At 40.3% G+C, this 104,061-nt stretch overlaps 4 protein-coding genes across 7 annotated transcripts; 1 reads left to right on the top strand and 3 right to left on the bottom strand.

Moving 5' to 3' along the window:
* Positions 1–13,962: 13,962 nt before the first annotated feature.
* LOC114920957 (uncharacterized) lies at positions 13,963–17,670 on the bottom strand. The gene is made up of 4 exons (XM_029279817.2): positions 17,558–17,670; positions 16,096–16,579; positions 15,148–15,296; positions 13,963–14,802 (listed from the first exon to the last, which is right to left on the bottom strand). Exons 2-4 carry the CDS (start codon positions 16,569–16,571, stop codon positions 14,627–14,629), a joined length of 801 nt encoding a protein of 266 aa, XP_029135650.2. The 5' UTR covers positions 16,572–16,579; positions 17,558–17,670; the 3' UTR covers positions 13,963–14,626.
* A 1,547-nt stretch (positions 17,671–19,217) lies between these two features.
* Positions 19,218–72,987, bottom strand: rab11fip4b (RAB11 family interacting protein 4 (class II) b). Of its 3 annotated transcripts, XM_065958242.1 has the most exons (16): positions 72,804–72,987; positions 68,596–68,683; positions 66,615–66,694; positions 34,713–34,963; positions 34,137–34,322; positions 32,069–32,203; positions 28,457–28,492; positions 27,123–27,222; positions 26,603–26,706; positions 26,298–26,438; positions 25,849–25,930; positions 24,920–25,057; positions 24,563–24,721; positions 22,833–22,913; positions 22,211–22,354; positions 19,218–21,606 (listed from the first exon to the last, which is right to left on the bottom strand). In XM_065958242.1, exons 1-16 carry the CDS (start codon positions 72,954–72,956, stop codon positions 21,490–21,492), a joined length of 1,995 nt encoding a protein of 664 aa, XP_065814314.1. In that variant the 5' UTR covers positions 72,957–72,987; the 3' UTR covers positions 19,218–21,489. The 3 variants fall into 3 exon arrangements, with proteins under 3 accessions (XP_065814314.1, XP_065814323.1, XP_065814328.1); XM_065958251.1 differs by lacking the exon at positions 22,833–22,913 and having other exon boundaries at positions 72,804–72,974; XM_065958256.1 differs by lacking the exons at positions 66,615–66,694; positions 68,596–68,683; positions 72,804–72,987 and adding an exon at positions 47,296–47,799.
* Positions 72,988–75,445: 2,458 nt separating this feature from the next.
* LOC109993432 (uncharacterized) lies at positions 75,446–86,551 on the top strand. Of its 2 annotated transcripts, XM_020646373.3 has the most exons (11): positions 75,446–75,578; positions 76,215–76,357; positions 76,446–76,608; positions 77,265–77,330; positions 77,451–77,732; positions 77,832–77,855; positions 78,072–78,164; positions 78,287–78,317; positions 78,653–78,702; positions 78,847–78,881; positions 81,981–86,551. In XM_020646373.3, the coding sequence occupies exons 1-11, from the start codon at positions 75,509–75,511 to the stop codon at positions 82,077–82,079; spliced, it is 1,056 nt and encodes a 351-aa protein (XP_020502029.2). In that variant the 5' UTR covers positions 75,446–75,508; the 3' UTR covers positions 82,080–86,551. The 2 variants fall into 2 exon arrangements, with proteins under 2 accessions (XP_020502029.2, XP_065814344.1); XM_065958272.1 differs by lacking the exon at positions 77,265–77,330.
* Positions 86,552–88,259: 1,708 nt separating this feature from the next.
* On the bottom strand, positions 88,260–94,525 carry misp3 (uncharacterized). Its single transcript, XM_020646422.3, has 3 exons — positions 92,908–94,525; positions 91,934–92,007; positions 88,260–90,094 (listed from the first exon to the last, which is right to left on the bottom strand). Exons 1-3 carry the CDS (start codon positions 94,508–94,510, stop codon positions 90,035–90,037), a joined length of 1,737 nt encoding a protein of 578 aa, XP_020502078.2. The 5' UTR covers positions 94,511–94,525; the 3' UTR covers positions 88,260–90,034.
* Between the last annotated feature and the right edge of the window lie 9,536 nt (positions 94,526–104,061).

The raw sequence follows: 104,061 nt of genomic DNA on the forward strand, positions 1-104,061 counted from the left end.
CGTTGCTCTATTGTTTCAGGCCCCGCTGGCAAAGTGAGCCTTCCTGAAACCCAGCAAACAACTATCTCTCTCACACACAGACACTCACACACTCTCTCTCTCTCTCTCTCTCTCTCTCACACACACAAGGGAGACCTGCCAAAACACTGCTCGCTGAGAGACCTGCCAAAATGGAAGAAAGCTGTTGTGTGAGAAGTTTAGAAGTACTTTCGTAGAATCTGTTGTTTTTCTTTACCTGGCAGCCTGACAAGAAAAACTCTCAATACAATCTCAAAAGAAGAAAAATCAATGAGACAGAGTGGTATGCAATCGTTGCTGAAACATTTGGAGCTCAAGTCTAAATATAAAACCTGAGTAATAATGAAAGATTTAAACTTAGTGGCAGGTATAGCGGCAAGAGTATTTGAGTGACAACCTGAAATGACAAAGTGTCAACAAATGACACCTTAATGCAAATTTGAGACACTTGTCCAATTAAACTGCATAATAAGCTGCTAAAATATATAATCTTATTGAGGCTTTGAAAGCTGGGAGGGCCCTGACAGCTTTACAATGCAGTAATTACAAGGGCTGAGGCTTTAAGTGAAAAAGGCAGGGCTTAGCAGCAGGAAGTGCTACATGGAAGTCGTCACATAGTTGACTTTTCAGGTAAGAAAACATCTCTCCTTCTAGGAATCTAAAGAGATTCACAGAAGAGTTTCCACATGTTATACTGATTGTTGCAGCATATCTTTTAGTTCATGCTGTGAAGAAACGAAACCATCTGACAGCTTGGCATCCCCGAGCGGGTGAAGCTCAAATGATGAATAACTGCAGGTTGTGATGATAAGAGGACGCTCTAGTCATGATGGACCACTTCTGTCCCAGTTTGTCTGGCAATATGTAGAAGGTAGAAGAAATGACAAGACTGACAAGGCAGGACAAAACTGATCTTTAAAGTACAAGCCCTTATTTCTGGCCCTGTGCTCTGTCCAAACAGTCTGCAGGTTCGCACGTCCCGCTGGACCAGCCAGGCAGCTCCACTGTTTGTTTTCCACTCCAACGTGGGGACACATTTGGACAAGGGTGACAGCGGAGTCTATTTTCTCCACCTGGAAGCTTGGAATGGAGCGGAGGGGAAACTCAAGACTGGTTTTACCCGCTTCCTGGAAACAGTAAAGCAAGCAGGAGGCCATGCTGTCAGGGAAAGGGTTGAGAGAGACTGTAAGACAGTTTAAAAGAGAGAGACTTAAACCTCTGGATGACAGATAAGAATATGTGTGAATACATAAGGAGGCCATTACGTGCCTGTGTGTGGCTGTTGAAGAGAAAATGATGGAAAAGTTAGAGCACGTGCTCCAGCCACGAGATGTGCTGATGCCCACAAAGATCTGTTTACAGTGAGTGCCCCCGATGACCCCCCAGAGGATGCAGGAGCCACTGCCAACACACACACAAGCACACACACACCCACACATCATCCAGGCCACATATTTCAGCAGACATGGATACAGGGTGCCTAAGGGCACCTGTTAGAAACATCCGCAAGGCTATATTCCAGACAAAGCTTGTGTCCCTATCATAGCACAAAATCCCGGCCTCGAGGTAGGTGTTAGTGGACGAGCGACAGGGGAGAAGGAGCGAGAAAACGCTCCCTGATATCCAGTGAGATCATGCAGCCATGCACACTACATTTTACAACTGAATTGCTTTTTGAGGTTGTGTACGAAAAGATAAAACAGGCAATACACACTCAAGCAGCAATGGAGGCCAACAAGGAGCACAAGTGTGGGAGTTTAAAGGCTCCTTTCAAGGCCTGAAGGTAGATAGAGAGTGAGAAAGATTTGCAAAAAAAAAGACAGACGACAGCAGCAAGAGTAAAGGTTGAGGGAAAAGGACAGTGGGAGAAGAAATCAAAGGGTGAACGGTGCAAAATTAGGTGAAAATATAAGGATAGAAGCTAAGAATATTAAACTATATAAAAACACTTTTCACTATGGTTGCCCTGTTGGAGGAACATTTTAGCATTCTAGGAGACAGACTTAGCCATAGCAGCTGCTTAGTTTAGCTTAGCATAAAGACTACAAAAACAGTGGGTTTAGCTTGTTTCACTACTACCTCTAAAGATCACTTATCATTTGTTGTGTTGCATACTGGTTGGTAAGGGGACAGTTGTTAGATACATATACATAATAAAATCGGTCCCAATATTGACCCCTGTGCGACTCCACAATCCACTGTGGGGATTTTAATTTTGAAAAAAACTTTGTCAAGCTGAGCAAATGAAATGGAATAAATAGGCACCATCTTTGGTTCCAGTATCTAGATCTTGATAATACATCCATGGGAAAAGTCTGCAAAAAAAGTCTTTACTAGACTTCCAATTTTTTAATCAACTAAAATAAAGGATCTGTAACATATCCATTTGATTTAATTATGACATTAAGAATTGCAGATTGTTGCACCTCTGGTGTCCTTAGATAAAACAGTTTAAGAGTGCTAAATGATTTCTCATCCATTTATCTGCTAGACAGTGCATGATAGTTGTTTTCACCTGTGTCGGTGTTGTGCTGAGCTAAGCTAATCAGGTGTGTTACCTTAACATAAAATTACAGATGTAAGAGTGGTATAAATCTTCTCACCTTAGTCTTGGCAAATATGCAAATAAGCATATGTCCCTAAATGTTAAAAATAGTCTTTTATATGTAGAAGGTAGAAGAAATGACAAGACTGACAAGGCAGGACAAAACTGATCTTTAAAGTGTGAATGTTAAAAGTAGTCTTTTAAATCCCCCTCTTCCCCCACAGATCAGCCCTGCTGTGCTTTTCACATTTGCACCTGATGGCTGGGTTTTAAGCATGCCTGTTACAGTTCAGCAGTAGACCCTCTTGACACACATGGACGTGAACGCCCGCTGACTCACCAACCGGCTTGTCTGTCACCATGATTAAGTGTGATCAATGTTGTGCTGCAACCATGGCTGTGCTAATGTACCATAATAAGAGCTGTACAAAAGGAGCTGGCTGAGGTGAATAAGGTTTCTGAGACAAAGAGAAGACTAATGTGGGCTCCAATCACAGGGCGTTTGCTTTGGTGCTATTTAATTAACAAGGTCAAGGTCCAAGGTGTTAATATGGAGTCACACTAGAATACACTGAACATGCACACAGTACTGTATGTTGTAAATAGAAATAGACACAGTGTAACTTTGCCCTGATAAGGATGTATACTGTACTGTGCAAATAAGTGAGTGTATGGGAACAGAGAACCTGTCTGTGAGTGTGACCACAGGGACAGATGTGGAAAAAGAGAGAGAGAAGAGAAAAAGTGGGACAGACAGCAGCGACACAAGCTCTTAACTCCCTCCTCTCCTGCTTCATCCTCCTCTCTTGTCTGCCACTGAGGGGACGCGAAGGAGGTCACCCACTCCTACAAGCACTCAATCAACCTGCCGACGACCTTGCTCGTCCCGGATACGGTGCCCGCTCCCTCTGTTTAACTGCTGCCATCTCTCTGCAGCCGCTGCCAGCTAACACCGCCACGAGCGCAGAGCTGCCGTTCCACCAGATGCCCACTTTTCTGCCCGCTGTGTGCCAAGATTCAGTAGCAGACAGCTCTGTTTAACGTCAGTGTATAGTGTTAGGAGAAGTCTACGACAGGGAACATGCCCAGGTTAATTAGTAAGTGGGGGATCTTTTCTCTTTTTGTATGTTGATGGGCTGCTGGAACATGGATCATTCATACTGACAAGATGATGTTGAATACTGGACATATGTCTGTATAGGTTCTCAGTCATCCAAGTCTTTGGATCAAGCTTTCGAATAATGGACGTATACCAAAAGTGAAATAGAGAAATTGAGCGAGAGCTACCCCTAAAAAGTTTTGTGCATTAAATAATGTATATTACGCATTAACTGGAAATGCTGTTTTCTATACATTCATATTTAGTTATTGAAAATCATAACAAGAATGGTTTGAAACATCAGAAACAAATTATCTCTCAAAATGAGTCCTGTAGCGTTTCACGATACAGAGGCCACAATACAATACATATCATGATTATATATATAGATTTTTACAGAATTCAATAAAACAGTTGTTCTTTATTGGTGAGAATAACAGCAGAGGCATATTAAGGATCCTACAACTTAAAATACTTTAACTCAGATCCTCAGAGATCCTATAAAAACACACAAATATTTTAATCCCAGAGCTATGGCTACGATGTTATTGTGAACTGCACCATAGGTCAATTGTCTTTCAAAACTGTCAACACAGTTTTGCAGCCATATCGATACTTTAACATCTGCATCGATACATGTATTTGCAAGGAGCACATGACGATATATTTCCATATCGATTTTTTTAAGCACAGCCCTAGTACATACGTCATCACTTCGTAATACTGGATGGTCAAGGTTTTTCCCAAAGATCTGAGAGAGTCAGATTAAACACCATAGGGTTTAGGGACTATGTCTCCGGTTTTTGAACTGAACACAGCCCTGTTTAAAGAAGTTTGTTTGGTTTACAGACGCAGACTGTAGCAGGATGGTACGTCACCAAAGTTCCTGAATGATGTCACACATCGCCACCAGCTGATTCCTGCATTATAATTCAGACATGGTGAGATGACACAGAAAAGTCAAGAGCAGCATTTGAAACACAGTAACCATACACTGACATTTTCAAAGACTGAATTTACTCCCTATTTGTACACCGGATCAATCTGCGGATCACGTGTGGCCCGAACCGCGGCAGGTGATTCAAACAGCTCATTGATCAGCTGTGATCCATTTCACCACTAATAACAACTGACCAATGGCTAAATTGTTATTCGAAACATTAGTATTGGGGATTCATCCTTTGTCATCATCAAAACCATTGCAGATTAATTTTCTGTCAATGTATTTACCAAGGTTTGTTTTCAGCTCTGATTAAAAGCTCATATTATTATACTCTGGTTATGTAACTGGAAGTACATAGCATGTCATTAGTTTAACCTTTAAGTCTCACCACCAAATGCTGGCAGCATCCCAACACAGGCGACGGCCAAAAACCAGTTGCCATGTTGGATTCTGCATGTTATTGCTAAATGAAAGGTGCCGCCTCTCACCACCAAAAATCATTTTCTTTACGAGCTAATTCCCACACTATAATTTGACTCTTGACCAGGAGGTAAAGCTTGTTGTGCAGTGTATTTAAAGGGGAGTTACTGCTTCATTAGAGAACTACTGTAATATTATGAAGTCAGACTAGTATAACAAGACAATTACCCGATACTGTACTTAAGGAACAAACAGCTGAACTCCAACACAGCTACTACTTGGGTGCAAATTTACACACGAGGCTGCAGATCTCTCTATCAGCTGTGACAGGTCCAGTCACATTCCTTTGTTATGTGCTGTCCGATGGGTCTTCCCCTACGGAAAGTTAGTTATTACTGTGGATACAGCTGCAAAGATGGCTCCAATGACCGCAGCTACAAAAGGCATGGAAAGACAACACATGGGCCGAGGCAGAGCAGGAGGATGAAGGGTGGAAAAAAGGTTGGGTTTTTCTGAATGGATGGCAGGAGGGCTGAGGGACCTTGGACTTAGTCGTGTATTAGCCTGTTTGTATATTTAGTGTGTGTGTGTGTGTGTGTGTGTGTGTGTGTGTGTGTGAAAAAGGGAGAGGCAGACAGACACAGGAAAGAGAATGTAATTCATCTCTAAAAGGGCAGAGTCCTGGGTGATGTATGGTATGCACAGTGCGAGTGTGTGTTTGTGTATTGAAGAAAATTAGTGTGGGAGGTGTGAGCTAGCCAGCTACAACTCCTCTTATCGCTCCATGGAGCAATGTGGAGAATGAGGACTCTGGGCTCTGCCCTGCTGATCAAAGACACACAGAAAGGCTGAAGCAAAAATCCCCCCTTCTTCCTGCCCTGCTCTTCCATTCACACACAAACAGAGAAACACATGATCAGCAGATAGCATGTTGGCTAATGCTATGAGCAATTGCTCTTTGACTAAAATGCAGATGGGTCGGAACTTACGAACAGCACATAGTTTCAAGTCCATTACATTTAATAACTGTGCATGTCACATATTACCGAGCACAGGATCAGAGCTAATTAAGGAGGATTTTATTTCATCATTAAATCTGTCAGACTAATCAATTACTTTTACCCCTCAATAAAATTAAAAAAAAAACGTCCATCAAAGTTTCCTTAAGCACTAGCTTTTGTTTTTAAATGATGTTTCATGCCAGTCTAATGAGTTGGCAAAGAAAGGTTTTTAGTTTTTCTGCACCTACTGCTTGTAACAACCTGCAGACTGATTTTAAAACTGCAAAATGTGGTTCTATTAAATGTTTTTAAATCCTCAATGAAATCTCATCTGTCCATTCTTTCTTGGTGCAGATGTTTTAGCTGATCATTTGAATGTTTTTTTAAACCTACTGTATGAGTTTTATTGTTAGTTTTTTTTAAAGCTGTGTGTTGCTGCCAGTCTTGGCCAGGTCTCTGATCTCAACAAGACAAACCACTAATTTACAATGGCATCAACAGCAAAGAGAAGCAAGCCTTCACATTCAACAAGCAGGAACCAGAGAACACTTAGATTAAAAATAGCCTGAAAATAACCTTATGAAGCCTGATTCATTGACAAATTGTCTGCTTCAACCATACAAAGGGTTCATGATATCACTGCATACTTTTATTTCATGCTACTTTAAGTTAATTCAGTAGCTCACTAAAGTTGATTTAAATATTGTGCACTGACCATTTTCATATAAAATCAATAAATCCATCAGTTAATTCTGTGATGAACCACAGTCAAAGTAATTCAATAGTTTGAATCTTGAATTCTACAAAAGAATTCTAACAGCAACTCAAACTACAGCCCTTCACATTTGACAGTCTAATCTGTATTTCAGATGCAGGTCTCGTAATGTGCACAGACCCAGGAGTCTAACATTACATGACTGCCTTTGAAGGGTGTGCATGTGTGTGAGAAGGTGTGACAGCGGTGGAGAGGTTTTTTTTTGTTTTTTTTATATAGTCTCTCTCAGCTCCGCTCCCCAGATTAACACTACATCTGCGTGTTAATTTAATAAAGAAACAGCAGCCGAGTGGAAGCCTCTTAATAAGCAGCATGACTCGACTTTCTGTCGCTGCATCTCTTGTCACACTACTTCTTCCTCTCTGCTTTTCACCTTTCCATCTGCTCCCTTCATCGCCTCAGTCTGCTCCTCCTTAACGCACGTCTCTCCATGTGTTCATTTCTTCCCTGCCTCGCACTCATTTCTGTCCCCACCCTCGCTTACTGTATGTGTGCTCCCTCCCTTATTCCTCTCCTCCTCCTCCTCCTCCCATTTATCTCTCCTTACATCTGTCACAACCTCCTCCACCTCCTCCTCCTCTTCATTTCTCCCACCCTCCCTACTTGTCTCCTTTCGTGTATGCGAGTGGTGGGTCCTTATTATCCTGCACCTTTTCCAGACATCCCTCGGCTGCAAAGCCAGAAGGCCAGACAGGCGAGCGAGTAAACGGGACGACAAAAGAGAACCAGAGAGGAGGGAAGACTGACAGCCCGGCACCTGACAGGCAGAGGGAAGAGGCAAAAAAAAAAGAAAATGTAACTGGACAGGAGAGAGGAAGCGCTGAAACACCCCAGCGAGTAGCCTGACAGAGAGACAGAGAAGCTGTCAGTAAGAGACAGCCGAACAGGTGGGAAGGCAGGCGATAAGAAGGCAGACAAGTAGGCAGAGTAGCCAGACAAGAAGGTCGTCACAGGCCGATACGTAGCAGCCACGAGAACGGCATCGCAACAGGCCACAGGGTCAGTATCTGTACGGCTGACAAACACTGCCTCTGTCTGGGCCTGGTACGTCACTGCAGGCATCATATGATAACCTGCATGAAGACGATAACCCTTTAATTACTGAGTGTTCAGACAAAACCTCTAAGACTGGACATTTGACACTATTTAAGCCTGAGGAGAAGAATCCTAGAGTGCTGAAATTAAACTACACGGCTAATTTGGGCTTGAGTGTCACCATCGATCATAAAAAGAACCTTGAATATTAGGCCATTAAACAGATACATGATGATGGTTTAAACTACAGGTTTTCAAATTCTGGACAAGTCAACCTCTTCCTGGATAACCGGAAAAACAGCTCAAATCAGACATTATAAAGGTCAATTTTTCAGGCTGTACTCAAGTCAAATACTTTTTGAACACATCAAAGTCAGTTGGACACCAAACAATATCATTACTGAGCTTCTCACATAGCTATTCATATACGTTTTCAGATATAATAACTAACCACTTACCAATGTTGCATTATGATTATGCTCACCTGTACTTCAGGGAGGTTGTAAGTAGAGGTGAAGTGGATGAGCACTTAAAATAGCCTTCATAGAAAGATGTAGGAAGTCGGAACTCAGTGTCCACACACTGTTAAAAGTCAAACTTGCTCCGTTTGAGCATGTCTTCTCTCTCTGTCTCTTTGTAGTAACTAAAAAACAATCCATTTTGCCCATCGCACAAGTTAACCATATGTTTACAGTTATTTTTGCTGGTTTATTTTTTCCTCACGCTGTGCCTCCCCCTGAGGTCTTTTGGCTCCCCAGGGGAGCTGCACCTCACACTTTGAAAAGCGCCGGTCTAAACAAGAAAACGTGTCCAGCAACTATTTCGATAACCAAATTGTCATTAAGGTATCAAGTTTAAACCCAAATAACAAAAACAGCCTGGGTAAGCTGCTTAATGTTGAATATTTGCTGCTTTAAATAATCAATTACGATGGTAAAAATAAACTATCCTGGCACTGTCATATTTTCCTTTTTCTATTTTAATGACTGTCTAAATGTTATATTAAACATTCAAGCATGAAGCAGTTGTGATCAGAGTCTGTTGTGAGAGTCAAAACAACTGGTCTGTCATTGTTTAAGTCTGAAGTATGTCTCTGTAATTCAAGGCAGGAGGCACTTCTGTCAGAACAGATGTATTTCCTTAACCGCCCTAATAAAAGCAGTCATGTTACAGCAAGAATGTCCGAGAAATAATGTAACAGTGACACTCCGGACATAAATTTACCAGACGCAGGCTTGTTGAACTGGTGCAATGCTCCAGTTTTCACCATATGGTGAAGATTTCACCCCAGGCAAACGCCCTCTTGATTCCAATCACTCTGACTCAGCGAAATCTGTCGCCCTTCCTCTGTTCCCCAGATGTGGCAACGGTTTCTTTTCTGTCTTCAACATAAGCGGCAAAAAAGTGGCTCTGGGTTCAGGCCCAGAGATGATTTTGTAAAAAGCTAACCCCTAGTTGGATGAACTAACAGGAGCATTGCAGCACCTTAATGTTTCATCACAAAGTTGGACAACAGTGCGCTTGGCCATCAGGCGATTGTAGCCTTTGCAGTCCCTGCTGCCAGCTATTTCCACAGGCTGTGTGACGCTTTTTTTTTTTTTTTCTACAATGGTCTGTCACCCAGATCTCTACACCCTGGCTTTCTTCCTACTGGGCCGGGTCACAATGACAGGAAACCATGAACCTTCTTTTCAAACCTCAAGAAATGTATGCGATCACATCCTCACAGCCTGAAACAAGCCATTAAACAACATCCAACACTTCCAGACAGTTAGGAGAATTTAAAGTGCCAAGGAATCATTACATTTTACACTGCCAAATTTGTGTGAGAAAAATCCTGAAACAAATAAGGCTGGCAAGAATCTAACCTGAATGAAGCAAATTTTCCAAATGGGCCCTTTTTAGTTTCCATCTTTTACCAATTTTCACCAGTGGATTGCAGATATTTGTTCTCAAATTTACCAGAATCCCCCCCCCCCCCCCAAAAAAACAGCCAATTTTTGAGTGTTTCTGCTGGTTAGCTCTGGCTGTGGTTAGCTAACCACAGGCATCTTTCTGTATTGCCAACATAGCGTCACAAGATCAATCAGGAGAAGGCAAAGAACAAGACCGGACACACTGAAAAGAGAGGGGGGAAAAAACATGACAGGATGTGAGTCACAGAGGAGAAATGGAGATCTAATAAGTGCCTTTCTGAACCAGGTGCAATATTTATCATACACTGCAGGAGGTCGTTTTAAGGAGGATGGTGGACAGGATCTTATCAATACAGCAGTGTTATGATGTTTTTATTGAAGAATGTGAAGGAACGAAGGAATGTCTTTTGTGGTAAATTCCCTCCCAATAGTGGCCTAAATAAACCTCGCACCAGATACTGTTTCTGATACATGAATGACATGCGGGATAGGGAGCCACAGGTCGGATTTGAACCCAGGCCGCCCGCTTCAAGCCTCTAGCCTCTCAACATAGGGAGCGCAAACTAACCACTAGCCCATCAGCGCCACAAGAAGTGATACTTCTAAAGTTAAATCTATTATTAAAGCTACAAATACTGGAGCTAATTATTTATTTAATGTCACTACAAGTAAGTTGAAAAGGGGTATGTTTCCATTTTTGTCAATTCAAAACTGAAATCAAACTTTAGACCTGAGGAACTTTTCAAATGTGTCAGCTTTGGCGCCCCCTGCTGATAAGAAGGGGTACGTCATCTTTGTCAAAGTCAAATGAATCACTCACTGAATCTTTGTAGTGAAAATTGTAAACAAAGGCGGTTTCTGCAGCATGGTGTACATCGCCTAGCTGGATATTAGCCTGCAGAAGCTATTTCAGGTGTTCACGTAATGGAAAAGGATAATACATTTCCATGAAGGTAAAATCCAAAGATCATTAGCTCTCTTGCTGATTATTTAAAGCAGTTACCTCTAAATACGGTTTCAAATTAGTCCTTGTGTTTGTAGGAATCTTCTGACTTCAGAATATCTTTTGAGTTTTCACATTTTAAGAAACAGAAATGTTATCTGCTCTCTTGATAAAAACTCATCAGTGGCAGATCATTACAGTCACACCCATGCAGATACTGTTTTATCTTACAGCCAATTCTCCCCATAGGAAGACTAAAACCAACAGCCTGTTTGCAGCAGGTTAAAATTAAACTGTAGAGGTTCTGCTCTAAATAATAAAAGAGAAACAATTCAAAGCAAGTGTCAGTGAGATCAATTCATTGGTAAGCTAATCTTATCTTTGATTTAAATAACTATGCAGAAGCGTAACTTCTGTTTAACTGCTCACTAGAGTTAAACAAAGTAACGACTTGTTCCTACACCGAGGGCGACTATTTGGCTGCAGCTTTAAACCCAGTGAACAGGGAGGATTAGCCATCCAGGACAGCTAGAATAACTGTGATTTTAGTGACAAATGTCCGTCTGTTTGCTTTGGTCAGCTGAAGGAGGTTAAATTGACCACACTCTTCCTTCCTGTCTCCTCCTGGGTGTCTTCCTGTGCCAGGCTAACAAACCATTATGTTGCCAGATCAATCAGAGACGTTGAATGCTAAATGACTGGTAACACTGGAAGCGGATGGAATAACTGCTGGTGATTCACATCTGAGAAATGTGCCGCTAAAGGCCTGGAGTTGATTTTCATCTCAGTGCTGGGAAATTTAACTCGTATTGGAGTTGTGGGGATATATCTGGCTATTAACACAAAAACATCACGTGGTGTGCTTCTCATATAAATGTGCAAACGTCTTTTTAATGTACTCAACTTCAACTTAAACATATACTACATGCAATAAGCTACATTTGACCCCTAGCATTACTGCAGGATGGAGGTAGGAGGGCATTCAGTACAGACCTCCAGCACGTCTGCTTATTTGTCCAAACACAGGATGTGAAGAAAAGGTCCACTGAGACACATAGGGTCATTAATCACTCAGCACGATTACAACGATTATGCACGATGTATGAGACACACCATCCATTTCTTAACTCTCCTACCACCCTACACAATTATAATGCACTTTTAAACAGACTGCGCCCCCTTAACGGTAGGATCTACCCCACAGCGAACACACATCATCTTTTTGAATAAATGCTGCTGGTTTAGTGAACATTAGGGAATGTGAAGCAAGCTTTCAGAGAGCTAAAAGTGAGCAGAGCTGTTCCAATAACAATGAATAACAGATGGCTGTTTGTGAACAGATTGATAGCTTTAAGAGGAACTTTCAATGAGCAAACAGGCACTTTTATTGAATGCCATTTTCTTTTTAAACTAAATAGTTCACATGGAAGAAAAAACAGTGACTGTTCAGCACTTCCTGTCAAAAAAAAAAAAAAAAAAGCAGTTAGGAAGTCAATCTTTTTCCGATTACTGGATTTTGGAGAAACTTGTGCATGCTCACAAATATTTATTAAACTGTCTCAGATCAAACAAATAACATATGTGAAATCTGCTCTGGAGCAGAATTCCACCACAGGGCAAGTCAAGTTCGCAAAGAAAGCTCATCGGTTCAGCAAATGAACACTGACGCTAAATATGGGTCAGCTTCCTGGAAACTGATGGTTTAAATACATAAAACAAAACTCGGACTGCAATTCAGACCATCATTCATCCATATTCTACACCACTCATCCTGTGCAGAGGGTGGGAGGGAGGGGATCCCTGCAGACCAACACGCACTTCAACTCATACAGTAGCTTTCTACACATGAAAACATGTCGACATTTTCTGGCGGAGCTGCAAGTGTGAAGGACACATTTTTTCACATACTTTTTCATGCCAGCCTCAGGGTACATTTTCCAGTCGTAGTCAGTGATGAGCTGACGTGTGAACACAGCAGGTAAAAGGCAGGAAGATTCACCACAGGCCTGCGGACAATTCTATCACACGACTAGTTAGCAGCCAGTGCGATCGTCATGCAATAAAGCTGCTCCAAAAATTCTTCTGCTTGCCAGTATGTTATGCTCTCCCCTCCTTAGTTGATACTGTGGTTAAGTCCAAAAACACGTAGCATTCATATAATATCAGTAAAGACTTGGAATTAGCTTTGCCCGCCATCTGGGATATCTTGCAAACATAATGACAACAGCGTCTTTCTCTGCATCTTGTCCTGCCTCCTGAGACCGTCTCACCCTTTCCCCTTGAATAACGACTCTCTAGAAATATTCCTGAATGCAAATTTGAAAACCGCTGTTAATGTATCACCTGACCTCAATGTAAAAACATTTCAAGAAAACCTGCTCAGAAACACCAACAGGAGCATTTGAACTGCTCCACTGTAACAGATTATCTTTGTGTCATTTTTTTCCTCATAATTATATACTGTTCTGTATACATAACTCCTATAAAGCCCATAAAGTGCTCAGTGAGCGTTCAAACACTACTGGAACTGTATGCCAACGCTAGAATAAATGCATCATCATCCCCCCCCCCCCCCCCCCCCCCCCCCAAACTACTCCACTCCTGCACTCACATCCCCTCTCAACATCAACAATGCAATTCACATAGAAGACTGGAGAACATCAAAAGCCGCTTCATCTCTTTGAAAGTGATGTTTCTGATGTTGAATACTTCGGTTTAAAAAAACAAACCCAGCTCTGCTTAAAATTCAAGTCTCATCTGAGCGCACGGCTGTGGATTGCACTGAAGATTGTGACCTCAATCTATTATTGACACCGTGTCTGTGGACATGAATGATTAAGCATTATTAGATGTCATTAATCAGCTTAGTAACAGTTGTCTGCCACCCCATCAGCAGTTGCACTCTGGGTGATAACTCTGTGGAGGAATGGGCTTTGAACAGTGTGCAAGTAAGTGCTTGTGTCTCTCCAGTCCTTGGGAATGAACCCAATGAACTCCCAAAGGTGTGTGGAGTAAATCAGAGGAAACTAATTCTGACATCAACTGCTCCATCTAGTGGCCAAAATATGTCATCACTACTATAAATCCCTTTCAAATTCTAAACTAGGTAACTAGAGTACTGTACCTGTTGAATGTGATTTGTGATCAAATGAGAGTGAGCGATCTGAACAGAAGAGAAGCTACCTGATTCACAGTTTGAAAAAAAAAAAAAAGAGCTCACAGATTAAGTAAGAAGTGGGGATAAACATTCGATATTTGACAACCACGCAGAAGAAAATTGAATTTATTGTGCTTTTGAAAATGAATATTTGAACACTATCAGGTAACTTTATGTTTTTGCTGATACAAAATCAAACCATAATCTTGTTTGGCTGTCTTTGCCAAATTAAAAAAAGCTACTTTATGTGCTTGTTGTGAACTTTTGCAGTTGATAAACAATAGAATTAAAAGTTCGGCTCAAAAGATTACTATGACAAAAGTGTTTTTCTAAAAGAAAAAAGAAAATCAGATAAAAGCATTCATTTTTTTTGATGACTATTGAAATCATTTAGGTATGAAATGGAAAAAATAACAGAAGCATCTTCATAAACAACATTCACTTAAGTGCTGCAACAGAAATATAAAGGAGATTGCTAAAATCATTCCTTAAGATCAAAAAAGCTCAACAAATTAAAATTTTGCAATATGTAACGGATATAAAATCTGAATAAATTCTAAATAAAAGCTACAATAAAAAACCAACATGACTGCAAAGAAGACTCGACATATGATAACAGTAAAGTATTTGATAAGCTAAACGCTGCATTGCAGTAAACTAGACTACATATCAAAGTTGATTTATTCTATTGATGTTTTATGTGCAGAAAAAAGACGGACTAAAAAAAATGTCTTGCCTTCTATAATTCCTCGAACATAACAACATGTGTCTGGCTTACTCGTCAGCGTCCACAAACTGGTCTGGATCTGAAGGGATTCTGTAGCAGGACCATCGGACTGGGCGTCGGTGATGTGCTGCTGGACTGTAATTGGCTGTCACCGGCGGGGGGACTATGTCCCGTTGCTTCAGTGTCAAATCCCGCAGAGAAAAATGAAGCAGATCTTCTGGACCTAGAGGAATCATAGAGGGCCAGTAAAACACTTTCACTGCTACATGGATTCTTGTAAGATACACCTTTAAAAAAGCTGAAATTTGCCATTATTAGTTCTTGATCCTGAAAGTGCCATTGAGTTCTAGCAGGTTGAGAATTCTTCAAGCAGCTACAAAACAACTAACGACTGAATAACACTGAAAACGTACGTGTCTCTTTAAAGCACTTTCTAATTGATTGATTTTAGCAACACAACAATTGTAATCACCTGTTAATTAATGTTGTGACTAACATTGGGCATTCTGTGATTGGTAAAATAATGTATGCATTTCAGGAATAAAAAGTTTTGATGTTTGTTCTTTACCGTAGGGACAATTCCCAAAACACATTTCTTCCCAGCCGCTCAGTGTGACCTCCTGGATCTCCTTCTCCCAGTCTTCCTCCTCTTTGGGCATCATCGGTGGGGGTGGGGGTGGGGGTGGGGGCATCTCCGGACAGGTAACTTTAGTATTTCTGTAAAAAAATGGACAGGTCTCAGTGTAAATTCTTACTATAAGCAAGCTCTTTTTTTTGCCAAGATCTAAAGATCATTAGCCAAATGTTATAAAAGTCTTTATATTAGTGTAATTTGAGGTTGTCTGACATTTTAATTGTTTTTATTGTCAATACATACTTATGTATATCAAACCAGAAGACAGTAGGACTATATACAGTAGGACTACATTAATAGCCTACAGGCAGCAGCAGGTAAGCTTGGCTGAGCATCAAGTTGAAAAACAGGGGGCACAGCTCTCCTGCCACAGGCTGCTTACACCTCTTAAGATTATTCACGCCTTGCACGCGTTCCCTGCTGTTCCCTTTTTATCAGTATGTTTTCCAACTTAAGAAAGCAGGATGTAGCCTTATGTTCAGCAATATACGAGAGCCATCAATCGTCTTATCTACATGAGACCAGGTGTAACAGTTATAATTATCTATTCAAAATGTCTTTTCATCCAACACTGAACTGCAAAACTCCTTCCAACAGGAGGTAGCCCAAAATAAAAATTATGTCCTAATGTTCTCTCCTGACAGATGAGTCTGATCTAAAATGGGCAAGCACATCCAAAAAAAACGTGTACCCAGTCACATTTCTCTGTCATCATCTGACAGGGCTGATACATTTAAATTTTAACAAATGCAAATGTCTTAATCAACCTTGTAACAGCTAACACGCAGGTCATGTAGGTGCGATTCAACTGACAGGTTTAAGTCATTATGCATGAATGAGCATTTTGATAAATTCACATCAACTGAAAGCAAGATGTCGCACCTCTTGGTATGTTTGAATTCCTTCCTTGGTCTCTGGTTCTTTGCTTTGGCTGGGAAGTTCGGCTGTGGCGTCATTTGGTCAGAATTACAGGGCACAGACTTAGCGCCCCCGTTCACCGAGATACCATCTGGAATACCTGCACTGATGACCCTGCCAGATGCTGAGGCACCAGTGACAGTTGAAATTGTGCTTCCTTGTTTCCTGATTGTCCTTGGTGGCACTGCTTTTCTACTCTGGTCCTTGTACCCATGGATGATATAACCATTAAGCCCACACTGAGGTCTGATACCATTCTCCATACCATGAGGTGACCTATCACTGGTCCAAGTGGCAGCAGCTGGGAAGCCATTGTGAGCCAGGGCCCCGTTAACCAAATCAGTGCCTGAGACCTGGCCATGGACCTGACTGTTGACTTTACAGGAATTGTAACGTGTTCCTCTTCTTCTGCCCTCATAGTTCATACCATTCTGAGGCATCACGTCACCTGTAATAGTATATTTTAAGGGAGTTACGTAAAGTGCCAAGATGAACTAGACACCTCAACAATACTGGACATTTTAACTTAAATTATTTCATTTTTGAGTGTTGAACCTCATGTTTTACTGGTCACACAGAGGCTAATGGTAAAAAAAAAAGAAAAAAAAAAGAAAAAGGAGCAAATCAAGGAGGTGTGTCATGACACCTGTCACTTTTTTATACTATGAAATGGAAATGAAAAGGATACTACAGTGTTTGGGTTAAGAAAAAGCTCCCTTTAGAGATATCGTGTGTTTTTTTCGTAACCATTAGATTCTGTTGTTAACTTAGGTTCCAATAAAATTGAAAACAATATATTGTTATCTATTTGAAGAATAATTTTTCATGTGTAAGAAAAGATGTACACTGACACCAGCTGTATTTCTAAAACTTAATCATGTAGTTATATACTTTTAACTTGATTACTTTTAGAAGAGTACTACAACTTTTTATTAAAACAGTTTTCTGAACTTTTTCTAAATGCATTACTCTGATTTTAAATGTTTGTTTTTTTTTATCCAGGATTATCTTTCTTCACTTTATTCTCATTGTGCTGAATTCTAAGAGGACGGTTATCAAGTAGGCTTCATTTGTTAATTAACTGAGATTAAACACTTTAATATCTTAATCTCAAATAATTTTTGATGAAATGCTTTAAATCGTAGGCCACTTTCTCTTCTAAGGTAATTAATTAGCACGTTTAAACGTTGTCTTTAAACACCGATAAAAGAAAGATAACATAGTTTTTTTTTTCCCCTCTGTCGAAAGCTAGTTAGCATAGCTACCTGCTGCGGCTAGCTAAGCACAACCGTTAGTTTGAGGACCAAACGGGAAAGTTTCAAAACAAGCTGCAAACACAGAACAGAACAACAACGAGAACACACAGAGCGTAAAGTGTGAACTACTTTTATAATGTGTATGTAAATTATAACGAGCTGACACTCACCTGTATGTTAACCCTCTCCTCCCCTGTATGGCACACACCGAGCGGTCGGTCGTCGGCTCGTCGGTGATCGTTGGGACAGCGACACAAAGATAATCCAGTTAGATGACGTCAGAAAACACACCCAGTCGATGCTCACACCGCAAACAATGAATATATATATATATTTTTTTTAATTTATTATAAATCTCATTATATTTCAAGCTAAGTTTTAAATTCATAATTGTAAATTTACAAAAAAAATCTAACTCAATTTGTTCAGTCAAATTGATCCCCTCCTCCAAAAACCAAAAGGCTAAAAAAAAGTGTAAATTTGCTCCCATTTTAAGATATGTATTTAAATAATGTTCCAAATGTTGGCTACTTGTTTTGTCATGTTGCCCCCTAGCTCCTTTTCTATGCCTTCGTTTTGTATTATTTATATCAGTTTGTTATTGTTTATCATATATGTATCTCTTTGTACTCTGTAATCTCTTTATTTTTTATGTTATTTAATAACAATAACTCTTTCCAGTGTAGATACTGTGTAATTTTTCCATTATTGTATTTTTTTATTTAACTGATGTAAATATGTTTGATTTTTAACTTCTATTTTTATTTGTAATAATTATATTCCCGTCTCCTGTTTTCTTGAGCTGCTGTAATGCAAGAACTTCCCCCATGGGGGATCAATAAAGTTGATCTTATCTTATCTTATCTTACAAGTGATGTTGATAAATTGGTGATCAAAGAGGGCCCCCTAGCGGCTGAAAAATCTACTTCTAAAATTATATTAAGAAAATAGATTTTTGGAATACACCCTTGAAAGAGCATGAGTGGCACCACTGAGCTCTGTAATATCTAGGAATAAACAGACCCTTAAACTGTTTGTAAGTTCTGAATCCAGTCTGCTGGAATAGGAACTAGTCCTTTTTTGAAGAATATTTTTGGGCAAGTACCTTTATTTTGACAGGATAGCTGAAGATAGACAGGAAATGCACTGAGAGAGAGACATGGGTATTATATGCACAGATCAATAGGATCAGGTGGTGGTTTGGCGGCAGTAGCTCAGTCTGTAGGGACTTGGGTTGGGAACCGGAGGGTCGCCGGCTCAAGTCCCGGTGCAGACCAAATATGGAAGTTGGTCTGGTAGCTGGAGAGGTGCCAGATCACCTCCTGAGCACTGCCGAGGTGCCCCTGAGCAAGGCACCAAACCCCCTCCCCACCACCAGCTCATGAGCGCCCACTGTGGGCCGCTCCGTCACTCTGACATCTCTCCATTAGTGCATGTTCATAGGATCCTGTTTGTGCATGTGTGTATTTCAGCCTATGTGTGTGTGTTGCATGATAAACAGAGTGTAAAAACAGAAATTTCCCTTTGCGTGGATCAATAAAAGTAAAATCTTAATCTTGGGTCTGGTCACAGGTTGGACTCCCAGTCCCAGTGCAACCTGTAATGTAGCCTCATGCACATGGGGCACCTGCTCCACCAACCGAGCTAAACCCGCGCCCTGTGAATGGGTCTTTTTAACGATGGTCTTGTTATTTTCTTCACAGCAAAGTATGTGCAACACAATAACAGGGGACCATCAAACGCATAGAAAGTGGTTTCTGTTAAAGTAATTATAGTTGTTATAAATGACAAATATCGGATTTTTCAAATGAAGAACACCATGAGTCAGCATCACTGCCAAAGCCATTTTATTGCTATTTAAAGTGACTACATCGAATCGAATAGCCCTAATAAATAAAATTTGAAGAGCTACAAGAAATGAGTTTGTGACAAGCTTTACAGCTTAATGTACCGTTTATTTCTTTCCATCCAGCTAGAGTGAAAGATTTGTGAAGCAAAACAAGACACAAATCAGCAGGAATTGTTAAATAAGTTAATATTGCTCGTTATGCTCACCATTTAGCTTAAGTTAGGAAGACAGTTTACGACCATATAAAAACCAAGTTCGAAGCAAATTGAAAAGAAATGGACTCGCCATGACTAATGAAAACGGAGAAATGCAATAAAACATTCCCCACTGCATTAAAAAAAAATCTTCAAAATATTTCCAAAACGCTAACCTGGCCTGTGTACCGTACAAAGCCTTGTGCTATACTGCTATTCTTATAGGACACCTAAGCAATCACAAGTTCCTGATAAAACTGTATAAAATCGTTTTCATAGTATCAATCTGAAAAAGACTGGTGAGTGGCACATGAATACAAATTATCACTATATAATTACAACATTTACAAGTCAAGAAAATATGTCAGACGTCGACATAGAGTGTAGCTTCAAAAAACTATGTCAATCATTAGCAACATTGTCTGGAAAAAAATGTCCCCAAAAGGCACAGACAGAAAAAAGGTGAACCATGCGAATGAAACAAAAAAACGTCTTTTTTTGTGTGCAAGGAAGCAAAACTCAAGTTTAGAATAATGACTTAATACAGCAGATTGTTATAGCTTTCCCTCTTCATTACAGTACTGAGTACTGTATGTGTGTATTACAATTAATCGCATCCATTTACTTTCATTTTTAGGTCAAAGCCTTTTTTGGCCACACAGAGAACAGAAATATCCAGATGTACATTCATGATATTTACAAGTATAAGTTTCACAGAGTCATCCGGGCTTCAAACACAATCTGTAGGCTCCAATGAGATTGCTAATCCAGTTTGTTTTTTTACAAAAAGTGAGTCTCCTGTGTAAGCTCACACACACACACATTACTGAGATGATTTCACTGAGCACAGAGAGATGATTATTGAGTAAACCATGTTACACCGGCTTTCTGTAAATCCATCAGACATCCTGTACATTCATATCCTTACATTTCTGTGCAACATCATCGGGCCTTTTTCTAGCAACAATGTAGCTTTTTAAACTAAGGCATTGCTAGCAAATAGCCGCTATGGAAGTTACAGTTAAAGACACTCCTTGGCTGCAGCTTCTGTACCATAAAGTGACACTCGACTTCTCGCCTGAACCAAATAAGGGCCACTTCTCAGTTTTAAAAAAATCAATATTGGACTGATTGACTGGTTGCATGTTTACTGGAAGACATGGTCTACAGAATAGACAACAAACAAACTCTTCACCTTCAATTGGCCATCATAGACTTTACTTAAACCCTGCTTTGCTAGCACACATGGTCCATTATCAAATTCCCAACTCATCTTTATGAGAAAGTCTTCATTCCTCAGATTCATCACTCATCTGCTTCCCTTCCTGTTACAGAGGCTCTCATTGTTTCTTTCTCCTTGGACTTTCTCGTACTCCACTTTAAAACGCGCTAGTCAAAGTTCATCACACATACTTTGGAGAACACTTGCATGACAGAGGAGAAAACATGGGGAGTTAACAGAGCGGGCAATACTCCACTGCTTCACCTTCATGTCTCTGAGAGTCGGGTTTACAGTCTGCTTGCCACATCTCTGTTGATTTTCCTCAAACGTTTCCCCCTCGAACAGAGCTGAATCTCTGTGGATGATACAGCTAATATTACACCAGGATACAGTAGAACCCACATTGGATTTGTTACATTGTTCCAGTTTGTTATGCCAAGGTACATATGTCCAGTGTACTACATCGAGTAACTTTGTCAATCCTCAACGCATGTTGTTCCCAGGATATTCCTGGGAAAATAGTCACCAGAATTGTCAACTGAGATGGGAAAGGTGTGGCAGTAGGCAGTAGCTACAGTTCACAGCATACACAGCAGTAGAGAAACAGTTCCTGGTTGAGGTTAAGTTCAGTAGAATCCCAGTCTACCTTTCCTGCCAAGAAGTGTTTTCCTTTCCCACCTCAAACAGCAGGGGGCGATGTGTGTCTATCTATATTTTCCAGTTTCTAAGCCTCATTGCCTTCCTGTACAGCACCCTGATTGAGGTTGTGTTCATACAACTGGAACGGTCCTCTTTCTCCTGAGACTTGGAGGGATTCTCATTCCAGTTGAGTCGCTGTTAGTTCTTGATCTCCAGGATGGATGGGTTGTGGTCCAGGATGGACAAGATGATTTTGTCCATGTACTGTCGCAGGCGTAAGTTGATTTCCTCCTGCTCCTTCAGGGCCTCCATTAACTAAGGAGAGAGGAACATGTTTCAGTTCATGAACAAGGTTAACTATAATCTTACCGTTTTTAAACCGCACCATTAGTAAAAACAATAGACTTCTTGGTCATACAGCTCAAATATTTCATACTTCTTACTGGTTATGTACAAGTTCTGTTTTGAAGAGATGCTGCTTAATGCTAACATTTATTTAATGAATAAGGAAAGTCTCAACAATTCTGATTAATCATTTAATCATTTTGTAAATAAAATGCAACAGAACAGGATAAAAATGCTCCAGGCGACAACATCACTTGAACAACATAAACAGATTACAGGGGCTAGACTCAGAGTCTGTATTTAACTAATTCTTCTCTAATGTAGTTAGAGGTGCAAACCTGACACAAAGGGTATTTTATCAGAGGCATTGTAAGTATTTGGTTGGTGTGTATGTGTGAGAAATGGCCACGGTGATGACCTCCATATTATGCAAATTCAATTCAAATGCATGGTTATGTCATATCTAGAACACTGGGCTATGCTGTGGTATGTCCCAGAAAAAAACAAAACAGTTTTGCACTGTGAACTCGTTAGGGTAAAATCCGTTTAGAAAGCTTGGCAGTTGTAACGTTACCTGGTCTCTGGAGGCGTTTTCTATCTCTGCTGCTAAAGACTGGGCCTTGGTCTGTGTGGCAAACAGTGTCTTTGCTTCATACAGACTGAGGCTGAGGATCTGACCGTTGAGCTCATCGTTCTGCTCCCTCAGCTTCTGGTTCTCCTAAAAATACAGAATCAGGACACAGTGTAGAGGAGAGCGAGAGAGAGAGGTGGGAAGAGAGAGAGAGATCAGTATAGCTGCACACGTGTAACAGGAGTGATGATGCTTTTAAGAAGCAAATGGTTGCTACTCTAGCCTCACTCAAGCCACATGACATAACACAACGCTTTGTATCTCAGCCAGCAGCAAACACAGCAATGCATGTCTATTTTGGCAACACCTACAGGACATTACACAGGTTAAGCGTGTTACAGAACAAACTGCTCCCCTGCTGGTCTGGTGTGTTATAAAAGCTCCATGATTGAGTTGCCCTCGAGTGCTGACACGAGGTCAGTTTGCTTTCCCCATTCTTCTGTTCCTACTCATTAGTCAGGGAAACTGCAGAACTGACCCCAATTCAGCTCGGGCAGGCTCATTCTACTCCGTCGTGATTAGTGGTTAATAATCAGGAAGTCAAAGTTCACGGAAGCAATTTTACCATCAGACCAGGACGGAGCCAGGCCCCAGACAACAGCAGGTGCTGGAATTCAGGGGGGAGAAAGTCCTGGGACACAAATCGCTGGACACACACACACACACAGACATTTACAGAGGTGCACTGGCAGACAAAAAATAGTGGGCTAATCTTTGTGGATGTCACAGGCTGTGTGGCTAAAATTACGGCTTTAACGATACAAAGCTACAAAAGTGAAATACTCTGAAGTCTAAACCTGCAGGAAGAAGCTTAATATAAGAAGTGGAGATATTGAAAGAGAATCACATAAAAATAGATTAAAAAACATGATAAAGTTTGGCTGAGGCTACACGAGTGCAACCTTATCATGTTAGTCCCTGATAAGATACACTCTGCAAATCAGCAATTCTAACTGACTGGCTATGCGTTCTTTAAAGATTTACAAGTTACAAGGCTAGACTGCTTTAGTTCTTACTGATTTTTATGCTGATTTTTGTCTCTGAGAGATGCTCAATATTATCTGATGCATGCAACTTCAAGGAGCATACAACTTGTTCTTTCACTAGTCTTATCAGGAGGGACATGTGAAAAACACTCATCTACTCCCTTATCGCTGATGTTTACTTTGCATCAGGTCTGTAGACTTTGCAGTAAAGTAACTTAGTCACAGCATTTGAGTATCTAACTGTTGCAGACAAATGGCCTTGTACTGAAATTAAGAGAATATACAGAACTTGTTTTGTCTATAATTCTCAGAAATGTTAATAAATCTAAATCAAGATAAGCCAGGTGAGCTAAATGGTGTTTTTAAGGAATGAGTCAGATCATAGATTCTTATTTATCCCCCCTCTTTTTATTTGTCTTCTTGTTCTACTTCGCATCTGTAGCCATCAAAGGAACAGTGAGGCTCCATATAAGAAATCAGTGAACTTTATGTCTCTCTAGCAGCAGATAAACTGATTTATGATGTCAAATGGAATCTGTTATACTTATTATAAGAGCACAAGTACACTGAGCTGTGGTAAATATACTGTATCTTCATTGTTTAATACATCAGTCACTTTAACATGTGGCATTCATCAGCTGTTGGACTTTGTTCTTTTATAAAAACAAATCTGCACAGTTTGTTAATTAATGTTAATTTTACTTTTGAACTTCTAAACTCGCTCTATTTTTTTAAATGTGTATTTCATTTTGTGTACCTTTTAACTTTTTTTACATTGTTTCTTTGCTACACAGAGATGACATACAAATGTGCATTGTATCTCGGTATAATGACATTATGACCCATCTAATTCAAGGTGAGCATGTATTATGCTTTACCGGAAAATAAATGTTCACCAAAATGAATTTGCCTTTCATTTAAAATCAAAATTAACATGACAGAAACAGAAATTGTGTCAGAAATTATTACTCAGCATTCATTTCATTCAAGGGTATAAATATGCAGCCTGCTTTGAGATTCAATATCTCTGTGCATCTCGTACTCTTCAATGCATCTAAATCCAGGGTTTTTCTTCTGACAACAACATAGTGATAGTTTTACCTGCTGTCTCATGTTAAGATATTTAAAAATCATTCTTAATGTATCACTGCCTCCTCAGGGGAAAAAAACATTTTAGAAATCTGTACGTCAGGTGCCATGTGTGGAAGTGTTTTAAGGTTCGTTGGCATTTTAAAGCTCACTCAGTAGCCTCATTAGATTACCGAGCTGCCTATGCACAAGATATCTGAATGCATCATTTCATCAGTACCTGCTTGAGCCTCTTGACCTCGTGCTCCAGCTCCACCTCCCTGGTCCTGCAGTTGAAGTCTGCCAGACTGGAGGAAGAGCTGCGGCTGCGTCCAGGCCTTTCTGTCTCCAGCTTGAAGAGTTGCAAATGCTCCAGCTCACGACGCAAGTCCTCTATCAGCTAGGCACAGAGAAAGGACGGATGAACAATGTTACATAATGACAGTGCAGTATTTTGGGGGAGTACGTGTGTGAGCCAGTAAAAATGCAGCGAGGGAGAGGGAGAGGGGAGTGAAAAAGAGGAAGCAGAGTGAGCAGAAGAGCAAACAACCCACTCTGTTCATGCATGTGTCTGATTGCATAAAAATGTCCCTCCCACCTCCTGCATGTCTTCTTTTTCTTTCTGAAACTGGTGTCTGTTCTGTCTCAGTTTGTCCATCATTTTCCTGTAGAGGTCCATCTCATCCTTCAGGCGCAAACTGGTGTCCTCCAGCTTATCTGTCATCCTTTGCTTCTCCTGAGGAAGGACAGACAAACACTCATGAGAGAAGCCTCTCTACTTACAGTATACAAACAATCGATATTTGGCTATTTAAATGGGAAATCTTGGTCAAACATTTAAGAGTTGTTAGGCGAAGATGACAGAAAACGGGTGCCAGGAAGATAGGTATTATATCAAAATAGAGGTATGCATTACATTTTTTCTGACACCTTAACTTGTCCCAAAAACCAACCAGTCCCTCATTGTGTTTGTGAGCACGCATGTTGATCGTTTTATCTGATGATTATATCATTTTGAAAGGGACAAGGGGAGTCCACAGACCCAGGCCTATTTCAGTATTGTTATTTTAGGGCCCTATTACTCAGTGTACTTTAATGTGAACTCGCTAATGTTTGGCCTCTGTCTAATGCACAGTCGTTTTCTGCATCTTAAAGATATGCGCCAGATTTGGGTCTGATCACACTTTATTTTAGGACAAACCCACCCCTGGGTGCTAATGGGAGCACACACGTTCATTTGCTGTTTAAAAACTGTGAGGGCTTGGCGTCAAAATGACAACTGTGTCAGGAGCAAAATAGGAAAGACGCCTGTTCCTTACGCCAAGACGCTTTGTCCCGAGCGTACGATTGGGCCTATAATCCATTGCTCTAAACTGACACTGACTCATATGACATAATCTGAGGCAATTTGTCAGATTTCATACAGCTCTGTTTTAGGCAACAAAAAGGCTTCACACACCCTTTTTTCAAATATTCATATACAAGGTAAGAGGAAACAAAAATATACAAAAATCAAGTACGTCTTACCTCATCCAGTTTCTCTGTCTGGGATTTGAGTCGACACATGTTCAGAGAAAAGTCGCTGTTCTCGTCCTCCAACAGCTTCACTCTAAAAACACAAAACTCTTCTATATTAGTTTACTTTCTTTATAAGCTCAGGGTTTCTCATCGTCAGCTAGAACACTGTATAAGCAGACGTCCACAATAAATGCTGAAGCTCCAGAGGAAACAGACTAACCCCCCAGGAGGCATCTCTAAGCTCTGATTAGCATAACATTTTACATTCTGCATTTTCTCTGAACAGACAGGAACGTCAATGTCCACATCCAGGGGATTTAGAGGCAACTCGGATACTATTTTCTCAGATTATTTTCTCCCAGTTATTAGAGCATATCAAGCAACTGATGCAAACTAAAGACATGTTGCACAGAGGCATTGTTTGTGCGTTAGTGTGTTTCATTATATGTGTTTCTCACCGGTTTGTCAGCAGTTCCAGCTGTGTGTTTTTGTTTCTCTCCATCTTGCTGTAGGCCTCTCGGTGTCGTCTCAGCTCAGCCTGCAGAGTTTGTTCTGCTCGTGTCTCCTGGTCCTTCAGCTGCTCCTCCAACTCATTAACCCTGAGGTGAAGAACACATCAGACAAAATTCATTTAATAGAGAGTATCATAACTGAACTAAAGGTCACTTTTTGAAACAGTGAGTACTCAGTGAATCAACTACGGCTGCATGCTGTTGCAGTATGTCTTGAAGAATAGAATTAGGATTAGACTTTCTGACTCTACCTGTGAACTAGTTGTGTGTTCTCCTGCTTCAGCTTCGACTTGAGATCACCGTTCATCAGAATCTCACTCTCCAGTTCTGCCACCTTCTTCTCCAGAGAGCTCACCTGCCAGACACAGATGCAGTTTCAATGAACCTGAATGTACACCATAAAGTTATACACATTAAGGGATATAACTGATGCATGCTCAAAATGCTGTTGCCAGTAAGACTTTGGATATCTCCTTCAGTAGAAAGACAAAAGGGTAACATAAATCTACATTGGCACTAAAGAACACAACTTTGCATGAGTCATTCTGATTTTCTCAAGTTTTTAAAGGCTTGAAAATGCTAAGCTCTGTTGTAAAATCTGCAGACGTTAGTGGTATCCTGACAGGGCCCATCCTATGAATTAGCATTCTCAGTTTAAGCTGCACACCCACCAAGAACAGCTGTGCTCCCTCTGTGATTGTTGAAAGAGCTTCCTTACATAAAGGACTACTGACACAGATAAACATATTAAGGATAACAACACATTCCTACCTTCTCATTGATGTCGATGTCACAGGAGTCGATGCTGTCCCTAAACAGGTCTTCTGTGCTGCCATTGCTGCTGCTCAAGTTGCTGTTATGAAGCAGCTGCCTGCTCGACACACAAACACACACACACACACACTTTAAGAAATCTGTGGGAACATCCAGGTCAGGACCAGCTGGTTCGGCTGTGTGTGTGTGTGTGTGTGCGTGCGTGAGAGAGAGAGTGTGAGAGAGAGAAACTGAGAAATGGAAGGGGGTTTGTTCTGTTCTGCAATGATGTGCCAAGTAGAGAAGCTGGTGCAAACACAGACACCCACACAGGTGTGTGTAGTTCTCACTCAGTCACACAATCAAGTGTGACAATCATGGCGTGTTGCGAGTACAGCTGCCCCCTTTCACTCTAATGGAATAACTTGAGAAACACTTCTGATCCATTTCTGAGATTAGCATTATGGAGAGGAGAGGAGGAGAGGAGAGGAGAGGAGAGGAGTGGAGAGGAGAGGAGAGAAGAGGAGAGGAGAGGAGAGGTAGGGAGTAGAGGAAAGTCAAACAGTGCAGAGAAGAGGAGACAATAAAAGAGAAAATAGAAACAGAGAAAGTCCTGAAGATCAGATAAAGAGAGCAATAAGGAGGAAGAAGAAATCAAACCAGACAGAGAGTACAGTAGACTGAGCAGAGGAAGAGAGCCAAACCTTATATTGAAAACATAGATCAGGTCTGACAGGCGATTTTCACTATGTCACTATAACTCACTTAATGTGGGTAGAAATAGCACAAAGGCCTGGATACACGAAACATTTCACCCAGTACGAGGGAACAGAGAGGGAAACATGGCTGCCACTGAAAAATCTCAAGTCCAAAATCTTTTTCTCACCTCGAGGGGAAGAAACTGAAGATTTTTACAGCAAATGGATCAGACCAGATTAATTCCATATATGTTTCTCTGAATAATTAGTTAGTAATTAACCGTCTGTTAGAGCACAATGGGCAGCTGATTGATAAGGAAGCAGTGTTATCTCGTGTGTGTGTGTGTGTGTGTGTGTGTGTGTGTGTGTGTGTGTGTGTGTGTGTGTGTGTGTGTGTGTGTGTGTGTGTGTGTGTGTGTGTGTGTGTGTGTGTGTGTGCGCGTGCATGTGTGTGTGTGTGTATGCCTATGTCAACAAACATGGCCAACACGTGCAGCAGAGGCTGTATAATGTAGAAACACAAAGAGTACAACTTGGCGACCTTTTTCTCAACCAACAGAAGCACACTTTGACTCAAGCACGCACGCACACGCACGCACACGCACGCACACACACACACACACACACACACACACACAAAGATGGATGACCTACCTTCCAAATGCTGTGCTGGAGATTTTCCTGTTGGGGCTACAAAAGAGAAAAGAAAAAAGAACATTTGTATCAGAATCAGTTGCCATGGATATGTCTAGACTTGCAGATTCACACTTCACAGGAACTACCTGCTGATGACAATTAAGATTTTGGCTTTTCAGTGAGGCTGGTTTGTAGGAAAAACAAAGACAGAGCAAGAGGGGGAGAGAGAGAGAGAGAGAGATAAAGAAAACACTGAAGGACATGTCAATGATAACGAAATTCCCCTCCTGGTTCAGTGAGCGGGATTCCTGTTGGCTCAGCGATTGTCTCAGAGGGACAAACGCCTGAAGACTCTTTCTGTCCGATGTGTCTGTCTGTGCTGGGTGTCACATTGGATTAACAAACAAGAGTAAAGTGAGTGTGAGGTCACGCAAAAGACACTAGATGTGGACATGAAAACTAAATTAACAGCTTCTGGTACGGCTCAATTAAGACAGTAAAGTAGAATAAAGACAGGGTCGTCACAATACCAGAATTTTAAAGATAACACGATATCAACAGCTGTTGTGATACCAGAGCAAGAAGAATTGACGTACTGAAATATTACGTGTTGTATTTCTGAAATTTAGACAGTTCTCTCTCTCTCTCGTTTGAAAATATGATACTATAGTACTATCAACTATTAAAGAAACAGAAACTTGTTCAATGGAAGACGTGGTATAGAAAAGTATCAATCATTTTGCCAACCTTAAACACAGAATGAGAGCAGCTGCACTGTACAGTGAAACAAGATTTTTAACTGGGCTTTCCCCCCCCTCCCCACTATTACAGTCACATGAAATAACTTGGTGTGATTTTCTTTTGTTCTCAGGATGATGGGGGTTATTCTAGTTAATGTCAAATATTAATCTTAAAATCGTAAAATATCACGCAAAACGTCTCAAATTCAATTATTCTCATTCAAAGACGTCAAACAAACCGTGAAGAAGATCGAAACAGACATGTGGCATTCAGGGCAGACAGAAGTTGTTGGAAAAAAAAAAAAAATGAATCATGAAATGTAACTTTTGACTAAGAGAGTGGTACAAAGCAATAAGTGACAGGAGTGTCTAACAGGCTGATCTTCCAGGAGGATCCCTACAGCACTTAGATAAAGCACAGAGTGTATAATCCTGAGTGACAAAAAAGATTACCCTGCAGCTGCTGTTTCAGTTCCCCCAGTGTCCTCTTTGATGAACACTGAGAGGACAAACTTGGAATGGAAAAAAGGACTTCTTTGTTTTTAATCTTTCAAGTGTCATCTACACAATTTCCACACATCAATAACCGAACAACATTCACTCGTGTGAAAGTCTGTGTGCTTCTGGGTCAGCCAGTCATATATTATCAGTGCTCATGAGTACAAAATAAACGAATGGAAAGGTCAAAAGCCTTACAACAGCAGCTGCTTCTTGTTCTTACATGTATAACTTCACATTGGATTTGTTTTGTTAAATTGTTGATGCTTTATGTTTCATTGTAATGTGTCAAACATTTTACTTAGTTTTTAGTGAAATGCTTTACAAATAAAGTCATCACTGGTATTATGGGATTATTTTAGGGGTTTTGCTGTAACAGTTGACCCAGCACCACCATATCCCCCAATAGTTGAAATGTACAGTTCCAAGTACGGACCAAAGCATTTAAATTGGGTCTAGCTTCTGGAGAGGTGAAGGGTCACGTCCCAGGCACTGCTGAGGTGCCCAAAAGCAGTGGTTCTCAACTGGTGGGTCAGGACCCCAAAGGAACCATGTGACAGTGCGCCTGAAAAAAAAATAGTGCCAAAAATGTCTTTCCTCTGTCACGTGTCATGTTTGAAGCGTCTCATTTTCATAACATAAATCTGAAGGGTTGAAAAATGTCTGAAATTTGCATCACGATTTTTCATGAAGGAGTTGGCGGTGAGTCCTGAGGCTGGACCAGTTGAGAGCCATTTCCCTAAAGCAAGGCACCGAATCCCCCCCAAGTGCTCCGGGTGCTTCATGTGCAGCCTCCTAACTATGACCTCTCTCCTTTAGTGCACGTCTGTAGGATACTGTTTGTGCATTCTTGGCCTATGTCTTAGAGGCATGTTCAATAACAGAGTCAAATAAACTACATTCCTCTTCGGGGTTTAATAAGGTATGTGCCAAAAAAAGGAAGAACATGACTCACCGATATCCTGCAAATATGTCTTTAACCCAAAAGAGTCTGTTTTATAAGGACTTTGGTTTGATGATTTTTTTTTTCTCCCTCAACTTAACCCATTATTAAATTAAACCCCCAATTGAGTGTGGGGTTTCTCTACTCGTGATTGATTGTGAAGTTAATCTTTAAATTCTGCACTCTGCTTCGCTGCTAAAGCCTCTTCCTCTGACCATTCTGAGTCAATAAGTCATTCTTTGAATTGATCCAAATGGTCGCCTGTTTCTATTTTTAGACATTTTCATATTCATTCACATAACCTGCTACGTGTGCCTTAGTATTTAACCACCCCATCATGAAAATCTGTTCTCTACTCCTTCATATTCAGTCTGTATCCAATCTTTAAAAGCCTACAGTTCAAAGTAATTTCTACATCGATAGCATCTCGCTCACTCTCTTATTCTTCCTCTTTTTCCACTCTCTAATTCTTCACTTCTGCCCATCACTTCTTCATTATTCATAAAGGGGAAGCAGGGGTCTAATTAATGAAGACATGTTGGATTATAGAGCCTATCTCCTCCAGGGAGAGAGATCATGCAAAGTCAGCCGAGAGTTCAAGTAACAAAGACAGAAAGTTTGCACTAAATTAAAACATTATTCAGCATTTATTGTTCTCTGATAACTCTCGTGTGTGCATGTGTGGGCACTCATGTTTGCAGGTAGGACAGTGGAGCTGTTAATGGTCACCCTGGATTATGTTTCCAATAATAGACTCCCCATTACAATAGTGATGAGGTAAGTACAGGAGCGACAGCCTTATATAACGATCAATAAATGTTTGTGGGCATGTTGGTTCATGTGTGAAACAAAAGAAGGAACACCTTCACACCTGTGTTACAGTGTTAAATCACTATTATTTCATTATACTTAGCAAGACAACACAGAGCAAGATGAGTCAGAGTCAATCCGAGTCAGTCCAATGTGAATGGATCAATACTTTTTAATTGTCTGTGTAATGCATGAATAATGATACATTTCATAGCTGACAGCTTGTATAGTTTGTGTTAAGATTTTGTTTTTTAATTTACTCTTCCCCGCCTGAATTATTAGCACTAATTTGCCACAGAAATAGATTTCACTACCTGATTTCATGAGACGCTTTTCTTCTTAGAGTTTGTCATCGTGCAGCTGCTGCAGGACGTTTCATTATGTGACAACATTTCAACTAAAAGTGACAGAACACTCTGCAGGCATCAAACACATTTTTGTGATTTGATATGATGGGCCTAACGTCAGAAACCATCATGGTGGTCCGTGGGAAAGGTTTGAGGTGGTTTAGACGTTATAAAGACGTTAACTCAGACACCTTCTTCTTATTGAAGTTGAACTAAAAGCTTGAATTTGGTGTGTGTTTATTCTCTGTAATACTGAGTTGTATGTGTTTTTGTGAGCATGGGTTCGACTTACCTGTTAGCCTTGAGGTTTTTAAGGCGAGCCTCCAGGTCATTGAGCAGGTTGACCTTCTTGCTGCACTGAGAGCAGTAGACGTCCATCAGTTCACCGGTGTAATGCTGACGCACCTTACGGGGAGTCTGGCCAGCACTGTAAACACACAGACACACACACACACCGTTCTTATCGTCCAAGGCGCTCAGAACAAGTAAATCCACATCTAACTGGCTTTCATTACGTGTGAGAACATGCAACTACTTTCAGAGCGTGTACAGAAATGAGGCCGCCAGGACAAGACACTTCGAGAAGTGACATAAATAACGCCAATAAAACTGAAAGAGGAACAAAGAGCGATGTCAAAGACTGAGAAGGAGAGTACAACTCTTATCATTAATGAGATTATCTACATTGTCAGGGCCAAATGATGTGCTCAGAGAAAATGAACACCTGAAAATATATCTTGCAGTCCAAGTATAGTTTGTTGTTTTACAGAATTTAGAGGGGCAGATATATGTAAAGTAAAGGCACTTAAGGCAGCAAAACAAAGAAGTCATGTAGTCATGTTTTGCCAAAGAAAGTAGGAAAAAAATGTTTAATACATCATCACTTTCAAGGTTCAACATAGACAAGAAGGCACTCTTAATGATTGTCCAATAACATCATAAAAATGATGTCATTGTTTCCTCCCAGCGAACTGTTATTAAAGTCAACACCCAGCCCAGAGTTTTTAAATATAAACCACAATACCTTTATGGTTTAGGAGGCCCTCCACCATTATATATATGAGTGTACCTTTAACCCACTTTGTACTGTAGTCATTCAAACTTCTGTCCCATGCTGAGCGGTCTAAGACTTCCTGTAAATCCAGGCCTCATTTTGAATTTAAATCTCCATGCCGACTCCATTTGGGGAGTTTTGTCTGCTTGGTATGCGTGGAAGGAGCATGGAGCGGTATTGCCTCTCTATCAGGCGGGAGACTTAATCCTATTAAACACAGGCCTTTGATGAATATTAATGTTACCTTAAGGGCAAAAAAAAAAAACTCTGAAGCTTCACTTCTGGAGTCAAGTCTCCGAATAATACGAGTCAGGTAATGATTGTGGAGCTCACAAACTGGAGCCTTGACTCTGGAACTGCTGGAAGTGAAGCAACAAAAACTGATGAATGTCTGCATCATAACTCAACCTATTAGCAACAATAGAAACGTCCATTAACAGATGAATTTTTTAATTATATGCAGTGGTTTCCAACCTCTGGTCAGCAGACTGATACAGGGCAGCCAAACATTTGCTAGTGGGCCTGTAGAAAAAGCTATGATTCATCAAGCTAGTTGAGTAATTAATTAATTACCTTCATACTGCAATTTCTCTGAACTATTTTTACCCTCCCTGCCACTCCCTAAACAATGCAACAAGGATTCAGATTGAAGTCATTAGTAAATGAGGTCTGTTTGTCTTAGCAAAACAATTAAAATGTACACTCCATAGCTGTTTTCAATCAAGTGATTATGACCATTTCTAAAACATTTCAAGACAGCCTGCCTCTGAAATTGTCCCGAGATGCTTATTCACATGCCTGTAACTATAATGACTGACATTTATAAAATTGTTTTGTCTTGATTGGTTGAATTCACAAGTGGAAAAGAACATACTGGTGAGAAAAAAAACAATGAAGCAGCTTCATTATGTGCACAAAGAGCACAAGAGTCACTCATCGGTTGCGTGACAAAGATGAAATGTGAATATTTTCTGCTGCATTCACACGTTGGCTCACCCTGACTTCACACAGACATTTCACTCTGGGATTTACAGAGGAAGTTGGGTTGAAAAATTCAGCTGTGTGTGTTCACACGTTCAGCCAAGATTTGTGCGTTGTGTGAAAATACCACCTGTTTTATTTTGCAAAAGGAGACTTGTATGAAAAGCAAACAAACATGACTTCATGATCTCAGGGAAGGTTTGAGGAGGACCTTCGACAAGGTTGGGAATCACAGCAGCAGCAGAACTAAAATATTCCTTCCTGTTTGTAATCTATTTCATCCAATCATCTGTTTAAGTAGCAGATAAAACTTAAACTTTCTTACCTAGAGGGAACAGATGAGCCGAGATCGGAGTATCCGTTTGTACGGGTCTCGTCGTCTGGACAGGGGCTGCTGGGAGTGTAGTCTGGTTCCTCTCCTTCTCCGTAGTCCTCAAACTGCTCCTCGTTCAGAGAAGCTGAAGAACGTGTCGATAGGTCGGATGTTACAGAGATGCTTGTGTGACCAATTCTTAGGAAAAAACAGAGAGAGGTCTGTGGTGAAAAAAAAAATCATTTCATTCTTCATTTTGGTGAATCTGAAAGGAAGGTAAAGGAAGCCATGCTAAAGATCTCTCATATTGATAATAACAAATGTAGCCTCTAGTTTATTAGCTGCTATTTGACTTTAGGTCTTTCATAGACTATTGGACAATACAGTGAACACAGTGGGGAGAGGAATAATGCTCAAGAGGACAACTGGCGGTGGCCTTAAGAATTTGGCTTTTAATTTACATTAATGAATCCATATCTTAAATTTTGAGTCTAAAAACAAGGAGTATAATCAGATGCAGAAAGACGTATGTTTAGACACTGTGAGTCAGACAGGAGCAGAAATAAAAAAGGATGGGACTGTACTCACTTCTCCCCAGGGTAAAACAGATCCCCCAGTACGTCTTCCTTGTCTCCCGGTCTGATCGGCCCGTCTGATGTGTCTGACCCTTGGGTGCTTTCCACGGCACTGTCTCTGTCTGACTCCCTCTCCCTTCCCTCGTCTACCACCTCCTCCTCAGGCTCGTCCACCTCTCCCGGGAACAGCTGGCACTCAGGGACAGGGTCAGGATAGGCCCGTGTGCACATGATGACCGGACACGGCCGCTCCTCCTCAGCACCCTGGAGGAAAAAAAGAAGGTGAATGAAATAAATACATTAACAGACACACTCAAATAATGTTCTATTGTGGCTGTTTGTGTAGACAGTGAAGTAGACAACATTGAACATTCTTCTCTATGATAGATGATTTCTGAAAATTATTTCAAAATATTTTTTAGTGGTTTAACTCTTTCTTTTTTTTTTTACTTTACCCTTTTTAAGTATTTCTTTTTCTGATTAGCCTCACTTCTCATGAAAATGTTGTCATGAACCTGCACATTAACACGATGTTAACCAAATAAGGCTGAAAAGGATCAACATTTGACACAGCTTTGAGGTGTGGAGTAAATTTGATATCCCTACAAAACAGAAAAATGTGAGTACATTTCTTCATCTTTACATAACGGAAGTCTGCATTAGAACTAAGGTTGTCCGAATTGTCAATACTTTGAAACTTTTCAATACCTCCTGATTTGAACAGATATAATATATTTTATTTTAATCATCAATAGTATCAAAAATGACTAAAGCTTGAATAAAAAAGAGACTTCACTTAGATTCAAAGGCCTGCAGTTACTGACGTTTCTCAAGTTCCTTTTGGCTTTGTATCATAAAGATGCTGAAGTTATGTCTATGTCTATGGGTTGCTATTTAAAAAAAAAAGAAGAGGAAAATACTGTATTTCGCAGGTCTATTTCATAACAGGAGCATTCATACTGCAACTCAACAACAAACACATTTTTCAACGTTTCTGCACCGTTTCAGTAATTTTGCAAATTGGCCAGTGGGCAGGAGATGGCTTCCAGTTTTTGGGATTTAAAAAAAAACAAGAAATCTCCCAGTATTGGGTGCCCATGACTTGTATTTTTGTTTCTATTAAAATTGGCATCAACATTGTTTGTTATATACTGGTATCGTGTCAAAGTTTAAAGTTCTGGTATCGTGACAATCCTCATTGGAACAAAAACCTTTTTTTTCAGTTTAATGAGATCAATGCACAAATAAAAATAATTGCAAGTATTGTCATTTGTCAGTGTCGAATGGATTCTTGTTCATGACCGATTTATCCACTTAGTAAATTCCTTCACTGTGGGAATGGTCTTAAGTTGACAGAGGAGGTCTGGGGGGCTGTAGTGGGTGGGAAAGAGCAAAGGGTCGAGGTCACAGGGCTACGTCTAATTTAATTCTTTAACGGCTCAAATCCAGTCTAATGCAACAGAGAACAAGGACTTATCTCAGCATGACTGAGCGGCTGAAGGAGGAGGGCAGGTGAAGAGGTAATCTGGGAGGGGGAGAGAGCAGGGTGACTAACACAAAGGTGGAGAGGGAGTGAAACGGGCAAGGGTGGAGGTGGGGAATAAAAGACAAGAACAGAGCTTCTAACAAATGAGGAGAAGACTAAGATGGCACATGGAACAAAGCCAGAAGGAAAGGAAAGGGATAAGTATAAGTACAGTGTGAGGTGAGATTAGACAAGAGAGAGAGAGAGAGCGCTGTAAAGAAAGATGTAAGAGAGGCTGAGAGATAATGGAGTAGACTGAGGACAGTCAGGTCAGTATTAAACAAAATTACAGACCAATCAAAGAGCTCAGCCTGAGATTCAGGCAGCTCTCTTCTCTCTCCACAACACACATAGACCATACATCCTGACCTTTCTACCTCAAAGCTCCAGTGATGTAAAGATCTTGGCTGTAAATGTTAAAATCATATGCTGACTTTAGAAACCAGGATAAGCCCGATTCCCAATTATGAGAAAACCGATTTTGCTACCTGGAGAACTCTGAATCCTGTAGCCCTGCATACGTCCTACTCTGGCTTCTGACAGCTTCCGACTAACTGCGCAGGCCTCAGCCAAAGTGACATATCATTTAAACAGACACGGCGGTGGCAACAACAAAAGCCTCTTACAAAGGAACTACGAGGAAACTGAGTTTTGTCTTTCCCATTGTTGGAAATCAGGTGGATTCGCCTTATCTGGAACACAATGTTGGCAGTAGCCACATTGCTGCGGTTTGTGTTGTAAAAAACAAACATCACAGGCGCCTGCACAAACTAAATACAGAAATCAAAACCCGAGATACTTATATTTAGCATGTAAACAAGGAAATGAATCACCAGGTTTCTCTGTGTGTATGTAAATGCAATGTCCTGAATATGATCAAAACGGGGATAATGCGCATCATAAAAAGCTACTGTCTGCATCAATGTGAAATAAAATCAAATCTCTATCTAGATTAGCTGGAAGTAAGTGGGGTATACATCAATGTTTGACAGAAAATCGTTTTTTATCCTGCACTACAACGAGCCAAATGCAACAAAATTTCGTTCTTATCTGCACTGTAAAGTACAAGTTTGAATGACAATAAAGAAAGTCTAAGTCTAAGTCTAAGTCTAAAACAAATTGCTTCATTCCTCTGTTAAATTCATTTGATTATCCTCATCTATTTATGAAGACAGACAGAAAGAGTCTGGGTGGGATTGAATAGTTGAAATAGAGTTTAAAATGTGTTTTTTCAATAGTGTTTCTAAGCATCATAGTGAATGGAAAGTCATGAGAGAAAATGCAAAGTTGGATGGAAGTTTCTTATGTGAAAGCTCATGAATGGATGAACAGAAAAATGAAGCATAACCGCCTATAGAGACGAATATCTTCATATGAAAAAAGGGGATGTGTTAAAAAAAGGATGAAGATAAAAAAAAAAAGTGTGAAGATTTAAAAAAAAAAATACATGACAGCTAAAGAGGTTCTGTTTACAGCTTACTGCTCACATCCAAACAAAGCATTCTGAACTGTTTACATCCCTCACTTAAAACCTAAAAACAACAAAAACTATGCGTGCCTTTATTAAAACTAAATTAAAAAGAACCTATTCAACTCAACCCGAGGCTCTGTTCTGTAACAAAGAGCCAACATGGGGGCTGGCGCTGAGTCACGCTGAATAATAGGAAGGATAAAGGTCTCTTTAGCATTCCTCAGACCCGTCCCCTTATTTCCCTGAAGCACAAAACGAATCAGTGTGAGGTAGGAAAGCAGGGGCAGACCCCCCTCTGTACGGCACCAAAACAATTCAAGAAACTGAACAAGCAAACACTGCTGGACGTATGACACCTGTTGTGCTCCTTCCCATGAAGAGAGAAGTTAACTTATTTAGTTAGCCAATGAATAAGTACAGAATAAAGGCCTTCAATATGAGCTGTAAAAAGGTCAGATAGACTTCTCGTGCAACACATTCCTGTTTGTTGAAAAGAGATCGGCCAGGTCTCACCCCGATGAAAGCTTTTCTGACATCTGTAATTTCAGGCAAAGACGCTGATCAACACTTATATCTTACAGTGTGTGCATTTTTGAGATAGAAGAGCTTTGCAGTCTGCCAATAGTCTCAGGTGTTCTGACGAGAGTGTTTGTGTTTCTCTGTTTTCATTGCACGCCTATCTGTGTGTGTGTGTGTGTGTGTGTGTGTGTGTGTGTGTGTGTGTGTGTGTGTGTGTGTGTGTGTGTGTGTGTGTGTGTGTGTGTAGTTTCCTGCTCCAGAACAGCCTGGGGTCTGCAACTGCCAAAACATGAGCCTGCAGTGTGTTTTGAGTTGCTTGATTCCCCAGAGCACAAACACAGAGATCCTGCCAAACAGCGTCCAACCTGCCGCTGGCTTGAAGGAGAGGACGCTAAATTCTGCTGAGCTTTTAACTGAGCTTTTAACCGCCTGAAGCCCGACACATCTTCACATCATCCTTTGGCCTATGAAGGATTCTTGGTATAGCATAACTAATGTATGCATGGAAAAAGTCTACTCAGAGATTTTGTAACACAAACTGACTTGTGAGTGTCTGAGCCTTTCTGCGTTTAGTCGTAGTATATTTGTTTTACATGATGGTATTTTCACATATAAACAACTTTCACATCAACAATGAATCTATCGTCATTGCGTCATGAACCAAACTTTTTCAATTTACAAAAATATAATAATATGAACCTTGATTTCAGTACAAATTCATGAAAGAAACGTATGAATTAAAAGAGAATACTCTATTCCTCTTTGGTCATTGATATTCTCCATGGATTCAGATGAGCTAGAAGACCACTACTAGACATGTGCAGAATAGTAATGTAAAAACTATACATCTTCATATCTTTTCTCAGCACAGCATGCGTCCTGTCGAACATCATTTCTTTTCATATTGCACTTCTATATTAAAACAGGAGGAGGATTCCTGATCCCTCTCCGAGTCTGTAGCTGCAGGGTCTGACCTAGTTATAATACAGACCTTCTATCAGTTCTTTCTCGTGTTTCCTCCCAACCTCCCAGGTGAGACTTAAATCAGGGAAGAACGAGATTGAGAGAGGAGAAATTCAGGTTGACAGAAAAAGACATTTGCTGTGTGTTTGAGTCTTGTAATGAGGTTTTTTTTTTTTTGAGGAATACAATATGAATGTGATGTGTGCGACCATATCTGTGTTAACACAAACTAGCAGCCATATGTGTCAATGCCCGCTTTGTCCCCTTCCCCGCATCAGCCAGTCCCTGTCCAGGTGCTGTGTTTAAAGCTGAGCTGAATAACTCCACTGTGACAGGTCTGGTTCATGCCATTTATTACATGTCATGTCTGCGTAAACGAAATCTGGGAAAAAAACTGGTCAGCCAAGATATACTAGGTAAATAAAAGGTTGAGCAGCAAAACTAGTTTTATGTGTCAGCATAGAAAGGCTCTAACAAAGCCAGGCTCCATTGGCAAATGATACTAATGACATGCTCTGCAGCTTAAAATGAGAAGAAAAGAGTTAGAAGGACTGAAACTAAACAGGAGGGTCACTTGTCAAGAGGAGAGAAATAAAGAAACAGCAGAAATGCACTTTAAACAAGCACTGTTTTATATCTGTGCTACGACTTGGAAATCCACTGGAAGTTACAGTAACATGGTTTAACCTCCTGATGAACTTTCAAATCAGCTTGGCACCAGCTGTGCATTGATTGAAGCTTTAATAATATATGAGTTATGACAACATGTTGACACAGGCCGGAAACTCAAAACTTTGAGCAATGCATTTGTCTAGCTGCAGTATCTTAAGCAACACCATGCAAGGTTATGGTGTTAAAATTATGTTACTTGTGTTGTTTCAGTTTCAGGCTACAGTTGCCAGGGTTGCCAAAAAAAAAAAATACAAAATATGTTACAAAATATAAAGTCTGTGTTAGGTAAGAGGAAGATTTAGAACAGAAGAGGTGAGTGGGAGACAAAAGTGCACTGAGAGAAGCACTGAAAGTGTATCTCTCCCTCTCTCAAATGTTTCCAATTCTCACTTTTTATATTCACTTCTCACCTGTAATAAAGTGTCAACAGATCCCAATACCGACACAGACAGTCGAGTTACTAAAAAGTGATTGACTTTTTAAAATGGTATTTATGAGAAATTATATGGAAAACACTAACAAGAAAACCTTAAGGCTTTAAGTAGACCAGAGACATAGACCAGAGTACTCGGGAAGTGACCTGGCACCTTTCCTGCCACCAGACAAATTCCCATTATGGTGCGCACAGCGACTTGAACCGGCGACCCTAAGGTTGCCAACCAAAGTCCCTACAGACTGAGCTACTGCCCCCAAACGTTACATTAAGGACAGCCTTCCTCGGCAAAGGGTCCGTGCCTCGTTGCATGTTGTCTTGTAATCTAAAGTAACTTTTGTGCTGTAACTTATAAAAGTGTAAACATGCAGTTTTGAAAAGAACAAGCTAAATGAGTTCAAACTAAATGGCTGTAAAAAGCATTTTACTCCTGTTTTCAGAAGCTAACAAACAGCGCCTGTAAAATAAAAGTGCACGGCATGCAGAAAACAGTGTGTTACAGGCGGAGTGACATGAACTAATCACTTCCTGAAAGGCCAATTAATTTGATGTTAGTGTTCAATTTAAAACTCACCAAAGGCCCAATCTCGGGTTGAATTACAACAGTATTGTTGCAGCAGTCATTAAAAAGATGGACTCTCGATCCAGCTCTCCTCGCACTCTTTTTTGTCCACGCTGAGTGCTGGTCAATACCATTTTAGTGCTGAACAAATCATTAATCTGCCCTTCTGGCACAGCGCAGAATTATGTGCATGACGGTGCATTTCAGGGCCCTTTCTTCCAAGTGTAAAGAGACGTAGAGAAATAAGCCAGTAGAGGGAGATTTCCATGTTTTCTGATGTAGTTTCATTTGTTAATCAGAAACTTGCAGAAACTTGTTTTTGACTTTTGCAGGATTTTGCATGAAACAGCACAGTTATGAAACAAATGAAACAGAAGATAATTCCATATAAATCAGTGAAAAAGACAGTCAAAAGAAGAACCTATTCTAATTCATGATCTGCATTTGATTTTTTTCGCATTTGAAATTTGAGCCTTCCTCTGATAAGAGTTATAGAAGTGTAACTATAGACTTTAAATGTTTTTGGTTCACTATCTATAGGAATAATTAAGGAGCGTTTTTGTTGCATGTCATTTAAGAAAAACTAGATTAAAGGATTATAAAGCACAGGTGTTGTTCCTGTTGTGTACTTGTTATTTATCAAGTAAACATGGCGTTGCTGTGTACAATAATGCAAAACAAGTGTTGTGCAAAAGACTGAGATGACAAAACAAAAGATGGAGAGCTACATCCGTGTGGGCAGGGTTGAGCTGAGCAGAAGACATGAACAGACATCGACTGGATCGATCCCCACTGATGAAGCTTTGATTTAGTGTGAGTCAGCAGGAAAGGGACTGGAGGATGAAAAGGAAAGAGAAAGTGAAAGGGGGGGAATAAATAGAAGATGGATCAGGGGAAAGGGGGGGGGAAGAGAAGAGAAGGGAGATAGGAGAGAGAGAGAAATGCAGCAGAGAAAGAACAGCAGTGTTTGTCAGACTGAGCTCAGAGAAACAAGGCGTTTCTCTGCAGAGGCTTTACATCTCACTCTCTCTCTCTCTCTCTCTCTCTCTCTCTCTTTGTTCATTTCATCCTCTCTTACTCCTCAATATTCTAAGCCCTGAGCTCCTCAAGTGCTGCCACCACAGAAATATCTACCTATAAAGTGACTTGTTTGATGCCTCTGCTTTGATATTCAGTATTTTGACTGTTATCAGTGGGTGCTTTTGTCATTCTCAACCTCAGATCCCACCTATGGTAGAAAAAGAAGCTCTGAGTCAGGAGGGCATAAGAGGTTTAAAGAGGTTTCTGAAGTCAGACACACAAAAAAAAAAATCAGGAAGGATACGTCAAATTATTAGATTTTTCAATCAACCGAGTCATTCATAATAAGAAAAAGCACAAAAAAAATGTAACTAGTGGCTTTTCATAAGAATAAAACTGCTGCTTTATTCCATCATATAAGTCATTAAATAAAATATTTGTATACTTTCAAATCAGCAGCTAACTAAGAAAACAAATAATCGGAGTAATTTCTCATGACAATCACAGCGTGTTGCACCCTTCAGTGCAAACAAACATGTTTTATACAGTCGTCACCTGCTGAGAAGTGGTTCAATTAACCACATGTTCTGTAGATACCCTGACAGGTGAACATAAACACTCCTTTATTTTGAGTACGTGCATGTTTCTGCAATGAGCGTCAGCGTTATCCAACCCTAACAGTAAGCAATATTCGTCCTACGCATTCACACGCTCACACATTACACAGAAGGGAAGTAATGATGACTCATAACTCTGAACATTTTGTTAAGTCAACACAGTGAGAAACTAACACTCTTCAGCAAATGAGACACACACACACACACACACACACACACGCTTGATAAACACCTGAGACTCCCCGGTGTGAGAGCGTTTAAATAAAGCCTCTCTTCCTTCCCGCTCATTTATCTTTAAGTCAAAGCGAAGAATCAACAACAGACCTTTTATAGAGCGGCTTGACACACACAACTACACTTCTTTAAAAACATGACGGATAAACAGTCTGCACACAGCTTCACAAACAATCACACATACACATATATTCGTTTCCACCTGAGTCTCTAGGGAACCAGGTAGCTGATTGGATTACCAGGAATGCCGTGGCACAAAGGACAATGTAGGGAGGGACTGGATCAGCACACTGGAGACTGTGTGAGGGTTTCTAAATGAACCCATTTTACATACACACAGGAAACCCCAAGAGGCCTCTGGGTGTGTGTGTGTGTGTATTTATGTGTGTGCTGGTGTTTTCAGCTGTTAGTCTGTATCTTCTGCAGGAGGAGAAAACGTCATTGAGAGGCACGGAGGCAACTGTGGCTCAACCTGACTTCATTGGGGGGGTTTTAAGAGGTAAAAATGTGGATTGAGGGAGATTAACCCCCAGATTAGGATTAAGAGTGAAGTAAAGGGTTAAAACGAGGTTGTGGTGACAGTTAAGGTTAGTGGATAAGAAATGTCAGAAGTGTTTCCAGCTACATCGCATGTGCGTGTGTGTTTGTGTGGGTGGGTGTGTATAAACTGTTGGCCTGTTAAACAAGGACAACTTGAAATACATCCCTTGATTACAAGTCATTACTGTGTTCTTCTGCATAGTTTGTGTTCCCGTGTGTCTAAATTTAAACAGTGAAAAGCGTCTTTAAAAACAACAGAAATCTTGAGAACATGGCAAGACAATTTAGCTCCATTAGTTGTTGATCACAGAGCTGCACCCAAAGCAATCATTGTCTCCTGCTGACAGCTGCTGGTGCACGACGTTCAGACAATGCTCTTCAGAAGACAGTATGTGTGTCACTGTGTCAATGTGTGGATGTAGCAGAGACACCAAGTGAGTGTTGAACCAAATAGCTGTTCTATTTTATCTAGCCCCATGTAGGACTACATGTCATATATCTTTAAAAAAATTAAAGTCAAGTTTATACAGCAGCAGGACAATTCAAAGTGATTCACAAAAGATGTCAAACTCATCAGGACAAAGGGACAAACAAGGAAGTAACTTATAAGGCCATATTATTGGCATATCTGCAGCGTGGTGTCCTTTATTCACCCGTCAAATTAAGAAAAAATCCAAAATCTATCCATCAAAAAAAAAAGATAAAAATAAATATTATAATGTAATGCACTGAAGGAACTGTCACACAGATGCAACAGGTGTTTGGGTTGATAGTTTATTTGCACTCAAGGTGTCAACAACCTGTTCTGTTTTCTCAAGTCTCTGCCAAAATGTTTGAACAAAAGCATGCTGCGGCTTTACTTCAAAACAAGGAAGTAGAAACAACCTGCAGGAGTGCATTGCGGTAGAACAAAGATAGAGCACTTTCGACCTCGGTCTGTCTCCTGCAGTCAAAAGTGTTCTTTGTTCTAACCCAAAACAGACCGTGTGATGCAGCTCACTGGGGCTGCACTAGAAGTGGGATAAAATATCGATACAGTTATGGTTATTCTGACTTGTGTGATGCATTTATGATATTGTTGGGGCAAAATCTCAATATTTAAATTATAAACAAGTATGGCTCTACGATCAGATTTCCCTCACACTTTAACTCATTGCATCCTCACTTCATGAGTCCTCATGGTGGTGCTTGAGACTTGAATGCTTGAGGGTAGAGTGAATATACTTAAATTGACAGAAGTCGAAGTTGACAGGAGGATAAAAGGAGAAACAGAAGACAGCGGGATAATGTCACAAAGTGGAATAATTGTTGGCCACATATCGCTTAATGTACGGCATCATGACTTACACTAAAGGTTCAACCTCGAGGCCTATAGTCAATGATTTTGAGTATTGATTTAAACGGCAAACGACACATTTCCCCTCTGACACTATAAGTCCCTGTGAAACACAACTTTGAGAGTACTGAACTGATGCGTTGTGACCTATTTCCACCTCAAACAGGTTAGAACCAATCACACGATAAAAGGCGGGACATAATGTTGGGATTCATTTTATTGGATTGTTAGCTTCGACAAAGCTTTTTAATTAGTCCAAAAACTAGTATACACCCCTAAGTGCAAGTCCTTTAATGCAGAGATAGGACAGTGGATAGAGTCAAAAACCAAGGAGAGAGAGCGGGGAAAGGGAAAGGGGCCATGGGTGGAAGTGAACCCGGGCCTACTGCTCGAGATGAGGGTCTCACATGGGACGCGCGCCCTAACCATTGCGCCACCAGCGCGCCCCAAAATACAATTATTTTGATGTAAAAATACTCAGATAATACTGAAAATATTTGGCAGAAAATGGCAAACTGAATTTACCCAGTTTTAATCCAGCGTTCTTGAGTAATATGTTCATTTGCCTGTTATTTTTTAAAACTTAAATTATTAATACCAAAGGGAAAAAGAAGGCTTGAACCTAAAAAAAATGGCTTTTTTACTTGACTTAAATATTTTATCGATTATCAAATTTGAGGTCTACAGTCCACTGACACAACGTGTAGCTCCTTCAGGTTTCCCATGATTAATCACCACTAGTTTAATCATGGCATGAAGAGAAGTTGGACTCATCCTAATGGAAAAGCACAACAACACCATGACTCACACGTACCAGCACAAAACGCTTAACAACTCTCTGTCTCACTCATTGTGTAAGTCTGTCGTGTCTGAGCCAAAGTGTGTTCTGTCTACGTGTAGAACGTCCACTCTGAAGCCATCAAGCTCATGACCAGTGAAAAAGAAAAGAAAGCGTCTCGCTGTCTTTGTTAAACAAAGTGCATTGTCTTCTCTTTAGCGACTTTTTGACAGCTTCGTTGCTCTTGTCCGTTGAATGAGGGTATTTCAGTTGCAGACCCTCAGCAGGTGGTCAGGCCACTCGCTGCCTCTTGTCAGCTGTTGCTCGCCAATGTTGTCATATTATTGTTGTTTTCTATGTTAGAAAAAGCTTACATAATCTTCTAAATGTAAAAAAAAAAAAAATAGAGCTTCTATAAAGGACAATATTTGGCTTTAATGCCACAGCGCATTTGAAGGTGTGAATGTTTTGGTTTAAAGTTTGGTCTGCAGATTATTCTTTCTTCTCACTCAGTTTCAATGTATTAGAAAGCACAAAAGAAATCACAGTGAGGAGTGACTGTTTTACCTGGTACGGATTAGCCTCCATTCATCCAGTACAGCTCAGCACTGCATGCTAATCTAGTTATTCTAGTCCATGGTGTACATACTGTGCACGGACTAAGACACTGGGCTCAGAGTAAGGCTTGTTTAGGTACTAAATTAAACGAATGGAAAAAGCAAATGTATTTAACAATATACAAAATAAGCAAATAATTTGAGTGGATAACAAAAGTCCTACGGGACTGTTTTTGGGCTCTGGGACAATCATTAGAGAATTTCCTTTTGGCGGAAGAAGAGTAAATCTCATTACGTAATGTCCAGTCACAGACCAGCAGCATTCAAAACCTCGGCAGAGTCTGACGTCACATGTAGCTATTGAGAACCGCACTAGACAAACAAAAACTCGCCTTCTGTGTTTCTATTCTTGGAGTAATGAATGAATATAAATAGTACCCAAAGTCAGTATCAGTTGTGTTGTCAAGATCAACTTGCATTAAACATTTTTATGTTTTTTTCAATTTGTATTTGATCTTATGATGACAGTTTTGAGTTTATAGCAATTTAAAACATCTAAAGCCTTTCTTTAGGAGTTCTTCTTCAAGCCAAATGTATAAATAACTTCAGCATTACACCTCTAATTTATGATATCCAATATTGTGGTTCAATACACAATGGGACTTTTTGGTTATAAAGAAACATGCTACATACTTGAATAACTAGAATAGCACTTAAAGTGTGAAGCTTTTGGTCTTTCAATCTTTTCAATTCAACTGAATAATAATAATAATAAAGATGTAAAACACACATTGAAAACTGGAATTACAGCCTGCACTGTCCTTCATTAAAGTAAAATACAATTCACCTGTTGTTCTCACATTGACAGTATACTGCACACTTTTAATCACAACATCTCTACAGCTACCCTGCCCTCCAATTAATCCCATTACACTCAAGAGATGTTGAACCAAAACAGAGCCAGCAGCGACTGATTCAGGGAGACAAAATAGTAAGAAGGGATACAGGATAGCAGAAGTGACAGGACGGTGCAGTGTGATGACACAGAAGCCAACAGCTGAGCAAGACAGACACGCAGACGAGGAAGCTGTGAGGCAGGGTCAACTGCATGCAACACACATATACACACACACACACACACACATTCAAACACAAAGTGGGGGACAATGGGCTCTGCACAAGCTCTTCTTTACCCACCAGTCTCCCCCCTTAAACTCAAAACTATCTCTGCTTTTTTCCCTTTTTGTCTCAGTAAACCGCTCACGTCTCCTGTGGAGTCGTGTCTGTGTATTGTTCTCATTCTGTCAAAAATAATCTTTTTCACACCCCGTTTTCAGCCGGTTGGGTGCAGTCTGGATGCTTTGCTTACCCCGTTTACTAGTGAGGAGGGGAGTCCATGGTCAGCAGTCCTCCTCGATCAGAACGCCAAACCCTAAACCACTGAAGTCATCCACTCGCCCTGTTCACCAGGGCTAAGTCCGCTACCTTTGCTTACACACAGAAACACACACACACACACACAACACAGGTGTTCCCTTCAAAGGCGAGGTTAGGAGGAGGAGGAAGCGCCGGGATAGTCCAAAGGGTGAGTCCCTGTTAGTGGTATAATCCAAAGAGAGGCAGAGGAGCGGAGCAGGATGTATCGTTCACTTTAAAACACAGCACTGGCTGCCTGGCTTCTGCAAGAGCCTGTCTGCCTCTCTCTCTCTCTCTCTCTCTCTCTCTCTCTCTCTCTCTTTCTCTCTCTCCGTTACACACACACACACACACTCACAAATACACACAAGCACAGACTCTGGACCTTACTCTCTCACACTCTTTCCCTCTCTCCCTCACTGGTTCGCCGGCTGACTTGCATTCACACAGTGAGAGCTCAGATCAGGCAACAGTTGTTGAATTCATGGCCCCTCCTTCCCCTCTTTCCTCCTTCCCCTTTGCGGATGGTTGCTTAGCGACTAGCTTCTGTGGGCGTGGCTTGTGAGAGTCCTCACATTGCTGCACACTCTGCTCTCGACTGCCGCCCACTCAGGCTATATTTGCATATGAAGTCCTGCCTGCCTCTGTGTTGTGTCCCTGCTGTAGGAGAGGGCAGAGCCTGTGTGGGCTGAGGAGACGGGGAGAGGGGGGATGGAGGGGATTGTTGTCACTTTAACCCAAACAGTTTGTCTTCTGTGATGCAGCAGATTTATCAAGACGGGTCAGAAAGAAAAAAAAACGTACACAATGGAGGGGAGCAAAGAGGGGAGGAAGCATTAGAGAGAAGGGGAGAGGTGATGTTGTTGTGCATTTCACTGTCAAATTAGTTCAGAAAGTCACTCTTATCTGCATGAGTTATTTCAAAACTGAAAAAAGCAATCAAGCTGAAGCAAAAACTCACTTAACTAATAAGTCAACCAATAGAAAACCACTTCTGAACAAATCAGAAATCGTCAGACGGGGATATAACCCCCCAGAAAAAAAAAATCAACTTTTTTGGGCTTCAGGCGAAAATAAAAAAATGGATTAATATATTTTTTAAAGGTTTAATTTTGGGCTTTTGATACCTTTTATTTCAGAGAGAGGAGAGTGGAGGACCATGGCCTCAGCACTTGGGGCGTGCACACTAACCACTAGACGCCCCAGGAAAGAAAACTTTCTGCCAGGTATTTCTTTTCCTTGGGTTACTATGTTGACAGTCTGACTACGATAATAAAAAGTAACAATTTGAGAAACAACTTCTGAGACCGGACCGTCAGCTGCAGTTGAATGCAGATATCTGATTAAAGATTAAATCATAGTGAGATGACTGCCAAAAGCATTCGGGATTACGTTCTGGCACTTTTACTTGCCACATTTTTTTTTTCTGCATACAGTAATTGCCAGTGAAATGCTGGTAGACGATACACAAGAACTACAAAAAATTATACAGAACACTTCAGATACCAACATCTGGTCCCACTTCTACAGATTCTGTGCAGAATTCCAGAAATCCTTTCAACGCAAGAAAATCTGTTTGTTTTTTCATGTTGTAAAAATAGGCCCGGGCACTTGCTCAAATACCACAAAAAGTTTGAATTAATCACATGCACAACATTTCTACCAGAGGTATTCTTCAGGAGGTAATTCAAAAGTTCAAAAATGATGCCCTGAAGAAGAACTCTGGGTGTGATTGTGATGTGTGTTTATCGTCTTCCTCAGTCTGATGTTTCTGCACTGCCCTGCACCTACGTGATGTGCGTGTAACTATCTCCTGTTTCTATGTTGTAGGAATGAATATCACTGGTTTTGGACTATTTTTTCAGACAACTCAAAACACTTACATAGCAGACTTTAATATAACCTTTTTACAATCCCCTCCACTTTAATGTTGGTCATTTTGTTGCAGAGTCTATAGTTCAGAGGTGAGATCTCATAAAGAATCCTAAGAAAAAAGGCTGCCAGTTCCTTTTACTGCTACATACAAGAAAAACTATGATAATAATTGTAATATCATATTTTTCTTAAAAACTACTTTTTGTCAGCGAAGCAGTTCCCCTAAATGTCCAACTAATTTAGCAGAATTTAAACTCTTGCTGCCCTTAAGCATAAGCAGATAATTTTATTCCTTAAAGAACGTACAGAAGTTTAAAATAAAAGTAGGGAAAGCTTCTTGGAGTGGGCTCTCCACAATATTTAACATCATTCCTCTTTATACTCTCATCCCAGCGCTGATGTCTGCAGTGCATTTCAATCATCTCTCAGCTGCCACTCCATGCTTTACTCCACACTTCTATTCCAGTAAGAGGCAGACCAGGCTCTCTTATCAGAGTCAGAGATACAGGAAAACAAAATGATGCCAATAATGAAAATCCAGTATTTCTAATTACAGCTCCAGAAATGTGAATCCTCGGTTTTTATGATTGTTTTTGGCATTAGTCCATGACTACTTTAGCTCCATGACTATTTTGAATATTAAATAGTCATGAAGCTATTTTGCAATCCAGAAATAGTGTATCATATTGAAGTTTATTCAGATATACTCTGATGAACTTTACACTTCATAATAAATTCAATGTTCATCCCCTATAAGCAAAACAATGTTAATGCCATGCACATTAGCATGATTGCACAGCAGGGCAGACTGAACTATGGTAGCAGCATGAGCAAACGCCAAAATACCTGTTTTTGAGGATGATACATTTACTACACACTTTCAGATTGCAATTCTGCAGCAGCGCTGTAACGGAGCCCCAAACTGATTCCACTACAGTGCACTCACACTGTACACACACTCTCAGACATGCACACACACACACTCAGCACTGTTTTCCTCTGCTGCCTCCACCCATCCCGTCTCACTCCTGTAACGCTTCTTTTAACTACCTCTGATTGCGGTACAGAGGTGGGATCTTTTTGTCCCCTCATTAGGCCTCAATGAAATTCATCATCAGTGAAGGGGAGATGTCACAGGAAAAATATCACACCTTGGACGGGCTAATTATCCAACTACTGTATGTTTTATTGTGAATTAAGTTTATTGCTACATCAAGGTATTATCATATATCTTATAAATATGTTTCTGTTCATTAGCTAAATAAGAATTGGGGGGGAATAATCAGTTTGTATGATAGAGAGGGAGCATAATCATAAAGGTATGAGATAGAAAGGTCATCTTATTCTTTATCATGTGTTTTGGTGGAGATGTGTGCGAGTCTGAATCTGTTTTATGTTCTTGTTTTCACTTGCATTGTGTACACCGTACAGAACTAACCACAACGTGCTGGAAATGATTGATCAGATATTTGGCTGTGGTACACTTCTGCATTATTCTCCCTGAGTGAACGAGCTGCTATAATAATGCTCTGCCTTAATATGTTACCTGAGAACTTCCCTGACTTCTACATTGCTTTTGTCCTACTTATGTTTGAAGGGCCTATCCCAGACTGTGTGCAGATATAAATCACACACTCCACTGCCACCATAACAAATCCCCTCTGATCTCTGAGCTACTTCAAATAATAAAGAACTCTATTTGTTTTTCGTTTTTTTTTAGCTTTGCCCTGCTTATGTTTTGCCTAATATATTATTATTGTGCCGTCTTTAATCCTCAATATACCTTACCATTAGAATTTATATTTTTTATTTTATCCACTTAATTTCATTATGCATGTCTGAACATTTATGCAACATTTCAGGGAAGCCTGCCCCTGAAATTGTCCAAATGTCTTACCCATACTTGCCCTTTACAGTGTAAAGTTTTCCCTGTCAGACAGGTGTCAGGGGTGGGGTCTCTGATGGGCAACACCTGATGCTTTAATGACCATTTTGTCTTTTGCGTTAATGCTCCTTTTTTTTTGGACATCAAATAAAGAGCAGAGAAGAACATGCTTGGAAGCAGAAAAGAGAATGAAGCTGCTTTATTACGTGCACACAGATTACACCAGTCGCTCACTGGTTGTGTGTTGAAAGTCGGGGTGAATTTTTTAGCATATGTGAAAACACCATTTACCTTTTTTTTTTTTTTTTTACATTAAAATCCTCACAAAATCTCCTATTTTCGTGTAGGGTCAGCTGTGTGGTGTTGGGTCAGGTTTCACCTCGTCTCATTTTAGTAACTTGACTCAGCAGCTTCTGGCAAGAGCTGACTTCAGATGAGTCAAAACATAATCCTGCTAAAATTACAAGGAAATGTCAGAGAACTTATTAAGTTGCTATTTCTGTCTCTCCTCAGCTTGTTGCCATATTCTCAGTGTTTCAGTGTTAATTTCATGACTCACACTCTGCCTGCTGCTTGTGTCCTGATGCTTGATGTAAGTACTCTCATGCTGATGGAGTGATGAGAAACGAGGGAGAGGTGGTGATAAAGGTTAAGAGGAGAAAAGAGATAGGATGCCAAATAAAACCCAATTACGTGGAAAGGAATGCGCCCTTCTTGTAGTCTCCTTTCTTGCTCGCTCCCTCTCACTCTCCTTCTCCGTCACTTCTCAAGGATGTTGGCCCGGGCTCAGCCAATCGCCTGAGGCTATTTGTTTATGTGCAATTTGTTAGAGGGCTGGCCTCTTTCCTTCTTTTCAAAGAAGCCATTTACAATTCTATTCATGTCTACCTGCCTCATTCAGACGGCAACACATAGTTATGGAACAAGGGCCGGGGTTTTCACTTGGTGCTTTCACCAAGTGTTAACACATTTATGTTAATGCTATTCAGAGAGGGCAAGACGTTATTGCAATTCTTTCTTTCGGAGGACAAGAGGAGGTTGAGAATCTACATAATACTCTTCAATGATGAATGGACGCAGGGCTAATACAAACCCAAACACTCCTTCTAAAAAAATCCTGCACACAAACAGTGGCATTAAAGACGCAAACGTAACAAATGTGCATGTTGCAGAGTTCAGCTGAAACAGCTCAGTGGGGATTCTCAACCAGCTGCTGGGGTTCGCAATGCAGCAAGACGAATGATAGAGAGGAAGAGGGTGGGGGGGGAGAGATGGATGAAGGGAGGGAGAGAGAGCGAGACCCTACAGACTCAGAAAGAGAGAGAGAGAGAGAGAGGTGAGCAGAAGGAGCTCAAAAGAAATAAATGAGGCTCTTCATGGGGCAGTGGGTTGGTATTTAGGCATAGTGTTGCGAATGCCAATAACTCTGTTGCTACTTTTGTAGATATGCAGGCATGCCTGCTAATGAGAAAGAAGATCTTATACTTCCTAAGCATGCTCTGTGAACGTGCACTCATGCACTGCCACATGTAGGCTTAATGTTTTGTTTTGACAGTGTTGTCATTCACAACTTGACCTTGTTACGGACTATTTGGCCAGCACTCTTCAGCGGTTGTCCTTGAGTGGCTCGGCCCCAGTAACCCTTGTTTTCAGTGCTGCACACTGCAGCTGATTCTACAGCCTAATTAATGCCTTCGGTGCTCCTGCATGAAATACTTCCAGTCACCCCATCCATGACATTATTCACAGGCTCAAATACTGTAAGTGGAAGAGTGGTGACACATTCAAAGACTTCACTTTTAGATGCCATGTTCATCCTCTATCGTTATAGTGAGTTAAGGTTTGGAGGAGTATTTTTGAAGCTGAGGTCTGGTAGACAGCCTGAAATCTGACAGCATGCAAGAACTAACTGCACTACATTGTGAGATCCACTATGATGACAACGAAGGTAGTGGAGGCGTCAAGAGGATGGGGTCATTTAGAGTTTGAGCGAGAGGCCTGAAATCTGCAGCATCATTCCTCCACCAGTTTGCTGGTTTTGACAGAAAAAAAAAGAAGTGAGACCATGAATAAATGAGTCTGAGTGTGTGTGACTGAAAAATGTCGAAGAGGAATTTGACTAGACAGGAACAGAAAACACAAAAGTCAACTGGGAAGAAGATAAAAAATACATGGATGCCTCATGCAAATGTTAATCCTGTGTCACAACCTCACTACACTGGAATGAATACACATGAACACACACACCCTGCACAGACCAACCCAGGAGAAAAACAATAATATATCATAGTTTTCCACTTATAGACTATGAATACATATAACAGAATTGTAATGTTGAATTGAAATACAGTACTGAATGTAAAAGGTGAACCCTTCCTTCAGCAGGACGTACACATCTATCTGTTACTGTATGGCTGTAATATGAGTGAAACCAGGCCACTGGGTTAGTGATGCCTGCAGGGAAGACTCACACATAAATACGTGGAGGTATTGATTTCTTTTCACATAGTGAGAACACATGTGCCTATGGTGGGACAACAATAATCATTGTAACTGTAATTAATGACAGAAAGTAGTCGTGTACACTTACATTTAAACTTCACTAAGTGAGGAAGACATGAACTTGTATAAATAAAAGGGTCCTTTGGCGGACATCAAAAAGCACCACATACAAATAGTCACATACACACACACACACACACACACACACACACACACACACACAGACACACTGACTATAGCAACACTCTATGAGCTGATGATGCAAAATGTTGCACATATTTTCAAAGTCAATTGAAGAACAAAGTGATGTTTGCTTTGCAGCAGAAATCTAAAGATCTCTGACCAACCAGACCATCAGGCTCTTCTGTTTTTCAGAGAGGGCTCAACAGATCAACGGGGCCAAATTTGTTTGAAGCCCTCTGTCTGAAATGTAGCCTTGTTATTATGTGATTGCATGTATCTGTCTCCTCCATCTTAAAAAGAGATGGGTAAAAAGACACATGGACTGCACACACAGAGTCTCTTGTGTCAGTATGCTGAGCAGGCCGAGCTTACAAGTGACTGACAACAGATCAAAGCCTGATGATCAATACACGAGAAGACCATCCATCCATCAAATCACTACCAGACAACTAGGACGGGAAGTGACAGAGGGATCAATGAGAAAGGGAGGAAGAGGAAGAAAAAGACAAGCCTGATTTCAAACATGCATCAGGAGGGGAAAATAAAGGAAAAGACTATAATGTGGTAGAGCAAAAGGTAAACAGAGAAGAAGAAAGTTTTGTGTTTAGACATTACAACAACATTCAAAACTCTACACATTACATCAGAAGCCCCGGTATATTTGAAATTCAGAGGAGAAAAAGTGTGACAGAGCTTCAGTAGGAAATGAGGTTTTCAATGGAGGTGTTTATTTCCTCAATTAAAAGGTTACAGTGGTTAAGGATGTGAATGACACTGGAACAATGCAACTAGACAATGGCCGCTAATTAGCCCGACAGACGGGGGCTAAAACACTGAACCATGAAAGAGGTTATTTACCAAGGTCATGGAATGAAAAGCACTTTGCAAAGAGAAGAACAAACACAAGACAGCCAAAGAAACAACACAGTTGATTATATATTTGAATTTACAAGTGGGGCCACTCGACAGTTATTGTACTTTTAAAACCATTTTTAAAGCTTTATAGAACTTTACAACTTTTCAAAGTACAACAAGAGACACATTGTACTCAAACACCAGCATGGATACTCGGACTTGCAATTTAGAACCCCTATATCAAACATCCACAATACAACTATTGAAGGTGCTGAACATGTGATGAACTAAATGTTATATAAACCTAAACCGCAGCATTTAATCTTGCAGTACTACTCATGCGGCGGGCGCAAAAAGCATTGCAGCAGCGTTGTTGTTAAAAGACACCTGGGTGCTGACACATGAGGCAAACATTCACACCAAATGTCTCCTTTCTTTTCACTCACAGTTGTCGTTTACCTGGAAAAAGGATTAGAGCCAGCTGTGAGGTTATAGTGTGTGTCTGTGTGTCCGCCCCCTGTTGTGACACTGTGGAGAATAAAACCTGCTGAAACACCTGTTGAAACCGTTCATGCAACGTGTGAACTTCCTTTATGGCTGCGTCGTAATCCTGAGTTTATGTGGGAAATTGGCTCGTAAACTTGCTACATACACTGTTGGAGAGAAATCAGAATAGAGATAGAAGCATCCTTCATGCATTGGATTCAACTGGGAGATGATAGCATTATCGAGGTTTCATACTTTTTGAGTGAACAATGCACAATTGTGTCTCTAGAATATTTGCATGCGTGGAGTTGGTATGCTCCATCTGCAGTGCCAAATAACTATGCTCATTTACAGAAACATGTAAATATTATGCTTGAAAATATTCCACTTTCTTCAAACAATGCAATCCCTTAAAGGTTTATGCTCATTTACAGTCAGTTTTGTGACTCTCCCCCGAGTGTGACGCAATGCCACAACTCCCACTGTGAGTGGGAGTGTGTATTTCTCTGTTGTTTATGAAAGGGGGAAGCAGAGGGAGAGATAAAGGGGAAGAAGGAGGAGGCAACCATCCAGCACTGAGTCTCTGTGACAGCGTTTCTATTCAGTCCTAACATCACAGGACAATCAGCGACCTAATTAAACAAACAGAAAGAGAAAGGGGGAGCAAAAAAAAAAAAAAAAAATGAGAGTGAAAGAGAGGAAAGATGAGGGGAAGAAAGGGAAAGTGATGCTAGTGGAAAGAAAAGTATTGGGTGAATGCTAGTGAGAAAAACAAAGAAGAAAAAACGGGGATCAAAGAAACAAAAAAGCAAAAGAGAGTGAGGCAGCGAGAGAATCTAAAGAGCTGGTGGAGAAAATCGATGATTAAATCAGGCAAGGCCCAAATAAACCATGAGCAACAGAGTAGAAAGAAAGTAAAGTAAGAAAATGGAAAGAGGAATGCTAAAAGGAGGGTAGTGTTATATACACCGGCCTTCAGCTACTTAAGAATAAATGCTGGCTCAGATTGGGAGAGAGAGATAGAGAGAAAGAGAGAGAAAGAGAGAGAGAGAGAGAGAGAGAGAGAGAGGCAGAAGTGCTGTAGCAAGCAATTCAGATTATCCACTTTAGGAAGAGGAAGACGAGGTCTGGACACTAATTGTGGCTAACAAGAGAGACAGGCAGGACAACAGAGCTTTTCCCAGACCTCCAGCAGGAGTCAAGGGAGATAACAGCGGGGACGGATGACAGCAAATTATGGAGCGAGGGACAGAAAGTAAGAGGGAGAGGGTTAATTATTTTATTTAATAATAATCAGGGCAAACAGATGGCACAGGGGCCTCTTTTTTCTACCCACTGCAAATACCCAGTGATGTCCTTCCTTCTGCAGGCCAGCAGAGGAGCATCAACAGAAAAAAAAAGACTCTGCTGGACACCAAAGTGAGACCAGAGCAACTTTTACATTTTATTTTTATTTTTAAAGATTTAAGACATTCAGGACCTGACATGATCTGTCCTTGCTCTCTTCATTCATGCCTCACACAGGGAGAGATATGTCCATATCTGACAAATACTGGAAATAGGCCATCAGTGTCAGGGCAGATGCCTGCTTACAGTGTGCTGTTATGGTGACTGTACTTTACCTTGTACAAGAAGGTTTCAGCAAATTAAGGGAAAACATAATACCGACAACAATTGAAACTCGGCTCATCATGAACAAACACATCAACACAACCACCCGCTTTGTGTTAATGCCCCAAATATAACACACAAGGACCTCAAGGACCTCAGTTGTTGATGGTTATAAACGACTTTACACACAGCATGGGTGACATCACTATGTCACTACTATTATGACTACTCCTAGACTATGTCCATGTTTTACTCATTCTAAGGATAAAACACTACAAGCTCTCTTTTCAGTTTGGGTTGTGAAACTACCGCTATGTCCCTTTTGTATTAACTTAAAACATATGCACGTTTTATATTCATGTTGAAGACATGGCTATTGAATGCACAATAATGTGATGTGCTCAGTACTATGACTCTATGTTGTTCATATAAAGGGCATATCATAGCTGTGCCAGTTAACATGTTGTCTGTTCTGTCTCGCACAGAACAATGACAGAGGCAGACACTCAGTCAGACAGAGAAGTTGTTTGGAAATAACAGCTAAAAGTGATGGCAAAGCAAAGTGTTGAGAGGGGTGTTATATATATCCGGAAGGGCCGGAAGAGATTACACAAACACACACACAAACAAGTTGAAATGGATGAGGACACAACATCGACATTAGCACAGTTTGTGCTCCAGATTTAACACTAAAATATGTTGTGAGTGTCTTGCAGAGTAGAACAATGTTCATTTGTCTTTCCTAATCTAACCACAACAGAGCGTCAATTTGTGCCTACATCTTCCAAAAAGTTACAAGGCACAGTTGAAGAATTATTCAGTTTAATGATTTGACATGATGGTTAAAGTAAGTTTTAAAATAAATACTTGATGTTAGGAAAAACAGAAAACATTTTTGTTCAATATCACCGCTATGTTTTGTCCCTCTTCTTCATATTCACTCTAATAAATATATTATTAAGGATAGGGGATGATCAATGATGGGGCCCTATATGACACAACTGAAGGTACAAATTACATTTGGAATGTTTTAAGTTTTAACTATTGCATCCTGACTATAAAATGCGGTTCAGACAAGACGACTAAAGTGATTCTTTTGAATTGGACAGGCTTTTTTCTGTTGCCCTTCTCATGGTGTTATGGAAAAGTCTGAGGCAGAGCAGCAGCAAAGACCCGGCAGAACAGAGAAAGCATCAATGACAACAGAAATGTCTTTTGCATTTTGGTCACTAAATATACATAATAGTACTTTCAAAGATACACATGGCATAAGCCCAGACGTTAACTAGCAGCAGGAGAGGATACCTTACAGAACATACACAGGGCACACTGCACCAAAAGTAAGCAGAGAAATACACCACTTTTAGTTCAAGACTCTCTGAGTATAACCCCTAAATATAATCTATTAGCTTCCTTATAATCAAGGAAAAAAATATAGGTATTCAACTTCAAGTGTGGTTGTGTGTCTGTGTAAAATCTCATTCCTCATTAACTCCGCCCAGATGTTGCTGGCAGGAGGTGACCTCTATCTACTGACAGACGGTCTAGACCTGTAGCAACACGAGACACACACACGCACACACACAAACACACACTCACACAGGGACATACAAGTGAGTAAAAGCCTGCTCAAAGTCAGAGTAAGGTCATGTAAACTTGCAGGAGAATTAGTTAAGGGAACAACAAAAATAAACATGAAATCACCTTCCTCATCTTCTCGACTCCGGCTTTGCACACATTCATTGCAGCGCTCGTCCAAATGCTAATTCATAACACGACACTGCCTCCAGCTTGAAATGCAGCCTCCCATAATATTTTCATATCAGCAATATGAATGTTGCTATAAAAGGAGCCTTAATGGAGGTGTTAAATATCATGACTTAAATTTGATTAACTTAGAAGAAAATGCCTGAAAAACACACACACACACGCTCACACACACCAACAAAGTGGGATCGTCTGAGGCAATCAAATGCCGGTGAAAAGCATCATTTATCAAGTTGTAACAGAATCACTTATTTGTGCAGTCTGACTTCAGAGATGATGAGGGTGAAAGGAGAAATTAGATTGCGCGATCAACAACAAACATGTAAGAATATTCATGCAAAAAATAAATAACAAGTCTGAGAAGGAATACGTTAACGTCCAGTATGCAAACAGACATAAGTGAGAGCCAGCTGTATGTAAAGCCGCTGCTTGTTAGAGAGATCATAGGAGAGGAGAAACAGAAAGACAGAACCAGAGACGCAGAGAGAGAGAGAGAGGAGGTCTTGGGGTGGACGAGTGATGTTTCTGTTCATTAGCAGTCCTGCCATATAGCCGGACAGTAACAGCATAATCATGTCTGCTCTGCGTGTCCTTGATTGTCATTGGTGGGACTCTGCCTTGCCTTTGTCTCTATTCCAGACTGTGTGTATTGTGTGTATTTATATTTGTGTGCATCTCTATAAATCCTTCTAAACTTTAATTAACTAACTGAGCCGCAGACATTGGTGCCAAAAAAAACTGTAAGGCAGCAATGTTTGTGCACTTCCAAATAAACTAAATATAATCCTTTCCCCGTCGGCCTATTGTGTGTGCTTTTCTAATCCTCTGAGAATCGGATGTAAAACTGAGACAATCTCAACAGCAGCCAGAGCCAAGTTCTGCGTTTAACATTTAAATGTCTTCTTCTGGTAACTGAAAATGAGGACTGAAAAATGGAGGAAACACAACAATGGTGCTTAGAAGAGGCTCTGTGTTGCGGCAATGCCACTACGATGCCGTGATGCGTTTCTTTATTGATAATATCCATTGATCTGTTTCTGCTTGAACAGAGTGAAAAAGGATTTTTGCAACTCCACAATACTGGGATGACTGGCTGCCGCTGTGTGATCGACGTGTGAAAAACTGAGCATATTTTCCACACAGATGTATAAAGCTTACCGTTTATATAACGTGAAGGCGCAAGTTTTCTAGATTTTGGAGACGCAAAGGGACAGAGTTATGAGACACAGGCGGACAGATGTAACGAGCATCAGAAGGCTCTGAATAATGCACGACTGCTTGGCAAAATCGTAGAACAGGCTGTATAAAAGAAAGCTCAAAGAGAGTTCAGTGATGTCCGATTTGTCCGCCAGGTGTGCACATTGTGAATGCTTTAACCACCTCCATTGTGTGGGACAGTGTGGTTCTCCAGTCTCTAGCACCTTATTTTGGGGGTCACAGGCTGCAAAAGTTTGGGAACCCTTGATGTAGACCTAATGCTGCCAACAGTTCACATTTCAAACTTCTTATGTCTGACTGAAATAAAAGCAGGTTTTGCTCGAGTAACAAAATCAATCCATCAGCTACAGATGAAAACCAGGTAAAGACATAAAGTGCATGTACAATTTCTCCCAGTCTGACTTGAAACGTTAACCTCACTACTCTACTACGCTATGACGTCACTTCTGTTAAGCTCATCAGCTAACATTGCTTCTTTTTTTTGTATGATCTGTGGACACAATGTTCATTTTTACTGGGCGAGGGAGCCCGTACACTTCCTTGTGGCTCATCCTGCCCATGTCATCCATTTCTGATTCTGTCTGCACAGTTTCTGACGTAGACATGAGGTCTGATGAGTGTCCCCTTCACTCTACCATGCAATCCTGATTTTGTTCTTGGAAAGTGTAAACTAAGTCAAATGTAATATTATTTTTTAAGGTTGGTAAAGGATTAGACACTGTGGTGGAAAGCATCCCATTTAATTCAGCTAATAATAAAATAAAAAAAGTGTCCCCTTCACTAATAGGCCCTGTCACTCACATCCACCGGCTTAATGGCTCCCTCATTAATAAATTAGATAAAGGTGCAGCTTGGTTTATCTGACTTCTGTTCTCTCTCTCTCTTCATCCACCTCTTATCTTTTCTTTGTTTTGTTTTTCTCTTCTGTTTCTTCTCTCCTCTTACTCTCCCTCATTGTCTGCATTCTTTCTGCTGCTCTTATCTCTCTCCAAACTCTCATTCCTTCACATCCATCAGCTCACACTCTCCCCCACTGCATCCCATCTATCTTTCCCTTTATCACCATTCCCTCTCCTCAGACTGACGTATTTTTCTTCTCACTGAAATGTGTCTCTGTGTCATTCTTCTTCTCTCTTGCTTTAATCGGGGTAAACAAAGTCTAAATGGTACCCACATGCAAACTTTTTACGCATAGCCTCCACTAGATATACTCAAAGTCAATATACAATAATTCAAACAAACACAATGAAGCCAATTGATTTTAGCTTTAGGATAAATGTGCTGCAGCTAAACCCCGCACTATGCCCCCTGCTACAGACCATGCAAGAAATGCTACACTACAGACAAAAAATATATACAGTGTGTATATAATCTGTTGTAGTCTCTGGTTTGTACAATAAACTGCTATAGTAAGCTGACTCTGATTATTGTCAGTGATTTATATATCTCTACAAACATACAAACATAAATACAAAGAAGTAGTATGTTGTGAGATTAATAGTTGTGGCTCCTTTTTAGCCGTTGGTAAAGGATGTTTGAGCTTGAGAAAGATGTTCAAACCAAGCTTACTCAGCTCACACTTCAATGTGATGGGGAGTCAAAAGACTGTTTCATAAAACTCACAGTAATGGTTAAGCCCAATCCCCCCTCCGATCTCATGACCAGCTCTGAGGAATGTTATGGCTGGTTAAGTATAGTAGAGGTTTAACATTCATTTTGAAATACCAAACATTCCACTTTTGTGACGTTTAGGCATCGAAACGTCTTATTTAAGGTTGAGGAGGGCGTGTGGTCATTGTAGAAAGAAGCTAAACTTTAACTGTTTGTCGGAAACAACACCGGAAAATAAGTCTCTTTTGTCAAACTAAGTCTTTGTGCACATAACCACCAACAGTGATGTTGCAGTTTCTTGACTATGTTTTTTTTTAACCTTTGCTTCTTAAAGGGAACTTTTACAATCTTTATGGTAACGTGAGCTTCATGACAGGAATACATGCCAATCAAGTATTTTCATATAGAAAACACAGAAAGTTCTGATGCTGCAGCGATTTGCTATTGCCGAGAATATATCGAGATTTAGCTTCAGACAGATGCAGTAGTTTTCAATGTGCTTTACAGCATAATGCATGAGCAGAAACACGCATACATTGCGCAAAACAACTGTTGCTGAGTTCCAATCAAACTTAAACTAAGATATTTAAATCCTAGAAACTATTCACTTCCCTTCTCGGCTTCTCTAATACAGATTAGGACTGATCTTGTCATATTGCTTTGTTAAAACAAGGATCAACAACAAACATGCCCTTTGCACTGTCGCTCTGTTTCTCATTGTTTCACCTTTTCATTTCTGTTTTGTTATTTCCTTGTTTGTAACTTGTAACTTTAACTGTTACCACTCTCTCAACTCCCCGTCTCCCTTTGCGCCCCATCTAAATTTTGTAATCAGACCATGAAATGACTGCAGAGGCTGACAAGAGCGAACCCCTCCTCACTGCTCATCTGAAGAGCTAAAGAGGAGACAAAAAAAGTATAAGAGAGAAAATTCAAAAGAAGAGAGAGCAAGATGGAGACAAGCTAAGGAGAACTGAGAGGAAAGAGGCAAGAGAGTGAACAGCTGGATAAAAGAGAATCCCAGAGAAAGATGAGAGCAGAGCAAAGTACAAACAAAACAGAAGAGTGCAGCAGAGGGCTGGAGAGTGATGGATAATGTATAAAAAGCAAGATTTGTGCTCTCAACAAGTGCAGATGTGAAACAGGATGGTGAACTAAACTGTAGCAGAGCATTAAAAATAAAGATCAGGGTAACGAGAAGATGTCTGACCCTATACCTCTCCTTCAGCCGTAATCTCTAACGATAACCCAGGAAGGATGTGAGTTCACTGAGAGCACAGAGATCAAACCCACCTAGCAGGAGAAGAAGAAAACACACAGAGAAAGGGCCGAGCTTTGACAGGAATGTAGATAGGAGGCTAAGAGCTCGGATGAGTCCTTTGACCGGCTGGAAACCCTGAGGAGTTAAGAATTAACATCTCTCCAAGAGAGGACAAGAAATGAGTAAATTATTGATAATCTTTCCTGCAGATGCTGAGCAAATCTGGGGCAAACCGTTTTCACATATTTTCAGGATCAGGATTCACTGAGGTTTGGGGTTGGTAAAAAGGAAAGCTGGATGTCAGTGTTGACAACATGAGTTAATACTGAGGCTACAAGTTCTCTTACTGAAAGTGAGCGGATCAAATGTGAAGTACGACATATTAATAAACAATGTCGTACTGTGTTATGCCTTAATCATTCAACAGTTGACTATGAAATGTTGAATGATATTATTCTCATGCCAGCATCATATGTTTCAAATGGAATGAAAGCTTAAGCTTAGTTAAGAGTTTATTTGTCGACTCTCTCTTATATATTTAAATTAACCCGCAAGTAGAATGTGTAGCTTAAAGATGGAGTCAGTAGCTTTTTTCTGAAAATTAAATATAGACTTATACAAAAGCAATGCAGCTCAATCATCACTTACGGGCCTCTATACATGTGTCATGGTGACTCACTGTGTCTGCAGAGACTCTGTCCTCTGCCTGGATTTGGATGTTTGGTTTTGTTTTGGTTGACACGGGCTGTGGAGCGATTTTGCAAATCATTATCTAATAACACCGAATTCTCTGTCTCAACACATCCAGTGGAGAAAACTGACTGACAGTGGAGAGACCAAAACTGCAAACCTGCTGCTGCTCACATACGTATTCGTCTCCTGAATATACAAGGTGTCAGGGACGAGCAGGCAACATAGTGCAGCACTTAGTGTCGTGGCTAAAGTGCCACATACTTCCCTCAGGAGCTTCTGGTTAAAACATTGAACTAAAAGAGACAAGAGAGTGAACATTGGACTTTTATGTGTCAGTTAACCAGAGACATGGCTCAGAGCTAATGCAAATGTTGATTTCCATCACCTGGATTTCTAAACTACTTGCTCACGATATCATCTTTACAAATTCACAAGATTGTAATATGTTGATGTTATGCACAAAGCCAAATAAAAAAAAAACGAGGAATGAGGAATATTCAAACCCTAAGATATATGATACATGTCTTTTGTCCTTTACAACCTTGACCGCCTGCTCTCCTATTGATCCCGCCATCTCTGTACTTGTTACTCTGGAGCTGAGCATCTAGGGCAAGAAATTCCAGCATACATGCGAAAGCAGACAAATAAACACACACACACACACACACACACACACACACACAAGATATATTCAGTATATCCTCCCAGCTGCTTAGTGCACCAGTGTAATTTATGTTCTCTCCATGCCAAATTAATTTTAACACCTGCCTTGGCCATGCAAAGTCTTTCCCCTGTCTCCACTAGTGGGTACGAGTGACTGTGTGTGGGACTGTGTGTGTGTGTGTGTGTGTGTGTGTGTGTGTGTGTGTGTGTGTGTGTGTGTGTGTGATAGTGTGTGTGCCTGTGTTTGCAGCCCAGTTTGTGAACCCAAGCAGGAGAGAGGAGATAGCAACCTAATAAATCCTCTCCTACTACATCTCCTGCAATAATGAGACACTTCTTATCTTTCCTCCCTCTCTTCTTTCTCTCCCTCTCTCTTTCCTCTCTCTAACACTCTCACACACACACACACCCAACCACACACACACCTCAGCAGGGCTACGCACCCAGCGAGATTTGGGCTTCCTCCCTCTCCTTGCTATGGCAACACAACTTTATACTAGAACATTTTTTCCCACAATGAGAGCCCCGGCACTTAAATAGTTGAGATCCCATGGATCATAAATCTTAATCTTAAAGATCTGCAGCCTCCAGAAAAAAGAGAAAGACTTCTCTAATGTGAAAATGAGATAAGGAAAGGTTAACTAAAGACCAGGTTAGGTCAGTTGACTGAAGAGATGTTAACAAAGTGAGTTTTGCTGCTGTGAAGGAAGTTATTAGTTTCAAGTTTACTCTTTTTTTCCACGAGATGAAAAGTCTTTCCTACAGGAGTTTTTGCTTTCTGTAAATAAGCATCAAGGCTCACTTGATTTAACAACAGATTAACAATGCATAAGGACTAAAATCAGAATTTCCTCCAATTTAGAAGACATTTAAAAACTTAAAACACCATCAAACACTCAGCTGAAGCCATACCAGCAACTGCAGATCCCACCTACCTGCCTCTGTGTTGAGGAAAGGATAAACAGTGGAAAGCTATCTTGTATGACTGCTACCAGAAACTCATTTATAAGCTGTGTTTCAAGGGGAAGTACAAAAATGAGACAGCATTTACAAAGAAAAGAGAAGTGTTTCATGACGCTTGTCAGAGAAGCGGTAGGTAGCGACCGTATTGCATTTCACACGGTGTGAATATTTTAGAGCACTTCTCCATTGGTGTAGTGAAATGTTACCCTAAACCAGCAGCAGTGATAAGACTCTTCACTTCCCTAAACCTGTGGAGTCAGGTTTAAGAAGACAAACTATCATTTTTGATCTTGCATTTGAGGCCATAGCACCAATCCTCTGCAGTTCCCTGCCCATCTCGTTACGTCTTTCTGACTCTGTTGAGTCTTTTAAAAAGCAGCTAAAAACGTTGATGTTGAGACAGGTTAAGGTAATCAGGTCCACCCAGTCTACCTACTGATCTACTGTATGTTTTACTGTGACAATTATTGTTCCTGGTTACAGCAGGATTTTATCATGTCGGTCCATGAAGAACTCATTTGTTCCTGTTTTTATTATATGTATGTTGTTTTTTTAATTTACCTACTAACTTAATTACAATTTAAAGTGATAATATTGATGCAAACTGCTCCAAAAACACTCCACAGCAGTTATTTTTCTCAAGTGTGATGCTGAGCTGATGTTCGTTTGACTTTGTTGTTGTGCACAGTGTCCATGTGCGTAATGCTGGAGGCTGTGCTATGTACCAAAGTTACAAATTTCCCAAGAGACAGCCCCGGGACTTTATGAAATATGTCACATGTAACACCTTGGGATCTTACACAACAGGCAGGCGAGGATGAAATAAACCAATTACCTCAGAGTGCCTGCGTAAAAAACAAAAGCAACCTATATACCTAGAATAACTTTCCATTTGCAAAAGAGACAACATCGAAAAAAGATTCAACGGTTTTCAAACGTTTTCAGCAGGAAATAGGAATAACTTTCTTACTAGCCAACGGGGTCTCAAAAGCCGAATAGCACATTTAGAAGCACAGAAACAAGTGTTTATAGAAATGTACCTAATCCACATAACTTATCATGGCTGTGTGAACTAGTATCATTTAAGTGTGTGCATTAGTCCTCTCTCTGGACTGCATGTCGTCTGTGTTTTTGCTGTAAGAGACTGCTAGAAAGCATTAGCAGCTCAACACTACCATCAAGTGGTCAAAATAGTGAAGTACAAGCTCGACTTCACTTCCATTGTCACTGCAGTTGCTTTGACCGTCAACATGGCTCTTTCTTTTCTGTCAAATTGCCCACAAGACACAGTTTAAGTCGTCTTGTACTGAGTGCTGTTAAGAATAAAAATTAAGCATTTTGCTTCTACTTATTTTGAAAGAAGGTATTAAAAAACGTTTGATTACTGTACCTACTGTGTCAATTTTCTTTTTAATGTGATCTGATGTCTAAACAGAATGAAAAAATCAAATCCTCTAAACTGCTTCTTAACAGACATGCTACTTGGACTCCCTTTAACAGCTGCTCACATGTGCAGAAACATATCAAGAGAGACAGTGAAGCCACTATTCCTTTCTAAAGAGTCTGAATGTAAATCTGTTGGTATTTCACTCACTTCATGCACTGCAGTGCTGATATTATTCTAGATACATCCAGCACTCAAAGCGAAATGAAACCAAACTATAATCTTAGTTAAGGACAAGGGGAAACCACATCTTACCTTGCAGCTTCTCTTAGCTGTCTCATACGGCCTTGTGGTGAACTGCGCCCCACTTTTCTTTTTTAGGATGTCAACATAACCTGCAAAGAAAAAAAAAACCTTGCATGACTCATCAAAGCTTTTTTTTTTTTTTTTTGAGACTCTGCAAAGCAATTATTTCTGTTCCAAAACAGTAAAACTACAGGTGTCACAAAATACAATATATTTGTGCAAACACCTGCAGATTGTGTGTGGTGTGTTGAGTCCAGGATATGTGACCTGGCATAAACGTTTTTTTGGGTGTAAATTTATGAAATATGTTTTTCGATGTACTTTCCTGAATATTTTTTTTATTTTTGTTTACTTCAAAAAGACACATTTAAAAGAGAAGAAGAAGAGAGGAAAAGAAGTAGCCTCCCTTAAAAGGCCCAAACCACTTCAATACTGTGGGTCAATATCAGGACAAAAAAAGAAAACCTATTTGTGATAAAAGTTGCAGAAAAGAGCAGATAAGTGGTGTAGTTAATGAATCCAATACATTATTAAAGAAGCCAAACCATTATAAAGAAACACGGCGGGACTCCAAATTGCATCGAGGGTTGTGCTTTAAGAGCTAACATGGGATGCAAGATTTTCTGCCGCACACAGATCGATAAACTGCTGTGAATGAAAACTTTCCCTTGAACTTGCAATAAGTTACAGTTAGTTTCTTTACAACACCAGAGGGAAATGACCATCTATTGATCTGCTCTATGCTTTTCTTTGTCCGATACTATATGTCAGGCTGCTGTTTGGGGCTGAGCAGGTATTCTACAGTCGACTTTCAAAGCTTTTCTTCCCAAAGAGCTGTACGCTAAAGCGAAGAACAACACTGTAAGAGCTGTGAGGTGGGAACCAAACAGTGGAGTCATGAGAGAGAAGCAAATAAACAATGAGCTTCAATGTGCTCTAAAGCTTCGAAAAGCTGAGGGGAGCAGACAGATTCAGGTTATTCTTTTTCTACAGGCTCATTATTTTGAGCAACCATTTATTATTCAGATTATCATTTCAGCAGTTATTCCAACAGAAGTATTTTTTTATGGTTGCTTCAAATTCATTTTTGTTGTTGTTTTTTATTTTATTTACTATTTTTACTAATCAATTATTATTGATTGATAAGTATGTATGTATAGGTTTGTGTGGATATATGTACGTACGAAACTGGGAACATGCGTGGGGTGGCTGAGTGGGAACTTGCAGGCAGGCTTGGGAACATATAGCCTCTGAATAATTTATGTTTAGAGTTTTTCCTTGTATTTTTTTCCCCATTGCCTGTTTCAGTTTTAATTTAAAAAACCATTCAATAAAAAGAGAATCAAATTATTATTATTATTTTTTAAATGGTTGCTTCAAATTTACTTATTATTGACGAGGGAATAGCATACATGGTGTTGACCTCTTTATGAGAATTTATATTTGACAGTAATTAGAAGTAATTCAAGTCTAATGGATGTCACATGTTTCATAAAAAGATAATTTACTAACACTCTGCTGCTTAATGAAAAAACCTATTATAATTGCCAGGTCAACTCTAACAGCCTCCAAACAATGCAGAACTACAAAAGGCCCCTTCCTGTGTCCTGGTTGGCTCCAGCCACTGTAATGGATAAATTGACCTGGTTTTAAATGACACTGAACACAAATAGAAGAGAACTGTGAAATTTTTTTATGATGAATTGGCATAAACATTAACGTTAATGTTAAAAGAAGAAGAAATGAAACCTATGCTAATTATTTCCATTGCTACAGTAGAAAGGAAAAGACGTTTAGAAATACAGAACCACAATGTTCTCACTAAACCAACACGACACAGGCAACAGTTTATCGACAATGTAACTGGATTTTTCTTTCATGATATTGTTTCTGATTTCCCCTCGAAATAAATAAAAGATATAGTCATGCATCACACAGTCACACACAGATAACATTAACCCTCCGCTTCCATATCTGACTTTCTTCTAACCTTTCATGGTGAGGACACCGCTGCAGAAGTCTTTGAAGCTGATCCTGCCGAGAGAGTCGCAGTCCAGACATTTGACCAAATTCTTCACCTGGTGAGAAGCACAGAGAGAACATGAAGTCAATCAGAGTACACCAGACTCATTTCTGTTCAAGAAAGGTAATGTTAGGAACGGGTTATTTCCTTCTCTTTATGACTTTTTTAAAGATTCATTTCATATTTAGGATTTTAGGACAGTGGATAGAGCAGGAAATCAGGGAGAGAAAGTAGGCAATGACATCAGGGAAAGGGAACACACGTCAGACTCGAACCCGGCCCCCACACACACACACACACACACCACCTTTTTTTATCCTGAACCAAGACTAAAGGCAGATGGATGTTTGAATCAAACAAACCTCATATGAACTATCCCACTTACAGTACAATGAAAGTGACCAAAGCATGGCCTTTGCACACTGTGACTCATGGACCTCCCACATTCACATCGCTGAAGAGGCCTGCAGCCGAGGACTCGCCATTGTTGAATAATACATTATGCTCTTTGCTACCCACCGCCAGCACAGTTTTAACAGCACTAATTTTAGCAAAGTTTGGAGTCAAATGGAAACAGCCTCTGGGATTTTGTAGGTTAAAATACAACAACTGAAAGGTGGAGATACTGTAGAGCAACACGTCTCTTTCAGTTTGGATAGAAATGGTTTTAACTATACGTTTTAAACATTTCTCAAGTATTACACTCTGTTATTTAAACATAAAAACACACTTGAATAAGTTCCATCACACCCTCTTTTGTACTGCTGATAAGTGAATGTTAAGATGTTTTGATTTGAGGCCCATTGAATACTTTTAATACATCAAAATCTATTTGGATCAAATCACATATTAATAGACTGTTTTGTAAGTCATCAGTACGGCTGTGCAATTAATTGTGGCTTTATAGTTATTGCGATATCACCCTCAGTGAACAGTAAACACATCAATCACAATCACCAATTTCATGCAGCCAGTTTTAAGGGTGCCAAACTGTAAGGGGAACACTCTTTCATTCCTCCCTCCATATCACTGCTGAACAAAAAGAAGAGCATTTCCAATCATTACCTAACCTGGGCTGCACATGGACTGTGAGCACTTAAACATTCTCATATACAATCTCCTAACATTATTTATATATATTTATGTCACTCCTGTGATTCCACACTGTGATTTTTACTTGATACTTGTTGTTGTTTTTACGTTCTGTCTTTTAAATGTGATGGGACTTGATTGGGATGCGAGGGTTTCTGAGCTTGTTACAGCGTGCATTACAAATTTCAGCGCAAACACACAATAAAGTGTTATCGTATCTTTTCTCAGATGAAGCTAAAGGTAACTATAAGCTATCCTTATTAGTGCCGGTTAAGTGGAGGAAAATGAAAAGGTTTTGAGGATTAGTTTTGGATTCAGGAGGGACATGTTGCAAACACAGGAATAGTATGTTTCATTTAACCTTTATCTAACCAGGTAATTAACCCATTGAGATCCAGATCTCTTTCACTAGGGTGACATTAAGATCAGCAGATATACAAAGAAACTGAGTTATAGCTATAAGCACTCTTTATTTTTCGTTTATTTATCGCCATTGTCGCTACATTTAAAAAATTGTAGCACACATTGGCATATCTTTCTCATATCGTACAGGCCTGTTAGGTGCTGAGTCTGACATGCTAATTAGCGTTTCTGATATTGCCCCATTTACTGAGGACAAACTGAAGGGGAACGAAAAAGAGGTCAGAGGAGAAAAGTGTAGGATATGAGCGAGTGCACATTTACATGTGACAGTTCAACTGGGAGAGAGAGTCACCTACTGGGTCCCATTGTAGGTCAGGTCGTCACGAAGCAGCCGCTGGGATTTACGCATATAGGACAATGACATGAGAGGACAACGCATGCAGTGGGACGAGAATTTTGCTTTAGACAGTTCATTAGGCATAGCAGAGGTGTACATGTGGTACTTTAAGGGGCGTTTTTGTTTTCTGTGTTAAAAAATGTATTTCAATACCAGAATATGAGCACTTTGATTTGATCACTAAATACAAACGACCCATTAAAGTAATCATTAAAAAAAGGAAAAAGGTCATAAATGATGATGCACTGTGAAATGACGAAGAGTGGGATCTTCTCTTGACTTGACAAATTGCATCGCCTTCCTCATTGTCAAGCCTTTTCCCAGGTCAGTGAAAAGCTTCCCCCAGGAACTAATCAGTGCGTCTGCAATGTTCCTGCTGATGAGCAACACAACACTGGGGAGCCAATCAACGTCGGCGATCAATTAACCTGACGTACAAGTGAGACACAAAGCCGCAGGGATGTGAAACATGTGCACTAAAGATCCATTACTGTTGATGGAAAAAAATGATGCTCTTTGGGTCAGAAAGTTGCAGAACATGCAACATTATTTTACCCTTTGTGTTGGAGGTTTGTCTTTCAACACAAATTGAGCCTCAAACCAAAAATACTCTCAGTCAGATGAAACTACAACTTGACTAGAGCTTACTGGAAAAACACTTTGGGAGAAAATTACTTGAACAGTTTTTAGGCCTCAATTATCTAATTAGGACATCCACATAGTAGTCTTTGTTTCTGAAATTCATAGACACTCTGAGGCATAATAACTCAAACAGCACATCATCGCCACAGTTCAGAGTCGAGTCGATTATTTTTGCATGTGAAACAGTGCAGCAGAAGTGACTGAATAAAGAGGTCGGTTGAGGTCATTTTTCCAAAAACAACTTTCAGCACAGAGGAGGGCCAAGAGCTACAAGTATGAATAAATCATTAAACCATTTTACCACAGAATAAACCAACCCAACAGGTTACCGGTCTTCCTTAAGACATCAGATGTGACATGTGAGGGGAACAGTCTCTGTAGATTCACCAATAGTCTTTTCTTAAAGATCAATACACAATATAAATGTTCTTCATCAGGGCCTCTTATGATGAGTGTGTAAGTATTTCTGAATGTAATTCATTTATAGTTGCAAAAACAAACTTGAGTCAAAACTATTTCATACTAGACCTATTCTTTAAGTTCTCATCCTATCTTCAAATTACATTCCTTTATTTCAGTTTGCTTACAACAGTCACTGTTTTGATTTGAATTGACAGAAGTTTATTGTCAGACTCAGACACGAGCCCCGTGTCCACTGGAGGAACTATCCCCAAGAACTATGGTCTTTCTGAGGAGATGCATGCGTTTCCACCAAATCCACCAGGGTAGAAATGTAGTTCTAAAAAAGACCTATTCAGAGGCCTTAAACACCTTAATCGTGCTTTGATGGGATTCAGCTTTAATTTGAGTATTGACCGGTGAACAAAAGACTGTTTCAGTCTGACCTTATTTAAAACGTGGGACCCTGTATCGCCGGTTTGATGGTAGTAGTTTATATTCTGTGTTCAGAGTGTGGTTAGGATCAGAGGTTATGCTGTTAGCCAGCCTTAACATGTTTTTTTTTTTATCATAGGCTGATAGAGTCTCTGCATCGGTTGGCCTACAATCTTTGAGCAGATGTTTAACTGTTGGAGCAGTTTAGACTTTAAAGTAGTGGACAGACATACCATGAGCAGTTCTGTTTAATATGACTGACTGCCTGACTTTCTTTAGATGTTGGATTATGTTAAAGATGGATCATGGTTTTGACCCGTCTTACCAAATCAGCTCAGAAATGTTTATATTATGAAGCATTTGCATTTTTCAGTGGTCAAAGTTAAAAGTCAAAGACATATTTGCTCAGTAAACATTTAGGTTACTTACTTTCCTTCTCCAGCTGACAACAATATCTTAATCCACTCATTCAGATCAGACAAGGACCCTAAAAGAGGAGCAGGCCATTTGCTGGACTCCCCCTTTCCCACTTTACCCACTGCAGTGCAAGGAAACAAACCTTTCTTTCTAATATGGCTCCAACCTTTAAAACTAAAATTAGGAAACCTTCTCTGAAACAGTGATTTACCCAGGGTCTAGCTTAGCTCTCACTAATTGGCCTCTCGTGTGTCAAAACCTAAAAAGGCACTACAACCTGAAAGCCTTAGTAGTCTAATTTCAAGAAGCAAGACAGCCTCCAGTAGTATGCAGAGTTTGGGAGAATAATGAGGACACAGTCTGAGCTTTAAAAAATGGATGTAAGAAGAAGAGTAGGCACTACTGAAGGTGGAATAACACGTTCTCTCACCTGTTCTGCTTTACCAAACTGCGACCCCAACTGCACCAAGTCTTCAAGGAGGATGAGACCGTCCGAGTCCGCGTCACACACGTCGAACACCTCTTTGAGTTTCCTCACAAATATCAGCAGGTGCTCCGGCTCCGGTAAACACTCTTCATCCATCTTTTTTGGGGCTTTATTAATTCGCTTTCGGGGTGTTTCTCCATGGCGTGAACCTCAAAGGCACCATGTTGTGTTGGGCTGTGCGCGCGCGCGAGTGGGAAAGCGGAGGAGCTCGTGGATGCTGCTTGGTTCCGCGCGCGAGAGGCGGAGTGATGCTGGAGAAGAGATACAAAAAAGGTCTCAACCCGGAAGCGAAGGTCAGGAGAACAATGTTTTCCCATTCACAGTGTAGTGTAGGCTTTTTGTCTGCATTTTTCGGCTTCACTTAGTGTTGGTAAAATAATGTGTTGCTAAAGCAACGCAAGTTAAGAGCAGGGGCGTGTCCAGACTTTCTTTTTAAACTGGGGTGGCCCACCTGGGGCACTGACTTATGCAGGGGTGGCATGTGTGTGGGCACACTCACGCAAATGCATTCCTTAAAAAATAATAATAATAATTGCATTAAAGAGGAGTATATATATTTAATCTATGTTCCTACTTTTGTACGTTCACAATAACTAAAGTCGGAAAAAAGTGTCTGTTTTCATGTACTGCTCCTCCTTGCTCCCTCTCCACTCTGAGTCCGTCAGCTACGCTCTGTTGAGCCCACACTGTTAGACCCCACGTGGGCCAAGTCTGCTCTGATTGGTCTGCCGATCCGCTCTGTCGTTATTGGTCAGTTGCTCAGCACGGGTCTCGGAAATTTCAACATGAGCTGCAGGGCTTGCCACAACGAGCCAATGGGCTTAGATCAGTGATCTCACACTGACAATGACGCCGCACTGACACATTTTTATTTTTATTTTTATTTTTATCGAGGGGGGCTAGAACCGAGCGTTACATGCGGCTAATGCTGCAGCTAACAGGAGGACGTAGGAGAAGCCCGTTGAATTTTTGCACATAGATGTGCCTAAACATACACAGGACACTTGGAAAACACACTAAAGAGCATATAAAACCAGAAAAAGCATAATATGGGATAGAGGTCACATTACAGATTGGCTAGAAAGGTAAAACATTGTGTTGGAAGAACACTGAGAGTCCTAATTGTGGGAATTTAAACTTCACCAACTCTACAGAAATGCTAGTCCATTGTCTTGTTCTTTGTCAAGTTGTTACAGTAAATGCAAACATCAGCATGTCAGCATGCTCAAAATGAAAACACTAACACACTCAACATTTAAAAAAGTCAGAGTGAATGCAAGTTGCCATGTCACGGACACAGAAGCTCATAGTATTTAATCAGTGATGCATCGGCCTTGAAAGAAATACATGATTAGAAAATAAATATGTCTCTAAATTTCCTTGCGATGTACGTGTACAGATTTTCATGGAAACACAAATAAGGACCCAACCCAGGTTATTTATGGCCGCAGAACCTGCAACTTTCCCCTTCTCCCAAAACTGTGTTTGGACTGCAACAAATATGAAACCTCCATGAAACGTATCTTGTTGAAAAGAAAACTTTGTGATTACTGTCTGTTTTGAAAAACAAACAACAATCCTGGAAATGGTAAGACAACTTTTAATGTTGCCTAATTTATCCTCTTACTTGAAACTCAATCTAATCATAAAGTATTTATGATCCCAGTTCATTGTTGCATTCACAATTTATAACTCAGTCTTTAACTCATTTGACTCTTAATCTTGCGTGGTCTTCATGAAAGTGATGTGATCTAAACCCCTTTTCATATTTATGAATTGAAGTAAATCAAATTGATCACACACACTTTAATTCTGCCGTTGGCTTGACTTCTGTCTCTCTGTTGTGGAAAATAAACCACGCCCGCTTTAGAAAGATTCAAGTTCAGGGGTTGTTGATACAGTTCATGAATATCTTGTCCCATCTGACCATGACCCAATTCCTGGTCTCTATAATCAGATTTCTCTGTTCTTCCATCGTCTGTAAGGGTGGCTGCTTCAAACCTTTTTATTTTTAAACCTTTTTTAATCCCATTAAAATAAGTATTTTTTGTGGACAACTATTTAAATGGTTTTAGAGCCATTTTTAAGTAACAGATAAATTAAAGAGAAAAAATTATTTGCTCATTATTATGAACATATTTAGCATAATGAATATTTTCATATTTGACCCACAATAACAGGAAGATCTTACAGCATTAGACCATCATTTCTGATTTTTATAGCGGAATACATTTATATTTTTTCTGTCTCAGAAAGTATTATTGAAGGGTAGCATTTGTTCTCATCTTTATGGGGTTGCAGCAACTCTTTGAGGAACTTTATTTTTTTGTGTTTATTTTTAAAGCACATGTATCCCAGCCTAGTGTCACAAGATAACCTGTTTGGAAATATTTTCTCCATTCACACGGAGATATTTCTACATCAGGGTCAGTGAGACTTGGGCTTAGTTTATGCTCATCATAGCACACAACCGAGCAGGGGACTCCAAAAAAGGAAGTGTGTTTACCGCCTCAACTTCCCCAATCGTTCTGTCTTCAAGAGGATGTCATACGTATTACAAAAACAGAGAGAGAGAGAGAGAGAGAGAGAGAGAGAAAGGGAAAGAGAGAGAGAGCGAGGACGCACTCAGTCTTCTTCTCGTGTCAAACATGCAGGTTGTTGGTGGTAGAAAATCATTTTGGATTTACCCTCTACTACTTTCCTTTCAACATTTTTGGGGTGAGTAATCAAACTCTAGTTGATCTTAAATGCTTCTTTTACTTTTAGAGATATACTTTTTGTGAGACAGAGAGATGATGCCGTCTGTTTTTCAAATGAGCTGTTAAGATTTGATGGCTCTTGTCGTTAGTTGTCCCTTCTCTTGAAATGCCCCCTGGATCATGTCACAAATCAGAGTTTTTCCAACGGGTGACTTCTTTTGCATAATAACGAAACTCTTCTCAGCAGTTAGGTATATTGTATTGTCAGTATTAAGTGGATGTGGCACAACAGATACACATGGCTTTTGACATTGGTGGATGCCAGATTACTTTCCAGTTTATCAACAGGGACAAGATCAGTCGATACTAATGTTCAACCCATTAATTTATTAAATAGTTTGAAAAGACAAAAAAAGGGAAATTGCCATATCATGTACAATCCTTTAAACAAACAGCGCCGTCTGTTTTACGCTTTCTTAACTAATTGTTTCATCACCTGCAATCACCGGTGTGTTACAAATGTAGCGCAACCTCATGAAGCAATCCCAGCAGTGTTTTAAAGTACATTCCCATGGCTAAACACTCTCTTTAGCTAAAGAAGGAATTTGTACAACTCCTTTGATGCCTGTTGGACTTGAAAATCTTTTGTCGACAGGAAGACTATCAGCCTCCACGTCCCCTCCCAGTCTTCCAGCTCCTAAACTTGACATCCACCTGAGGACCGAGGAATCAGTGGTATTGGTCTGCAGGGCCTTCCACCGAGGGGTCCTCTTCATGCTGTACAGATACAGAGATATGGTAACTATTTGAGTGTGTGTTTTATATTGTGTCTTTGTGCCTTGCCTGGGCCAATGTGATTTGATTTTGCTCCTCTTGTTTGATTGAGGTGGACTCTCGGGAGGTGCAGTCAGGCGCTGAGGAGGTACAGTTCACTGTGAGGGTGCAGGGCGGAGATTCAGGCCGACTTGAGCTCTTCTGCTGTCTGTACAAAGACCAGGCCGGTCGATACAGTGCCTTCAGTCCCTATTTGCAGCTGGAGTCCCAAACAGGTATGTCTGTGGTACAACCTACAGTAATAGCTGTGTGAAGCTGCAGCTCCCCATTTCATTAAGAGTAGAACACAAAAGTGGTTGTACAGTTAAACGTGTTCAAGCTGCCCCTCCCCCTCCTGGTTCTACATGAGGTTTTAAAATAATAAACACTCCCATCCGCTGCTGCATGCAGGTGCTTTCTGTGGTCTCTCATTGTCTTCGGCTCTGTGGGTGTGTGTAGTGCTGTTACATCCTGCTCTTCATATAGAAACCACACACCCACACACACAGTTACCAAAAACATCAAACAGAATGTGTACTGGCTACGGTTACGAGGAGAGGTTTAGCTGGTACATGTGGCAAACCGAAGTTGTTAGCACACTTAAAGACCAGCTAAATAATGTTTGGCATTTGGCCACAGCCATGTTGGTTTTCACAAGAACGAGGTGTTGGTTATAAAACCTTTACAACCTGTGCCTATTGTTAATTCATAACCATTGTATTTACCTCTTTGTGGTGGGGACAGACTACAACTGTTTATTTATCAGACTAAGAGCTGGGAGAGCTTGTGGAATGTAGTGGAATCGCAGCTTTCCCAAATGTCCAGTGAGAGAGAAGCAGGTGAATGACGCACATTTGGTTACTTAAAATAACAAGTCTTCTTGTCACTATAGAGCACCATAATCTCTCCAGGAGAAAGCCAACAACAATCTTGACTCCTACGCAGCCTGGGCCGACAAGTAAATAACTGTTTTGATATCACTGAATGAGCTAACATACTTCATAAAAATACTATTTTGCGTGCAGAGAATCCGGATCTGATCCATATATAAGTTTTCTTTCATTATTTTTGTTATCAGATTTCTTGCCGCTGCCCACCCTCGTTCTGCAGCAGCAGACAGACGTGTGGCGTTTGCTCTGCAGAGGCTCTTCTGCGTACCCCGGTGGTCTGTTCTCCCTCCACCTGGCTGATCAAGAACTCCCTGTTGCCGTTCAACGTGCCAACTTGATTCACCATCAGGTCACCTTCCCAGTGCCGGTCCAGGACACGCCACTGGCTTTATACCAGTGCCAGTACAGCGTCCTACTTGGAAATAAATGGAGTAACTCTGAACGGAGCCTCCCATTGGCTGTCTCAAGAGGTACTGATTTACAGTCAAACTGTACAGTATGTGTATGGTTTGGTAAGCGTGTCGATTTAACATAAAACTTGACTGTTTGCTCCTTATCTCCTCTTTCAGGACTTTCCCCTTCATCATCATCAGGTAGACAAACATTATTCATTATTTTATGTGAAGTTCTACATTTTTGAGTGTCAGAAAGTAAAACAAAAAAACCTTTTAGTGCTAAAACAAAATAAAGTCAGAGCCATATAAACTGTGATTTAGCAATTTAATAGCTGCATTTACTCTTACTAATACTTCTAGTTCAGTGACCATATTTATACACCTCACACACTAATGTAAGTGTGATGTTTGCAGGTGTGGACTGGCCTCTTGTTCTGGGCTCTTTCTCTGCTGTGGTTTTGTTTCTCTGTTCGCTGGCACTTGTTGTTGTTGTGGCACACAGGAAAGGTATTGCACACATAAATCTCTAAACACTTCTGTTTTCTCACTTAAAAATGACGCTGTTGTGATTTTTTTCTGTGTGAAGCGTAACACATGTCTCGATTGTTTCCTTTTCTCCTACTCTCAAGTAAAAGCAGCAGCAGAAGAAAAGAAAAAAAGGTACGGGCTTCATCGATGATTAGACAACTTTGTGTATAAGTGATATTTATGTGAACAGCCTTACAGCGGTGACACATTGATAACATTTAGAGTATGTTTACAGTAGACATTTCCCTCCACAGCTGGCCTGTGATTTAGAGTTCAACTATGTATAAATGACAACTGAGGGAAAAGTGCACTTCATAAAACCCTCTCAATATCCATTTCTTATCATTTCTCGCTTTAATAAGCTTTAGGTTATAGCTCTGTGAGGTTGATTTTTAGATAGCTTGGTACATTAGATGTGTGATTGCTCTGCCGTGTTGGTAATAAATGTCACTTTTTTTCTGTTTCAGAGAGGAAGCACAGTTTTGGACTCAAGTTCATTCTAAGGATCATGTTGTTGGTGAGTTCAAAACCAAATTCCTTTTTTTTTTATTTTAAGGCAGTGGCTGCAGTTCTGCAATTTTATTGCATGAATTTACAAAACATGAAGCAATACAAAACTTGACAATGTGCTGTCTTGTTGTTGTTGTTGTTTTTTTTGCAGACCTGACCCTCAGACGTAGAAGCCTCACCTCTCAGGTAAATATTCATCAACACCTACATCTCAACTGGCAGATAAATAATCTTGGAGAATTTCTAAAACATGATTAAGTTTGCAATAACTTTTTTTTTTTCTTTTTGTACTTACCTTCGCTTTGATTCATGGCCAGCTGGCTTTTTTTGTTACTAAAAAAATCCCATTAAAGGACAGGCGTTGTGAATATTTTCTGATTTCTCCATACCTTCTGTGGTACTCAGCGTCAAATCCATTGATTCCTGCAGGAGAATTCAATTCAACATTAATTCAGACTCAAGTATAGCAGAAAGCCAGAAATTAAAAAAACACAACAATACAAAGGATAATATGAAATACATGAACACACACACACAGACATTCACACATTTACATAAAACTACAATCTGAAGATCTAACATGGAGGCACCTGTGCCAGCGTCTCCAGAACTGAGACTGTAGTTGGACTGTAATACACTTGATGCTCAACACAATAAGACCTTCAGCGGCATCAACTCTGCACATAAACCGGTATGCAAGACTTCTTAGTGCAGCTTTGAGAGTATCAACTCTTAAGGTCACAAACATCTCACTGGCTCCGCAGCCGCTCGATCTCTTGAGCAATACTCTCAAAGTGTCACTGTCAGCTACTTGCAGCCTCTGTTTACTCACTGTCATGTAGTTTACCCATAAGTGTGAAGTATACAGTACACCAGTGTACAACACGCTCTAAGCAGACACTGTTAGACAACACCTGTACACAGACTGAGGTCTGCTTGTGCACACAGCTTACAGCATTGCCTGTAAATATCATCATCTTCACATCAAGATAATTATCAACCAAATTAAAAACAGCAAAGTTCTGATTCTTGTCCTCTTTGGTGCGACAGACCATCTCAGAGCGTGCAGTCAGCAGTTGTATTTACACCAGCATTTCTTGATATGAAAACAACCAGATCGTCTGCATTCATACGATTGGTCACTGGACTGTTACTGATCATGCACCCACTATTACAGGATTTCAACCACAGGCACAGACAACCAACATAAAGATTAAAAGAACGGTTGGTGCCGGTAGCATATAGCGGTTAGTGCTTGCACTCCATGTACCGAGGCATAGTCCTCTAAGCGGGCGGTCCGGGTTCAAATCCGACCTGTGGCTCCTTCCCAGCATCTAATTCCCCACTCTCTCTCTCTTCCTGATTTCTGACTCCATATCCACTGTCCTAGCTCTAAAATAAAGGCTAAAAAAGCCCACCAAAATAGAACTGAGGACAGAATTCCACCTTGTCTAACACCATTACTTACTCCAAATGAGGCTGAAACTCTAAGGCCCTTTATACCAGAATAGTCTGGTGGGTGTACCATGATGTGAATCTTAAAAATAGGTCACACATGTATAGTCACATTATTAAAAAAAGGATACATGTTTTCAGCTGTCTTTGCAAACAGTGCTAGAACTGACATAAACACTTTTAAATTGGATGAATTTACTGCTGGTTGTAATACTTTCATGGGATTCCTGGACAATAAGCAGAACATTAAATTGCTCTTAATTTTACCTTAAAGCGTGTTAAACACTGCAGTAGTAATGATGTTCATTTTTACATAGAAATGAAGCTGCTCATTCCCTTTTTTCTGACCTCTTCCTTTGGTATTTGTGGTATTTCTGCAGCCTCCATGTTTGTCCTTCAGATTCCCTTTGACAAACAACAATTCATCTCCCTGACTCCTTTGCTGTAAACACACACAAAAGCACACACATACTGTATGTATTACGCATTACATACAAACCCACATGGACTCCCTATTATCCCAGATACTTTGATACTGTTGTGCAAGGGTTCTGATCTGCCTTTGCATTGGTTGTAATCACTTTCATAATTAATAAGCCGAACGGCCCTCTCCAGGCTTTCTCTCCTTCTCTTTGTGTTACTGAAGGGCCATGTTAGAGGACAGATCGCTGTCATCACCAGCTGACAGAAAGACCAACCAGCTATCATGAGACGGCCCCGACGGGAGCTGAATATTTAATATCAGATGTGTCTGGATCTGGAGTGTCCTTGTTTTACCTTGTACGCAAAGGAAGCAAAATGATCAAGAAACACAACCATTTTTCATTCCCTCAAGACAAATGCTTCTTCTTTTTGTACATACTGCTGCTGCAATGCAAAAGGACAAAGAAGTTCCTTTTTTTAAACACAAACTGCAGACAGTTCAATTATTATTTTTTTTTTTCAGTTTAGAACTCTGGCAAAACCTTATTCTTGTGTCATGGTGATATCATTCAACTCAAAAGGAGGTCCTTAAATAATGTGTGAAAGAAGAAGTGATTTCTTAGTTTTGAGGAAGTGCAGAATACATCCACATCTGCAGAAAAGAAAGACACTTTGCTCATATCGGTTTTTTTTCGCTGAAAAGCAGATTTTCTTCTTCGAAACAATCATGATGGATAATGTCTGGAAAGAAGACTGTAGACTACAGTTAATGTATTTCGTGGAAGGGTCAGACAATGGGAAATTTTGAGGGGTGATGTATTGGCAAACAGCGGCAACCTTCATGTTTGAGAAATGAAGCCAATGAGGAAGTGCAGCAAGCTGTAATTCCTTGAGTCTGAGGCAATCCCCATTAAGCCCCATATTACTGTAAAATGCAAAAAATTTTTACAGCAAATTAAACATGTTTACAGCCTGTTACACAAAAAAAACATATTTGGTATCAATAGCTCATTTCTTTATTGGTACACACTGTGGGTGATTTTTTTCATATAACGCACCCATTTAAATGTTATTAAGCCTAAAAGTTATTTGTAAATCTGCACCATTAGGGGTGTGGCTGATTTGAGTGACAGGTGGACACGTTGTAGCTGTTTGCAAGGAGGTTAAAAGCCATCATTCAGCTTCATAACCCCTCTTCAGAAACCAACGACTGATGTCACTGAAACTACGTCCAGCACATGATCGGCAATGATGAAAGGGATAATAAAGTTGCAATATACCTACAATATTTGGCTGAATTTCAACGATTTAAAGTGTAGAATAGTTAAAGCAGCTTTATGATATGAATTAGACAAAAGATGAGATGTATAACAGCTTGCACATGTGTGTTTTTATGTTTATGTGCAGGAATGGGCCAGTGCTGACAGGACTACAGAGGGCAGCTCCAGATCTCCTTTATGGAACTCAATGTCTACATTCACGAGCCCGATCCATCAGATCCATTAGAAAAGTTTGTTCTCTCTCTCTCTCTCTCTCTCTCTCTCTCTCTGTCTCTCTCTCTCTCTCTATCTCTCTAAAATTGTACTATTGGACCAGATCTGATGTTTGTTTGATCTTACATGTCTCTGAGCTAGAGAATATTATTATTATTATAAAAGTGTGACAGTCTTTTTTTAACAATATGTTTTACTTTAGATAGAACAAGATGACAAGAAAAACCTTTAGGTAGAGCTTTAGGTTATTTAATGTGATCATCACCTTCTTTGTAATATAATTGAATGCATGAAATGTGTGGACACGGTGTGTGAATGCTTTGTCATAAACTCCACTTGTTTAACTGTTTAGAGTTCACTTATTGAACAAAAATACGTCATAGTAGATGTGCAGTTCCTTCCAGCATCCTAAATAAATGTGTCCAATCTTTTACACTTTTAACTCCATGTGGAGCTTGAACAACACATTTTGAAGTTACATTGATATCTAGTTATAGTAATACACTTTTATATTGCACTTACTTCTTTTAAACAGAGATTCAGCAGTAGAGATTAAACAGTAGTTTAAATGGAAAATAAAACAACATTATATACACATAACTTACTATATTACTGTAGTTACTAGATACATTACAGATAATAACATTTACATTAACATCCAAGTGCAAACAATTTGACCAAATCAGATTGTTCACAAAAGCCTTTTGATGAAGGACGTTTTTATTCAAATGGACATGGCTGCTGATTTTAACAATCTGGCGGATGTTCAGGTTCATTAGGGGCCGTAATAGCTCAGTCTGTCGGGACTTGGCTATGGAATTGGAGGGGTTGTTGTTTCAACCTGCACAGATCAAATATGGAAATCAGGACTGGTTGATGGAGAGGTGGCGGTTCTCTTCCCTGGCACAGCTGAGGTGCAAACCCCCCCCAAAGGCAGCAAACCCCCCCACCATAGTGCCCGGGACACCCATCCGTGTGCAGCGCCCTCACTGACATCTCCCCACATTAGTTTGTGTGTGTGTGTGTGTGTGTGTGTGTGTGTGTGTGTATTCCCAGAAAATATGTATGTGTGACACATCTCTCAAAAATTTACCAAAATAAGTTATAATCTAAATCTCGGGCGCACACAACAAATAGGTTCCTGCCTGAGGACCTCAGGTTGATAATGATGGTGTAATAAAAACAATCAGGTGTTTGCCCTGTAATTCAGAATATAATCTGAAAACAGTGTGTCTTTAAATATGTCACATGTGCTGGCAAAGCTGTTTACAATGGGTCAAGATTATGAAAGAAATGACAAACGGACAGCACTTACAGGGAACAGCCTGCTGTAGTTTTGTTAAATATCCTGCAGAGGGCACTGTTAAGACATGATATAAATGCAAGAAACACACCTGCAGAAAAAAAAAAAAAACACATAGTGAACAGCTCATTTGTTTAGTGGAAGAATTTGTCTGTGACTTGCACGAAGCCAGTCATGCACTGAAATGTGCTTTCGGCTTTTACCGGGGGATGATGGTAGAAGAAGAATCATGGATGGTAGAACATCTTGTTTTTTATCTTCTACATTGTAGGTGAGTGTGCTGAGACAGTGAGAAAGTAAGAAAGTGAAAGGACACAGGAGGGAGAGCTACACCTTCCACCTGTTTATGTGGTTTTTATGGTGGACAATAACTCAGCAGAGAAGGCCTGTCATACAAGAAGCTACAAAAAGTCAACTCTGTATTAGGACTGAGTTTTATTACATTTGTCTGCACAGGACTTCCCATCAGCTGCAGACCTGCACACAGGGAATGTATTTATTCATTTGTATTTCCTCAACACAGACTCTCTCATATTTTATGTCTGAACCATTGTGTGGGCAGACGCACGCATGGAGAAGATATTCAGCTCCAAATAATGGCTGATCTGTTGGAATAGGAGGCAGTGCAAAGGTGAGGAGCCTGAATGATGGAGTTCAACATGCTGGCGAATCTGAGTGGCACCTTCATTTGCACCCACATTACGCTGACTTGTGGCAGCTAGAGGCAGTGCTTGTCAACAGGCAATGTACAAATGTGTGCATTATTGCTGTGAAAACCAAAGTTTGTCAATGGAAGTCAACAAAGAAAAATTAAGAGGAATTTACCGTATTTACTGTCTTTAGGAGAGAGCGCCCCCCAATTGATTTTTGCTTAGGGCCCTACCAGAGTCTAGAATCACCACTACTGGCAGCATCCCCCTCTGTGTCTCCATAAGTTTCTGAGTGTCTGACGCACTCAGTTTTAGTCAGATCTATATGAAGTGACTTTTGCTATCTTGAAATTCCTCATACAGTAATTGCTCTTAGCAGCTCATGCTGCATCTCCTATATTAGTGAACAAAGTATAGTGCAGGGACTGAACAAGAAAGGTGTAGGCTTTTCATTTCCCACCTGAAGGTTTTTGGCGCCAGGGTTGGGTTAATAATTCAGTTCTAGCTGATGCAATGCACTTTAGTCATCTGGTAAGTCATGACTTTAGATTGACAGGCAAATCACACTTTTCATTTTGCAGGCTGTTCACCTGCCTCTAGTGCCTTCACAGGAACAATATCACACAGCTTTGTGAAAGGGCTCATGTTTCAAACTATTGAGTGTTACATTTATGTAACACATGTAAGTGAACAAAGCTGGAATTGTGAGCAGCATCTACGAAAGCACCTTTGACCTTTTTGCACTCTTCACTGACTGGCTAGGAGGCAGACTGTATATGATCTTAAAAAGAAGAGCTACATCATTACAACACAAAAACACGTCTGCTTTACAAATGCCAGGAGATTCAAAGTTAGCCTGTCTCATATGACCATCAAACATTAATCAAGTGTTTGCTGATTTATTTTGACAAACTGAATTCTCTTGTAGATATCCTGTCAGTTGTAGTTACAGGTGGTCTGAGAGTGTCACCTGGTGAGATAACAGCAGGCTGACTGTACCTCCTACTGTACTCGGAGACAGTTTGGAACATATTCTTTATGTAGCCACATTACTGAGCGCATTTGTTGTATTATCTGACTGTTCAAAAGTGATGTTGATGTAACAGCAACAATTTAAAGTCAGGTGGTGACATTATCATTTGTCATACATTTAATTCTCTACACCTTCTTTCTTAAGTTTCTTAAATATCAGGGTTTTATCATGATAACTAGTCTACAAGCAAACAGAACGGGTGACTAATCAACATTTATTCATCGTTTGTCATCAAGAACATTGGTTCTCAAGAAGTGGGTCGGGGCCAAGAGGTGGGACGCGGAGCCATTTTCAGTGGGTCACAAAAGTTTGCCTGGAAAAAACCTTATGCAAAACTGTTTGTGAAGCGCTTTATAAACATGTTTGTTTTGTTCAGTTTCTTGCTTCTGTCACATGTTTTGTACCCAATGAGGTCTAAACTTTTTTATTTTATTTCAGTAAATAAGTTTAATTGGTCGAAAAATATCAGAAAGCGGTTTTTCCAGAGCAGTTGGTGGAGGGTCCTGAGGCTGGACAAGTTGAGAACCACTGATCAAGAGGATATATTCCTCAATGCACAAAAAAAGACGAAGCCAAGATATGAATGATACAGTTAATGCTTCCAGTGAATGACTGTTAAATATGTCTTCTCCACCTCTTAATAAAACACAACCCAGACTGCATCCAATGCGCTGTCACTAGGTTTATGTTGATTCTCCGTGACTCAGAGCCGCCTTTATGTGACCTCTTCTCTTGAACATCAAAGCAGGACACCCACATCAGGCATTATGAAATTCTAAAGGATAACGTGTGAGCAAATCAAAGGAATCAGCTCCGGCTCTCTTTTATTGTCCGTTGACAGAGCAAACAGAGGCACTGGAGATCAAACACATACTGTAGTTAATACGTTAAAGATGTAAAAACTGGCTGTTCATAAGGTTTTTTTTATTTTTTTTATAGCTAGAGCAAAACGGTTCATTCTGCAGGAACGGTGACTTTCAATGCTTACAAATCTTCAGCATGACTAAGTACAAGATCAGTTTTATCAATTGCAACTTATAGTAAATACAGAAAAAAACTGAATGAAGTTTATTCTGGACATCTTCAAGAAGTGCAAATTGAGCAGTTTCTGAAGTAATTGTTACAAAAGACAAGAAATTAATCGGGTTATCTTTTTTAAGATACCTTAAGTTTTTATTGATGACAAATGTGTACTTCAGGTAGCACATTTAGCATGTTACTAAAAAACTCAAGGTTTAAAACATATATCCTGTTTATCTTTCATGTAAAAAGGAAACTAAGTCCACCTTTTTACCTGACCTTGATTGTTGTGATGTATTGTACATAATGCCTCTGCTTTAAGCCTTCATACAATGGAGAGTATAATGGTGCACTGAGATTTATCACAAACTCTGGTTTTCTTACTCACCTTTGTCCATATTCTAAAGTCAGTTGAACTGCTTTTTGTACGAGCCGGCTCGTGCATCGCTATCTTCAAAATAAATCAGTTCAAAATTCCAGACTACCTTTCCTCTTTCTTAATCGTTTGGGTTTTCTGCAACTTTTTGCACAGAAATCTCTACAGCCAGGTTTTAAAACTGCAACACTGAGTGACCCTGATTTTTTATTTTTTTTTAAATCTTAAGTGAATATTTTTCAACCCAGGCTCTCTGTATCCAAATGTTTTCGCTCTTCTTTTATATGTATATGCAGCTTTTCTTTGACAGGTCTTCCTTTGAATAGTTTTCTCAGACCTCAGTTGGACTATGCTTGCGAAATAAAGAATAAATAAAAAGATAAAAACAAGCAAAAAAGTTCTAAATGTGAAAGGCCAAGTCAAAAAAAATGAATGATGCATTGTTTGTTTTTTAACTTTGGTTTTAATATCCACTTTTAGGTCTTCCCTCTTAAAAAAAACGCAGCTGAAAAAGTAGCAAAAGTACGAGACATTTGTACTTGATCACAGGACTTTGACTAAACTTGTTTCACCCAAGCACACTCACAAATCATTCACATATAGTTAATGTGGAAACGAAACCCACACACTACACACAGACACACACAAACACACTCCCCCCCCCCCCCCCCCCCCACACACACACACACATCTCCTTTACGTCTTTTTGTACTTTTGTCCTCGCCACAATGAGGCATTACAGGAGCAGCTGCTAATCCTCAGAATGCTGACTGTCTCACACAATGCCGTCGCGCTGACTTTGAGCCAGCAGGACTTTGGATGACGGTGATAATGAAATATCATGGAAATGAGTCAGGAGCTAAGCAGGTGATAGACAGGTGTGCAGGCTTTTTGCTGGATCACCACACCTGAAAAGCAACCAGATTGGATATCAAAGACACAGATAACTGAGAAAATAGAGTCTGTATGCCCTGGGTGGATGAGTTCGATGGTTTCAATATAAAAGAATAATCTTTGATCGTTGACTCTGACTTTATTCCGAGATAACATATCAGAACTCAAACTGTGTATTATCCCGTCTCCTTCAAGCTTTGCCCTTTTTAGGAGTGGATTTCTTTCAAGAAGATACACCGCTTGCTAAAATAGCAGGATATAGTTTACATTGTGCCATTAGAGCTGGCATTGTGGCAACATGGGGGAAGCTGCCCTGTGAGGAATGAAGCTTATTAATAATTTTGAGCACTTAAGGTGCTGCAGCTCCACCATAATAACACGGAGGCATTGTGGCAGTGGGCTGCGTCCAGTCAGAATGAGCTGATGAATTATTCACAGGAGATTGGGAGGTCACTAAAGCGTGGTCTGCTGATCTAACCTCCACACACACACATGCACACGCGCACACACACACACACACACACACACACACACACACACACTTGCACAGAGGCTTGCTGGGGGAATTTTTTATTTTATTCAACTTAATTCAACATCTTTCAAAGCGGTTTCCATGGTGATGTATTTCTGTATGTTCACTGACAGTTTAAGGGAGCAACAGAAACATGAAATCAGTATTTGCCCACAGGATCTGGAGCATTTGTTCTGTGGTTAAAAAAACATAGTCAGTGCTCGTAGGTCAAGCTCTGCTGGAGAAACTAGACCGACAAGGCGCCATTATTACCATAAGATCACCCTACTTACTAATATTCATCTGCGGAACATGAAGAAGTTGAAAAACACTGAGTGTTCGCTAGATTGTAAATGATGTGAGTGTATCAGTCAGGTACAAAGAGTGAGGAAAAACAGGAGATAAGTTATGTGCAACAAGATTTATTTCAAAAAATAAAATCATGAGAAAACTATTACAAGTCTGACAATTGAACAGGGGTCATGTCATGAGTGCTGAAATAGAGTCAAGTCTTCGGCTGTGTCTGAAGCTGCATATACTAACACGCTGCCTACTGCACCGATGTGACGCTCATCTTCTCTGAGTCAAGGAACTCCATTAATCATGCTTTTCTGTTCTGAGCTGTTTAATACGCTAGCTTAACCTTCGAGCAGTATATAGAATTTATTTTAACAGCATATATGTTCAGTACTTATACAGCTGCCTGGTTAATTTAATCATATCTGACCAGATATAAAATATTACAGTATGGTTACTTTTATTTGTATGCAGCTTGTGAGCTCCGCTATTGGATAGTCTAAAACAGTGGTTCTCAACTGGTTGAGTCTCAGGACTCACCAACTAACTCCTTCATGTTTTATTTTTTTAAATTGTGCAGTCTGGACCTCAGACGGTACAAAGCGTGATAGAACAAAGAATCTGAATGAGACTTGTTAAAAAAGCGCTTCATAGACTATTTGACAGCATTTTTCTTCCAGGCACACCTTCTTACATGACCCACTGAAAACAGCTCCGCAACCCACTTTTGGGTCCCGACCCACCAGTTGAAAACCACTGGTCTAAAATGTGCAATGCATCATGGGGCAGATTAGTATGACAAGGGAGCTACCATGCCAAACCTTAAAAATGATAGACAGTCTATTATACATCTGGGTGTTTCTCGCATACACAAAATTCAATGTCAAATTCAAATTCAATGCCTTACTAAGTATGCATAGTATGAAAGTATGCAGCTTTGTACACAGCCTTTGTCTTTGTATCTCTGGAAAACCCAACAGAGTTATTTCACTGCCTATTTGCTGCATCAAAGCATATAGAATAATATATTTATTTTTCAAATCTGATCTATAGTAAAGGAGGATGTTTGGCTTGCTTGCCAACTGTAAAAAGAGTAAACTTGTTTGCGCACATCCAGGCAAAAAATGCATAAAGGTGCAGGACAAGAAAAGTACAAACTGTAGAAAATAGAGAAAGGTCCGCACGCTGTTCAGCTCCCAATGGCAATTTTATTTAGACATGTCAACTGTGTGAATAAAATTGCCATTAGGAGCTAATCAGTTTGCAGACCTCTCTAATGTTTTGCTTGCCACAAAGTGAAGTTGTTGGAGAAGCTGTGTTGGTGAAACAGAATTATCAGTTGTTTCTTATCACTGTCAACGACCTTATGTCTTAGTGACTGTTTCACTGAAGCAACACCCTAACACGCATGGCTATTATGTAGGATGCATTATATTGTACATGTGTAATAATCTAGTAACTCATTGAATGACATCATTGCATGAACAAAACTGGTGTTACTATTATTCAGTATAAGATATGATACATCTCCACCAATTTTCATCAAATAAAAACTATGCAAAACTTACAATGGTAGAGAACTTTCAAAATCTTGTTCTCTCTAAATTTACATTTCTCTGCTTTCCAATGAAGCGTTATCACTATTTTATTTTGCCTCTTTACAGTCATAACTCTCACAGTCTTCCAGTGCCAGAAGCAGGCCAAGTCCTTTATCTGCTAATATGTAGCCTTCCTCCTCCTTTTCCTCTCTTCTCTGCTAAAGGACTCTTCAGGGTTTTGAGTCCAGCATCAATCCTTTTGCCTGTTCCCAATTCTCTTGACCCCCTTTGCAGCCTCAATTCCTGACCTCTTTCTTGCCTCACATTCTCTCTTTCCTCCTCCTCATCACAGCTCCCCTCTCTCGCGTTGCACCAGAGGAGTCTTCTTTCTGGGACTGTTGAGGACCTATAGGTTTCATACAGAAGGAGTAGCCTAAGTGGTGATTGGCAAAGGCAAAAGGCATGGAAAAAGGGCATGGAAAAATCTGAACGAAGAAACAAAAGATGTGTGGGATCAGAAGACGAAGAAGATTTTAGTATGCCAAAATGGTAAAAAAAAACGAAAAAAAGAAAAAAAAACAAAGGAGCTAAAATGTAAAAAGTCATGGCTGGTTGTATTTACTGTATCCTGTGATCCTGTGATGTTATGTAGGCTATGACTCAGTCAACAGCTGAGACCAATTTCTTCTGAAAACCACTGTTTTATTCCTGAACTGTTATCAGGAACCAGGTCTTTGTAGAGAGAAGATGACTTCCAGGAAAATGTGTGAAAACCCTAACCTTTCTAACCCTAACCTTTCTGAAGCTGAGAATTTCAACGAATAAGCATTTAGCCACGCTCAGAGACAATTAAAAGAATGAGGAACACTCGAGTCAGCAAAGGAGAGGGCGCTAAAGATTCGCCTTTGAAGAGAATTCCTATTATTGTATCGTGAATCACTCAGAAATGGTCATATTAGCATTCAGCAGCCTAGGTTAGGCGTGGCTTAATGGTAAAATTAGCTGTTGTCTGACCTTAGCGATATATAAAACCAGGAATATATCACCAGGAACCAGGTCTTTGGAGAGCTCAGCCATCCAGTAGAGAATGCTATAGCTAAGAATTTATGCCTTTTTTCCATTAATAACACTACCAAATGGTTATATCAGCTTCCCGCCGCTTCTATAGTAGAGAAGTTATCAAGTTAGTGGCTAAATGCTAAAATCATCGGTTGTCTGACTGCAGCTAAAGGCTTATCAAATATGTTGTATAAACTTGGAATATGCTTGACTGGCCTACAAATGTCTCTTTTCATTATCTCTCTAGTGGCTCATCATCAAGAATGGTGGAAATAATAGTAGGCCTAATATATCAGATTGACTTTTTTTTTTTCCTTCTTTTGTAATTAACAAAACAGTATGACATTATAACTTCATTTAAACTCCCAGAGCATGTGTCTAGTTTCATTCATTTATTCTTGAACTGTTATCAGGAAGCAGGTCTATGCTGAGAGCAGATAAGCACTCAGCAGAGAGAGAGAAACAAGAAAGGGGGAGAGGGAGAGACAAGTCAGGCAGTAAGAGGAAAGGAAGAAAAAGGTTGTGAATGCCAATATCATTTTGAACTCTGCAGCTTAAAAAACCCAGCAATGCCTAACTGAATTAAGGAGCTAAAGCCATGGAGCAGCACTCAACTCTAATCAGAGATAGCACAGTTTCAAAGAGATGCAGCGCAGGTAACGGGATATTCAATTGACTTTTCACTTTCTCTGCTGTTGACTGCACACACCATCCCGCCCCCTCACACACAAAGCCACTCCACAGACTCGGCCTCTCTGTCTCAGGGCTGTTTGCCTTCTTCTCCTTATCTATAAAGATAAGCTCCTTACTGTGTGTTCAATACGTTATCAGATGTTTGTGGCCCACATTCGCTGCAAAAGAGATGCTAACATCCTCCTCCCGTGAGCCTTTCTTCATCCCTTTACAATCCAGTGCAGTTTCAAACACGCGTTCATATTCATGCTGCTGAGAGAGTAATTGAAGCACCCAAAGCAGCGTTGCAATTCATGTATTAACTCTCAGTTAAAAGAGCTTTAAAGATTGTGCAACCTGATATCCTCTTAGCTGCATTCAAGGGAGACTCAGGAAGCCGATTTGCCTTCGTTTTCATGTTATGTCATCAATTCTGGAAAGTTGTCGCCAGCAGTATCCAAAGTTGTAATCTTGAAACTTCCCTTTAAAACAAATACTGGCAATGATGACTCACCTCTGGCCGGCTAATCTTTCCCTCTTCAGCCTGGGCCGGGGGCCACACACCCAACTTGCCAACTGACTGGCGTACTGAAAGAGAGAGAAAGAATAGAGAGTGGCTGAGGGCAAAATGAGAAAGAGCAAGGCAACACTCAGGCAAATGTGTTGCTGTGATTCTGATTTTGCTCCAAAATGTGGGCATAAAGCCGATCCTCGATTCAAAGTGAAGTGTGTTTTATTAAATATCATAAGAAATAGAAATAAAAAGTGTGAACAAGAATCGAAGAAACACAAAAAAGGTTACATGACTCATGTTCTATGAAATCTTACACGAGTCACAGTCATTCAGGTGCTGGTACATCCTGCAGGTGTGTTAGTCCATTTTTCTTTCAAAGCAAAGTCGTAATCACATGGAGATTGATTTTAAAACATGTCCTTTCAGCAGGCTAGACACTACTCTTTTAAATATTGCTGTGTTTGTCATTAGAAAGTTGTATGCAGTTATGGCTTCTTGATTAAAACTTCATTTGAATTCCACTGTTCAACATGTTCCTTTCTTGCTGAACTAATGAAGTGTTGAGATATGACTCAGGACTTTTCCTCAGCCCGGGTTTTGCAATTAACATGACGGACGACAAGCTTTATTTATTGTGGAGTTACAGATTTTTATTCTCTTGTCAGCCAGCTTATGGTCTCCGGTGCAAAATTATTGCCCATAACAGCTAATGCTGGTTTCGAAAAAGCTGTTGGAGGTTTTCCACTGACCATGAGAAAAATAAAATAATGTGCTCACTGTGCTGTTTCGGGAGGTTTTCATCATCTCAGCACAGATATAAAAATTTCACACATACACAGGCACAAGCACCCATCCACAGAAAGTCATTGTCTGTGTGTGCTGTGAAACCCTGCACACACGCACTCGCACGCAAACACACACACAGACACACACACACAAACACCTCTAGCCCTAAAACTCATGACTACACTCACCTCCTGGGGGTCCAGTTACGGGCCTGGATAATGAGCCTGATGAGTCAGTTACAGGAAGTCTATTCAGTGAGGAAGAACGAGTCACCTTGGTATTCCTTCTTTCTAAGTTGGCTCCTCTCTCTCCTCCTGCACCACCATACAGACAGATCCTCTGCTGGAGAAGCTCCTTCTCCCTCTCTTGAGCCTCCTGGATGTCCCGCTCCACCATTATCAGATTTGTTGAGGAGCGTAACTTGAAAAAGGGGTTCTCCTTGGGTGTCAAATCCACCTCCTGTTGCTCCTCTTTTTTCTGCTCACTTGCTTTAATCTCACCGTGTCCTTCTGTCCTGTGTGATGGGATGTTGGGCCTTGCAAAGTCGACAGCAGTGGTGGCCTCTGCCTTTGGTTTTACGTGGTAGAGATTCTGTGCCCCGGCACTCAGGTTACTTTCTATGATGATGATCTGGCAGCCTGTCCCCTCTGAGAACCCCGGTCCTCTGGGAGCCAAAGACGTGGAGCCTCCGCCTTTGGCTGAGTTTGGGCTCTTCTCTACATATGCGCCTCTTATGGTGGATGTGTCCTGGTTCACCAGGTGGGAAATGTCACTGGGAGTAGAGAAAGGCCAGGACTGGGCTCTAGTCCTGGTTGGAGTAGGTAAAGTTGAGACAGTAGGTGCCTGAAACGCCTCAAATAGCTTTTTTCTCTCTTTGAGCTGGCGGACTGTGCCTTTGTGGTAGAAACCTGGAACTTTCCCAAGCTTGACCAGATCCTGCTCCCTCTGGACCTCTCCGTGGATCTCATGCTGCATCATCTTGCCTGCAAACTGCCTGTCTTTGCCCTGACACTTCTCAGGATGAGTTATTTGAGGCTGAAAAACAACAGTTTTCTTTAAGGGGATCTCTACATACTCTGGCAAAGTTGGTTTCTTCAGAAGCCCTCTGGATCTTCTCAGGCTGTATTCCCGCTCCACAGCCCGTCGGATCTCCCTCTCAATGGGAGTCTCTTTGATTGCAGGAGCTGTAGCGCCAAGAGAGACGGTGGTGTTGCCCTCCAACGTGCTGCATGGGGAGAAGTCTGCTGAAACTCCACTGTCACTTTGGCTATCGTCACATGAGTCGCTCTCCATCCTGATGCGTTTAGAAGGCACAAATCTGTATTTTTTTGGCTTAGGCTTTCGTGTTTGGACTGCTCTTGAAAAACGCAGTCCTTCGCTCTGCTGCTTTCCAACCGCTTTGTTCCTATCAAGTCCACCGTCTATCGTCCCTTCCTGTCCACCTGTTTGCGTGTTTTCTCCGTCTGTCCTTTCCCCAGCCTTGCTCTGCCCTTCTCTCACAGCTACAACACAACCAGAGCCCTGAGAAGAAGCTGCCCCTCCCTTATTGGGCAGCTCCATGGCAACCGTGGACAAAGGTGGAAGGGCCTGGCTGAGCACCTGTTGTGCAGCTTCCTGGTTTGCTCCCCTGAGGGCAAGTTCACGCCGGATCTGGAACAACAGCTCCTCCCTCAGTTTGGCTTGGGTAACTGCAAGCATTTTCAAGGTTGTGTCTGACACGCTGGCAGAATTTGGTTTTCGGAGAGACTTCTTTTTGGGTTCTATTTCCGTCAGTTGCTGCTGACACGACATGATATCATTGCTCACATCGTTTTCTTCCTCACTTTCATCAGCAGAAGGCAGAGATCTTGTTGTATATACATCATCTGAGTTGTTTCTGTCAGAGGGAGAATAATGAGTGGTTGAATTCATTCCAGCAGCTGTGGGCTGGGGCGTATTATTTTCAGCTTTATTGTTGTCAAAACCATCTGGTGATGAGTTTGGATTTGTATCATCTGGCTTTTCCTCTGATGTGGAATCTATATTTTTATCAACTGGCTCAGTGAGAGGCGGTGTCTGTTGATGTTCTTGACTATTTTGGCTATCAGGAGATAAAGGGTCTTCTGTCAGGTCTGAAACAATCTCTGAATCACTGATACAGTTTGTATCCTCCCCCTCCGGGCTGGAAAATCCTGCTTTCAGCGAGACTTCTTCCTCAGATAAAGCAGTGAGAGGAGGAGTAAATTGGGAAACCTCCTGTTTAGCCATTTCTTGAGTATCCATGGTGTCCAAACTAATTCCTGTTGATTCCTGGTTTTCCAATGTCGTAACGTCAGCCTGTTCTTTGTGCCCTGCTGTCTTGAAGATAACCAAATCCTCTTCTGCCCTAGGAGGCTTTTTGTCTTGAAGAGACAGGTTGTCACTTACATTTACACCCAAATCACCTTGTGCCTCGGTCTCATCGACCTGATCACCAAGTAGGTCTACAGGCCCGTGTTCCTCGCATGCCACAGGCTTTGATGCCATAATGATAAGTTCTCTGCTTCAAAACCTTTTGGAGTAGTCACGATTTTTCGACTTCCAGGCGGACAGTCTGAGTGAAAGCAGAGAAACAAAGAGGGGAAAGGAGAACAATCAGAGTGATCAAGAGAATTCAACATCCAACATAGCCACACATTTTATATCCGATTATTGAGTTACAGATGAAAAAACTTCCTATAGCATAAATAAGAGAGTGAGTCATCAAACTGTCTTAACTGTGACATTTACTTCGAAACAGTTTTTTAAATGCTAAGTGCTATATTGTCATCTCTGTACCCAAACCTTGGACAACCTTTGTTGGAACACCACATCTAGAACGGAAATCACATCATAATTTTAAAGTAAATTTTGAAATAATATAGGGTACAAATACCAAATAAACAAAAGTTACACAAACAACTGATTCTCATTTTGTCAAAACAACTTGAAACAGTCCTTTCTCGTATTCCACATCTAGACTTGTGCTAACCCGATGTTTGCTATACTCTTACTCAGTGGTTCCAAAACTTTCTCTGTCCTGCCCTCTACATTTGAAGGAGGAAAAATGTCACCAATCACCCAATGTCACTTAAAGGGAAAAGTTAAAATGTATTAAATTACCATCAAGATTGAGATCCAAGAAGATTTGTCTTGGAGCCTGAGGTGGTCAATCAGATTTCAAGGGGGGCCAGGGACACCTATTTGGCCCCTCCCTTGTGTGGGCTACCCACACCCCCATTTCATGTCATGATTACATCCCACAGTTTGAGAAGAAATGCTCTAACTTGAGCTTTCTTTTCTTTGTCTACCACAAATGTTTTAGCCAATAACTGTGTGAAGTAGCTTGTGCATGATAAGAGCAACAAAATTTAAGAAGATGTGCAGCTGCAGTAATAAACAGCACCACTGTTAAAATATGTTTTCCTCTGGTGTTACCATGTAAAGGGTTGTGTTTGAGTAAAATGGACAGTTTTTGTTTAATTGCATTCAACATTTCTCCCAAATGTTAAATAAATATTCTCATTTAGGCATTTTATTTGTGGAAAATGACCAACCGGCCTCGAATAAGGCAAAGAAAACTAGACCATATCTATGTAAACAACAGAATACTAGTTCAGTAGTCAATATTTGTGTCTTGCCATGCTCTCTACCAGTCTTTCAAATTCTCTTGGCACAAAAATGCAAGAGCTTGTCTTTGTTCGATGGCTTTTGACCTTTCGCCTTCTTGTACCTGTGAGTGTGCCTGTGTTGAAATTCAACATACCGCAGAGAACAGCTTCTATGCATGCTAATTTAAGTACATTTTGAGTGGTATTTTTTCCAGAGCTGTTTACTGTGTTTGTTTCCTTGCTACTGGATCTGAATCTAAAACAACACCAAGGCTCAGATTTAACTCAATATCCCCCGAATATCAAGTGTAATGTTTCCCTTTGTTTTCATGTTGAATAGTAGGGATTGACTTTTATCCTATTAAATCAGAAACAATGCTCATCCTTTTTATCTTCTGCTGGTTTCTATGGAAACATGTTGTCTTCTTCTGATTATGTCAACTAATGGCAGCATGTAATGACAGCAAAATTAAAGACCAGGACCACTACCTTGTGCAAAACCAACAACATGTCATGTTTCTCCAATAAAGATTAGGAAGACCTCTGATGTATGATTTGAGCCAGTTACACCTTCGGAAAGACCAAAAATGTTTTTAAGATATTTAATTAAAATATCAGGTCAATAGTATGAACAGCTAAGATGATCAGAATGGTGACCTTTTGGTATCAGGCAGATACTAGGTGCTGTTGTATTGCATTACACGCAGGCTGTTTATGACTTTGTGTTTGGCTTTTGCTGTAAGGAGCTTCTCTACTCCACTGTGCAGTGTAAAAGGTTTTCTGCTGAACACACCTTTCTTTAATCAGCTTACAGGCTTGGTATATGGCTCAGTAACACACACACTAACACACAATCTGAAATAAAGCAGGGGGCAGTGAAAAGGGGAGTCCAGCTCCTCTATCGTTTTTTAATTCAAGTTTGACCTGACTCCAATCCTTTTGTATGAACACAAAGATACACAAAACTCCAGTTGTTTTAAATTGGGCCTGCAGTCAGACTCCCATCTCCGCCCAATGCTGATTCATGCCAAGCCACTGTGGCTGGAATCCAGCACTGTGATCATTAAGAATAATGTAGATCACAGCCCTGGGGATGACTAGTCTCTGATGAACTGTGACAGATTGAATAGACAGGTAGTTGGATAGTTAGAGAATATTTCCCTTTTCATGGACAGGTAATGGTGGCTGACAGCATGACATGATGGCGGGGATTGGAGGGCTGTAGAAATAATTGTAGTTGAGCATGTAGGCGCAGCAGAAAGTGATGCTGGTAAATTAGGATGAGAACAGTGAAGGTACAGCAAGTCATGAGAGCTATGACAGACCCTGTTTACATTCAACAACAGTTGGTGTGTGAAACCACTCACAGACAGCCCACCATCACTTTTCCACACATTTATTGTATTCTCATTGCAACTCATTTCCTCTGATGTCACACAGAGGGGAGATTTAATGCTGTTATGATGTCTCTATACGTGGCTGAGTTACATACTTGGTTCTGATTGGTCAATTATAGCTATTTCTCTAAGGCAGACTAATATGAAGAACACTAGTAACATTGGTATTTGGAGGGAATAGGGAAACGTTAAAAAAAAAAGCAAAACAATGTTAGCATTATCCAACTTCTAGCTAACATTACGTCAGCTAAATTCCTGTTGTGTCTTGTTGTATGACCAAACTGTTGCATTAACTTTTGCCAACGTCGTTGCTAACAGTGATATTAGCTAGTGGCTGAATGAATGCTAACAGCAGTTGTCTGTCGATAAGGAGCTGTCAAATAAGATGAATTACCCGGAAATATCCAGGTTTTCCTCTGTTTTATATAAAATTGTATTTTTAGTTGCTCATCAATCAAGAATATTGAGATGAATTGTCAGATACATTTGCATAAATTACAAACAGTATCACAGGCTGCGTCAGAACCCACATACTAACATACTGCCTACTACAAACTAATTTTACAAAAAATATATACTGCATACTTCATACTAACCTGTACGTACTATAATTATACCGTTAGCAACATACTAAACCCCGGGTCATGTGACGACATACTACAGGTCAAGCTACGTTGGTTAAGCTAGCATCAAGCTAGCGCGACTGTTGGTCAGGAAATAGAATTTAACAATATACACGCATTGATTACGACTACAGCTACATCGTTATTTCAATAATATTCGATAGTATATTAAAATATATTTTAGTACGAGAGCTGCATTGCATTACTGGGCAGTCAAGTATGACCAGTTTGCTTCCATATCAAACTTGAAAATTCTGGCAAATGTAACACAAATCCTGTGATTCACGATTGTACAACATATTCAATTTAAAATCACGTTTAGGATGAAAAGTAATAAATACAGCGGTTTCCTACACAGACACTATACCAGAGCAATGATGTTAAAGTATAATGGCTGCTCTGTGTATATGGTCTGATTGATTCTGTGGCAGCTCTTTAGAGAGGACTCAGCATGTCCCATTGACTTTATAAAATGTATCCTGGCTGCTGTCTGACTGGCTGATTTCTCATGGGACATGAATGGGAGGGAGAATGGGATAGTTGGCACAGTTACTGATTCAAAATGAGACCAAACCTCAGCTCACTTATTGAGTTTATACCTTCACATTATGTATGTATATTTCACTCATTCATTGAGTTCTCAACTTCAGCTTTTATTGGGAAATAGAGCATGAACATGAGTCTTTGTTGCAGTGAAAAGGGGACTGGTGTAATAGTTTACACTTTGATAAGAAATCTTTTGAAAATCTCGGCTTAAACCGTTCTATTTATACACGTTCTTGTGAAAATCCGGGTGAAAACAAACAAGCTTAAATCATTAATACAATGATCCTACAGCAGTACAGCTGTTAAGCAATCTGCTCATTTACATAGTGACGTGTGCTCATATACTCTGAACTCTGAAAGTAAGCTCTTCCAAAAGCTAAAGGCATCGCATATCCAATATGACATGTTTTGTTTCTTTTTATTTAGAAAGTTTGCATAAATCTCCTCAGCTCTCTCATTGGTTAAGAAGGGTTGCGAGAGATTGCAGATTAAAACCCCATTACATAACAGACTTATGTTTTGCTCATTATCTACAAAGGGGCTCACTTTATATCAAAAGAACAGCAACATCATGATCATCATTAAAAATACATCTGTGACGGCCCTTACGAATAAACGCGCCCCCCTTTTTAAGGTCAGCGGTGTCCTGAGGTTCTTCTAGATCTGAGGGCATTTGTCAAAAATGCAAATGAATTTAAATAAATTCAGCCAACCTCATCCCTAATTAGATAAATTCTGTTGCTCTCTAATGGTTGCTGACATTGTTCTGTGCACATTTTACAGTCACTTGCTTTGATATGCTTTAGTCACTGTGGGGAAAAAAAGTTACACAAGGGAAAGCTGGTCTCGCAGGCTCGGCTCTTTAGAAGCATTTCTATAGTCCTATTGTTTTCTAAAGTAGTTATTGTTTATCTGCTTGGAATAAAATCGTTGTGTACAAGAATTTCCGACTAAAAAGCAGAATACGTTTCCTTAACAGTAATTGTTGTTTGACATATCTTGACATATTCAGCAAAAGCAGAGTTAATTACACTGTACAAAACTACGCAGTTGTACATACCTGTTTGAAATAAGCTTTGATGTTGCCCTCCAAATGTCTGACTCACATTGCCCAGAAAAAAACAAAACAGTTTTCTTATTTCACTTAACGGTCACAAAAGCAGTCTCTTTGCAAACAACAAACTGCCTGTTTTTTCCTCCGTGTGATCACTAACGCCCTCAGTTAAATCTCCTTTCTGCACGCCCACATTTGCAAACCACGCTCGCACTAGAACACATTCACTAATTGAATGTTTTCAATTATGTGTGCATGCTTGTGAGCATGAGGTGAACATGTGTGCATGCACAAACACATGTCCTGGAGCATCACCCTATTGCTTTGGTTTTTGAAAATGTATGGTGATAATCCAATTAGTAAGCAACACACATTAATTATTACACCAAGCATGTGAATGGAGAATGTCCCAGAGGGATGATTATATCACTGCACTGTCTTATTTTGACCTAAATCTCCAACAAAACAACTGTGCGATTTTATTAGAGATTTCATGCTTCTACCTTGACTTCACATCAGGGGCATGTCCAGACCTTTGTGACTGGTTTGGCCCAACAGAGGCACTGACAGGTTTAGGGGTAGCATGCAGTAGTCAGCACACAAACACATGTCAACCATTTATTTACCATTTCTTCTTCCAATAGCCACTTAAGATTACACAGTGACACAGTTGTTACATTACTGTATGTTTTATGTGTGAGTGACATATAAAGGAGAAATCCTGCCTGCATATTATCCCATATGCACTTTTGTAAAGCGTCTCAAGATAACACGTTATGAATTGGCGCTATCCAAATGACGATTGATTGATTAATTGTTTGATATAAGTCATCCATATTTAACTTTTTTTAAACATTCAAAAAGTCAAAAAAATACTTCAACCAAAGTGCTACATTCAAACACCACAAAAAGCTACTTATAGAGTTTCGCAAAACTTCAATGTAGTTTGAAACTAAAGCCCAACCTCTCAGTGAGTAGATAACAAAACATAGTTCATGAGGGGGCCCCTGGGTTGGCCAATCAGATTTCAGGGGTTTCTTTGTCAACCCAGCAGCAACCTCTGGTGTTGAAAAAAATGATGATGAAGTGCAAAAACATTGCAGTTCCTTGAGTGTCTACTTGAGGCTGGCTTCAAAACCCACTGAATCCCCATTAGGTCCCATCTGCTTTTATTTCATTAAGGCTAATTATAATGGACAAATGTGCATGTTGAGGGATGAAGCTGAGCTGGATTGCAGGTGGGCGCTTTGTAGCTATGGCAGGAGGCTTCTCTTTGCCTGTTTCTAGATTGATTGAAAGTTAGTTAGAGTCAGCATTTTCAATGGGTGTAGTCACAGGGACTTTGATACTGTCTATGATGTCACTCAACCCCACCCTGTGGATACGCCCCTGCTTGACATGACTTTTATATGTAAGTCACACACACATCTTCAATGAATTCAATGAATTCATGATTTACTGTTATGGATACATCTTTTGATTTCACAATAGTTTTATCAAGTTAAAGGGGTTTTATGAACACAGACAAAAAACACACTTAACAAATATGCCCGAGAGATACATTTAAAGAAATGATGCATCATGCAGTTGGCAGCATCCAAGTTTTTTATTTATCATGCTGAAAAGTATTCATTGCATTAATTTCATACAAGTAAACACGGTTTTATTATATCATATTTCCCATACTGATGAACCTGTGCCTTGTCCAAGAGTCCCTCATGCCTTCACTTCTTCCATATTCTTCTCCATCTGAGCTATTTCTGCTGGTACAGTGGGTGTGCTCTTGGTCTCTTCTGGACAAAGCTCCTTGGAAGGATCCATCACAACAGGTGGAGGCATCTGATAACAGTCTAGCTGAGCCCTGAACTCCTCCATCTCCAGCTCCTCCACCTGTCTCCTCCTACTCAACAGGTACAAGTCCTTAGATACCCTTCTCTTTGACCTCACAATCCACCGCATCACGACACAGTCCGGGCAGGAAGTATGGAGGAAAGACCCAGCAAGGTCGAAGCGATTACCTACGTTGAAGGTGAAGGTGCTGCCTTCCACTGAGGTGTTGTAGAGCAGGGACTGGCATAGATCATCAAACCGGTTGATTTGGGTATAAGAGACGGTCGATGTTTCACTGGAGTTGGAGAAGTACATTGTGATGCTGTCTCTGAGCCTCAGAGCCTCCATGGATGACGAGTTGTTGAGACTCCCGGCGACTAAAGCCCATTTGCCCTCCAAATGACCGGGCTCCATTTCCAAAGGCATCATCAGCTTCTCACACACCGGAGCTGAGTGGCTCACAGATGCCAAAAAGAGGAGGAACAAAGCAAACATGTTGAATTTGTACTGATTCTGTTTTGATATCTAGTACTCTCCTTTAAATCTGCAGTCTCTGAGATGTTTTCTGCTCGAGAGTGGATCTGTGTTTGCAGACATCCCCTGTTTTATAGTCTGGATTTCGACACAGTGCAGGGTCATTCCTGATTATCCGAAAGTGGATTCTGTCATTGTGCAATGACGGAAAGTTTGATGAACTAATGTTCTTTGTTCTAAATGCACCATCACCAGTTTTCATCTTGACTTTAGGTTAAATCCGCAGACCCATACCGGCTGATCTGAGGGATCTTATTGGGCTGTAATCAGTGAGCAGGACAGAAAGATATTGAAGCCACTTGCCCACCCATTATAAGATTGCATAATTCAAGAAAACACAAGTCTTATGTCTCATTTCTAGAGAGTTGTCATTTTCAAATGTGAAGAAATTTATCTGCATAAAGTCAAAGTTGTCTTTATTGTCAGTTTTTGCCAAACGTACCAGACATACAAAAATAATATTTTCTCTCTGAACAACAGTGCAAAATGTAACAGTGTAAAAAATATATATATATAAATACAGATAAATACAGTTAAAAAGTACAAATATAATGTTCAAAAAGATGTGCATTCAAAACAACAGCAACATTATAATTAACATTATTAACCTTTCAGCAGCTAACGTCAATCAAAAATTAACTGAGCAAATTCAACTTTGAATAATTTGATCTTTATTCTTTGATGCTTTTTAATGAGTGGGCGCGGTCTCAGTTGTTTCACTTAGTAGTTTATTTTTAACACGACATATTGAAATTTAAAAACATTACTGTATATTTAATTGTAAGCCAATTATTGGAGCATGGAATTAAGTGGAGATGTGTGAAAGTTAGGAAGATGGAGTATAATGCATGTTTTGGGGTGCCAGTGGCCTAGTGGTTAGGGTGCCCCACATACGGAGGCTATAGTCCTCCAGGTCGGGGGCCCGGGGTCCAATCGGACCTGTGGTTCCTTTCCCACATGTCACTCCCCGCCTGATCTCTGACTCTATACGCTGTCCTGTCTCTAAAATAAAAGGCAGAAAAAAAACAAATTACATAAAATAAAATAAAAACAAGAAGCTTGTGTCTTTCTAATCATTTCTTTCATGTTTAAGTTACTGGTAGAATGTAATTTAATGATTAAAAGTTCATTTAGTTGAGTAAATGATCTGAGGTTAATTTAAGGGTTTATTTAGATTTCTTTGCTTTAAGAGAAAAGTGTAAACCCACTATCTGAGTTGTGCTGCACCCAGCGGCGACCATTTTGTTAATGGGGCCGTCTATAAAGCCAGGAGACATTTGTTCTTGCATGAGGAGGGGGGAGGACGTGCTGCCTTTAACATGTTTCTTAGTCTGAATTTATTATGAATTAACCTGCCATATTTACATTGAACTTTTGTTGTTTAGTTAAGTTATATTGATTTATATTTTTCTGCTGTGAAGTTAAACAACTTCTGACTTGTTCAAAACTACCACACCATCAATTATTTTCAGGATTGTAACCCTTTAAATGCTAGGTTATTAGTTGTATAGTGATTAGAGTCTTGGATATGTGAAAGACTAGCAACAAAATTGATTTGATTGCATTAATCTTTTTTATTTACCCTCATGGCCAAAATGTACACACACAAAAACTGCAATAAAATCATCCATTTTGTCTTTTGAATGAATTGCTGTTTTTCTGCTTTTGTTTTCTGCTCTTTTTACGGTAGGAAAGAGGGAAAGAGGGAAAGAGGGAAAGCTCCCTCGCCCCCGGTCTCAGAGACCTGGTG

This window comes from Labrus bergylta, chromosome 1 (assembly GCF_963930695.1).
Source record: "Labrus bergylta chromosome 1, fLabBer1.1, whole genome shotgun sequence".
Taxonomy (NCBI): Eukaryota; Metazoa; Chordata; class Actinopteri; order Labriformes; family Labridae; genus Labrus; species Labrus bergylta.

Bases quoted from the DNA above. Each gene is read 5' to 3' on its own strand.
- LOC114920957 (XM_029279817.2), bottom strand. From the start codon at position 16,571: ATGCCTCAGAATGGTATGAACTATGAGGGCAGAAGAAGAGGAACACGT. The intron at 15,297-16,095 runs GTGCGACATCTT...ATTTTTTTACAG, and splicing joins GAATTCAAACATACCAAGAG to AAATACTAAAGTTACCTGTC. The intron at 14,803-15,147 runs GTAAAGAACAAA...TGATTCCTCTAG, and splicing joins TTTTGGGAATTGTCCCTACG to GTCCAGAAGATCTGCTTCAT.
- rab11fip4b (XM_065958242.1), bottom strand. From the start codon at position 72,956: ATGGATGAAGAGTGTTTACCGGAGCCGGAGCACCTGCTGATATTTGTG. The intron at 68,684-72,803 runs GTGAGAGAACGT...GCTTCTCACCAG, and splicing joins AGTTTGGTAAAGCAGAACAG to GTGAAGAATTTGGTCAAATG. The intron at 34,323-34,712 runs GTGAGTACAGTC...TTTTTTCCTAAG, and splicing joins CTGTTTTACCCTGGGGAGAA to AATTGGTCACACAAGCATCT.
- LOC109993432 (XM_020646373.3), top strand. From the start codon at position 75,509: ATGCAGGTTGTTGGTGGTAGAAAATCATTTTGGATTTACCCTCTACTA. The intron at 78,318-78,652 runs GTACGGGCTTCA...TTTCTGTTTCAG, and splicing joins GCAGAAGAAAAGAAAAAAAG to AGAGGAAGCACAGTTTTGGA. The intron at 78,703-78,846 runs GTGAGTTCAAAA...TTTTTTTTGCAG, and splicing joins TTCTAAGGATCATGTTGTTG to ACCTGACCCTCAGACGTAGA.
- misp3 (XM_020646422.3), bottom strand. From the start codon at position 94,510: ATGTCGTGTCAGCAGCAACTGACGGAAATAGAACCCAAAAAGAAGTCT. The intron at 92,008-92,907 runs GTGAGTGTAGTC...TCTCTCTTTCAG, and splicing joins CGTAACTGGACCCCCAGGAG to TACGCCAGTCAGTTGGCAAG. The intron at 90,095-91,933 runs GTGAGTCATCAT...TGAAACCTATAG, and splicing joins GAAAGATTAGCCGGCCAGAG to GTCCTCAACAGTCCCAGAAA.